Source organism: Malus domestica, chromosome 10 (genome assembly GCF_042453785.1).
Source record: "Malus domestica chromosome 10, GDT2T_hap1".
Taxonomy (NCBI): Eukaryota; Viridiplantae; Streptophyta; class Magnoliopsida; order Rosales; family Rosaceae; genus Malus; species Malus domestica.
Window position 1 is genome coordinate 30,115,936 of NC_091670.1, and position 126,148 is coordinate 30,242,083.

Sequence of the window (126,148 nt, forward strand, 5' to 3'; positions counted from 1 at the left end):
TATTCATGTATTGAGGAGCGAGCCCTTACTCTATAAAAGGGACTCTCTCACCATCATTAGAGAGCATCGCCGCCTATTGAGCAACCGCATCGCCGCGAGCATCAACTCTAGCTCATCATTTATGTATTGAGGAGCGAGCCCTTATTCTATAAAAGGGACTCCCTCACCTTCAAACGCCACAAGCCGAGCCAACCAAGGCAACATAAGCCACGAGCTGAGTAGCCTCGCAGCATGTGCTACTTCTAGTTGAGCATCATTTCATATTGAGGACAGCCTCATACCGAGCATCAGTTCAAGACAACATCTAATTACTTTGGCCCACACATGAACTGAATTTCAAGTCTCTAGCCAAAAGACTCTCTTGACTAAAGACTTGAGGGACTACTGTTTATACCATACTTAGGGCCTCCGTATTTAGATCTCATACAAATACTCAGAGGACTTAAATGTAATTATGTAATAAAGGAAGGGGCAAGTATGTAATAAATGAGGAGCCCTTATTCTATAAAAGGACTTCTCACCCTCACAATTAGGGGAGGCCGATTCCTAGGCCCTCTCACCCTATCTTAAAGCTCTCACTCTCAGAGCTCTCTCTCCCTCAGATAAATACATAATCAGTGTGGACGTAGCCCAAACCTTGGGGTGAACCACGATACATCTTGTGTTATTTACATTACTTGCAGATTCACGGTCAGATTTACGTTGTTCCAAGACCTCCGGTTTTATGCATCAACAAGCTCCAAATACTCCATGTTTTTTCTTGGAGTCTATTTCCAAGTCTTCCTATGTATTCATCTGCCTCTTTTGTCTTTAGCCTCATAATCGAATTTTCAAATTGGAGAATATTTAGATCTTCGGTTCACATATCCAAATCACCTTAACCGATTTTCTCTCATCCTATCTTCAATTGCGGTCACTCCTACTTTACTTCAAATATTCTCATTCTTAATCATTTCATTTATTATTTGCTCACATATTCAACGAAACATTTTCATCTTAGCTACACTTATTTTACATGTGTTGATACTTGATCACCCAAAATTTTGTGCAATAAACCTTATTGCCATCCTATAAATTCTCTCTTGAGCTTTAGTAGCATACATCAGTTGCACAATACACCCAATACACTCTTCCACTTTATCCACCCAGCTTGTACTCTATGGTTGAGATGTTCATCCAATTCTCCGTTTTTTGCAAGATAGACCCAAGATAATGAAAGCGCTCACTCTTCTTCCTGATCTCCAATCCTCACCCCTATATCATTTGAACCCCCATTCTCACTGAACTCGCACTTCATATACTATGTTTTTGACCTACTTAGGCGAAGACTTTTAGATTCCAATAGTTCCTGCAAGAGGTTAAGCTTCACATTTAGTCCATCATGTGTTTCATTTATCAACATTATATCATCTGCAAAAAGGTATACACCAAAAGATATCATCTTGAATATATCTCATTAACTCATCCATTACCAATGCAAAAAGGTAAGGACTTAAAACTGAGCCTTGGTGTAACACTAACTATATGTTTGGATGAAGGAAATAAACTTGAAATTTTGGTAAAAGTCAGAATTTATAAATTGACATGCACCAATTCCTTTGTTTGAATTCATAAACATAGAAATTTAATTTCCGCGTGGGAAAAAAACTTGGAATTTGGGACCTCCAATTCCCAAGTTCAAATTCCATGTAAATAGGTATCATTTCCCAATTTCTATGATTGAGAGTTTAAAAATAACAAATTATGTATTCAATTTCATTGTTCTTTTAGGTTAACCAAACAAGAAAATTGACAAATTTTAGAAAATAAAATCTTGTCATTTCAATTTCCGTCTTTTTAAAATTCCCTAGTAATCTTAAATTTCTTCATCCAAACATAGTGTAATAGTTATGGGAATCTTTTAGTTTATCCTTCATGTGTTCTTACAGTAGTCATTGCTCCATCTTCAGTATCCTTTATTACTTGGATATATGTATACATCCTTAATCAATATAATTCTACAAATGAGAAACAAAAAATGGGGACCAATAAAATTCTACAAATGAGAAACAAAAAACAAAACAAACCTCACAATTCTAGCTAGAGACTAAATATCATGAAGAATGTTCTCAATTGATGCATTAGCTACAATTTTCCAAACCATTTGGATGACCACATGAGATCCAATCTCGACACAATCAAAACCTTCACACAAAGACTCATCGTTACACGAATTGCATTAGCTTCCGCCATGGCTGCTGACTGATCATCCCTTCATATGCAGTAGCCCAACAAAATCTCGTACCACCCACCCAATTCCACCTTTTTGCGTCTTTCGCACTCCACCCACCATCGCAATTAACCTTCAACATTATGTTTGTACCATACTTGACCAATCCCGAAACAATTGAGCACCGGTCAACGTTATACTGTCAAGGACCCAGAAGAGTTTCCTTCAAACCAGGAGACCAATCAGAGCATGACACGTATCGACATCAAAAGCCAATCATAGCGCGACACGTGTCAACATCAAAAGTGAATCACAATATGACACATGTCAATGTCAGAATAAAATTAGAAACTCTCTTCTATAAATAAAGATAATTCTTTCACAATATTTCCTAATGTCATTTGTACTAAATCATTCACTAGTACTCACTAAAGGAGAGCTTGAACCTATGTACTTGTGTAAACCCTTCACAATTAATGAGAACTCCTCTACTCCGTGGACGTAGCCAATCTGAGTAAACCACGTACATCTTGTGTTTGCTTCCCTGTCCCTATCCATTTACTTACTTATCCACGAGCAATCTAGCGAAGGTAAAAAACTTAACACTTTCTGTTGTACCAAAGTCCTCGCTGATTTTGTGCATCAACATTTGGCGCCGTCTGTGGAACGACACTTATTCCCACTCTCTTCAGCTTTGCCAAGCTGGTTTCCACCATTAGTACACTCTCTTTTGACCAGGCATCCCTCTTCAACATCGGGAGCGAAGGAAGCCACAGCACACAAAATGACACGCATCTTGCACCTAATGCAAAACAACGAAAAAAAGAAGGAAAGAAGGTTGCTCTTCAAGCTAAAGTCGATGAGCTAGAAGCTCAGAACAACACGATAGCAATGAAGAATGAGGTCCTCTAAGAACAGTATGAGAAACTCTTTGAGATACTCCATGAAACTAGGCGTACTCAAATACGCGAGCTCATTGCCCTTGTGGACATCAACCATCATCTGGGTGCCCCTCAACATGGAGGGTCACCTCCATTCGACATGGGTATCCCTAATGAGGAGTGAGCTAATCATCAAAACATTGATCAACATGAGACTTCTCTCAACCCAGATGCTTCGACTCGAAGTAGAAGAAGTGGAGAAAGACACCTCCTTGTAGAAGGGTTGGAAGGATCAAAAGCCGTTTATCGTGACTGCCGACACTTTCTAAAATAACATCGAGAGAATCCCCTCCACATATGCTCGAAGATCAATGACCCAAGGGTTTCTGAAAGACTCGGTCCCCTCCCACGACCCAGGCCAACTGCCAATCTAGGGAAGGAACGACAGGTCATAGAGGAACATGAAGGTACGTGGGACTCTAAGGTATTCTGATAGACTCACCCTAGAAGTCAGTACGGCGAGTCCAAGAAAAAACCACACGCCCTTGCTCAAACTTTCCTACTTCCAAGAGGCGATAGAGACTTACGAAAGAAAATTCCAGTGGTACATGACTCCACTCAAAACCCCATTGTCCTACAGCTCCTTGAGGAAGTAAACAAGTTGAAGGCCGAACGTCAGGTCGAGATACCTGACTGTAACCAACCCAGGTCTGGCCCTCTCACAAGAAGGATCCTCGACACCCCCTTCAAGAGAAGACAAAACAAAAGCTTGGTTTACAACTCTATACTAGAAAGGAAGACCCAAGTGAACACTTTAACCTTTTTGAGTCTACCATGGCATATTGGATGCACACTGACGAAGAGTGATGTCTTCTTTTCCCCTCCACCCTCTTTGGCGGAGCTCTAAACTAGTATTGCCATCTTCCACCTGAGACAGTAGACACATTTGAGGAATTAAGGAAACTGTTTGTCTCTCAACACATCTTCCAAACCGATCACTTGCATTCTACAGATGACTTGTACACTATTCGCCAGAAGCCGGACGAGTCACTACGAGAGTATACCGGTCGCTTCAGCCATGAGTATTCTCGCTGCGCTGAGGCAGATGACAAGACTGCCCTCAAGGCCTTCACGGCAGGCCTACGTGATTGTTTCTTCAAGTACCTGATCAATGCCAACACTTGGAAGACTTACTCTGAGGTGATGACACATGCTTACAACCACGCCTCTGCCAAAGCAATGACATACCAAGAGAACCTCCATATGGTTAACCCCTATCAACAAATGGGAGTGTGGAAGTCAAGTTCTACCAAGTGAGGAGATATTGGCCATTCAGACACCCATTGCATCATCTCCTGCCTCATTTAGCTACTCGCTAAGTCACCAAAAGTATTTGTCTTTTGGTAAGAGGAAGGAGTTTTACTTTCAGCAAGCCCATTACAACAAGAGGGATAAAAGTTCATATCAAGACTACCAGGGGTGAACGTACTGTCAATTATTATGACTATGGGGCCAAGCCTCACTCTTTAAAAGTAGAGGACTAGGTACTAAAGGAAATGCTATCATAAGAAGGCATACACATTACAAATGTTTTGACTCTCAATCACTTGAGATCTTTTGTCACACAAGCCATTCGGCAACTATTTAAAGAAGAAGGAATTCAAAAAACTTCTTCTGAGTCTTTTGCGTTCCTAGCAATAGAACATTTGGTATACGCTGACCTACCCTTATACTCCAACTCAGAGCTTCAACATACGTACTTTGACACAAAGTATGTGATACTAAGTGTTACAACCAACATGGTTCACATATCAAAAGCATGGATCCCTTCATGCATAGCAAAACATTCATAAGCATGACTCATATCAATCAACATAAACATTATACATTCCAACACATTCATACATAAACATCATAAATTCCAACACATTCATACATAAACATCATACATTCCAGCACATCCATACATAAGCCAACTGTGCTTCGACAGGGTTCAAAATACTTTGTCTTCGACATTTGCAACAATGTGCCTCGACACCTTACACTTATTCTCATCAACCAGGTGATGAAATGTATAACCCGTACTCTCATTCATGCCACCAACCAGGTGATGAAATGTACAACCCGTACTCTAATATCATTTGGCAACTTGCCACTTATGCCACCAACCAAGTGAATAAGGAACTCATCTTCATGCCACAAACCAGGTGATGAAATGTACAACCCGTACTCTCATTCATGCCACCAACCAGGTGATGAACTGTACAACCCGTACTCTAATATCATTTGGCAACTTGCCATTCATGCCACCAACCAGGTGAAGAAAGAACTTATCTTCGTGCCACCAACCAAGTGATGAAATGTAAAACCCGTACTCTCCTTCATGCCACCAACCAGGTGATGAAATGTACAACCCGTACTCTAATATTATTTGGCAACTTGCCACTCATGCCACCAACCAGGTGAAGAAAAAATTCATCTTCATGTCATAAACCAGGTGATGAAATGTACAACCCGTACTCTCCTTCATGCCACCAACCAGGTGATGAAATGTACAACTAGTACTCTAATATCATTTGACAACTTGCCACTCATGCCGCCAACCAGGTGAAGAAGGAACTCATCTTCATGCCACCAACCAGGTGATGAAATGTACAACCCGTACTCTTCTTCATACTACCAACCAGGTGATGAAATGTACAACTTGTACTCTAATATCATTTGGCAACTTGCCATTCATGCCATCAACCAGGTAAAAAAGGAACTCATCCTCATGCCACCAACCAGGTGATGAAATGTGATGAAAGGTGATGACAGAACTCACCTTCGTACCACCAACCAAGTAATGAAAGCAACTCACCATTCATTCCACCTACCAGAAGACGAGTGGTACAACTTGTACATGTGAAAACCCTCAAGCTTGACAACTTAACTAGGGGAGCACTTATGCCCAACAAGAGTTATAGTCACCAACAAAGTCTTATTGCAAGCCAATAACAACTTCAGTGCATGGCATACGAAGATCAAGCTATTCAGCCCTCTTGCACCTGCTTCAGACATTTTCCCTCTGTAACAATGCAAACATTACAACTCGTAAAGAGCTTCACACTTTTGATCAAGACAATGTGAAGCAAAACCAATTTATGGTGCCAACAAGAGCTTTATCAATGGAGGGCAACCACAATTCTCAAAACCTTCACACACTCTTGATCAAGACAGTGTGAAGCAAAACCAATTTATGGTGCCAATAAAAGCTTCATCAAAGGAGTTCAACCACAATTCTCAAAAGCTTCACACACTCTTGATCAAGACAGTGTGAAGCAAAACCAATTTATGGTGCCAACAAGAGCTTCATCAATGGAGGGCAACCATAATTCTCAAAAGCTTCACACGCTCTTGATCAAGACAGTGTGAAGTAAAACCAATTTATGGTGCCAACAAAAGCTTCATCAATGGAGGGCAACTACAATTCTCAAACCTTCGAGGCAAATTCAAGACTATTCGAAGAAAATTCAATTTATATGGTTCATCTAAACCTTCTACTACTACAAGGTGTGGCTTGCATCACATTCTCTTGCTCAACAGTGTGGAAGCAAAATTTGTATATGTTGTCTCTCCCACATTTTCAAATTTCTAGTTTCCCCAAAAAAAAAAAAAAGGAAATTCAACAAAAGCTTCATCAATTGAGGACAACTACAAATTCTCAAAAGCTTCATACTATCTTGATCAAGATAGTGTGAAGCAAAATAAATTCATGGTACCCAACAAAAGCTTCAACTCCAAATCTTCACCTACAAAGCTTCAACTCCAAATCTTCACCTACAAAGCTTCAACTCCAAAGCTTCACCTACAAAAGCTTCACCCACAATAGTTTCACCTACAAAAGCTTCACCCATAAAAGCTTCACCCACCACAAAAGCTTCACCCACCACAAAAGCTTCACCCACAATAGCTTCACCTACAAAAGCTTCACCTATAAAAGCCTCACCAACAAAAGCTTCACCCACCACAAAAACTTCACCTACAAAAGCTTCACCCATAAAAGCTTCACCAATAAAAGCTTCACCCACAAAAGCTTCCCCCACCACAAAAGCTTCCCCCATCACAAAAGCTTCACCCACAAAAGATTCACCTACAAAAGCTTCACCTACAAAGCTTCAACACAAAAGCTTCACCTACAAAAGCTTCACACTATCTTGATCAAGATAGTGTGAAGCAAAAATCAATTCATGGTACCCAACAAAGCTTCAACCTCAAAGCTTCACCTACAAAGCTTCACCTATAAAGCTTAAAATATATATATATATATTTTTTTTCGGAAATTCAAAAATTGAAAATTTCGAAAATTCGAAAATTCTAAAATTAAAAAAAAATAATTGCCTGGGCCTCCTCTTCTTTGGGCCTAACAACTTTCATAACAAATATATATGAAGGAGGAGTTTTTGGCTACCACTTAGAAAGGAAAATTGTGAAGTTTTGTTACATTGGAAACTTGGCTACTAGCAAGACACCTCCTTCGTCAACTCCCTCGACCGGAGACTTGGGGGACTCCTACCATATGCTACTGCACCTTGATACTCGGAAATCTCATGACCACTCAGTGACTTGGATTTTTTCAAGTCTCCAACCGAGAAGTTTTCCTCACTCGGGAAATTAAGGGAGCACTACCTCAACCTACATGCTTCACTCACAAAGCTTCAACATACAAGATTCAACAAAAGGAAAAATTCAAAGAACTTAGTGAAAAAGGCCTTGGTGTATTTAACACAATACTTTGAAATGAAGCAAAGCTTGTTTATTGATATCTCTGATAAGTTACAAATATGTACATATACATGAATCAAAATAAACAAACAAGAGGGAGCCTTCACAAAGGTAGCTCAGGAGAAGTCTCAGCAGTCGGCAAAGCCCCAGAAAGAGGAGGCACCAGATGGTGATTATTAGGAGCCTCAGTACTAGGCAAAACCCCAGAAGGAGTAGGCACCGAAGATTGATCATTTGGAACTTCATTACGCGGTACAGCCCCAGAAGACGAAGGCAATAAATGCCCTTGGAACAAACCCACAAACCTCTGATAATCAAGTAAAATCTGACCATCAGATTCCTGCAGCTGATCGAGCTTCCTCTTCATGTTTGTAGCATAGTCATGTGCGAGCCTATGCAACTGTTTATTCTCATGCTTGAGCCCTCTGATCTCCTGTTTGAGACTTATCACTTCAGCCGCCAATGATTCAACTTGGTAGGTTCGAGCAAATATGCGTTGGGCCATATTAGACACAAAACTTGCACACTGAACACTGAGAGCCAGAGAATCCTTAACAGCCAACTCATCAGCCTGTTTGGAAAGTAGTCTGTTATCTTTGGGAGTAAGAAGGTTCCTGGCCACCACCGCAGCGGTCATATCATTTTTCATCACAAAGTCCTAACGGTAAGAGGACCAGTAGGGGATAAGAAGGATAGGTGCCATATGTTGTCTTGAGAAGGCATGGCTGCCTCTTCACTAAAGTTCAAGTCAAAACGACGGTCGGATGGGCCAAACATTCTCAGAAATGATAAAGAAGAAATGATGTGCAATAAATCTCTGAAGTAAGGGGGAAATTCCTACAAGCAATAACTCTTTGAATGTACTTCTTGCACACAATTGGTGCCCTTATAAAAGAAAGGGCAACATGGTCGTTGGTTCAAAAATTGAAGAGGCATCACTCTCCGGATTCCGAAGAGACACCACTTTCTACAAGCAACATCAGTTCCTCGGGTACCACAGATAACTTCGCCAGAGATCTCTGACAAAGTTTAGACACATAAATTTTGAAGGTCCAGCTATCCTACTATTACCCACAAGGGTAAAGGAATAGCACCACTGCTTGATAACTAGAAAGTCCCAATGTGTGTCAACCTCCATGCTCCGTGGCAAGGCAGACTATCAAAAATGCCCAACTTTTACTCATATTCGAGAAAACATTCCCAACAAGATTGCTTGCTCAAAAATCGAAGAGGCACTGCCCTCCGAATCTCAAGAGCCAGACTCCTAACAGGATTACTTTCTCAAAAATCGAAGAGACATTGCTCTCCGAATCTCAAGAATCAGACTCCCAACATGATTGCTTTCTCAAAAATCGAAGAGGCACCGCTCTCCGAATCTCGAGAGCCAGACTCCTAACAGGATTACATGAAGCACCGCCCTCCGAATCTCGAGAGCCAGACTCCCAACATGATTACTTTCTCAAAAATCAAAGAGACACTACTCTCCGAATCTCAAAAGTCAGACTCCCAACAAGATTGCTTTCTCAAAAATTGAAGAGGCACCGTTCTCTGAATCTCGAGAGCCAGATCCCTAACATGATTGCTTGTTCAAAAACCAAAGAAGCACCGCTCTCCAAACTTCGAGAGCTAGATTTCCTTGGATAATGCTTGTCTGCAATCTTCACACGCAACATCAGCTTTCCAGATACCACATACCACTTTTTCAAAGTGCTCTGACAAAGTTAAAACACGTGAAGCTTGCAGCTCCCACTACATTGCTATGACCAAGAAGGGTAAAGGAATAACACTACTACTTGTTGTTATGGAGACTCCTATATATGTCGACCTCCATCCTCCACAGCCAGGCAGACCTACAAATAAAAAAAAAGTGCTCAATTTTTCTTCACATCCGAGAGGGCATTCTCAGCAGAGTCTCTCGAAGTACTCAGCTTCTTTTCCTCCCGATAATACCTACAAGCCACACTAGAGCAAAAGTATCTCATATCATCAGGGTTAAAAGGAAGAGTATCCCATATCATGCTTTTTCCCTATCTTTTCCTTTGGCCTTGTTCTTACTTGTAAGACAAGGAGAAATAGAGCAATCAGTTAGCACTTGGAATCAAGCTTCCAGTCAGGAACTGACTGCCTGGAACCCCTTGCCTGATTACTTACCTAGCATTGCTCTCGAGTACTCATCTTCAACATCTTATGCTTCCAGAGAAGATACCACATATGCTTGAGGAACAGATAGGGCAAGTGAGAAGGATACAAGGAAGCATGTGGAGACAAGCATAATAGAACACGTGCCGATACATCCACTACTTTGTCAAGAACAAAAGTATCCCATATCATCAGGGTCGAACGTACCTAGATTTGATGGACTTGTTTTGACCCTCAAATTCTTGAGTCAGCCTTATATTATGTAGGAAACCAGAAAACCCTCCAGCCCAGTTCAAGAATAAGCCCGTAGAAAGTTACTTATTCAAAAGCAAAAGTATCTCATATCATCTCTTCTCCATTTGATTCTCCTTATCCTTGTTACTGTTTACGAAACAAGGAGAAGGAGAACAATCAATCGGAAGCCGAAGTCGAAACTCCGATCCAGGTTGCTTGCTTGGAAGTCTGATTGCTTACCTTGTCTGTTACCTCCATCGGCAAATCTCCTAACTCAGCGACTTGAGGGACTCCTACTATAGGGTTTGTATTGCACTTGACCAAGCCCGAAACTACAAGTGAACTTCAAGTGAAATTGATACATTACCTTATGCATCTTCATCGGTTAAAGATACCACCCCTGGATGGAGGAAAAGTACTTCCAGAGAAGATGCCGCATCTACATATGAGACAGATAAGGCAAGTGAAAATGATACCTCACTTTGGTACTTAGAAGTTTCGTGATTACTCAATGGCTTGGATCTTACAAGTCCCCAACCGAAGAGCTTCCCTCACTCGGGAACTTAAGGGAGCACTGTTTATACCATACTTGACCAATCCCGAAACTATTGAGCACCGATCAACATTATACCGTCAATGACCCAGAAGAGTTTCCCTCTAACCAGGAGGCCAATCATAACACGACACGTGTCAACATCAGAAGCCAATTATAGCGCGACATGTGTCAACATCACAAGCCAATCACAACACGACACGTGTCAATGTCAGAATGAAACTAGAAACTCTTTTCTATAAATAGAGATCATTCTCTCACAATATTTCCTAATGTCATTTGTATTAAATCATTCACTAGTACTCACTAAAGGAGAGCTTGAACCTATGTACTTGTGTAAACCCTTCACAATTAATGAGAACTCCTCTACTCCGTGGACGTAGCCAATCTGGGTGAACCACGTACATCTTGTGTTTGCTTCCCTATCCCTATCCATTTACTTACTTATCCACACTAGTGATCGGAGCAATCTAGCGAAGGTCACAAACTTAACACTTTCTGTTGCACCAAAGTCCTCGTTGATTTTGTGCATCAACACATTCCATGCACAGATCGTTGCCGTCGTACTCGCCTTCTCGCAAACTCCAAACCAATCGGACGCTACTGCTTAGTTTCCTTAGAAAGCAACTGTTATTCGGCCTCTCGAAATTCACCAACATGTCTCCTTCATAACTTCACAGTTTCCATAGGATTCACCAAATTCCCTTAGAACACTGCTTCATCTCTGCACTTCCAAGTCCTCTATAAACCAGAAACCAGTTCTTATAAAATTTCATCCCTACGCTCATCCACATGAAACTGGTGGCACATAGTTTTCCAACATGAAAGAAGATCCACTTCATCTAAGTCTATTGAATTGAGTTGGAGAAAGCTACAATACCATATCACATGACTGAACTCACACCGGTGAGAATGTGAGGATAAAGTCTGACATCAGTGAGGGACAAAACCATGTAAGGGCTTTTAAGAGGTTGGCCTACTCTCCTAATTGCTAATTGGTTTTATAGTGAAACCCAACTTTCTTCATGGAATCAGAGTCAGGTCGACCCATGTGAAGCCCAACGGCCACACATGCTCCACGTCACCTCGTTTGTGTTGTCCATGTGTTAGGCTTGAAAATTCGCCATGCGTGAGCGACACATGAGAATGTGAGGACAAAGTCCAACATCGGTCAAGGTCCAAACCATGCAAGGGCTTATAAGAAGTTAAGCTACTCCTTATATTGTCAATTGGTTTTATGGTGGAATCCCAACTTTCTTCAAGAAAAAAGATATGAGCTTAAATCTCGTCATTCATCCCACAAGTAACATAGACATTTTCAACCCTCATCCGCCTTCATTAAAGATTATGAGCTAGTTTGGGATTTTGGTGCTTCTAAAAAAAATAGCTTATAAAAAATCTAGGATACGAAATGTGTTTGGTTAAAAAAAAAAAAAGTGTTTTAAAAAAAATAATAATAAAGTGTTTTTTTTTTTAAAACAAAAACAAAAAAACTATTTTTAATGACCGTAGAAAAGCAAAAGTAAGATTTACCATACTTCTAAAAAAGTTCTTTTTTAAAAGCATAGTGAACAATGCCAATTTAATAAAATTTTCTAATGATAAGTAATATATCCACACAAATTTTACAAAATTACAATCTTTGCCATGCATTATTCTTTTGGGCCATTATTATATTTCATTAAATATTATATCATTTTTAGTCATTTAACATAGTCATATCAATTTTATATAAAAATTTACAAACACTCATACACAATATTTTTTTTTTGGAACTTTAACTAAAAACCACATTTTTACACTAAAAAGTCAATCATGATACTATTCAATTTACCCTTGATTTTGTCCTTATCGTTAAAACTCAAAGCTTTTAATCCCTTTTCATTAGTTTTCTTCTTTTTTTTTTTTTTTTTTTTTTTTGGTTAGAAGCACTTTTATAAGAAAAAGTTTGTCAAATACTCAACAATTTTATTTGACAGCTATTTATTCTCACAACACATCAAAACAATTTTTTTTTTAAAGCACATGAATGAATTATTCGCATGTTATATGTGGGTCGGACGACATTAGTCATATTTATGAACTCAATATGTAACATTAATAAATCAATACAGATGTTTTCTTTTATGAAATCTAGCGATATTCTAATAAACCTAATCTAAACAATGTTGAGGAGGATTCGAACTTTGGCCGTAGAGAGAAAGCACATTTTTTTACTCAATTTAGCTAAATATGAATTTCTGTACACCTGTTAACATTAATTACTTAATAACATTACATGACAGTATTTGACAATTGTTATTGAAATGTATTTATATTTGGCACTCCCTACTTCCCCGCAACCAAATTTGGTTTCAAAATCTTCAACCAAACGTCCTTTTTTCCCCTTGCCAAAAAAATAATTGCAACTTGATTAATTGTGGAATATGGCACTGAATTTATTTAATGCTAACAATATTTCCTTCCATCTTCACAACTTGGCGATGCATGTGGAATATGGCAGATGACTTCCTATAAAAGCCAACTTGCAACGATTTCTTTTACTCTTGTGTTTCAAAGGTTGATATGGAGACATTAGACCAGAATCTTGTTTCAAGCTGGTTTGATGTTCAATCTGTTCCCCAAACCTTTGTCCACCCACCTGAAAAGCGGCCCGGTAACAGTATTGACGTTCCTCCGTGCAAGAACATTCCGGTAGTTGATCTTGGCAGCCGTGATCGCAGTCACACAATTCAACAAATTTCCAAGGCTAGCCAAGACTTCGGATTTTTCCAGGTTTGTAAAAAGTCATGCATCTTCATCAACATTACATTTCTTTCATCTTGTTTTTTGCATTAAAGTTTAAGTTCAATTATGTTTATGCTAAACGAAAGTAGTCTGCCATTGAATAGATGTCAGTTCTTGATTAAAAAAAATTATTTATATGTTGTTGAAAATGTGTTGATATTATTGTCATCAAGTTGTTTATCGAAGCATGTCCGTTCCCGTTCATTATTATTTTTATTTAAAAAGGAACAAACGTTTTTGCTCAGAAAATTTATGATACGAACAGTATTGTTATTTTCTCAGGTCTTCAATCATGGGGTTTGCAAGAAGTTGATTGATGACATAATGAGTATTTCCAAGGAGTTTCATAAAATGCCCCGAAAAGATAAGATAATTGAAGGCTCAAAGGACCCTAGTGGAAGATGCAAGTTCTACACAAGCAGTGAAAACTATGCGAATGAAGAGGTTCACTATTGGCGAGATGCATTGACTCACCCTGCTCATTCTTCTGAAAACTACATGGAGTTTTTGCCTCAAAAACCTACTCAATACCGGTACATAGTGCTCGTATCCTTTTCGAAATGAATGATATCCGTATTCCCTTTTCTCCTGCTGCTCTTCTTTTATTTCCTAGTATTTAAATTGATCAAAGGACATAAAGGCGACGAGTGTTTTAGGAAAAAAAACAAAAATGTGAAAATGACTACTCATTGCTTAATTCCATGCGAACGGAGATCGATGATGATTTTGAATTTTTCATGTCTTTGCAGAGAAGTTTTCAAGGCATACGTGGATGAGGTAAGAAACATGGGTTCTATGATTTTGGAGATGCTTGCTGAAGGGTTGGGACTGAGCAAAGAGTTCTTCAATGGTGGACTTAGTGAAAATCCAACGCTGCTGTCCAACCATTATCCGCCATGCCCAGATCCTACTTTAACCTTGGGATTAACGAAACACCGCGATCCGAGCCTCATAACCATTTTACTTCAAGATTCAGAAGGACTTCAAGTCTTCAAAGATGGGAATTGGATTGGTGTTGAGCCTATTTCTAGTGGCTTTGTTGTTAACATAGGCTACGTCATGCAGGTACGTTACATGTAAAAATCCCTTTATTTATGTTTTATTAAATCTTCATATACAAAAATATGATCTCCTAAACATCAATTTGATGGCGTGGACTAATGCAGATGATCAGCAACTCGAAGTTTAAAGGCGCTGACCATCGAGTGGTGACAAATTCAAGAGCTGCAAGGACAACGATTGCGTACTTCATTTATCCGTCTAATGAGACCGTTATAGAACCTGCAAATGTTTTGTGCAATCCACCACTGTACAGATCCATGAAGTTTACGGAGTTCCTTCAACACTTCAAATCGAAAGCTGCCAACGACGAAGAAATGTCGAAGGTTTTAAGCCTCTCGAGTAGCTAATCATGTGATCCAATTAATTATGATTAATTTAGAGAAAACACCATACATTTAATGTTTGTGTCAAAACAATTATGACTATAGGTTGCAATTCTTGCACAAATAGTTATGATATGATGAGATTATATGTGTACTCGTGTGTGTTTCGATAACAATATTAATTATTAATTATTGGTTACTAAACATATTTAAGCTGGTTTAGGAAAATAATCCCAACAAGCTAGCCCATATATGAAAATAAAAATTGGTGCAGGTGAGGACATGAGGGCATAATCAACCTACCAAAAGAGGAAATAATTATATAATAATTGTCACAAAATTAAACAATGATTTGTTTGATCATTAACTCAAATGCATCAATTTGAGCATAGGAGACCAATAATCTCACACCTTTTGTTATTTATGGTTGAAGCAGAATTCAAACTTAAATTTCTTTCAAACAAAGAGAAGAAAAGTATCACAATTAATAATCTCCTAAGTTTTTTTTTTTTTTGACAATATAAGTATTAATAGCAATTTGAACTTTAGATGTAAGGGCACACCCTAACAAAACCTCAGCCGATACTTCCTTTTATTTATTTTTTTGAGTTCATCGATATTTTTACATTAAGGGGATGGAGAGTTTGGCTAAGCCACACAATGGACAGCCTAATTTGGTATCAAATTCGTCATCCATGAGATTCGAACCTAAGACCTCTCATTTCCAAGTGAAGAGAAATACCCCCAAATCGTAGTACTGAGTAGCTCATCTGATGTGTTGTCTCCTTGATTGATTTGGAACTCATCGTATGGAAGACTGAATAACTAATCGATAGGAACTTGAGGAGACTTTAGAATTATTTGATGTACTGACAGATAATGTGGAGGGTTGAAACATCAAAATCATGAGCTTTATTGCTAGTGCTTGGCATGCAAAAAATATATCTAGGTTGTTGACTTGGAGTTGTAGTGTTGTACAAGTTGTGTGTTGTTTAGGGAAAGAAGAAAACTATAGCATGATTAGGAGATATCACATGCATCTTTGGTTATGAAGTGCAAACACAGGCTTGTATTTGAACAATATTTTTTGATTGAGTGACATGCGCATATAGTTGACAATGGCTCTCCAAAACTCTAAATCCATCAATTTAGGATAGGTTCCACATGTTGTCAAGTATGTGTATTATCATGTGAGATAAAAGTCTTACGTAATGAGAGAAATAGAAGTAGGATGATATATCACCAGTTATACCTAACTTGGAGTGCATATATTTAAACTAGAGTGCCAAAATCGCTATCGGTAGTAGATTAACCATGCATGCATGTCGCATAACTCAAAAATGCATATTGATTTTAGAAGTAGCCATATCCCAGAACTATCTAGTAGTAGGCCAACTCCGGACCAGAATTTCCTAGTGGCCCAGAACTACCTTCATAATGTGTGACCTCAAAACCAATCCAAGACAGGAAACCAATCTTCCAACACCTTTATGGTTCACCAATTTAAGTGGAAGTATACATGGCTTCTTGGCGGTTTAGCATCCCCTCAGTTCCCGGTTCTAAGAAATTTAGCATGTATTCAATCAGAATTTTAAGATAATTTATTAAAAATTTTATAAATTTGAGTATATTCAACTAGAATTTTAAATAAGTTTATAACATTCCAGATGTATTTAATTGAGAATTTATTTTAAAGAATTTTCAAAAGTTGAAGAATTTGAGGGATTAGAGAGATTTCGTAGTGTATTTTAAGAATTCTCAAATCTCACCTCTTCCCATGAGATTTCGAGGGAATTAAATCAAAATTTTACATGGAATCTCTACAAATTAATTGAACTCCATCAAAATCCATTAAAATCCTCAAAATTTCAATTGAATACACCTCCTTTGTTTTGAATCATTTACTCTTTATTTTTGCCTTTTCAAATTACTTTTACAGTCTTGTTGAAATTCGTGTCTTGCATGCATCTTTAATGTATCGTCAAATTAATACAGTTCAATGTACAAGGGTACAATACATGTACTTAGTTTAACGTACAGGATACAATACATGTACTCCAATAAAGTGTAACTAATTCTAGAAGAATCTGTGGCATTAGCTGAGCTATGGGCCGTGTCTATAACAGATTTGATCTTCTATATCAGCATCTGTGAGACAAAAATTCCCACGTTTCAGTAACATTCAGGCCATTTGATCTTATTTGATAGTCACAATGAAAAATCCACGTGTTAGGGGAACAAAACTATTTTTCTACTACTACTTCCCAAATAGGAAGCTTCACAACTCTAGAGGATTTGATTTGACAATTGTCATGGAAAGTTTTAATGTGGAACAAAATTTGCAGATTCCGCATTAATAATTCACGTGGAAGATGACGGATGACTTCCTATAAAAGGCAACATGCAACCATTCATTTCACCATTGTATTTCACAGATTGACATGGAGCCAGTAGATCAGAAGCTTGTTTCAAGCTGGCATGATGTTCAGTCTGTGCCCCAAACCTTCGTCCAACCGCCGGAAAAGTGGCCTGGCAAGGATATCGACGTTCCTCTGTGCAACAACATTCCGGTAGTTGATCTCAGGGGGCCTGATTGGAGTCGCACAATTGAACAAATTTCTGAAGCCATTCAAGAGTTCGGATTTTTCCAGGTTCAGAAAAGGAAAAGAAAAAAAATCATGCACCTTCATCAATTTTAGTATTTTACTCTTTCATCTTGTTATTTACATTCAAGTTTGGACATATGCGTACAAGAACCAGTTACAAGCTTTCGATCACTGAACAAACAATTGTCTATAACACTGTTTAGTGCCTTTTTATTGTCTGTTTTGTGATCCTCTTGCTGCCGTAAAGTTTTTAAAGTTCATTTTGTGATCATATCATATGCTAAACAAATTGTACTCTGCTACTTTCTCAGGTGATCAACCATGGGGTTTCCAAGAAGCTGATTGATGACACAATGAATGTTTCCAAGGATTTTCATGCAATGCCCCGAAGAGACAAGGAAACTGAAAACTCAAAGGACCCAAGTGGAAGATGCAAGTTCTACACAAGCTGTGAAAACTATGCAAATGAAGAGGTTCACTACTAAAGAGATGCACTGGTACACCCTGCTGATTCTTCTGAAAACTACATGCAATACTTGCCTGAAAAACTTACTCGATACCGGTATGTGACGCTCGTGCACTTTTCGAACTTCTACGCACTTAATGAAAGTGACTTCTATCACTCTCATTTTCTCCCCTTGTACTCTTTTCATTTTAATAAACAAAAAATTAGTCTTTGGATTCAATAAATCAAAGGAGAGTCAAGGAACGTAAACAAAGGGAGTACAGCACACGAAAACAGGGGTTAAAAACGCTACTCATTGCTTAGAAACACGAATGGATTGATGATGATTTTTATTTTTATTTTTTTCATATGTAAGCAGAGAGGTTGTCCAGGCTTTTATGGAGGAGTTAAGAAAATTGGGGTCTGTCATTCTGGAGATGCTGAAGAACTGTTGAAGGTTTTAAGCCTCACTGAGTAGCCAATCGGGTGATCTGCCGAACGATGATGATTGATTAAGAGAAATCGCCGTACATTTCAATGTTTGTGTTAAAACTTTATGACTATAGATTATGTGAACTTAAACACAGATTTAGAAGATTATAACTCTCTTTGATCTTTCATATCAATAAAATTGCTATTGTTTTCCCTTCCAAAAGATATGTACACAGATTATGCATTAAAGGCGCGAAGTTGGTTGTGTATTGTTTAGGTAAAGAAGAAATCTATAGATTTGGAAAAAGCGTATGATAGGGTCCCAAGAGACATTCTTTGGAGGATCTTAGAGAAGAAAGGAGTACGAGTAGCATATATCCAAGCTATAAAGGATATGTATGAAGGAGCAAAGACTGCCGTAAGAACTCATGAAGGACAAACCGAAAGCTTTCCCATAACTGTAGGATTACATCGAGGCTCATCCTTAAGTCCTTACCTTTTTGCGTTGGTAATGGATGAGTTAACAGGACATATTCAAGATGATATTCCTTGGTGTATGCTTTTCGCAGACGATATAGTGTTGATAGATGAAACTCAGGAAGGGGTAAATGCAAAGCTTAACCTTTGGAGAGAAGTGTTGGAATCTAAAGGTCTTCGCCTAAGCCGATCAAAGACAGAATATATGGAGTGCAAGTTCAGTGCAGATGGAGGCCAAAACGAGTTAGGGGTGAGGATCGGAGATCAAGAAATACCAAAGAGCGACCGTTTTCGTTACCTAGGATCTATCTTGCAAAAGAACGGAGAATTAGATGGAGATCTCAACCATAGAATACAAGCTGGATGGATGAAGTGGAAGAGTGCATCTGGCGTGTTGTGTGACCGCCGTATGCCACTGAAGCTCAAGGGAAAATTTTATAGGACGGCAATAAGGCCGGCGATGCTGTATGGCACAGAATGTTGGGCGGTGAAGCATCAACACGTACACAAAATGGGTGTAGCGGAGATGAGGATGCTTCGTTGGATGTGTGGGCACACGAGAAAGGATAAGATTAGGAATGAGGATATCCGGGGTAAAGTAGGAGTAGCCGAAATTGAAGGAAAGATGAGAGAAAATCGGTTACGGTGGTTTGGACATGTGCAAAGAAGGCCTACTGACGCTCCAATTAGAAGATGCGACTATGGGACAGAGGTTCAGGGCCGAAGGGGTAGAGGAAGACCTAGGAAAACTTTGGAAGAGACTCTAAGAAAAGACTTAGAGTACTTGGATCTAACGAAGGACATGACACAGGACCGAGCACAATGGCGTTCTAAGATTCATATAGCCGATCCCACTCAGTGACTTGGATTTTCCAAGTCTCCAACCGAGAAGTTTTCCTCACTCGAAAAATTAAGGGAACACTACCCCAACCTACATGCTCCACTCAGAAAGCTTCAACATACAAGCTTCAACAAAAGAAAATTCAAAGAACTTAGCGAAGAAGGCTTTGGTGTATTTAACACAATACGTTGAAATGAAGGAAAACTTATTTATTGATATCCCCGATAAGCTACAAATATGTACATATACATGAGTCAAAATAAACAAACAAGATGGAGCATTCACAAAGGTTGCTTAGGAGAAGTCTCAGCAGTCGGTAGAGCCCCAGAAAGAGAAGGCATCGGAGGGGGATCATTCGGAGCCTCAGTATTGGACAGAACCCTAGAAGGAGGAGGCATCAGAGGTTGATCATTTGGAGCTTCATTACGCGGTATAGCCCCAGAAGACGAAGGCAATAAATGCCTTTGGAACAAACCCACAAATCTCTGATGATCAAATAAAACCTGACCATCAGTTTCCTTCATCTGGTCAAGCTTCCTCTTCATGTTTGTAGCATAGTCATGTGCGAGCCGGTGCAACTGTTTATTCTCATGCTTGAGCCCTCTAATCTCCTGTTTGAGACTCATCACTTCGGCCGCCAATGATTCAACTTGGCGGGTTCGAGCAAATAGGCGTTGGGCCATATTAGACACAGAACCTGCACACTGAACACTGAGAGCCAGTGAATCCTTAACAGCTAACTCATCAGATCGTTTGGAAAGTAGTCTGTTATCTTTGGGAGTGAGAAGGTTCCTGGCCACCACCGCAGCGGTCATATCATTCTTCATCACGGAATCCCCAACGGTAAGAGGACCAGTAGGGGAGACGAAGGATGGGCGCCATATGTTGTCTGGAGAAGGCGGGGCTGCCTCTTCAACAAGGTTCAAGTCAAAACGACGGTCGGAGAGGCCAGACATTTTTCAAAGGTATTGAAGAGAGAAGAGGTCGGACAAATCAAGATCTTAGAAGTGCAAGAATGGAGCTTCTACTGGTGGAGATTCAAGTGTGCTTTGGAACTTAATGCCAGCCCCTATAAAAAGCTGCACTCGACGGAGCTTCAGACATCGAAGGGGCGCCTGCTCAGAAATCGAAGAGGCGTTTGCTTTCTCAAAAGCTGGGCTGCTTAGAGACCACGAGGGTTGATCTCATAAATCGAAGAGGTGTTTGCTTTCTCAAAAGTTGGGCTGCTCAAAGACCACGAAAGTCGATCTCAGAAATCGAAGAGGCGCTCGCTTCCTCAAAAGCTGGGCTCCTCAGAGACCACGAGGGCCGATCTCAGAAATCGAAGAGGCACCTACTTTTCCAGCCTTGTCAGCACCTGTCACACGCACACTCAGCTTTGCGGAAATTATGGGTATTCTGTCGAAGACTTCTGGGGAAGTAGAAAACACATGAATCTTACTGTCCAATCACCCACTTCCCACACGCATCAATAGCTCATGGGTACCACAGATAACTTTGCCAAAGTTCTCTGCCAAAGTTGAGCACGTGAAGCTTGCAGCTCCCACTACATCGCTCTGACCAAGAAGGGTAAAAGAATAGCAAAGAAACAGCACTAACAAAGTTTAGACCCATAAATTTTGAAGGTCTAGCTACCATATTATTACCCACAAGGGTAAAGGAACAGTACCACTGTTGGAAAATTGGAAAGTCCCTGTGTGTCAACCTCTGTGCCTCGTGGCAAGGTAGACTAGCAAACATGCCCAACCTTTACTCACATTCGAGAAAACATTCCCAATAAGATTGCTTGCTCCAAAATCGAAGAGGCACCGTCCTCCGAATCTCGAGAGCCAGACTCCCAACATGACTACTTTCTCAAAAATCGAAGAGAGGGTAAAGGAACAGTACCATTGTTGGATAATTGGAAAGTCCCTGTGTGTCAATCTCTGTGCTTCGTGGTAAGGTAGACTAGCAAACATGCCCAACCTTTACTCACATTCGAGAAAACACTCCCAACAAGATTGCTTGCTCCAAAATCGAAGAGGCACCGCCCTCCGAATCTCGAGAGCCAGACTCCCAACATGATTACTTTCTCAAAAATCGAAGAGACACTGCTCCCCGAATCTCGAGAGCCAGACCCCCAGCATGATTGCTTTCTCAAAAATCGAAGAGGCACCGTTCTCCGAATCAATCGAAGAGGAGCTCGCTTTCTCAAAAGCTGGGCTGCTCAGAGACCACGAGGGCCGATCTCAGAAATCAAAGAGGCACCTTCTTTTCGAGCCTTGTCAGCACCTGTCACACGCACACTCAGCTTTGCGGAAATTATGGGCATTCTGTCGAAGACTTCTGGTGAAGTAGAAAGCACATGAATCTTATTGTTCAATCACCCACTTCCCACACGCAACAATAGCTCATGGGTACCACAGATAACTTTGTCAAAATCTCTGCCAAAGTTGAGCACGTGAAGCTTGCAGCTCCCACTACATCGCTCTGACCAAGAAAGGTAAAAGAATAGCAAAGAAACAGCACTAACAAAGTTTAGACACATAAATTTTGAAGGTCTAGCTACCATATTATTACCCACAAGGGTAAAGGAACAGTACCACTGCTGGATAATTGGAAAGTCCCTGTGTGTCAACCTCCGTGCTTCGTGGCAAGGTAGACTAGCAAACATGCCCAACCTTTACTCACATTCGAGAAAACACTCCCAACAAGATTGCTTACTCCAAAATCGAAGAGGCACCGCCTTCCGAATCTCGAGAGCCAGACTCCCAACATGATTACTTTCTCAAAAATCGAAGAGACACTGCTCCCCGAATCTCGAGAGCCAGACCCCCACCATGATTGCTTTCTCAAAAATCGAAGAAGCATCGTTCTCCGAATCTCGAGAGCCAGATACCACATACCACTTTTTCAAAGTGCTCTGACAGAGTTAAAACATGTGAAGCTGGCAGCTCCCACTACCGTGCTATGACCAAGCAGGGTAAAGGAATAGCATTACTACTTGTTGTTAGGGAAACTCCTATATATGTCGACCTCCATCCCCAACGGACAGGCAGACCTGCAAAAATGCTCAACCCTTCCTCATATCTGAGAGGGCACTCCCAACGAAGCCTTTCGAAATATTCAGCTTTCTTTCCCCCCGATAATACCTCTGCAAACAAGCTATACTAGAGCAAGAATATCTCATATCATCAGGGTTAAAAGCAAGAGTATCCCATATCATGCTTTTTCCCTGTCTTTTCCTTTGGCCTTGTTTTTACCTGCAAGACAAGGAGAAAGAGAGCAATCAGTCAGCACTTGAAATCAAGCTCCCAGCCAGGAACTGACAGCCTGGAACCCCTTACCTGATTACTTACCTGGCATTGCTCTCGAGTACTCATCTTCAACATCTTATGTTGCCAGGGAAGATACCGCATCTGCTTGAGGAACAGATAGGGCAAGTGCGAAGGATACAAGGAAGCATGTGGAGACAAGCGTAACAGCACACGTGCCGATCCATCCATTACTCTGTCAAAAGCAAAAGTATCCCATATCAGCAGGGTCGAACGTACTCTAGATTTGATGGACTTGTTTTGACCCTCAAATTCTTCAGTCGGCCTTATACTCTGGAGGAAACCAGAAAACCCTCCAGCTCAGTTCAAGAATAAGCCTGTGGAAAGTTACTTCTTCAAAAGCAAAAGTATCCCATATCATCTCTTCTCATTTTTCTTCTCTTTATCCTTCATGCTGCTGCAAGATAGGGAGAAGGTGAACAATCAGCCGGAGCTCTGATTGCTTACCTTGTCTGTCACCTCTTTCAGCAAATCCCCTAGCTCGGCGACTTGGGGGACTCCTACTACATGGTTTGTATCGCGCTTGACCAAGCCTGAAACTACAAGTAAGCTTCAAGTGAAATTGATACATTACCTTGTGCATCTCCACCAGTTAAAGATACCACCCCTGGATGGAGGAAGAGTACTTCCAGAGAAGCTGCCACATCTACCTATGAGACAGATAAGGCAAGTCAATACCACACTCCGATACTTAGAAGTTTCGTGATTACGAGATCATTCTCCCACAATATTTCCTAATGTCATTTGTACTCTAATGTCATTTGTACTAAATCATTCACTTGTACTCACTAAAGGAGAGCTTGAACCTATGTACTTGTGTAAACCCTTCACAATTAATGAGAACTCTTCTATTCCGTGGACGTAGCCAATCTGGGTGAACCACGTACATCTTGTGTTTGCTTTCCTATCTCTATCCATTTATATACTTATCCACACTAATGACCGGAGCAATTTAGCGAAGATCACAAAAAGCGACCGTTTTCGCTACCTAGGATCTATCTTACAAGAGAACGGAGAATTAGATGGAGATCTCAACCATAGAATACGAGCTGGATGGATGAAGTGTAAGAGTGCATCCAGCATGTTGTGTGACCGTCGTAGGCCACTGAAGCTCAAGGGAAAATTTTATAAGACGGCAATAAGGCCAGCGATGTTGTATGGCACAGAATGTCGGGCGGTGAAACATCAACACGTACACAAAATGGGTGTAGCAGAGATGAGGATGCTTCGTGGGATGTGTGGGCACACGAGAAAGGATAAGATTGAGAATGAGGATATCCGAGGTAAAGTAGGAGTAGCCGAAATTGAAGGAAAGATGAGAGAAAATCGGTTCCGGTGATTTGGACATGTGCAAAGAAGGCCGACTGACGCTCCGGTTCGAAGATGTGACTACGGGACAGAGGTTCAGGGCCGAAGGGGTAGATGAAGACCTAGGAAAACTTTGGAAGAGACTCTAAGAAAAGGCTTAGAGTACTTGGATCTAACGGAGGACATGACACAAAACCGAGCGCAATGGCGTTCTAGGATTCATATAGCCGACCCCACTTAGTGGGAAAAGGCTTTGTTGTTGTTGTTGTTGTGTTGTAGTGACAAGCATATAGTTGACAATGGCTCCAAAACTTCATCAATTTAGGAAAAGAGTTTGCCTTTGCAACAGGAGCATAGCTTTTTTTCTCTACGCCTAATTTCTCATAGATAGAAAAATAAAACTTTAACGAAAAGCTCCCGATACCATTTATTTTAACGAAAAACCATATTTTTACTCTAAAAAATCAATCATGGTACTATTCAATTTACCCTTTATTTTGTCATTATCATTAAAATTCAAAGTTTTCAAGCCCTTTTCATTAGTTTTCCTATAGAAAAATGATAAATATAGGGTTCGTTTGGATGTGCTTTTAAAATGAATGAAATCTTTTTTGTTGAAAATATTTTTAGAAACAATCCTTAGTAAAAATGCTTGTAAATCCTGGAAAAATACTTAAGGTACTTCATGAAAGAAGCACATAACTGGTGTTTTTTGTAAAAATCACTTAAAGTGCTTTTGAAACCCACCAACATTTTCTCTAAAAACACTTTAAGTCATTTTAAAAGCACATCCAAACGAACCTGTATTCAGTTACGTTCAAGATTTTATCTCAATTTAACCCAAGACAACATATATAATACACAGGGTTTGGGTGACAAATGAAGGCTCATCGTATAGCCTCATGCACTCCTCTTCGTCCTATGAATGAAAAAAAAATGCAAATATATTTAATTTGAAATGCAGGTGACTAGGGCTGGTTTGGTATTATTGTGCTTTGAAAAAAATATGCTGTGAGAATAAGCGGCTGTGCTGTGAAATAAAGCAGCAAAGTGTTTGGTAAACTTTTTTGTAAAAGTGCTTTTGGAAAAAAAAGTTGTATGATAGTGTTTGGTAAACTTTTATGTAAAACAGCTGTGACTGTGTGAAATGACCAAAAAAGGTATAATACTAGATGTGCTATTAATTTAATTTTCTTAACAAAACACTTCCGGTACTATTCACTTTTAACGAAAATCTAAATTTTTACTTTTAACTGGCACTATTCACTATACCTTTAAAAAAGGCTTTTCGTTAAAAGAGAAGTTTTTTCGAACTTTTCGTTAATTTTCCTTAGTTTTAATTGATTTTTTTTTACAAAGACTATATTTACAAAGTGATGTATGATATGATAGATCGGGATCATAAGCACGAAATTCTGCAAACGAAAAATTTTGAGTAGAAATTTCATACTTATCATTGAGCAACCAAGTATTATTCAAAAAGAAATCATAGGAGAAGATTGAGAGATTGCTGCATGTTTGGTCGTAGAAGTGTCGGTTATAAGCACGAAATTCTGTGAAAGAGAATTTGAGTAGGAATAAAAAGAAATCGTAAGAGAAGTTTGAGAGGTTGCAACTACTGCCACTGCTGCACTTCTCAACTTGAAACATGTAAGTTCATACTTAAGACAAGTAACTGGAAAATCCTAGCCAGTTTCAACCCTTCGCAAACTTCAAAAAATCATAGAATTTGCACTGAAGACCACAATTTCTTTGAAAGAACAGCAAAGACCTAAGCTACTTGATCATAGATCTTTAAAAAGTGATGCTGAGGTACACCGTATTGTGCCTAATAGCTGACAACAAAATGTAATCCAACTCTTGAACGGGAAAAATGGTTCCAGAGATCATGAACTGCTGACCAATCGGTCTGTTTATAAGTATCGGGGGCTTTAACTACTTCATGTCTTCGCGTCTCGTTGATTCTACCCCTGTTAGGTTGTATTGTAGCGTTGAGAATTTTGAAAACGTTCAATGCCAGGTCTTCTATAACCCGGGATCAATCGAGAAATATTACAATCAAGGCTGCTACCAAAGCACGATCCACAGGTCCAGGAAATATAGTCAATCGAAAATTTTCCCTCTTTGGCATAAGCTGGTGCAATTTGTACATTAGACTCGTCTGCAACAAGACATAACAAAAGCATTCAGACTATATCTCATAACCAAGAAACAGCACCTTAAACAAACTTCAAGAGAGTAACATTGCAAACTAGTTGGAGCTTCAATATGTGCTTAAAGCTGCTTATATGTGAGTGTCATTTAAACCATAGTGCAGATATACAATACAAGTATCTGTCCGAGCAATGGCATTGGAAGAGAACGAGTACTATCCACAGGTTTAGAAATGTGCCTGCGGTGATAGCATATTTTCCCCTTAAGGATGGCTAGATTAATTTAACACTACTGTTGTACGTAATAAGGCCTAGTTACTAGAAGTTTTCTCTAGATTAATACAAGTTAAGATTCATGCAGTGCACCTTATGTGCAGAAGAATTCTTGCACACAACAGAGGTAATGAAATGTGTTGTAAGAAATTTTCACCGTATATGCATGCTATGCTACCATTGTTCTCCATTTTTTTTGTGTAATGGGATCGAGACAGATGAAATATCCGAATGGTTATTGAATATATTTGAAGGCTCATAGTGAAGGTTACAAAACAGGAAATCCTGATTTGGAGGCTAAACGTCGATGGCTGTCCACATCTTTTCTTGTCTTAAACTTACAATCGAGGGTAGTTTTAGCTGTAGGTGTTGATTGAACACATTGTTTGGTGCTCGACACATGAACTTTCTACCATTACACAAATAACTTGACCAAATTTTGAAGGGCATTTTGGTTAAAGAAGTAAACACCTTAAGGTCATTTCTTCATTTTTCCAAGAGTACGTTTTCACAGCTACTCAAAATCTCTCCAATCGGGAACTAAACCATCCCAAACCAAGGGGAAAAGATAGGAAGTTGCGGAAGACAATGAAAGAGGGATGGTAGAGAACCAAATCGATGCGAAGAAGAAGATCAAACCGCTTAACTAAGAAGATAATGAAATCTACTGCTACTCTCGGAATCTTACTAACACAAAGATTTCTTGGACATATATATTCAATAATCTAAAAATTGGGTCTAAACATGAATCTACCACTGAACCCGTTTTTCAGGAGGGCGTGCGAGAGAGAAGAGGGTGTGAATGTTCTGTGATTTCTAGGAGGGCGTGTGAGAGAGAAGGCAGAGAGAAATGAAGGCAACATTGGTAATTTGAAATTTTCATTAAAAGAATTATTGTAGCTCCGTGTTTTGAAAATAAGATGTTTTCTGAAGCTGCTATTTGCAGCTTCAGGTCAGCTTCAGGTTTTGGGCTTTTTTTCACCCTCAACTTTGAAATAAAGCTGTTTTTCAAAGTTTACCAAACACCAAAATTGCTACCAGCTTTTTTTCATCCCAACTTTTTTTTTAATCACCTCACTCCTAAACCTGACCTAAAAAAGAAGTGCCAATACCACTACCTAAACCAGAATGCCCATGTAGTCTTGAAAAGAATGGAATGAAATGGGCTGTAAGATGAAGTTGTAGGGAGGGACTATGTCCCAAACTATCTAGTAGTAGTACAACTCCATTGTAGACCATAATTTGACAGTGGTCCAGAACCACCTTCATAGTGTATGACTACAAAACCAATCTTTCAACACCTATATATAGGGACGGATCTATGACACCGTTTGTTTAACTTAATTTTTTACATACATTTTTGTGGAGCTATTTCGTAATGTTTCAACGATCCAAACTGTCTATCTTTTAAAACATTATTCATAGATCATCCTATATATAAAACTAGTTACAACTGTTAATTAAAAGTAAAATTTGAAAGACACTAAGACATAAATAAAGGGCCACTAAATCGTGGTTTATATACGGTTTACTGTAGGTTCAGATTTTTTATCAAAAATTTGTAACCCATCTCTTTAAACTTTCACGTTTAAGTTGTTACTGAATTTCATTGATTTGATAGATTAAAAAATAAATCTTACTGAAGCTATTGGTCTTATATATCAGCATCTATGAATCACACTATCAAGTTTCAGTAACATTCAGCACCAATTTATTATGGCAACAAAGCACAAAAACTGGTACAATTTTGGTGATCAATCTCTCATCCTACACATCAAAAACCAGGTAAACTCCACATATCAACCACCTCTGCCAAGTCCACCTTCTTCTTTCCCTATATTAGCTATTGTTCTACTAAGCCTCATGGCCTCAGCTTTCTTATTAGTTAGCTACTATCTCATTGTTGTCAAGTTTTGCTCAAACTGGCACCAAGTCAGTCTCCTGATCATGAGGTCTCTGACCACCTTGCGAGGTCGGCAAAATGAGGAACTACTCACGGCCTTCTCTCCGTCAGTGTGGAACCGCGGGCTTGACAAATCAGTCATTCGTGGATTCCCAATTGTTCAGTTCAAAGGAGGAATTGATGAAGAGAGAAGTGTGTGTGGATGTGCAGTTTGTTTGAAAGAGTTTCAAGAACAAGACACCCTAAAAGTTCTTCCCAACTGCAGCCATGAGTTTCACTTGGACTGCATTGATGTATGGCTTCAAAGCAATACCAACTGCCCCCTTTGCAGAACAAGTGTTTCAGGTAATATTCGTTGTCCGATCGATCATGTCATAGCACCGAGCTCTTCGCCTCAGGACTCGGAGCTGTTTTCGATTGGTAGTGATGTGGACTTTGTAGTCATTGAATTGGAGGGAGGAGATGGAGTTATACTTCCTCCTAGGCAACCACAAAGGGATGATTCCACACAAGTCCTTGCTCATAGCACAACATAGAAGTTATGAACCAAGAAAGACGGAGAAGGTAAAAACTAAGGTCTGTTTTTCCCTTCCTATTGAGTAAGTTGTAATGTGAATTTCTTTTTGTAATCTTTTTCCTTAATGTTAGAGGTCGCACTTGGTGCGATGGCAAGTGCCTTCGCCCATGAGCTGTAGGTCTCGGGTTCGAGACTTGGGAGCAGCCTCTCCATAAATGGGGGTAAGGCTAGCCGACATTTACCTCTCCCAGACCCTGCCTAAAGCGGGAGCCTTGTGCACTGGGTACGACCTTTAATCTTTTTCCTTAATATAAGCAGTATTGGAAGAGGGGAAAATCGAGCTCAGGACTTGAGATGTATGGATGAATGTTTTTAACTAAGCTATAAACAACTGGTGCAAGATTAGGAGAGCATAAGTCAAACTTACACATCAGGTGCAAAAGTGAATGCTCTTAACTAAGTTGCAAGCTCTTGGAATGACATTGGAAGGGAGGATTCGAACTCGGAGCCTCGTATTGGTGAATTCTCTTAAACAGCAAAGAAGATGAAATTGTTGAATTGCAATTGGATAGTTGCGTAACATGAGATAAACCAATGTATAGGGTCACATTGGGTTAATTTAGACATAATGAGACACATTAGAGATTCCTTACTTAAACCGCGGCATGGGTTTTGGGAATCATTGCTTGATCCACTCTATGTTTGTTATCTTCTTGTTCTTCATGAATGAGAATGATTCCTTTTAACATCTTTTTATATTGAAGCAATTATGCAAATGTTGGTGAGTGCTAAAAGTCTGAACGTATTCATTACGGTCTAATTTAAATTATATGAATGATATTTATTATGTCCATTCATTTTTAATTTTGTCCCAAGATTTTCTTTTGATCTATTCAGTCCAAGGACCAGAAATAAGCAACGGTATGAATGATGAGAAAACCGTGTGCAAAAATCAATTTCTAAAAAGGAATTAGATTGCTTGAGTCTAATGGCATGTTTACTTACACGAAATAGAAATTGAAATCATTTCCCTCGTTAACTTTCACTGCATTTACTTACATGTAAGGAATCGAAAAACACGTACAATTTTCCTTGAAATTTGCAATCAAATGCCTAAAAATTGGAAATAAATCGACTAGGGGACTAGTTGATCTGATTTCCTTTCCTTACTTCTCCCATATTTTAGTTCTCCAATTCCTTCAATTTCCCATTTGTTAAGTAACAGGCCCTAAAAAAAAAAAAAAAAAAAGCCAAGGGCAAAAATAACAAAGCAACACATATGAGCCAACACCAACATCATCATCACACACGTCTTTGCCAACCAAACATCATCAAGAAGTTATTCAAGAGAAACAGATCTACTATATTGTAGGGCAACATGTCTCAGAAAAATCTGGCAAGAGAGTGTAAACCAGTCGGGCCACACGCTCGAAATATAGATTAATTTCCTACTAAACAGATAATAAGTGTATCACAAAGATTGGTAAGATCCTTTATTAATCAAGCAATTAAGGACCGAGATATTATTACAAGCTTCGTACGCAAGCTAAACTCGAATGCTGGCCAAAATCATCAACTTCCAGTAGAAAAAGGGTGATTATTCCAGAATAATGAGACTTAGTCTAGTACACAAATACTTACCATATGAAGACATTGGAAAAACTAGGAATCACCATAATTTGTGTTGTTTATATAACTAGCTACGTAAGATTACCGAAAAAATTAAAATCAGCAGCCACAGACCCTCACCAATCTATGAAGCTTTGCAGTCCAAGCTATGCAGCGGATGAATAAGTTTGAGCATCTTCTAAATTATGTCCAAACACTTTTAATTCACAGCAAATCGGCCTTGTGAACTCCTGTCAGATGCATGCGTTTGGGTCTGGGGTATAGGTAAGGCCTTTGTAGTAAATTCATTACTTGCAAATGTGTTACGGGATTTAAACTTCAATTGCTCGAGAACTCGGTGTGCTTCTTTGAGTTCGTCTTCAGCACTTGGTCCGTGGCCTTCCCAAGCATCCACTACGCTGCTGGAATTGGATTGCAAGGACAAAGCTGGAAAATCCAGGAGAGAAGTTCTAAGATGCTATATTTGTTCATTACAATCGACATAAGACTAAACATTTTTAGTAAGTGTGTTTGTACCATACTTAGCGCATCCGTATTTAGATCTCGTATAAATACTCAGGGGACTCAAATGTAATTATGTAATAAATGAATGGGCAAATATGTAATAAGTGAAGAGCCTTTATTCTATAAAATGACTCCTCACTCTCCTCATTAAGGGAGGCCGATTCTTAGGCCATGGGAAGAGCTCTCTCACCCTTAGAAGCTCTCACCCTCTCATCCTCAATGCTCTGAGAGAAATACAATATCAGTGTGGACGTAACCCAAACATTAGGGTGAACCACGATACATCTTGTGTTATTTACTTTCCTGCAAATTCACGGTCGGATTTACGTTGTTCCAAGACCTCCGGCTTTATGCATCAACATTTGGCACCGTCTGTAGGGATCGACACGAAAAGCTATGTCGGTTCTCTCTCAATTTTTCACCTCCATCGTGAATCTGCAAAACCCAAGAACCAAAACAAAAAGAAATCCAAAAAATCCGACAGTCCCCACTCTCTCTCTCCCCCCTTTGTTTAGCGAGTTCAGCCTGGACCAACTGAAAGCAAAAAAACAGAAAGATAGAGAAGCACACACAGAGCTTCAAAGCCCTCATAGCAATGGCAGAGGTCGACGACGCCGAGGACTCCCAAGATCAACAGACGAGATTCAACCGTCTTGGACGACGATTGGGGCAACTTCGTAACTGACAACTCGAGCCAGATCAAAGCTCAGGTCGTCATCTCCAATGGAATCACGACAACGCAATCACCTCCAGCCTAAATCCCCTTCGACCCTTTTGGGTCTTTCAATGTTTCTAATGGGTCAGCGCCGACCAGACCCGAGACAGAGCCAATCCGAGACATACCCGACAACTTTGACGAGCACCAAGTTCGATCTAAGCTTGTAGATTGCGACGGAGAGGATGTTGCCCACTATTCCCCAAATTGCACCCACGTCATTGTGGATAAAATTGTGTATGATGATCCCATATGTGTTGCTGCTCGAAATGATGCCAAGACTCTTGTCACCGCTTTATGGGTCCATCATAGTTTTGATGTCGGACTCCCCATTGATCCCAATTGCAGAGCATGTCCACCGACCCTCTCAAAGCCCAATCCTGGATTCAGCAGCACGTGCAGCCCCATTTCCATCAGACCAAAATCACGTGCATCAACGTCGGGAACGAAGTCCTCGACGGCACCGACACCCAGCTGTCTTTTCTCAGCCATGGCATCCGAGGGTCAAAGCCCTCCGATGAGCTGGAGAGACTCGTACAAGGGGATGTCCTCTGACAACATCAAAGATTGTGTTGGAGCCTTGGACGTCACAGATGATTTACAGCATTTGCTGGATGGGGATAAGCTTACTGGTTTACATTGCTTTCATCACCTCCGGGATCGTGTAGCTGCTTCAATTGAATCGATAAATAGCATTCTTTCTACATAGTTTATGCGTGCTTCCATACACGATGCCGGAGATACAGATGTTATAATTATATCCAGAGTGAAAGCAAGGGCATCTAGTTTCATGAGTGGAGAAGGAGAAGATGGTGAAATTAAATTGGATGATGAAGAAACCTCCAATTTTCAAGATCGTCTTCTTCCTGTCATCATTAGATTGCTTAGAACTGTGGACGATATGCAAAAGCTATGGATATGTTTGCTGTAAAGCAAGTCTGCAAAAGCAAAAACAAGTCTGCCAGAGAGAGTGGAGGTGGAGAGACAGAGACGCCATAGAAAGAAATCAAGAAAGGCAAAAGATACCTTGCAAAGCAACATGGGTGGACAGAGAAGGAGCGGGGAGATCAAGAAAAACGGAAACAATAGCAAAAGCAAAGCAGAAAACGAAAGCAAAAGCAAAAGCAAAAAAAGGAAATGGCATTATTCTCTTGTCTGTCATCTGCCAAAAGAAAGAAAAATAAAGAGAAAGGAAAAGGTAAAACGTTTAGTAAGCGAAATACGCACATGGAAAAATATCTACAACAACCCAGTACGCACTAACGATCTGCAACTGTCGAAGCTTGTGTGTCGAAACCTTTGTTTTGAATATGTAATTTATTTTTCTTATCTCTCGCAAATATCTGTATAACCCTATCACAGGGGCAAAAAAAACAAAACAAAACAAAAAAGGCAAGCCTAAAATAATGGGCTGGAATGCTATGTGGAGGGCAAAGACCCATATGCCCAAAAGAGCCAGGCCCTCTATTATCACCAACCAGGTGATCAAAAGTACGTCCAGTATTACCAAAATTATTTGGCAACCTGCCGCTATTATCACCAACCAGGTGATCAAAAGTACACCCAGTACTCCAAAATTATTCGGCAACATGCCGCTATTATCACCAACCAGATGATCAAAAGTACGCCCAGTACTCCAAAATTATTCAGTAGCCTACCGCTATTATCACCCACTAGGTGATCAAAAGTACGTACAGTACTCCAAAATTATACATGAGCATCACTCATGTCAATCATACATAAACATTCATAAGCATCACTCATGACAATCATACATAAACATTCATAACCATCACTCATGTCAACATTCATAAGCATCACTCATGCTAACATCCATGAGCATCACTCATGCCAACATCCATGAGCATCACTCATGTCAATCAACATAAACATTCATGAGCATCACTCATGTTAATCAGCTTCGAAAGGTTCATTTACAAAGCTCCAACTTCAAAAGCTTCACTTGTAAAGCTTCACCTACAAAGCTTCAGTGCAGGGTATACAAATACCGCCTCCGAACAACCGCCACTTCGGCCCATACATGAATTCAATTTGAAGTCTCCAGCCAACAGACCTTATTGATTGAAAAACTTAGGGGACTACATGAAAAATACTTGGGGGACTTAGCCCATTATTTATGTACTGAGGAGCGAGCCCTTATTCTATAAAATGGACTCTCTCACTTTCATTAGAGAGCACCCATTATTCATGTACTGAGGAGCGAGCCCTTATTTTATAAAAGGGACTCCCTCACCATCATTAGAGAGCATCGCCATCAGCTGAGCAACCGCCTCGCCGCGAGCATCACTCCTAACCCATCACTTATGTATTGAGGAGCGATCCCTTATTCTATTAAAATGACTCCCTCACCTTCAACGCCACAAGCCTAGCCAACCAAAGCAACATAAGCCACAAACCGAGCAACCTCACAACATGTGCTACTTCTAATTGAGCATCATTTCAAATTGAGCACTGCCTTATATCGAGCATCAGTTCAAGACGACATCTAGTTACTTCGGCTCACGCATGGACTGAATTTCAAGTCTCCAGCCAAAAGACTCTTGACTGAAGACTTGGAGGACTACTGTTCATACCATACTTAGGGTCTCCGTATTTAGATCATATAAATACTCGGGGGACTCAAATGTAATTATGTAATAAATGAAGGGGCAAATATATAATAAGTGAGGAGCCTTTATTCTATAAAAGGACCCCTCACTCTCCTCATTAAGGGAGGCCAATTCTTAGGCCATGGGAAGAGCTCTCTCACCCTCAGAAGCTCTCACCCTCTCATCCTCAATCCTCTTAGAGAAATACAATATCAGTGTGGACTTAGCCCAAACATTGAGGTGAACCACGATACATCTTGTGTTATTTACTTTCCTGCAGATTTACAGTCAGATTTACGTTGTTCCAAAACCCCCGGTTTTGTGCATTAACAAAGTGCATATTGTTGTTTGATAAATAGAATTTAAAGTGCCATAATCGTATTAAGTTCACCTTCGTTGACCAGGAAACAATGGGAAATAACAAGTTCATAGCCACATTGTATAAATATGCAAGACAATAAGAACGAGTGTTATACCTTCCCATGGCAGCATATGCTTTTGAGAGGTTCTGGCATGACTCAATTGAATCAGCATGATAGGGACCCAGTGAGACATCCATGATGTCCTTCACAATAGTAAACATCTGTGCAGCTGACTGAGGTCTCTCTAGTTCTAAATATGCTGCCCCCAAGTTATTGTAAATATAGCCGACGCCAAAATGCTTGGGACCAAAGCTCTCTTTCAACCTTTCAGCTGCACTCTCCAAGTAAGGAATAGCATGTGAGACCTTGCCGGTCAACAGAAGTAACCACCCTATTCTAGCTGAAACACTTCCTTCAGAGTGCTGTTCTTGTGGGAGCCTCTCAAGCAAAGCCAATGTTCTTTTTAACAGTGAAATTGCAGTTTCAAACTCATTCATAGTTTCATATTGCATTGTTATCTCCGAGTATGCTTCGGAAACATCTACTAGAGAGACTGTCTATCTCTTGTCAAAAATTCCACAAGCAAGCTCCAAACATCTCTTTGCATCTGCCGTTCTTTCCTGATTACATAATGCTTTTCCCATCCAGATAAACACCAGTGCCCTAGTCTCACTTGCCTTATCTATCTGCTAAACAACACGCTTCAAAGTTTTAATAGCCTCGTCAAAGTTTCCCAGGGTAATCTGCATATTAGCAGCATCAATATCCGCATGAAGAAAGTTGGAACTAAGACCCCAATTCTTCAAAACCCTTTGTGACAATGCATTTTGCTCCAATGCCCTCTCATGCTCCTCCAACCCTTTATAAATAACCGCAAAAAGCCTCATGTTATGCGCAACCTCAACCGAATTCTGCCCCAACTTTTCTTTGTGAATCTCCAATGCCTTCATACAGAATCCTAATGCATCCTTAAAGTTCAAAAGAGTTACATATGCCTCTGCCAAATCGGTGTCCCTTGCCAAGTTCAGTACTATCTTTCTCCAACATCAATTCCTTAATCTCCAACACTTCCCAAATCCTCATCTCTCCTCCCCATTGCCATCTTCACATTCACCAATTCAAGCTGCACAGCGTGTAACACCGGCCTAAGATCCCAAACATCAAAATCCTCCTCCTCTAATCTACCCAATGCTCTATTAGCCCTATTAAGGTACCCCAAACTATCATTAAACCTTTTCAATCCAAAATTAACAGAACTCATCAATTGTAAAGCCATGGCAACAACCAAAGAGGGCTTACCGCTATCATCTCTATCCAAAGCCTTCAATGCTCTGGTAGCAAAAGATAGAGCCTTTTCAGGATCTTCACCTTCTTGGTCCTGGTCAAGCTTGAGACCGACTTTCAGAGCAGCCATGCCGAGCACCCTCTCTTCAAAAGCCGACTTCATGGCCTTGAAAGCCGCAAGCATTTCTTCGGTGGTTTTTGCAGACTGGAAAGCTTTTTCAAGGTTCGATTTTTCCATGGATTTTCTCTACCTGGAGGAAATTTGAGGCGATGATTCGACGAGGGTGTTCATATTTCGAGATGGGTTTGCTTGGAATAGACTGTTTTGGGAGACCGATTCATGGGTTATGGCACAAGGACTGAAACGTGCCGATAAGACCGGCGGCAGAGAGGGGGAAGAGAAAGGGTGGTCGGAAATGTAATTTCTGGAAAGAAGAGGAGGAGCGGAGGATTTGAGTCTCAGGCGAGTGAGGTGGGAGAAGAGAGAGATTGAAGATTTTCTCATGGTCGAAGTGTTGAGAGGTTTTTGTGAATTTGTGATGGGATTTTTGTTAAACCCTTTTTGCATAAACCCTACGAACTGCTTCTGTGAATAGAGCCAGTGGAGACAATGGACAAGAATGATGATGTGGGCAGTAATATCTTTTGTGCGGTTTTTATTTTTTCATTTTGTTGAAGAGAACTCCCGGAGAACCATGGTTATGTTGTAGGCATAATTTACTGAACAATTATGGAGGCCTTAGAGATAGAGGGGGTGCGGCAATAGAGAGATGTGTAATTGTGGGTGTGTGTTATCTCACCCCATTGTGCCTTTATTTATAGTAGTAGGAAGGGTAAAACCTTTCCCTTTAGGATTACAACATTTAATAGGTAATCTAATCCTAATAGGAATATAAGATACATTCCCATATTTCCTAGGATTTACACAATCACATTCCTATTCTAAATAAGACTGCAACATTCCCGCTTGAGTGTATAAATACTCAAGTAAATGGCGCATCAAGTCTTCATTGATGAAGTAAGTACAGTTGATGAAGTCATCGGCACAATGGGCAAATGTGAGTCTCAAATCAACGGAAGAATGCATAAAAAGTAAAACTCACAAAACCTTGCTATGGTAAAACCCAAGATGGGAGAAAAACCCATAGTCTAAGAAGAAAAGTGAGAAGTTGCATTAAGTCAAAACTATACGTCTTTTGGACGCAAGTAGAAGAGCTCTCAAGGGTATGATCAGCCCAATATGGGTGCCTCGTTAAAACCTAGTTAGGTAGTAAAAACCCAGTGGGAAAAATGCTCCTAATCGTAGGGAAAAAGAGTACATTAAGATCAAGTGAGTATACTTCTGGATACTCCCCCTGAGTTTGACATAACTTCCAAATGAGAACTACAAGCATTGCATATAAGTAGTTAGGCATACCAATTCCTCGGACAATCTTCTGGAAGGTTGACTTCATCAGTGACATCGTGTAAAGGTCGGCAAGGTTGTCTGGGATCGGTTTGCATGACTTCAATCTCCTGATGCTTTGATGATGTAGATGTAGACGCAATATGTCTTGGTGTTGACTTCGTTGATGTATCATGGCTTGGTCAGGTTGATACATGTGGCATAATCTTCATGGATCGTCGTTGGGACTCAACGATGGATGAAAATATAGCAAGTACTTCGAATATGCTCAACAAGAACTCCTAACCATGTCTCACTTGTGGCATAGTGAAGTAAGGTGAGTCTTGGAACGATTCGAAGATTTCGCAACTAGGGTCATATCGTGGACCTCCAAGATATTGCGATATCCCTAACGGTAAAGACATAACCATTCGGGGATTTTGTCTTGTGCAGGTTTGATAAGTAACCAGCGTCAACATAACAAATAAGGCAAGCATCATTTCGAGGATCAGGGGGGGTTAGATCCGCTTAAGATGCGTTGGGATTTGCCTACGTAATACCTTCAAGGTACGTCTTTAATACCAATTCAATGGTTGCGTGTAGGCGCGATGCTACATCTTTACCAAGATCAACAACGAAGGAGATGTCCTGTCTAAATACAATGAGCTAAGTACAACGAAGCGCAAAGTTGAACTTTTAGATATGGAATTTCAGATTCCATAGACTCTTCAAGAGTCTCATTTGCATATAACGTGTGGATGATCATGGGTATACTCAAAGGTGACACATTTCGGGTGTAGTTCAACTGGTAGACCAAAATACCATCAGAACAATGCTTCAACTTCAGGTCAAGGCATAAATGAGTTTTCCCAAGATCCTTCATCTCAAATTCCATCTTCAGGTGCGAGGCAGTTTTCTCAAGCTCTTCCAGAGTCTTAGTGAGATTCGTGTTAACGACATAAATTATAACTCTAGCAATTTGGAATAAGACTTCATAGTTTAACACGCAAGGGCATAATTCATATCCTTGACTGATCAAATAATCACTTAGACGGGTATACCACATCCGTCGGATTTTTCAATCCATAAGTGAACGCCTCAAAATGAGTTAAGAGGGTGTTCCGTGGTTTGGAACTATTTGAACCAGTCCATGTAATTCTTCGGGAACTTACACGTAAATCTCCATATTTATATCCCCATGGAGAAATACTAACCACATTTCATAATGCTGCTATTAATCACAGGACGTTTTGAGAGAAACCTTGCGCCGTAAGGCGTGCATCATATTGCACTATTTCATTCATCTCATAATGTTTCCTTTCCCACTTGTAACTCAACAGGGTTACCTTGGGCAGTGTAGGAACGACAGGTCCAATACACACTTTGGTAAGGAATTTGACCTGGATTGTAACATTAGTTGTCCAATCAGTTCTACGTTGTCACTTAATCAACGGAACACGGTTCGATATCGTCGCTTTTCATTTATGTTGATAGCTACCATATAAGTGAAAACATCATCGATGATAATCTCATTTCAATTCCATTTTCTCATCCAAACTAGTATACTGGACCAAGAACTTCAAGTTTCGGAAATAATCTGGATTAATCTCATGAGATGGAAATGATTTGAGACAGCGATCGAGTTTAGATTCATTGTTGTGCCATGTCTTCCTCTTCCAGGGAAGTGAATCCTACGAATCGAATGATATGTCGTGCTCCAGGCCAAGACATATTGATTAGCTATCCGTCGGTGTACCGGACCGTCCAACAGGGGCATCCAAATCGTCCAACATGGGAGGCACACCCTCCAGGGATGTTGACTCAACGTCCATTAAGTACGTCTATCCTTGCAGGCATGTTCGCAGCTGGTCTATGATCTTGTCACTTTAGCTAGATCAGAGGAATGCGTCTGAAGCAACATTCTGAAATCTAGAATTCGTCGCACTTGCTTATCACACTTGTGCGGTATGGGGATCGAGATGAGACATAGTGGGCAACGTCCATGCAAATTCGCGTCGTTCTACAAGAACCTTGACGTTCTTATCTCCCCCTAACGGCGGGAAGACTGTCTCATTAAAGTGACAACCCGCAAATAAGCAGTAAAGATATCGTGTGCAAGGGATCGAAGAGAGCTAGTGTGAAGGAGAATCATGATCGACAAAAGATACACATCCTTCTTTGAGGACCCATGGTGGTACGTTGCGGCGGCGCAACTTGGCACATGGAATACACACCCAAATGCGTAAATACGAAAGTCGTCAGGTTCGTACCCAGTAACCAACTGTAATGTCATATAGGTTGGGTAGCAATGAGCCTCAAGGCAGACCAACATAGCTACGTGCAAGATTGCATAGCCCTAGGCAAAGACCGAAAACTTGATACGTTTACCAAAATTCAGGCGATCATTTAAATTGCGCTTTATGATCGCTAGGCTAGGCTATTTGGGGTGAACATGGGAATGCGATGTTCAATTAAAAACCCAAAATGACATGCAATACTTTATCGAAAACCGTCAATATAAACTCTCTAACATTATCCAGTATTCCAGACCTTAAGGGATAAGTAGGGTGGTGAACCCTTAATCAGCCAAGAGGTTTAGCCGTAATGTGTGTGGACAAACATGTGACCAGTTTGTCGATTCATCAACCAAAACCATAAATAATTATATGGTCTGCATTTTGGTTGGATTAGTCCACATATATTCCTTTGAATCCACTGCGAAAATGGAGTCGTGTTGTATCTTTGCAAGAAATGATATAGAAAATCAATTTTCCTAATGAGCAGGATTGGCAAGTGTGCTTGTAGGCACAAAATCCTTACTTCAGATAAGGAGATGCGTTGTAGCATCATTGTTTGACCTAAGTGTCCCAAAAGGTCGTGCCAAAGCAAGTAAACTGCTCAATCACCAGGCTATAGGCCGGCCACATGTGGTGTATTCCCAGTTGTTAGACAACCCATTGGCCCCAAATCAAAGCTTCAGACTCATTTTTAGAGGTGGTGCAAAGATATTTCACTCTATTTTCTTCAGTGGTTTCATTTATGATTATTGTCATCTCGAATATCCTTAAAAACTCAACGTCAGGAAGAATTTAAGGTCCTTTAAATGATAATTCAGTATCATTCATACAATGAGGAGCGTGCCAATGCTCTTAATCAGGTTGGATAGACCTAAAATTGTTGTTAGAGATGTGATTTAGGTGTAAAGTTAGTGTGCGTAGTACGCATTCATCCAGACAACTAACTTTCCCACATTCCTACCTAATCACGTGGTTAATTGAATCGGTCACATGTATTAAGAAACATGATTCAATTAACTCATATTCGAGGACAATATCAATAAGATTATCCATAAGTAAAACATACACCAAACTTGAATCCAAGAACATGGAAAATGCTCACAAAGTAAACCAAAGTTACTTTGGTGGATTCGGCCAACAAGGCTATTCATGTCACAATTTTGCTATTCCAACGATATTCGGTGGAGCAAAATCAATCTCACATATTGACTACTAGAATGGTACTCCTCAACAACATTGGTAGGGGCACGAACAGGTGCATAACCAATGATCTATTCCATCAAGACGGGAGTAGATTCTTGCAAGGTTGAGGTTCGAGAATATTACCCCTTATTCTTGAAGTTTTTAGGTCTTATGTACCAAGGATCATGCTTCGGACATGATGCCACACCTTGGCAGGCCCTGATTATACTATATGTTTGTGAACACAAACTCGAAATTGTATTGTGAAAGAATATGTCGTTCAGTGTATCCCTGCCGAAGTAGTGCATCACCATTTGGTAGGCTTTGACCAAACTGGGTCCATACCTTTCATGATTAGACGGTCCGTAGAAGCGAGCCAAAGAGCCATGGAATCCTCGTTCGGGGAGTATTTCCATTTGTAATGCTTTGAGCATAAGTCTTCGAATGAAGATTATGGCGGAGGCTTATTCAGCTCTTCCTTGCCATTGTTGGCATCAATGGTTTCTCAGCTTCTTGATAGTCAAGTGGAGATTCACGTCTTGTACGCCACCTAAAGTGGTTTCTATTAGAAAACATCCAAATCAGGAAAATCAAACATGTGACGGTTCGACAATTCACTGAATTTGAGGGAACAAGATTGTGATTGGTGCTATGGGAATGAATTATCCATAAGCATCAAAGTTAGAACATTCGAGTTCTAAGACATGGTTTTCATGAAAAACGTCGGATTTTCATGGGTGTATTGTTTTATGAAAACTTCTGGTTTCAAAGACACTAAATTTGAAACTACATGTTCGATTTAGTTTATGAACATTTAGTTCATAAAAGAAAGGTTCCTGCAAGAAACTCAGAATGCAATATACTAACTTAGTGTAGTGGATTTGAGTTGTCTTCGGGAACTCAAGTGTGGGAGCTTCGTTACTACGAAAGTATGTGACGATTCAAAGAAGAGAAATAAATTATTGAATCGTTAATGTCCAAAAGTGATCTTCAAGTCAATAATTTTGGATTCATTATCAGATTAATGGACTGCAGGTCACTTTTAATTAATTCAATAGATCGGGACCATTCGGGGTCGATCGTAGAAGCAAAATAATATTATTGGATCGAAAATAGAGCCCTAAAAATAATTAGGCTTAATGCTAGGGGTTAAGAGGCACAGGTTGGGTGCCTTAAGCATAAGGCGAGGCCCAAATGTTCCTTTGGTGGTGGCTGCAGGCCATGGGTGAGGAATGGGAGACCCTAGCCACAGCTGGGTCGTGTTTTGGGCCACAAGGGAGTGCACGGACAGGTCTAGCGCAAGTTGGCCTGTGGGTTGTCACGGGGATCCCAACGAAAGCTGGTTGCGTGAAAGCAGCCCCATAGTGACTGCAGGTCACGGGCTTGGGTATGGGTGGCGCAGTGACAAGCCCAGCATATGCTAGCTATATGTATGCGGGTCAAAGCAACAAAACCCAGCAACCAAAAAGGTTGCAGCGTGTGTATGGAAGGACAGCCCAGACAATTGGGCAGGTTGGATGGCTGCGAGCCAAGGCCAGTGTGCATAGGCTCAGGGTTACAGGCCCTACCGAGGTAAAATCCAGGCCTAGGCCTAGTGATTATTTGCACAATGATGGTGCGGTGGTGTGCCGCACCATGTCCTGATTCCCCCATTTTTTCTTTTTTTTCAAATCCTTTAGGGTTTAGGAAAACCCCTAATATGCTTCTAATTTCTTTCGATTCTTTGACTCACAAATTCCACATAGCAATTATTGTGCAATGCATGAAACAAATATATATATATTGACAAATATATGAAACATATACAATATATATATCGGAAGGAAAATATAAATGTAGGGGGTTCATGCATCATGGGGAATGTTTTCATGCTTCATGGGTCGTTTCAAATATCTTCCTTTATTTTAAGCGTACCTGAGTAGCAGAAAACGAATAAGCCTTTGAATTTGTAGAAGATCCTTCTCCGAAAGCCGAAATTGCATCTCCAATTCGTTGTATCACGTTCAACATAGAAAAATTAAATTGAATCAATAGCATGTAGATCAATTCAATAAAATAATTAAATTAATCATGAAAAGAATGATTAAAGACGTAATACTCCCCAGATTAAAGATCAAACTCTCTTGTCAGCGCAGCGTCAAGAGCGTACTGATAACGTGTTGTAGGCATAATTTACTGAACAATTATGGAGGCCTTAGAGAGAGAGGGGGTGCGGCAATAGAGAGAAGAATAGAGAGATGTGTAATTGTGGATGTGTGTTATCTCACCCCATTATGCCTTTATTTATAGTAGTAGGAAGGGTAAAACCTTTCCCTTTAGGATTACAACATTTAATAGGTAATCTAATCCTAATAGGAATATAAGATACATTCCCATATTTCCTAGGATTTACACAATCACATTCCTATTCTAAATAGGACTGCAACAGGTTATTCATTCTTTTTTAAGTTTGAAAGAGCTTAGTTAAGAATTGAATCATATCCGATACCATAGTCAAGCAGATTTACAAAGTATCGACATAGTTGTGCTCGTTTGGGAATAAAAACACAAGTGGGATGGTTTGAGTGCATCATCTCTCACAAAAATATAAAATTATCTTTTTTGATACCATTTAACTCCATGTTAGTTTCGTTTAGTGTAAGAGCTCTTTGGATTAGTCTTGTTGAATTTTCTCTTCTTTTATAATCTTTACTTCTGTTGCCTTATTGGTAATACTATCAAACTAGCCATTTATGAAAGTTGAATTGGAATTTTCTACTTATAAGCATTGTTTAATATATTGATATCGATGAAATATCGATACACAAATTTATAAAAATATACATGAATATATCGATATTGATATCAGTTGTCTTTGATGATTAAAATTTTGTGAAAACATAAAAATTTAAACTTTAAACTGAAACTTTAAAGAATATCATGTCAAACCATACAGGTGCAGAAACTTAAAGATGAAGAGATAAAGTGCCAATTTGAAAATGGTATACTCTAAGTTCGGGTAGGTATATAAACTCATTCATATTTAGTCAAAATTAGAGAAAAAAATTTCAAAAAAATTTCAAATGTGCAATGGTTCCGGCGAAATTTCCGTAATAAATCGATAAATATTATCCATATCGTAAGTTTTCCGATTTCTCGCCGACATGCATTTCAGACTCCAACCCCCACCATATCGATACTTGATTTATGGACATTCCGATTAAAATATTGACAATTTTGTCGATATTTAAAACACTGTTTACAAGTGATCAAGAATACAACTTGACAATCCACAGTACTAGTGGTAAAATCAAGAATCGGTTGAATTTATATACAACAAAGAATACACAGATTCGTTTAATGAGTATTTAACATTAATCACAGTCCACAGTAGCTGCAAAACCACCCAAATTACTTTAAGCAAGAACCTCTTGAAAAAACCAGAGGGGAACAAATCTATATCACTAAAAGCTTGGGGGTGGCTATGGCTTTATTTCCGGAGTTTCTGGAGGTCTAGTACTATACACATCATCGAAATGAAGATCAAACTCTCCTGCCTCTAAGTCTAGCTCATCCACATACCTTGTTCGGGACAAACTCTGATCGTTCCTCCAATCCAACCGTTGTTCTTGTTCTTGTTCTTGTTCCAGTTCTTGTTCTCGTTCCTTGAAGCTTCTTTCTGAGAAGTTTCCGTGATAATCATCTGAAGGCTGACGCATGAAGTTTGGAGGATCGAGAAAGCTTGACTGGGGCTGTCTGCCGTGTTGGGCGAAATCTGGAGGCTCGAGAAAACTTGACTGGGGCTGTGTACCATGTCGGCCAGTTCTAGCCCACCAATGACTCTGCATTGGATGTGCGGAAGTACCAGCGTCATGATGCTGAAGTACACTCTCTCGGTGGAAAGGTGCCGACGTAGAAGCACCCATATTAGACTGTGAACGATCATCATAGTGTTGAGCCCAAAGATCTTCAAATTTCAGTTGATTATCTAGAAAGTTGGTTGGATTCCAATCAGCAGAATGTTGCTCAGTAGCTTCAAATGGTTCTTCTGGAATGTCCCCGGTGTAACTTGCCGTATGGTGTGGCCGAGAGGTGTAATACCAATCAAGGAGATAGGGGTGATTCTTTTGATCTGCGTCAATTAACCACAGTGACCCCATGTGATAGCCAGTTCCAGGGGTTGGCCTTTCCCGTGATAAAAAGTTCCTGTCGCCAAAGCCTCTTGGAGGAGAATATGTGTGTCTAGTTCCTTGTCCCTGCAACTTTTGCTCCTGGAAAGTTCTCAGCTGTTTTAGAAACAGACGTCCTTGAGTATTTGGGTCCCATGATGGATAGTTACTCTTGAAGCTGCCACAAAAATTGGATAGCTCATAAGATTTGAGATGTGGAAAGGAATTTATCCGGGGCATGCCGAATTAGCATAGTCCTAGTAATATTGCATTTTTTTTACAACTACTTAATTGCTGCTTAAAGGAATCTTATGAGTAATGGTTGTGATCATACCTCAAAAACGATTTCTCCATTTTCCCCTGAGAACTCCTCTGGGAGCGAGGTACATTGTAAGGAGACCCGTAATTGCTATTACCATGTCTTGGGAAGTCGAAGGCACTAAAACTGCCAAGGAATCAGGGCAGTCAAATTTCGTATTCTTGTTAATAGAGTATATAGTGCCAGAGTACAGATTAAAAGATGGTGACAACAATGATTGATGAAGAATACCGACCTACACACATGACCAACACCTTCAACATCTACCGTGAAGTCTGCAATAAACTGTAATATGTCATCCACCCTCTGCAAAATAAAACACAAAAATACATTAAAACAAGAAACTGCAAATTGTGAGATTAGCAATTACAATAGAAACAGACCTTCGGGACAACAAATATAAGTAAATATGGAGCAAGGAAGATTGAGGCCATCTCCTCAAGTAACATCATTCCAGTATACTGCATTTAGAAAAACGAAATAGCATGAGCAGCAGCATAATTTGTGTATTAATCATAACATGTAATAATAAGCTGTTTTGTTAAAACTTAAAAGCAAAATTATTTTCAAAAACTGGATTGTAAGTAAGGTAGTTTTAGTTTGTACTTTTACAATTTTTTTCTTTTTACCCTTTTTGCCTTCTCACTTTATATATATAAATATATATATAAGGGTAAACTTGGAATTTCATAAAATATATTTTGACATTGGGTGTGGAAAGAGATTAACAGTGCGTTTGTTTGGCGTACAAGCTTTCACTGGACTGTACCGGAGTAAGTGTTAGTGTAGTTCCGTGTTTGTTACTCGCATAAACTAGCTTTAATGAAACTAGGAGGAACTCGCCTCAACTAAACACATTCCTAGTCGGTCTTAGTGAGGCCCCCAAAACTGAGTAGACTGCTAAGACCATCTCTGCTCCCTTTTGCCCCTCCCATATCCTTCTTCCTCACTTCGCCCTTCTCCACTTCGCCATCTTTCCCCTCCCAGAAATATATTAGTTGTGAACAATCAAATATTTACTGGGACGTATCTATATAGACTCAACCACGCATGTGATGCAGAAATGGCCCTACTAAGTATCTGTTTCACCAAAGGGAAATAGAAATACAGAATGGGACGTACTATGTATGTGATGCATAAATTCAATTGGCATGCCCATGATTATTTCCCATAATCAATCCCAGTATAAAACTGACAAGAGGAAATGAAATGTCCCAGGATTACCTGAAACAGGGTTTCAAACTCTACTCGAACCCTTTCAGTAGTCTCTTTGCCACGCCATGTCTTCGGCATATAATGTGTATATTGTACCACCATAGACATTGCCCCTTCTGGATCAAGGACCAGCAGCTCATCGGTAATGGCAGCCCTGCTGATAGCTGTTATAGTTCCAAAAACAGCAGCATACCAGAACAAGTTGCGTCCAAATATCTACATGATTCAGAAATATTGTAGAAACAAAATAACTTAAAAATTAGCATCAATACGCATACAGACAGTCTGATATAGCATTGCGTTACAAGTAAGAATATCTTACATGGCCCTCTAGCAGAGATTCCTCCAGAAATGCGATGATGATTAGAATAGCAGCAAAGCCCCCAGAAACAAAAGAGATGAATTTCGCTACTATAGATATAATAGGAGACGGAAATTGCTTCAAATAATCAGAAGCATGCACTACACTGCTAGTGATTCGGTGTTTAAACAAATGGTCCACCTGCCATTCACCATGCTGGTCGTACAATTAATACAAAAGAGAAAAGTACAAAACACCGTACTATTATAGACATTGCCAACAAAAACCAAGGGAGGGGAAGATTGATTTTCCTAAGTCAGTATATTACTTGGACCTTAAATGACAACTTTTGACTAACAAATTTTTCCATAGCATAAGTACCAGACATGGGAAAAGGAGTGTGTCGAACTTGAGAGGAACAAAAATATTACCTCATTAAATTCCCTAAACATCCACCTTGACAAATTTGACCACCTTCGAGATGATGCTGTGCTTGGATGGTTATAAAACTGTTCTGCATGCCTCAGGAAGAGATATACCAGCATGAATATGACAAGAAATGGCGAAAGGAGAAGCATTACAAACCCAACTACCATAAGTCTTTTCTTTAATGTTCTTGGATTAGATATAAAGTCCCTTGTAACACAGAAATTTCTGCAGAAAGAGTACACATTGTCAGAAAAGAATATTATAACAGAAAACACAGGACACATAAAATTCTCCAGGGTGCATCTGTTTGAAAAAGAATATTACACACTTCATCTAAAAGGAAATACACAATACAAGACAATAATACAAGAATGATTATCAACCAAGCCATACTCTACCCATTAGTCCTTGAAGCATAGCCACTCAAACCAATAAAACCTCCTACCAAAGATTCTAGTGTAGATCAAATAGGTCCCAGTTTATCATTTTTTTCTCTATATCGTGCATAGATCTATAAGTACACCAAGTATATTAGAAACTAAAAGCAATTAAAATATTCAACAAAGTTTGACCAAGAGTCAACTCAACCCAATACTTTCTTGCCAGACATGGATGATGATATTGAGAGATATAGCTTCTAAATTTTAGTTTTATTTTGAAGAAATGCATTATAGCTTTGCTCCTAGCATCTATAGGATAAATATTCACTGTAGCTAATGAAAATTCCAAGTACAAAAACAAGAAAGAAGGCATCATAATGTATTCATTCCAGATAATCGTAAATATTATATAGGTCATATGCCACTTGGATATAAGATCAAGACTCCAAGTGAAATCGAGATGTACAAATGTATTGCAAGATGTTTGTACTAAGATTCACCCTACCGATCAAACATGCTCTGCAGAATGCACCAATTTAAGGTCCACTCAAGGGTTTTTGTCAGTATTAATCGTTCTTGCTTTCCATCTGAGCCAAACTTGACAGTTGGACCAGCACCTGGAACCCACTGTGAAATAGGGAAAGCAAGAACCCCCTTGTTAAGCATTCCAATCAAGTAGTTCTCCTTCCGCATCAATCGCATAACCACATCATGAGCAGAAAGATCTTTGACCACACAGAGCGGCTGCGACCTTTGTAGCTGAACAACCTTTTCAAGAATTGATGCCCATGGCATCGTCTGAATTTCATTGTCTGTGACATGGAGACTGCAATAAGACAACCAGAATCACTATTCTTTACTAATAAAGGCATAGGTTCTGTAAAAAACAACAGGCATTGCTTAAAACGCATTAAATCTTTTGAGGTCAAACTATTCAGACATACCTGCTGTGATAGAAGTGACGGACACCCAAAGTATCCCTTAACTGAGAGAAAAACCTCAAAAAACAGAAGACCAAATAAATGGAAAATATGCCCAAATATCCAACAATGATGGCTTTGGAAAGAGTTAGAGGGGTTAATGGGTGCTGATGAAGGGCTTCCTTAGCAAGGTCACAGGGCTTAATTCCAGATTCGAATGCATCCATCCCACATTTTGCATTACGAAGACCATTCCAATCAACTTTTAATAAGAAGAATCCTGAGAACAATATAGTGAAGCCCAAGCTTAGAAGTTCAACTATCCACTTTATAATAATACACCAAAGTCCTTTCTCACAATAGTAGCTGTAGAGCCTTTCAAAGAACAGGTCCAAATCAGCAATTGGTTCAACATTTATACTCTCACCATTAAGAAGCCCTGAAGGGCTCTCACTGCCAGGACTCGGTGCCCTACCATATTCAGATAATTCAACCTCAGGAGCCACATCCCTAAGCAACGCTGATGTCAAAGATGAATCGCCCTTCCACTTTAAAATGCCAGACGTCACACCCTTCAACCTACCGAACATCATTCACAAAGGCTGGCAATGGACAGATACAGCCAGTCCATTCCACAAACCACTATACTTGTTAAGCAGGGTTCTGTAAGCAACAAAAAGCATAAGATAAGTCCTTTTACCGGCATGTAAAGTTGTAGACAAACTTCAGCACAGGTGAAAGAGGGAAAACTATACAATGCAGTAACAAAATTAATAAGCCCTCCCACCAAAACCGAAGCACCTCAATCAGATTATCATCACATTGGAATGACAGTTTAACGAGGATCAAATTACAACTGGAACCAACCATGCACTGTCTCCAGCATACTAAACTGATCAGCTAAACCCAAGTTTTTTTTTTATTGAAAATAAACTAAAAAGTATATAAATACCCCAAACAAACCAAATTTAGAAAATGGCCTCTAGTTTCACTATCTAGTTGAGTAAAAGTAACACAGCGCAACCGCGAGAAACACTCACAGAACCTCTCCAGTGCAATGTAACACAAAATCCCAAGGGCCTAGCAACCACTTTGTTTTTTATCCTACATAAAGCAATATACTTCAGCTGTTTACTTTCCGGGAAAGTTCCAGACTTTTGTGCAACAAAGTAAAATCATAGGAATAAACCTGATCGTTGAGCTTTACCACAAGTCAATTCACCGAGAAAATAACAGTCTAACAAACAAATTAAACAAAACCCAGAAACCCAAATGCAAAAACTCGACAAGAAAAAGTACAAAACCATGTTTATGCACATAATTAAAATTGAACAAAACTCCAACATATTTACTCTTTCTTTTGGGCTAAACAAACAAAACCCAAATCGATGAACAACACGATAAAAGTTAAAGAAGGAATCTTTACCTCCGACCCACGAAGCAGCATCCTCAGAAGAGTCGAAATCAATGAAATTGATTGGAACGCAGAAAATATGCGTTTCGAAAAGGACACCCAATTCGAAACGGATTGGGACGGTCAGAGAAAAAGGGCAAGGGGAAGAGAGGTGTGGAGGTGAAAAATGGGGAAGAAGCTGAAGGGCAATGGTCCTGTAAACACAAATGGCTCTGCGATTGATTGAAAACAGAGAGGAGAAACCGAAGAGACAAGGGAAAGCTTTTGGGGTTTTTTTTATTTTTTTTTTATTTTTTGGTGTTTTGTTTTCTTCTTCTTCTTTCTCTCTGTGAGAGTTTGCTTGTTAAATTGTATCAAATAATAAGAAAAGATTGGGAAGGAGACGTGAAGTTGGGTAATGCTTTGCTAATGGAGGCCTTTGAGTTTGATGCTTCACAAGCCTTGGTTTCGTTGGAATTGAGGAATAATATTGGGGTCAAAAATCTTAAAAAATTGCCAGTTTGATTGGGGAGGGTTTGCTTTGGGCCTAAATATGGCCTGGGTAACAGTGATATTTTGGGGTTAAGGGCTTACAGGGAGCTCATCAGGGACTTTTCAATGTGATCGGTACACGAAGTAGTACAGCACGTGTAGTGGGATATGTGTGCTAAAAAGTTAATAACTTAAAAAATAAAATTTTCCCACCATTGCTATTAAAACACGTAGTGTACCTGCCACTTGTGTTCTCATCACAACTAAAAATTTCTCTGAGCCCACGAATCTATTTTTTAGGGTGGCTGTATTTTCGAGGGCGGTTCGAACTAGCGTGTAAAGGAGGTTGACATGCTATCTCAATCAACTAGCCTAATACACATATTTAAACAACAACTCTACTTGGGGCGGAAGAAACTAGTCCAACGAGCATCAGATTAGATATAGCGACGTTGATTGTCTTAGTAAAATGATTGTAGTCAAGATAGTGGTAGTTGTGGAATGTTGCACATAAATTTTAAAAGTTTGAACTTACGAGGCACATGAACTTTTTTTGTTTTTTTTTTTTTGTTTATGAATTAAATAAAGAAATTGGTTTATGTTAATTTTAAGTTTCGACTCTTATCAATTTTTTTAGGTTCGAATTTCATTCCATAACGAGTTTGATACAAATTTATTCTCATATCCTCTTAGTGTAATATATTGTTATATCAATTTTCGTCTAATCTCATACTGGGGTGTATATAATCTCTACTATTATAAAATTAGGCCTTGTTTAGGCGAGACTTTTCGGTGTGCTGGAAATATGGATGAAACACTACATGTTATTATATAATTGAAGGAAAGGGTTTTTTTTTTTTCTTTCAGTTGTCCCTCCAATTGTATAATGACATGTTGTGTTCCGCTCTGTGTTCCAAGCAGACAGAAAAATCTCTCTTTGTTAAGACTCACAAGGCTCACGAAGAGAAAAAAAAGTGGACACGGATAACCTTGAAACAAAAAAGGGCACTAACTGAAAAGGAATTGAGAAAAATTATTACCATGGGTATAGGACGTTTTGTCACTGATTTTCACGTTTGCGTCGCGAATCAATTCCTAATGTGATATTCTGGAATCTCGTGATCTTGCTGTTGTTTTGTGTGTGTACAATCGAAGAAGGGTAAATTGATACTTGACATTGCACAAATTACGAACACCGCTTCCAATTTTGGACAAGGTTTGTTGGAGAAAAATCTGTCAAACTCTGCCTTCGAAATCTTTGATGCGATTTAAGTGTTTCTATAAAGGGATGTGATATTTACATACTTTTTTTTACTTCTCTCACATTTTTTTAATTTTTGACCGTCGGATCGGATGAATTGAAGAAGATCAAATGACAGAAATTAACAAAGGATGTGGAAGAAGTAAAAATGGGTGTATGGATAGCACACCCCTTCTATAAATGGTGGCATTCTCTCATCGACGACCACCCATGTTCGTAGACAAGCATCTGTCCAATTCCTTGCACAGAAATCAATCAACCCGTGTCTTTTTAAAGCGAATGTTAGTCCCACGGAGGACCCAAATCCAAATGGTAACATAATTCAATCCTTATTCTCAGTACTTTTGACAATGTTGTTGATGACGACGACGATGGTGATGTGCATAAGCATAGCATTCTTTCTAGCATCGAGGACATCAATGTTCCTCTTTCTATGAGTCTAGAGATTGGGGATGATCAATCACTTGGTGTTATAGGTTATTGTGATGGGATCATTTGTGTAGCTCCACCTAATCCTAGTAAGTTGATTTCGTCGTGGATTGTGTGTTCGTGTTGCTAAAGACAATATATCTTCATATCACGTTAGTGTACCACATGATTTGGAGTTGTATAATGGAGAGGTGCGTCATGTGGGTATGGAGAGGTCGTCGGAGGTTGAACTGGACGAGTTGCGAAGAAGTGGAGAAGAAGCTTATAAAAAGACAATGGTAAGTTTAGGATTTGAAAATGTTCTTACCAAACAAGAGTTTAGGATTTGAATTCAAAAATTGTTTTGAGTTATAAAAACTAAATCTGAAAAGGGTACCAAACGAACCCTAAATTATTTTCAGCACGAAGATTTTTAATTTATTTTGTCTAGTGGCTTTAATAAGGCTTTTTTTCTCCAGCTCGTGGCTTCATCACTACTACGGACATTCATTGCCTCAATGGTGTTCATTATCTCCTTCGTTTATTACAACCCGGGAGTTGAGCTACCTTTGCGGCCGGCAATCCCCGCCTCTTATCCCGTACAACTACACCTTCAAGCTCAAGATCGAGAGAGGTGTGTGCGATTATTCAAACACAACATCGGCGCACGAAAACATATTTGTGGTGTACGATATATTTCCTCCACATTCTGGGTAAATTTTTCCATTAACTTTTGTTTATTTTTGTTGGTTTTTTTTATTACACGAGAGGTAAGTCTATACTAAGTTTTCTTTATGATTATTGACTTTATGTTCAAAACTTGTATACTCCGAGAGACGATAGAAAACATTATCTTTATTCTCAATATAAAGAGAGAAATCGAAAATATATGCAAATATAATCTTATGACAAAAGTTTGACTGGGTGACGAGTTGGTGCATTAGATGTTCTGTGGGTTCGATTCCTGAAGAGTTTGTTGCTTTCTTTTTTATCAAATGTTTGGATTGTTCTATTCCCTTTTATTAGTCTTTATTTGTTTATTTTGACTTCTAACCACAAATTTAATGTAACACTTAACCCAAAAAAAAAAGTGAGTGATAAGTTGGTGAATATTGCAAGTAGTCCTCTACTACAGTGGTGGATATGAGTGTTGCCCTTGCAATACTGCGTGGATTCGAACCAACAAATCTATTGTTTGACCCAAAAAAAAAAAAAAGATAAGCTGGTGAATATTAGGTATCCTTTGTAGTTTGTGTGCCAGGTTCAAAATATGGGAGATGGATCCCATCCAGATGTTGGATATATATCAACAATCTGTGATAATTTTATATATGCTAATAAATAATAAATACGAATAAATATTGAATAGAGTATGAACAACGAAATAATTTAAAACAGAAAGATTGAAGATCGAGATTTGCGTACCACAATGTCCTTGAGACAGAAATTCGTCCCTACTCAGTGCTTGTAGTTCTACGGATGTCTACTTCACCAGGATTTAACGATCAAGTTAGAATTCCAGCACCGGAAAACTGAACTTCTGGAGAACTTCTGTGTGGTTCTCTTAGAAAGGATGTTTGAGATTGTAGAAGAAGAATATTGATTTTCTGTATACTAAATGTCATGCAGATAGATGTATATATAATAGAAAGATGCATGTTCGCAACAGGTATGAGAATGAGATGTGTCTGTTGGGAGACATCTTCTCCAAAGGGGTGCTTTGCTCTGTGTTCTTTCTGAACTCTTCAAACTTCATCTGAAATGATGAGTCTGTTGGTAAAAAACAATTAATTAATTAAATTCGAAATTAATTAAAAATAATTAATTAAATCTGAAAATAATTAATTAAATAATTTAATTATTAGAGCCCGAGCCCCAAAGCTCAAGGCCCATCTTTTGATAATTAATTATATATTAATTATATATATTTATATATTAATTATAATTAATTACCAATTAATTAGTGCACCTCAAAGGTGAGCCCAATTTTATTCTCCAAACCTATTAATCCAATCACTTTCTATAAAGGATAAAGCCTTATAAAGTGATAAAATCTTTTGGGAATGGTCAATGTGGGACAAAGAAATTTCTACTCAAACTATTCAAATTTCCAACAATACCCCACATTTGAGTTGAAATTTCATTCAAACTCCAACAATTACCCCACATTTGAATGCAAATGTAAATGCAAATTGATGATTAGGCTGCCTAAAACTGAGAGAGAATAGACATGATATGCATCGAGTGAAGTGTCTTTTGGACTTGAACTTACCCTAGTGAAAACATATCGGGTATACTTGGTGATGCAGTAGATGTGGAAGATCTTGAACTGTCCACCGCAGTAGTAAACTGAGACAATATGCTACACACATATCATGTCTGCCACACGTAAATTCATACGGCTGTGTTCATTTTGGTCCTGAACAAATCCCGGATTTCGTAGGAGCTTTAGAGAATTTAGCCATATCAATTCTCATAAATGTGGCCCCATTTACTCCTACATAGGTGACATTAATTAAGAATAGTCTGCCATATTCCTCTTGATAACAAGATATTAATGTCATTAAATGTAATAAACATAACCCCTCAAACGTCAACAGACAATACACATTTTATCATAAGAATGGGTAAGTTGTGTGTTCAACTTTTGAATCAAACTTAACCAGTTTGCCTATTGAACCTAGACCATGGGATCTCCAATCAGCTAGGTTAGGTTTCCGCCCAGTTCGATTCATTGAATTGGCTTAAGACCCATTCCCCTCGATGTAAATAATATTTGCTCTCTTGGTAGACCTTTTGTCAAAGGATCAGCTATATTTTCCTTTGACTTTACATAATCAATGGATATTATTCCATTGGAGAGCAACTTCTTAAGAGTATTATGTCGACGCCTGATGTGACGTGACTTCCCATTGTATACATGATTTTTTACCCTTGATTGTGCGGTCATACTATCACAATGTATGCATATAGCCATTACCGGCTTTGGCCACATTGGAATATCCTCCAGAAAATTTTTGAGCCATTCGTCTTCTTCGCCAGCCAAGTCTAAAGCTATAAACTCGGACTCCATGGTGGACCGAGCTATACATTTCTGTTTAAAGGATTTCCAAGATATTGCTGCACCTCCCAAGGTAAAAACATATCCATTTGTCGACTTGGATTATGTAGTGTCAGAAATCCAAATGGCATCACTGAAGCCTTCTACAACAGGTGGATATTTTGTGTAGTGTAATCCGTAGTCAAGTGTATTTTTCAAATTTGAGTCTTGGTGTAACTCTATGGTTATGGGAAAGCCTTCACTTTGTCTTACATCAGGTCTAAATGATGTCCTTGCTCCATCACACATATCATTTATTGCTTGGATATATGTTACTCGTACTCCTTTCTGCTCTAGAATCCTCTGAAAAAAATTCTCTTGAGACTCTATCATACATTTTTTCCAAATCTATAAAGACCATGTGCAAATCTTTTCGTATCTGTATTGTTCCATCGATCTTCGTAAGAGATGGATTGTCTCCATCGTTGAGCTTCATGGCATAAACCCGAATGAATTCTTCGAGACCCGTATCTCCTGCCTCAATCTACACATGTAACTCTTAAATTAAATAAGATCTAGAATTCATATCTGAGCAAATGTAGATACATAATAACTAATATAGTTCTTAATATAACTTTGTCGAAGTTTTTACCATTAGTGTTTGGTGATTTGTTTTTTTTTTTTTTTTTAAATCCATGCATGAAACAATTCATTGAATCCAAAGACTTTTCTAAGCTCTGGCAAGTGCAGAAGGAAATCCCTAATTAAAAATCTTTGATTCTCGCACTAATAATGTTCTTAAGATATGCGTGCTGCTTCTAAATTGCAGGAGTTATAAGTAAATGAGAGAAATTTATGAATAAATTGATGGCTTGTTTAATTAACACTTCACATATTGTTGAATACAAAAACAACAACAACAAAGCCTTTTCCCACTAAGTGGGGTCGGCTATATGAATCATAGAACGCCATTGCGCTCGGTTTTGTGTCATGTCCTCCGTTAGATCCAAGTACTCAAGTCTTTTCTTAGGGTCTCTTCCAAAGTTTTCCTAGGTCTTCCTCTACCCCTTCGGCCCTGAACCTCTGTCCCGTAGTCACATTTTCGAACCGGAGCGTCAGTAGGCCTTCTTTGCACATGTCCAAACCACCGGAACCGATTTTCTCTCATATTTCCTTCAATTTTGGCTACTCCTACTTTACCTCGGATATCCTCATTCCCAATCTTATCATTTCTCGTGTGCCCATACATCCCACGAAGCATCCTCATCTCCGCTACACCCATTTTGTGTACGTGTTGATGCTTCACCGCCCAACATTCTGTGCGATACAACATCGCTGGCCTTATTGCCGTCCTATAAAATTTTCCCTTGAGCTTCAGTGGCCTACGACGGTCACACAACACGCCGGATGCACTCTTACACTTCATCCATCTAGCTTGTATTCTATGGTTGAGATCTCCATCTAATTCTCCGTTCTCTTGCAAGATAGATCCTAGGTAGCGAAAACGGTCACTTTTTGTGATCTTCGCTAGATTGTTCCGGTCATTAGTGTGGATAAGTATATAAATGGATAGAGATAGGAGAGCAAATACAAGATGTACGTGGTTCACCCAGATTGGCTACGTCCACGGAATAGAGGAGTTCTCATTAATTGTGAAGGGTTTACACAAGTACATAGGTTCAAGCTCTCCTTTAGTGAGTACAAGTGAATGATTTAGTACAAATGACATTAGGAAATATTGTGGGAGAATGATCTCGTAACCACGAAACTTCTAAGTACTGGAGTGTGGTATCATCTTGACTTGGCTTATCTGTCTCATAGGTAGATGTGGCATCTTCTCTGGAAGTACTCTTCCTCCATCCAGGGGTGGTATCTGTAACTGGTGGAGATGAACAAGGTAATGTATCAATTTCACTTGAAGCTTACTTGTAGTTTCAGGCTTGGTCAAGCGCGATACAAACCATGTAGTAGGAGTCCCCCAAGTCGCCGAGCTAGGGGATCTGCTGAAGGAGGTGACAGACAAGGTAAGCAATCAGAGCTCCGGCTGATTGTTCACATTCTCCCTATCTTGAAGGCAGCATGAAGGATAAAGAGAAGAAAAATGAGAAGAGATGATATGGGATACTTTTGCTTTTGAAGAAGTAACTTTCCACAGGCTTATTCTTGAACTGGGCTGGAGGGTTTTCTGGTTTCCTCTAGAGTATAAGGCCGACTGAAGAATTTGAGGGTCAAAACAAGTCCATCAAATCTAGTGTACGTTCGACCCTGCTGATATGGGATACTTTTGCTTTTGACAGAGTAGTGGATGTATCGGCACGTGTGCTGTTACGCTTGTCTCCACATGCTTCCTTGTATCCTTCTCACTTGCCCTATCTGTTCCTCAGGCAGATGCGGTATCTTCCCTGGAAGCATAAGATGTTGAAGATGAGTACTCGAGAGCAATGCCAGGTAAGTAATCAGGTAAGGGGTTCCAGGCAGTCAGTTCCTGGCTGGAGGCTTGATTCCAAGTGCTGACTGATTGCTCTCTTTCTCTTTGTCTTGCAGGTAAGAACAAGGCCAAAAGAAAAGACAGGAAAAAAACATGATATGGGATACTCTTACTTTTAACCCTGATGATATGAGATATTCTTGCTCTAGTATAGCTTGTTTACAGAGGTATTATCGGGGGGAAAGAAAGCTGAATATTTCGAAAGGCTTCGTTGGGAGTGCCCTCTCAGATAAGAGGAAGGGTTGAGCATTTTTGTAGGTCTGCCTGTCCGTTGGGGATGGAGGTCGACATATATAGGAGTCTCCCTAACATAAAGTAATAATGCTATTCCTTTACCCTGCTTGGTCATAGTACGGTAGTGGGAGCTGCCAGCTTCACATGTTTTAACTCTGTCAGAGCACTTTGAAAAAGTAGTCTGTGGTATCTGGAAAGCTGATGTTGCGTGTGAAGATTACAGACAAGTTTTATCCAAGGAGATCCAGCTCTTGAAGTTGGGAAAATGGTGCCTCTTTGGTTTTCGAACAAGCAATCCTGTCGGGGATCTGGCTCTCAAGATTCGAAGAACGATGCCTCTTCGATTTTTGAGAAAGCAATCCTGCTAGGGGTCTGGCTCTCGAGATTCGGAGAGCGGTGTCTCTTCAATTTTTGAGAAAGTAATCATGTTGGGAGTCTGGCTCTCGAGATTCGAAGGGCGGTGCCTCTTCGATTTTGGAGCAAGCAATCTTGTTGGGAGTGTTTTCTCGAATGTGAGTAAAGGTTGGGCATGTTTGCTAGTCTACCTTGCCACGAAGCACAGAGGTTGACACACACGGACTTTCCAATTATCCAGCAGTGGTACTATTCCTTTACCCTCTCTTCGATTTTTGAGAAAGTAATCATGTTGGGAGTCTCGCTCTCAAGATTCGGAGGGCGGTGCCTCTTCGATTTTGGAGCAAGCAATCTTGTTGGGAGTGTTTTCTCGGATGTGAGTAAAGGTTGGGCATGTTTGCTAGTCTACCTTGCCACGAACCACAGAGGTTGACACACCGGGACTTTCCAATTATCCAGCAGTGGTACTGTTCCTTTACCCTTGTGGGTAATAATATGGTAGCTAGACCTTCAAAATTTATGTGTCTAAACTTTGTTCGTGTTGTTTCTTTGCTATTCTTTTACCCTTCTTGATCAGAGCGATGTAGTGGGAGCTGCAAGCTTCACGTGTCTCAACTTTGTCAGAGAACTTTGGCAAAGTTATCTGTGGTACCCATGAACTATTGTTGCGTGTGGGAAGTGGGTGATTGAACAGTACGATTCATGTGCTTTCTACTTCGCCAGAAATCTTCGACAGAATGCCCATAATTTCCGCAAAGCTGAGTACGTGTGACAGGTGCTGACAAGGCTGGAAAAGTAGGTGCCTCTTCGATTTCTGAGATCGGCCCTCGTGGTCTCTGAGCAGCCCAGCTTTTGAGAAAGCAAGCCTCTTCGATTTCTGAGATCGGCCTTCGTGGTCTTTGAGCAGCCCAGCTTTTGAGAAAGCAAACGCCTCTTCGATTTCTGAGATCGACCCTCGTAGTCTCTGAGCAGCCTAGCTTTTGAGAAAGCAAACGCCTCTTCGATTTCTGAGCAGGCGCCTTTTCGATTTCTGAAGCTTCGTCGAGTGCAGATTTTTATAGGGGCTGACATTAAGTTCCAAAGCACACTTGAATATCCACCAGTAGAAGCTCCATTCTTGCACTTCTAAGATCTTGATTTGTCCGACCTCTTCTCTCTTCAACACCTTTGAAAATGTCTGGCCCCTCCAACCGTCGTTTTGACTTGAACCTTGTTGAAGAGGCAGCCCCGCCTTCTCCAGACAACATATGGCGCCCATCCTTCGTCTCCCCTACTGGTCCTCTTACCATTGGGATTCCGTGATGAAGAATGATATGACCGCTGCGGTAGTGGCCATGAACCTTCTCACTCCCAAAGATAACAGACTACTTTCCAAACGGTCTGATGAGTTGGCTGTTAAGGATTCTCTGGCTCTCAGTGTTCAGTGTGCAGGTTATGTGTCTAATATGGCCCAACGCCTATTTGCTCGAACCCGCCAAGTTGAATCATTGGCGGCTGAAGTGATAAGTCTCAAACAGGATATTAGAGGGCTCAAGCATGAGAATAAACAGTTGCACCGACTCGCACATGACTATGCTACAAACATGAAGAGGAAGCTTGACCAGATGAAGGAATCTGATGGTCAGGTTTTACTTGATCATCAGAGATTTGTGGGTTTATTCCAAAGGCATTTATTGCCTTCGTCTTCTGGGGCTATACCGCGTAGTGAAGCTCCAAATGATCAACCTCTGATACCTCCTCCTTCTAGGGTTCTGTCCAGTACTGAGGCTCCGAATGATCCCCCTCCGGTGCCTTCTCTTTCTGGGGCTCTACCGACTGCTGAGACTTCTCCTAAGCAACCTTTGTGAAGGCTCCCTCTTGTTTGTTTATTTTGACTCAAGTATATGTACATATTTGTAACTTAGCGGGGATATCAATAAATAAGCTTTCCTTCATTTCAACGTATTGTGTTAAATACACCAAAGCCTTCTTCGCTAAGTTCTTTGAATTTTCTTTTGTTGAAGCTTGTCTGTTGAATCTTTGTAAGTGGAGCATGTAGGTTGAGGTAGTGTTCCCTTAATTTCCCGAGTGAGGAAAACTTCTCGGTTGGAGACTTAGAAAATCCAAGTCACTGAGTGGGATCGGCTATATGAATCTTAGAACGCCATTGTGTTCTGTCATGTGTCATGTCCTCCGTTAGATCCAAGTACTCTAAGTCTTTTCTTAGGGTCTCTTACAAAGTTTTCATAGGTTTTCCTCTACCCCTTCGGCCCTGAACCTCTGTCCCATAGTCGTATCTTCTAATCGGAGCGTCAGTAGGCCTTCTTTGCACATGTCCAAACCACCGTAGCCGATTTTCTCTCATATTTCCTTCAATTTCGGCTACTCCTACTTTACCCCGGATATCCTCATTCCTAATCTTATCCTTTCTCGTGTGCCCACACATCCAACGAAGCATCCTCATCTCCGCTACACCCATTTTGTGTACGTGTTGATGCTTCACCGCCCAACATTCTGTGCCATACAGCATCGCCGGCCTTATTGCCGTCCTATAAAATTTTCCCTTGAGCTTCAATGGCATACGACGGTCACACAACACGCCGGATGCACTCTTCCACTTCATCCATCCAGCTTGTATTCTATGGTTGAGATCTCCATCTAATTCTCCGTTCTTTTGCAAGATAGATCCTAGGTAACGAAAACGGTCGCTCTTTGGTATTTCTTGATCTCTGATCCTCACCCCTAACTCGTTTTGGCCTCCATTTGCACTGAACTTGCACTCCATATATTCTGTCTTTGATTGGCTTAGGCGAAGACCTTTAGATTCCAACACTTCTCTCCAAAGGTTAGCTTTGCATTTACCCCTTCCTGAGTTTCATATATCAACACTATATCGTCTGCGAAAAGCATACACCAAGGAATATCATCTTGAATATGTCCTGTTAACTCATCCATTACTAACGCAAAAAGGTAAGGACTTAAGGATGAGCCTTGATGTAATCCTACAGTTATGGGAAAGCTTTCGGTTTGTCCTTCATGAGTTCTTACGGCAGTCTTTGCTCCTTCATACATATCCTGTATAGCTTGGATATATGCTACTCATACTCTTTTCTTCTCTAAAATCCTCCAAAGAATATCTCTTGGGACCCTATCATACGCTTTTTCCAAATCTATAAAGACCATGTGTAAATCCTTTTTCCCATCTCTATATCTTTCCATCAATCTTCGTAAGAGATAGATTGCCTCCATGGTTGAGCGCCCTGGCATGAACCCGAATTGGTTGTCCGAAACCCGTGTCTCTTGCCTCAATCTATGCTCAATGACTCTCTCCCAGAGCTTAATTGTATGACTCATTAGCTTAATACCCATATAGTTCATGCAATTTTGTACATCGCCCTTATTCTTGTAGATAGGCACCAAAGTGCTCGTTCGCCACTCATTTGGCATCTTCTTCGTTTTCAAAATCCTATTGAAAATGTCAGTGAGCCATGTTATACCTGTCTCTCCCAAAACTTTCCACACTTCGATTGGTATATCGTCTGGGCCTACTGCTTTTCTATGCTTCATCTTCTTCAAAGTTACAACCAATACTTCCTTCCGGATTCTACGATAAAAAGAGTAGTTTCTACACTCTTCTGAGTTACTCAACTCCCCTAAAGAAGCACTCATTTCATGTCCTTCATTGAAAAGATTATGAAAATAACCTTTCCATCTGTCTTTAACCGCGTTCTCTGTAGCAAGAACCTTTCCATCCTCATCCTTGATGCACCTCACTTGGTTTAGGTCCATTGTCTTCTTTTCCCTTGCTCTAGCTAGTTTATAGATATCCAACTCTCCTTCTTTGGTATCTAGTCGCTTATACATATCGTCATAAGCCGCTAACTTAGCTTCTCTCACAGCTTTCTTCGCCTCTTGCTTCGCTTTTCTATACCTTTCACCATTTTCATCGGTCCTATCCTTGTATAAGGCTTTATAACATTCCTTCTTAGCCTTACCTTTGTTTGTACCTCCTCATTCCACCACCAATATTCCTTTTGGTGTGGGGCAAAGCCCTTGGACTCTCCTAATACCTCTTTTGCTACTTTTCGGATACAACTAGCCATGGAATCCCACATTTGGTTAGCTTCCCCATCTCTATCCCACACACACTGGGTGATTACTTTCTCTTTGAAAATGACTTGTTTTTCTTCTTTTAGATTCCACCATCTAGTCCTTGGGCACTTCCAAGTCTTGTTCTTTTTTCTCACTCTTTTGATATGTACATTCATCACCAACAAGCGATGTTGATTAGCCACGCTCTCTCCTGGTATAACTTTGCAATCCTTACAAGTTATACGATCCCCTTTCCTCATTAGAAGAAAATCTATTTATATTTTTGACGACCCACTCTTGTAGGTGATCACATGTTCTTCTCTCTTCTTAAAGAAGGTGTTGGCTAAGAAGAGATCATATGCCATTGCAAAATCCAAGATACCTTCCCCATCCTCGTTTCTCTCCCCAAAACCATGGCCACCATGAAAACCTCCATAGTTGCATGTCTCCCTGCCCACGTGTCCATTTAAATCTCCTCCTATAAATAACTTCTCCGTCTGAGCAATTCCTTGCACCAAGTCTCCAAGGTCTTCCCAAAATTTCTCCTTCGAACTCGTATCCAACCCTACTTGAGGTGCGTATGCACTAATCACATTGATAAGTTCTTGTCCTATTACAATCTTGATTGCCATGATTCTATCTCCTACCCTCTTGACATCTACAACATCTTGTGTCAAGGTCTTGTCCACAATGATGCCAACACCGTTTCTCGTTCTATTTGTGCCCGAATACCATAGTTTAAACCCTGAGTTTTCTAGATCCTTTGCCTTACGACCAACCCACTTAGTTTCTTGTAGGCACATAATATTTATCCTTCTCCTCACCATAACTTCTACTACTTCCATAGATTTTCCCGTCAAGGTTCCTATATTCCACGTTCCTAAACGCATTTTGCTCTCTTGAACTCTACCCTTCTGTCCTAGCTTCTTCACCCTTCCCCGTCTAATAGGATCAAAGTACTTCTTTTGTGTGTCCCGTGTAAAGTTGATAGGAGCATATGCTCCCAAACAACTTTGAGTGGAGTCGTTCGAAAAGAAGTTTCTATAGCCCCCTTGCTCATTTAACACTGCATCCGGGTGCCGATGGAGATACAGCGACCCTTGCTCACTTATCACTGTGCTCGGGCCACACAGCGCGCCACTTACGGGTGACGCCGTAGCTTTAGCGCGATTTCGTTCTGGATTCATTTTCATAAGGATTCGACGTAATCATGGAGTGCTGGTTGTCGACTACCTGACGCCCTCCCCCTCCTCCTTTATCCGGGCTTGGGACCGGCAATGTAAGATAAACTTACACGGCGGAGTTACTTCACATATTGTTGAATACACCTTAAATTTGTTTTTTAATTAAAATTTATCATAACACATGCCACATTCCTTCTCATAACACCCTCACACCTCACACTTTCAATATACACCCATAATTTTTACCTATATTCCACACTCTTCATATATTAATTGACCCATTCTCCATCAAGAACCAGCCACAATTCTTTTTCTTCTTCTTCCACGCCACAACAAATATTGATTAATGATTAAAGAAGCAACATTGCATGGTTACTTATCGAACCAAATGGAATTTCCATTTTTGTTTTATTTGGTGATTGATGTAACAATCACCAGCACTTGCAACCAGATTAAACCTTTCTCCATCGGAATATCCTCTTTCTTCATTGGAATCACTTTTAACTTCAATCGTGTATCCCCAGAAACATAATTGAATTGGGATACACAAATTACAAAATAGAATAACATATAGATTATAAAATATTAGAACATATTAAAAACATGGGAAACAAACATATAATAAATATTCATCCAAGTATTCAATAAGTTTTTTACAATTTATCGAAAAAATAAAATGCAAAATGAAAGTTATTTATTTTCTGTCTAAGTGAGAGTCCTATGCAGGTCTAGGCGGGCACCTAGATAGGTTTAGATGCTCTTTCTTAATTTTAAATGCCTAAAGATTAATTAGGACGGTGTTAGCCGCCTAGCATATAAGCGAGGATTTTTAGGACAGTGGATGTCATTGACAAAGGTATTCTATATCCGAAGATTCTTTCCGAATGTATTGAAACTTTGGTTAAGCCTAAGTTCCTTTTTGTGATTCTTTTCACAGGTGAAGTCGAAGAGCAGCTTAAGTTGCTATTATAACTGATTCCAGAATGGACTTCTGAAAAGTCAATTAGCATCTGGAAGTGTCGTCAAGTGAGTTGTCTTTATAGTTAGATATACAAATTGTATGTTTTCAACTTTTAATATATGTTATATTGAATTATGAATGTAGAACCTTGATCAAATTGTATGATATCTTTACGTGTCAATTTTCTTGCAGGATTAATAAACTGTCAAACCCGGAGTCCATACGTGCACGGCTTGAAGAAGCAGAGTGAGCTACATACTGGGTATTTTGAAGATTATTGTAGAAGCAAATTTTGGGATAATGTACAGCTTTCCCATTTCATTAGGCATTTTGTAGATGTTTTATAGTTAATAATTAAGTAGTCATGTAAAGTAAATCTGGGTGGCCTAATCTAGTATGAAGGCTTTTGTCAAGAATGATAATTGGCAACAAAATTATTGAAATATCAATTTTCCTTTTTACAGTTTTTGGTCATTCTTTTTTTTTTTTTTTTTTCCTCTTTAAATGAATAGCAAAAACTTTCTTAGCATCATAGAAAATTCTTGGCTGCAGGATGATTGGGATGTGCTAGTTCGTGAAGGTCATTTCCAAGCGTCTTCTCCTTAACCACATTAGTTGGTGGGTCTGATGACGTTTCTCATGAAGTTAAAGCAGAATATGATATATGTTTGATTGTATCGACCTTAATCTGCTAGCACTCAGTACTTAAGCCATTACATACAAACCAATACAAAAAAGACATTCATTTAGCTAACTTGCTACTAGCTTTATTTCCTATTACATTGTTCCGAATGATAGGATGCATAATCTTAAACCAACAGTTGCATCCTCTTTCTCAAGATCTATTTGGAGGACCCTGTACTTGTGTCCGTTTGTATCTTGGGTTTCATCTACTCATTACTAGTTAATATAGTTTGCTCTTGCGACCTGATAACATTTTGATCTCTATCTTTGCCCCATAATACCATGTAGAGACCGATGGTGATAATGACTGCTCCCAGTATTCTGAGTGAAAGAAATATCAAATTAGACACCCATTTAAGTAGATTGAGTGTGTGTGTGTGTGTACATGTTGCTTGTAAGTCTGACATTACGGTGCTTCTACCTGCCAACGTGCAGTCTTTCACCAAGAATGAAGTATGCCATAACTGCCACCAATACCGTTGCAAGGGGACTGAACATGGTCACAAAAACTGGTCCTTTTTGTTTTGTGCACCACAGTTGAATGAAGACCATTATACCGGAGCATACAACTCCCTGTCGTTTTTGTTTATCATGCAAAGTATACTGTTAATAGCTACTTAATAAATTAGAATTCTAATCATATCATATATTTACTTACAGCATAGATGATGGACCAGAAGTCATTGTTGTATCTAATACTCCATGCTACCCTTTTGTGTTGTATTGTTACTGTGAAAACAGCCGATTGTGCTGCCCCAATACAATTTATCCATGTGGTTAGTGACAGTTGTGCAGGATATTTCTTCAGTGTGATTGCCTACGGATAGCAGAATACTTACTGTAAATGAAATCTAGTAGTTTTACATTGATTTAATTTCTTTTTTATCTTAATGTTTTTGTGTAGCCGATAATGCATGGATAGTCTGTTGTGTTGCTATGAATTAGGCTGACTCTTACCATACCCATAAAAAGGGAGGTTTCAAGTAGATTGATAAGTGAACTGGTATATCCAATGAGTACCTGCATTATGAACCATGCGGACCATGATATACAACTTCCAATGAGGAGGATTGATCCCTTCGTCCAGTTTTCATGAACAGAGTTACTTGTGATGTGTTTTGGAGCTCCTGGTGAGCTTCGCACGGCAGGTCCTTTGTACAAGGTCATGGTCATGGCTCCAGCCAAAGATATTAAGGTTCCGAAGATTTTAGCTATTCCACGGGGATTCCTAACATCTACAGCCTCCATCCTATACGTGATGTGCATTGAAAAGTGTTGTTAAAAACAAGAGAAAGATGTATATTTATGTTCAGGTGTTTGCGAACTTTTAAAGCCCCACCTGAGTATGACTGCAATTATAAAAGTTATGGACGGAATGGTGTTGGCGACCGATGTGACAAAGGTTGGAGACGTGTACTTCAAGCTCGCAAAATACAAATTAAGGGTTAAGCTAACCCTGTCGTCATCAAGTGAAAAAGGTCAGTATTTTCCTGCTTCACTCAACTCATGTTAATTGAGAAAAGTATTATCCTTACCCTAGCAGAGAAAGTAAAAATATCTCCAGAAACACTGCTAGTGTCAACTTTGGCCTTACTTTTCTGCAGGGAAACAGAAACGATAATTCAAATGGTAAACCTTCACTATGCTGAGACTTGCTAATCGATTCTATTCAATGTTTAAATGCACTCTAATCGTTTAGTTCATGATAGCAGGCTAGAAATTTTACCTTTCAAGAAAATAGGCAAATGGAAACATCACTAAGCCACCTACTATATGTCGATAGGTTACAAAGACATGAGGGTTCATCCCATGATCGAAGGATGCAGCTGTAATCAAGTAGAGAAATGTATAACCGATCTGTGCCAAAACCATGAGAATGTGCGGCTTGAATCTTGCGAAGCCCATCCTGTAACAGGTGCCACAGCTCATTAACTGCAACATAGATTTCTGCTACTCTTTTCCTGTTTATAATCAAAGCAATTACGCACTAAATTCATTCGTATTTGTGAATGTGGTTCTGTTCTGCTTATGCTCGCATGTTGAGAGTATCACGTTCTTTGTAAATTCCTGCTTAGACCATGATTTTTTTGCCATGAAAATGACAAGCACAAGTATGGTTTTATTCTTTTTAATGTGCTAGTTTAGCTACTCTTATTATATTCCTGAAACCAGAGCCCAATATTTCTTCAACCATCTCTTTTGCAGATGCATAGTTCAAAATAAAACCGGCGGCGGGGATGTCATGTTGAGTCCTGTCAGGGCATTTCAAGCCTTCCCCTAACCTGTTTACTAATTTCCAATAAATTTTTTGTCATGGGTTCGAATTGTGGAAATAGTCTCTTTGCAAAATAAGGATAATGTTGCGTACGATAAATGTTCCTCCTTCAACCCTCACAAAGTGGGAATCCACCCTCGCAAAATGGGAAGCCTTGTTGGCTTTGTGTTGCCCTTTAATTAACTTGTTAGATTAAATGGAAAAGGGTAAATATCATGTATTTACCCTATTGTACAAATCAGAAACTGTAAAGTTGTGAATGACAATGAATGATGTATTGGATTACTTGTGTTGTAAGCCACTTGTTTATCGAGTTGTTAACGACATAAGTAGTCTGATAGTCCTAGTAAAATAAGGATTATGAAGTCTTAACCTTTGCAATTAACCTCAAAGAAATCTAATAGGTTTCTCTACAAAGATATAGAATCATGGTAGGACTCAATCACTTAAGTGTTAGGGTTTGATTTTTGTAGCTGTTAATAGGCCGGCTAATAAGGAACCCCAATGGTATATAAATACTAGGTTAAGTCCCTACTTCCATACATTGAATTCCTCATAATACTAAAACCTGTTCATACAGTAGAGGGATATTTTGGAGTATTGGAAGGAGAAGGCAACCTTGTGAACTCATCCTTTGTCATCCGGAAGAGTAATGTCTTTCGTATTCTATAAATAAGTTCAATATATTTAGTTCATCTCTATTTTATATTGATTTGATTTGTTCGTGATCCTAATATCTTGTTGTTGTGATTTCAGAATATGTCTTACAGAAACATTATGTGGATATTTGTGTATTTGACATAGGTATTGGAAGCAATTTAATTAGAAATTAGTAAGGGATTAATAATGAATTTGTTTCCGTACATTGTGTTTACTAGTGATTTAGTGACCAATATAACACTTGTCTTTGTGTGGAGAATAAGAATTGGTCTCTTCCAGTTGGAAATTGGTTCTTCTTTCATTTCCCTCCAATCGTTTACACAAAACTGGATTTATTCTATCTTGCTGTTGTAAACTTCTTCCAAAGGATTCTGCAGAATTATTCTTTGGCCAACTGGCACAAATAATACCGGTTATAGATTTTTGATCGAAAATAGAACTAGAGGGGCGCTAAATCCTGGTTTACATATAGCTAATTGTCTGTCTAGTATTCCTGCTGTTTGATTTTCTGTTAAAAGTTTGTGACCGATTCTATTTGTGCATATTTTCCTAATTCTATTTATGTTGCGTAAAAAAAATCCAAAGAAGTAAAACAGGAAAGAAAGGAGGAGGCAGATTGTCTGCCCTCCTTTTATCATACCCTTTTGATCCCCTCCTATGTTGTGCGGTTACGGTTAAGCCACGTTAACATTTTATATTGATTTTTTTTATAGAGATAATAAGACAAAAAGCAATAGGAATATAAAATATTGACATGTCTTAACCGTGACCGCACAAATATAAGGAGATGAGAAGGGTATGGTACTGGGAGGGTAGACAATCTGTCTCCAAGAAAGGAATAGCTTTGTAGCTTCCTTTTGTTGTTGGAATCTGCATAGATAGAGTTTTTTTTATTTTTTATTTTATAAAACAAACGATATTATCTACATTAAAGGGAGAGGATGGGTAAGCCTCATCTCACAATTGGTTAGCAATACTATGGTTCGAATTTACCTTTGGTGAAAATTAAAGCTAAGACCTCTTATTCACAGATGAAGAATACCACTACACTGTAGTACTAAGTAGCTACACAAATAGAAATTGACGTTACATCATCCAAGTTCTTGAGGTAATCGTTCCTTTTGTCTCCGTCATTTGTCAACCATTCTAATAATCTTAAGTTAAAATCATAAAATATACCCATATGTATTGTGATTGAAGTATCATTTTCCTGCTCCACACCAAAAATTGGTACATTTTTCTTGCTGGTAACGTATTTTTTATATGATGATTTTGTAGCTCCGTCGTGCGTTTATTTATTATCTATATGGATATATCTTATATATGTTTTATAACTCTTTTGTATGCACATCAGTACATCATATAATGTAGGACAGATTGTGATTGTGTGAGAGGCCGGCCGGTGTTGCATACGTGGAGTATTTAGTAAAGTAATTTCTAATTAATCGGTAATATAATTGGATGTTTAATTGTTTCGAATTAACTTTGAAGAAACCAATGGAGCCTTTAGGAATTTGGTTTCTTCCCCCATTTTTACAATAAAAAGACGCTCAACATACCAAACAAAGAGCATCACAGATTGTGAGAGGCTGTGAAAAATAGGGAGGTAAAACAATGAGGCAAAGAGAGATGCTGGAATTTAGGACACCCCAACACCCATCGTCAATGGGTTCGGGGACAAACACTTGGGGTGGTGCTTCTCCTTTGTTGGCAAGAAATATACCCAAAGAGTCACTTGAACAGAAGTATCTCAGGCTCAACACGATACGAACGCGCGATGAGATCTTCCCGGCTAAGGATGATGAGTTTGACAACCTACCTAAGACTCCTCCGCATAAACAAGAGTGTCCTCCCACGCCGAGCAGAAGCAGAAAACAATATATAATGAAGCTTTTGTTCACACCAAAGAGGAATAAGAGAACTACTACGAGGACGATGGATACTGCTACACTGGGTTGGAATTCGAAGAAGTCGTGGTTTCCTCGAATGGATCCGAAAAAGAGGTGGCCTCAAGGTTGGTGTTGATTCCATCTTTGTCGTGCATGGCAAAGTTTGGAATAGAAAATTGGAGAGCGGAGGCAAAGCATGCTTTCGACCGGCCGGATTTTCTTAAATTCTTGGTTGAGAGATTCTTGTGCTTACTAAGACAGGTTATTGAATTTGATTTGCATTAAACCTATATATTTTGGTCCATATGATAGGTGCATAGATGTCAAATAAACCAATGACATAAGTACCAAGTAACATATAAATGATGAAATGTATCAGTGGCGGAGCTAGCATAGGGTCATTGGTTGTTCATGATCCCAACAACTTTAAAACCCAATATATATTTGCATGTGTATTTTATTTGGGTCTATAAACAGCTAGGGCAAACTAAATTACAATCTCATTCTCCTACTATTTTTTTCTATCGTCTTCATTTTCTCTCTTCTTGTGTCCGACTTTGTTGTGCACACGAAATGTTTGAATGAAATGCCTCAGTTGACAAGCCTTGACAGTTTTCAACATTACTCTACAGTTTCTTATAGCCACCCTTGACAAGTCTCTACGTATCATAGAAATTGTTGACATATGTTGGCATAAGCCTTAAGCAGATGTTGGCAAGAATTGACATGTTTTTACTAGATGCTCAACGAAATGGTACATTGCAATTTTTTTTGTCGAAATCATGACCCAATTATTTGAAAATCTTGGCTACGACATTGGTTGGGAGCCTTTATATCAAAACCTTAAATCGAACTTAGGACCAATAAAGCTTATGTCTTTATGTTTTTAATAGGTGCTCAATGAAATGGTCCAATGCAGTTTTATTTGTCGAAATCATGACCCCATTATTTAACATGACTACATCACTGAACTGTATACCCTCTATTTGGCACATTTGGGTGACTAAACGATTTCCGTTTCGAATGATTTTTTGTAAAGATGATCTTTAAATAATGTTTAAGCATTTGAATGGTTCCGATTATGAAATTTCTATAATGAATAAACGTTATCTATAAGTAGGGCAATGAGCTCATCCCCAAGACGGAATGCAAATATTATTCTCTTTGAAAAACAATCTAGAAGATGTTTTTAAAAGCTGTAAAGTTAGTGCAAAGTTCATATATTCGATAATGTGATCTTTTACATTAGAAGCAATCGAACCATAATAGATGTTAATCTTAACCAATGCGATTCCAAATTCATTATCGAAGATGAACTGTACTTGCCGCCCGTACAGCGCTCAACAATGTGATATTTTTTTTTAATAATTACCTAACAATATAACATGCAGATAGCGATGATTCCAAATCTATGTTCAACAATAAATTAGTATTATAGTAGATCTGAATGTATTTAAGTTGGCTAAAATATGTTACTTTTAAGTATCGAGTAACTTCTAAATATCGATTTTATTATTGTTACTCCCGTTATTTATTATTGAGAAATAATCAGAAATATGATATTTTCTTAGTCTTGGGATAGAAATAGGATAAACCGAGTATGCACAAACCATGCACACTATGCATGAAACTGAAATTATTAAAATACTCATACATAAATATTAAAAATCATTAGCCCATTGCATCACTTTTCACATTTGGAAGTGAGGGATGTGGAGAGAGCTTTGTGAGCTTTGGGTTTTTGGGTTGAACTTAGATTTCAAAGAGAGGGAAGTCCAAAGAAAGGTGAGTAGAGTGAGTTGGATTTTTGGCTGACCTCATACCTCTGATTTCGAACAAAGAGATGCGAGAGAGAGGTGAGAGGAGTGAGTTGGGTTTTATACCATATTTTCTATTTTGGCTGGAAAGTTTCATTTCTTCCGACGACCGAAGCTTCAACAATCATAGTAAGGTAGGGTGTTTAGTTCCAAGTTTCTACATCAATGATTTATGGAATAAATGGGTTGTTTGCAAGATGAGTTAATACATAGAAGTTAAATTAAGGTTTGTGTTTCATGTTGGGGTCTATGGGTTGTGGAATAAACTATACTTTTTGATGTGCTACAAAACTGGGATGGAACAATTATTGATTCAAGTGTTTAATTGCATAAATTTGTGAATATTTTTCCGTAATGTGCAAGTGGTGTGTATATGGTGTACATGACTATAACTTAATATGAGAAGCGGGAATGTTCACTAGTTATAAGCACGTATGTTGGGTCCCAAAATTTAGCGAGTATGACCATAACCTAGTTGGCCTTGGCGAAAAACAAAATTAAGAAAAAACTTAGAGGATGTTAAATGTCATGTGTGTCCATGAAATAACGACAACAAGTATCATGTTTTCCACGTTCATGGTTAAGCAGTGGTTTATATATGTAACAATACTTTTCAAACTGCCATTGTAACCTTATACACGTAACAATTATGTTTTATTTGTATCAACTATACCAATAGATTGCCGTTAAATTTTCTTATTAATGCGAAAAGTAGCTCGTTGCTCGATCTCCAGTTTTGTGCATATCATGTGCATGTACTATACATACGATGTGCATGTGGTGTGCATATAGTGTATATGGTGGTGACACACAGGTGATGACATCATTTTTCTAATTTCAAAAAGAGATCTATGAGCTCTAGGTTTTTGGGTTGGCTTAGATCTATAAGCATATCATGTGCATGTCACTGGAAATGGATGATTTTTAATGGAATTTCCAGAATCTAGGTTCAGGTTAAAGGTTTGTAAACTACATATCTCTAAGGGATTTCCGGATAGGCCCCCACATATCCCCAAATGTCGTTAATTGCACGATGGATGTCCACAGCTAAACTGACGTCGTTGCATATATTGATACATATAACAAATATGGGATTTTCTTTGAACTTAGAGGCATAAGGCATTTATCGGTGGAAGAGAGAGATTGTAGCAGAAAAAATGGTGTCTTTAGTTTTTCATAATGGATTTTCTTCGACTTTGAAATTTTTTTGGACTGTAGATTGGTTTTGAATGGGATTTCGAATTTGGGGAAGAAGATGATGATTTGAGGAAGAAATCCCCAATCTGCAACTGCAAACACATAATGTGTTCATTTCCCAAAAGGGCCAATCAGCAAATACAACAATCTCCAAATAAATCAAATCTTCCAACTGGGTCTTCAAATTTGGGGAAGAAGATGATGATTTGAGGAAGAAATCCCCAATCTGCAACTGCAAGCGCATAAATGTGTTCATTTCTCAAAAGGACCAATCAGCAAACACAAACAATCTCCTAATAAATCAAATCTTCCAACTGGATTTTCCATTATCTTTCACTAATCTAAGAACATCCAATAAATATCAATTTTAGAGAGAGGAAGGAAGAGAGAGTAGAAAGGGTAGAGAGAGAAATAATAATAAATAAATAAAAAAGAGGAAATAACCCATTTATATACGAGGACAATTTGGTCATTTCAAGATGTAAGAAAAATTATATTTCTGTTCAATTGTTGTGCATGTGCATACTGTGTGCATATTCAAAAAAATCATATTTCTGTCACAAGATTACGAAAATGTCTTCTTTTTTTTTTTTTGGTATTTCTCTTTATTTAGGGCAGTATAATCAAAATATCACTCAAATAAAAAATAATAATAACTTTGTTTAAATAATCAAAATTCTTCAACAAAATGTTTTAAGATGGTTCCCTTAAGATTAGATTTGCTCTTATCTGGGCATCGTTGTTTTTGTTTTTTATGCATCTACAATCCCACTTAATAAAATAGAAAACTTCATTTTAATCCTTGACAAAGATGATTTTTAGATTAAAACCATGAGTAAGATCAAAACTAATTTTAGTCTCTTGATACATTAATAACCTCATTTATTAATTATATTTTGATTTTTTTAATTATTTCTCTTTTTCTTCCTAATTTTTAATATATTAATTTTATTTCATTATAATTTTCATTTTCATTTCATTTATTGTAATATATTTTGTTGTAAACATTTAGATAAATTAATTTTTGTTATACAATATATTTCGATGTACTTTGTCTTCTTCATTTAGGTACATTAAATTCATTATAATACATTTCGGTACATACATTTAGGTACACACATTTTCGTACATACATTTTGATACAATCATTTAGGTACATTAATTCAATATAGTACATTTCAGTACTAACATTTCGGTACACACATTTAGGTACATTAATATAATATAATACATTTCAGTACTAACATTTAAATACATTAGTTCAATATAGTACATTTCGGTACTAACATTTAGGTACATTAATTGAGTCTTTCAAGTTTGAAGAATGTTAAATAAAATTAATAAATTAAATAACTCTTTTTGGATCAAAAAATAAACTAAAATTTGTATATTAATAAATTTAAATATTTAATGGAAGACATTAAATAAAAGGGTAAAAGACTGTTTACTACCCTAATGTTTCGTGGTTTTCAACATTTAGTACATCAAGTTTTTTTCGTCTCAGAGTCATACCTAAAGTGTAAATTTTGGGACAGTCTCATACATCCGTTAGTCAAACTGTTAAGTTTTTCGTTAACTGTGACGTGACGCACTGACTGGGCGCCACGTGTCATCCACGTTTTTTTTTTTTTTCTTTTTTCTTTTTTCTTTATTTTCTTTTCTTCTTCTTCCTTCTTCTTCTTCTTCCTCCGACTGCAACTTTCTGCTTTTTTTTTTTTTTTTTTTGCTTCTTCCTTTTGCTTCTTCCTTTCTTCCTCTCTTCCTCCTTCCTTCTTCTTCCTTCTTCTTCCTCCGAAATTTGGGGAATGTTTTTTTTTTTTTTCTTCTTCTTCTTCATCTTCTTCCTCAAAAAAAAAAAAAAAAAAAAAAAAAAAACACTTTCATCTTCCCCCAAATTCGGAAGAAGAAGAAGAAGAAGAAGAAGAAGAAGAAGAAGAAGAAGAAGAAGGAAGGAGGAAAGAGAAAGAAGAAGAAGAAGAAGAGGAAGAAAAGACAAAAGTGTTTTTTTTTTTTTTTTTTGAGGAAGAAGAAGAAGAAGAAGGAGGAAGAAGAAGAAAGAAAGAAGAAAAAAAAAAACAAACTTCCCCAGATTTCGGAGGAAGAAGAAGAAGAAGAAGAAGGAGAATGAAGAAGAAGGAAGAAGGGGAAGGAAGAAGAAGGAAGAAGAAGAAAGAAAAAAAAAAAAAAAAAAAACATTCCCCAGATTTCGGAGGAAGAAGAAGGAAGAAGAAGGAAGAAGGGGAAGAAAGGGAAAGGAAGGAGGAAGGAAGGAAGAAGCAAAAGGAAGAAGCAAAAAAAAAAAAAAAAACAGAAAGTTGCAGTCGGAGGAAGAAGAAGAAGGAAGAAGAAGAAAAGAAAAGAAAGAAAAAAGAAAAAAAAAACGTGGATGACACGTGGCGACCACTCAGTGCGCCACGTCACAGTTAACGAAAAACTTAACAGTTTGACTAACGGATGTATGAGACTGTCCCAAAATTTACACTTTAGGTATGACTCTGAGACGAAAAAAACATGATGTACTAAATGTTGAAAACCACGAAACATGAGGGTAGTAAACAGTCTTTTACCCTAAATAAAATGCACATTAATTATTTTGAATTAAGGACATATCAAGGAATTATAATCAATGTGTAATCTAACACCAGGTTTATATTAAATTTCAATATTTTTAAAGGATTAAAGTTAAAAAAAAAACCCCTCAATAAAAAGCCGAGGGAAGAACAGATTAATTAACATATTAGTAAACATGATCTAACCTTATATATAGCATTTTCTGTTAACCCAAATTTCATTGCAATGACTTTGCTTACGCATGCTCCCACAGCACAACATGAAAACAAGGATATGCTTTTGGGAAAAGCACTTTTAATTTTGTCTTCCTTCCCATGCTCTTGAAAAGCCACGAACCTTTTTTATGTGTTATTTCAATTTTGAATAAATTCGTTTATTTGGATGAATAAATTCATTTATTTTGAAGAATAAAATGGAGAAGCTCATCTCAAACAGAAGTGACTTGCAATATGCACCTGAATCTTACATATTACCACCTGGAACTAGACCTGGGAATCTACAAAGTTTCACTATTTGAGAGCATCCCAGTAACCGACTTTCATAAACTTGGCACTGACAAACCACAGCTGATCAAGCAGATCATAGGAGCTGCCCGAGAATTCGGTTTTTTCAGGTTTGCCATGCTTCTCATTTCTTTTTTGGTAGTGATTTTCACACCCTTTTCCTTAGGTGCTTCTCTTCTTGTTTCTATCAGTCCTTGATTGTTCCTTGATTTATCAGTCTAAAGCTAGAAAAAAGGGCGTCGTCGATGGGAGAAGGAGCTTTATTTTTGTTTTTATGGGTTTTATATGAATTCAAAAGGCTGATTTACATATCGAATATTTGATTTGCAAATGCAGTTGATTAATCATGGAGTTCCGGACAGTTTGCTGCAATGTGTCCAAGGAGTTTTTTGAGCAGCTTTCTGAAGACAAAGCAAGCCTCTATTCTGAAGATGCTAAGAAAAGTTGCAGATTAAGAAACAGTGTTGGAACCAAATTTGCAAATCCTTGTATTTGTAAAAGAACAAACAACCGTAAGTAATCAATGAGTCAAAGGCTTTTCTACGGTCAATTACTAAATAATATTAAAAATCAAGTAGTAGTCAAGAGAATAAGTGTAAGCATACAATATTGCGTTAATAAAGGGTGTACTTATACAAATCAAGTAGAGGACCTTTTAGGATAGTAGAACCCTTATTAAACTGATAGTAAAACCCTTTTTAAACTGGGAAAATCCCAGAAGATATCTAGGAAGTAGATATTGTATCCTCTTACGAGTGTGATTAGTTGCAGTGCACGCCAATCTTTAGATTGTAAAGACTCCAAGTTTAAAGGAAACCATTCCTTGCTAGATTAGGTTTCTGTATCTTCTAGAACAAGTATGGTCAATCTCAACGAAGTCGTCGGACTTCGCCCATTGATTTCGGAACATGATGATGGTGGCATTGATGCTCCGTTTATTCGGTCCCACATCAGAAGCTGTTGAGTCCATGACCGGGCTTCTAAGATATGGATATTCCGATCTCCCTTACTCTTACTCCGAAAAATCATAGTCCCACAACCAGCATCGACTATGTGAGAAAGCAGATACATTACCTGGAGAGACACCTTGAGACACCCTCGTCAAGGAACACATCGATTTCTGGACTAAAAAACCGGCTAAATATCGGTTATGTTAATCACTTCACTTCCCTAGTTAGTTCATTCACGTATTATATGCATACAAACACATTTAAAAAATATATATATATATATACACACACACACTTCTGTTTTCCGTAACATTATCAGTTATACCGAAAACACTTGTTTTCTTAAACTACCATACACATATATTGTATGCATGATAATACATGCATATTGTTTGTACACTTAACAATCATAATGCACTATTAGCGGATTGAAAAATAGATTGCAAATAAAGAAAATTAAATAAATAATACTGAAATATTATATAATGACTGAATTTTTCACCGAATCTTTTAAGGAGCCACTGAATAATGCACGTACATATGTATTTTGTATTATACACATCCGGTATTTACTACTATGATCACTTGATAAACTCTTCATGACATTTATTTTAAGTCACCATTGTAAGTTGTAACTCAAAATTGCTAAAGATGTATTTTCTTTTTATTTCTGATCTAAAATTTCAGAGAAGTGGAAATTATTCTGTGGGCGTGGGGAAGCTGGGGCTGTGTCTTCTAGATCTAATTTGCGAAGGGTTAGGACTCCAAACTCGATTTTTTGAGGGTGAACTGAGCCAAGTACAATTGATGGCTACAAATTAATACCCACCATGTCCAGACCCAAGCTTAACCTTGGGATTACCTAAACACAGTGATATTAATCTCATAACTCTTCTCCAAGAACAAGTTCATGGCCTTCAAGTTTTGAAAGATGATCAATGGATGGCTATTGAGCCTGTCCCCAATGGATTTGTGGTCAATATTGGTCACATGTTACAGGTACTTCACCCACATATATGTTTATTTAAGAAAATTTATGTGTAGGAGTTTCGTTCATTATTAGTAACGGATTTTTTTATTAGTATTGTCGAAAATGTATTGATAGATAGCATGTTGATACCTTTTGTTGACGACGATGATATATATAAACTAATTACCATTGACATATTAAGAATGCACGCATGTTCTATAGCCATATTATATCTAGCCAGAATTGTATATACTCCTTTATATGCAAGAAGTTCATTTTTTTTATTAAAAAAAATTAGCGTGCATCAATATCCTTGAAGGTGCAGTAATAATATGTTGATACATATGTTGACAACAATAATATATATAGCGTAATGCTATGGAGATTAAAATTTTAAATTAAATTTTGTAAACCAATTGACATTGTTGGTACCACACATATTGGGCCTCAGACTTTGACACATTAAGCCTCAACATTTAGGCCTCATTACCCATCCCATAATTATGTAAAATGAGGAGCCCCTTATTCTATAAAAGGGGACTCCTCCCCCCTCACAAAGGAGATTCAAATCTTAGACCAGGGGATACCCCCAAAACATACAAGCCACAAAGCTCACAAAGAAACTCTCTCTTTCTCTAGGGGACTCCCCCTCACACTTGTAATCCATACATTCATACAGAGAAATACAATCAACATCAGTGTGGACGTAGCCCAAACATTGGGGTGAACCACGATACAACTTGTGTTCTTTACTTTCTTGCAAATTCACGGTCGGATTTACGTTGTTCCAAGACCCTTCCGGTTTTGTGCATCAACATTTGGCGTCGTCTGTGGGAATCGACACGAAAAGCTATGTCGGTTCTCTTTCATTTTTTTCATCTCACCACCATGAATCTGCACATCCCAAGAACCCAATCGCTATCGCTCTTCATCTTCAACCAATCGACAACCGAAACCAGAGCGCATAAAACCAAAGCGTTTCAGATCAAACCCACCAAGCAAGAATCAAAATTTGACTTTTTCGACGACCCCACGATGAGTTCTTCATCCAAAACGGCGAGGAAGCTGCAGATGGCGTTGCCGGTGCCAGCAGACATCGACATTGCTAACTCTATTAAGCCTCTCCACATCTCTGAGATTGCAAAAGAGCTTAATCTCAATCCTGATCACTATGATCTTTATGGAAAGTACAAGGCCAAGGTTTTGTTATCAGTGATTGATGAGCTGAAAGGATTTGGATGGGTATTATGTGGTGGTTGGAGGGATAACTCCTACCCCTCTTGGAGAAGGCAAGTCGACCACTACAGTTGGACTCTGTCAAGCTTTGGGTGCTTTTCAGGATAAGAAAATGGCGGTGGTTCTCTGGTGGAGGCCCGGGAAAATTGAGAGAGAGAGATGAGCAGCAGCAGCAACTTCATAATTGGAAGAGGAAATGCAGTGCATGCGAATGTGATCCTACTACCTTCGGTCAAATTCAACCTCACTGATGAGTTGCTGGTCAGCTACTACTTGAGGAGCAAGATACAGGGCACCGGCTCCCTTTTCCGCCACACCATCCTTAAAATAGATGTCTGCAAGTACGAGTCATGTGATCTTCCTGCATTCTTCCCATAAGTTCATGGGAATGGGTGGTTCTTCTTTAGTCGGCCCGACTACAAGTACATCAAACAGCACTTGTTGCAACCAGGCCATGGATCAAGGCTTTTACAAGATCACGAGGAATGAGCGTGAGATCAGGGCTGAAGAATCCAAAGCTGTGATTGGGAAGAAGAGGATTTTGACCTTTTACGAAGGTCGTGTGCCGAAAGCAAAGAAGACCGATTGGGTAGTCCATGAGTATTATCTCATAAAAATTGAGATGGGTTCTAGACCCACCAAGCAGATGACGTCAAGGACAGGAATGTCTAGTGGGTCTTCATCGGCTGCCCCGGCGTCGGAAAAGGAACCTACGCCTCCCGCCTCTGCCACCTCATCGGCATCCCTCACATCGCCACCGGTGATCTCATCCGCGACGAGCTGGCTGCTTCCGACCCCTACCACTGTTGGCGAGCATGGAAACCATGATTGCGGATCCGGATAGCTCAACCACTCCCACAAAAGAAAAAGGAAAAAGGAAATCTGGATGTAAAAAAAAAAAAAAAGGAAAGAGTATGTTTGGAGGTGGAAAGAGAGAGAGAGAGAGAGAGGCGCAGTGGAAAGAGAAAAGAAAAAGGAAAGCTCTCGAGTACTCATTAGGCGCAGTGCGCACGAACCATCTGCAACTGTCGACCACCCACATGGAAAAAGATAAGCATTTTATCTTTGGACTGATTTGTTTAAAATTATCATTGTTTATTTAATATCTTATTATTTTTGTCATGATGACTAATTATAAAATAATAATTTTATTATTTTTATGTTATGATGACTTATGATTAAATAATATTATTTTTGATATCACATGATTACTACCACGTTATTGATTTATACAACATGTGATTTATCAAATAACTAAATAAATCATCTATTCATAATTATATATATACACACACATTTAGGCAATACGTAATGTATTGTTGATTTATGCAGCATGTCATTTATCAAACAACTGAATAAATCATTTATTCATGATTATACACACACACACACACACACACATTTAGGCAATACCTAATATATTGGTGATTTATGCAACATGTCATTTATCACATAACAGAATAAATCATTTATTCACAGAAGGCACATAATACAATATTTTGCTTTGACAAACTTTGTCAATTTGATTTATTCATTATACGGTCGTACTTATACTGTCATTTATTGTTAGGAATTATTGAGCAACTAGATCCACTGATCAACATTGTTACTTATTAAAGAAGTCTACCAACTTATAAACTGATGAGCCACATGCTCATGATGATCTCTTGTCTGACCGGGCATCGTCTATTATCACCAACCAGGTGATCAAAAGTATGTCCAGTACTCCAAAATTATTCGGCAACCTGCCGCTATTATCACCAACCAGGTGATCAAAAGTACGTCCAGTACTCCAAAATTATACATGAGCATCACTCATGTCAATCATATATAAACATTCATGAGCATCACTCATGTCAACATTCATGAGCATCACTCATATCAACATTCATGAGCATAACTCATGTCAACATCCATGAGCATCACTCATGTCAATCAACATAAACATTCATGAGCATCACTCATGTCAATCAGCTTCGAAAGCTTCATTTACAGAGCTCCAGCTTCGAAAGCTTCATTTACAAGAGCTCCAACTTCGAAAGCTTCATTTACAAAGCTTCGACTTCAAAGCTTCATTTACAAAAGCTCCAGCTTCAAAGCTTTATTTTCAAAGCTTCAGTGCATGGTATACAAAGACCGCCTCCGAACAACCGCCACTTTGGCCCATACATGGATTGAATTTGAAGTCTCCAGCCAACAGACTCTATTGACTGAAGACTTGGGGGACTACACTATGTACCATATATTGGGCTTCTGCAACTAGGCCTCATGAAAAATACTTGGAGGGACTTAGCCCATTATTTATGTATTGAGGAGTGAACCCTTATTCTATAAAAGGGACTCCCTCACTTTCATTAGAGAACACCCATTATTTATGTACTAAGGAGTGAACCCTTATTCTATAAAAGGGACTCCCTCACCATCATTAGAGAGCATCGCCGCCTACTGAGCAACTGCCTCACCGCGAGCATCAACTTTAGCCCATCACTTATGTATTGAAGAGCGAACCCTTATTCTATAAAATGGACTCTCTCACCTTCATTAGAGAGCATCGCCGCCAGCTAAGCAACCGCCTAACCGCGAGCATCACTCCTAACCCATCACTTACGTATTGAGGAGCGAGCCCTTATTCTATAAAAGGGACTCCCTCACCATCATTAGATAGCATCGCTGCCTGCTGAGCAACCGCCTCGCCGCTAGCATCAACTCTAGCCCATCATTTATGTATTGAGAAGCAAGCCCTTATTCTATAAAAGGGGCTCCCTCACCTTCAACGCCACAAGCCGAGCCAACCAAGGCAACATAAGCCACAAGCCGAGCAGCCTCGCAACATGTGCTACTTCTAGTTGAGCATCATTTCACATTGAGCACCGCCTCATATTGAGTATCATTTCTAGACGACATCTAGTTACTTCGACCCGCACATGGACTAAATTTCAAGTCTCCAGCCAAAAGATTATCTTGACTGAAGACTTGGGGAACTACTATTGGTACTACACATTTTGGGCCTCAGACTTTAACACATTGAGCCTCAACATTTGGGCCTCATTACCCAGCCCATAATTATGTAAAAGGATGAGCCCTTTATTCTATAAAAGGGAACTCCTCCCCCCTCACAAAGGAGACTCGGATCTCAGACCAGGGGATACCCCCAAAACATACAAGCCAAAAAGCTCACAGAGAAACTCTCTTTTTCTCTAGGGGACTCCCCCTCACACTTGTAATCCATACATTCATACAGAGAAATACAATCAATATCAGTGTAGACGTAGCCCAAACATTGAGGTGAACCACGATACATCTTGTGTTCTTTACTTTCTTACAGATTCACGGTCGGATTTACGTTGTTCCAAGACCCATCCGATTTTGTGCATCAACAGACATGGTTATTGATGTTTGGACTATTACTTATGTGTTGATTAATGTGCTTATTTCCGATTTGTAACACATAATTTGATTTACAAATTTAATTTAAAAAATTGGTCTACTTAGCATTACCCATATTATTAAGGGGAATTCTATGTAGACTAAATTTGTAGACTAAATTTAGAAACTAAATGATGTGTCACCAATAAGAAATAAGCACGTTAATCAACACTTAAGTAATAATCCAATAATTAACTTCCATGTCATTTAGTTTAAAATTTTAGTTTACCTAGCATTACCCTATTATTAATGGACTAGGATTCTCTCCCCTCCTCTTTCCATCCCATCCTCTCACATTCTTTATTTTTTCTTTCTCTTTCTATAAAAAAAATTAATATAAGATATTGACGTGGTTTAATCATGACCGTTCAAATAGGAGGGAATGGAAGATGTTAGGTACTCAAGCCCAAGGGAAGAGCCCAACCCAAAAGACTAGTCCAATAGGTGGGAGGACCCCAAAGACTTAAGTACCACTACACTGTTTCTAGTGTAGCCGATGTGGGATCATAACATCACATCACCTTTCGGAAGACCTGACGCTCACGGCGGCCTTTACTCTGGTATCTTTCACTCTTAATTGCGGTGCACTCTTTGGTCGTCCCGTTAAGGTAGCCCTTTCTAGGTCACCATTTCCGCAGCATCGGGACCCGACGCTCACGACGGCTTTTACTCTGGTGGCATTCACCCTTAACGGCGGTGCAGCTTTTGGTCGTCCCATTAAGGTAGCCCTTTCCAAGTCACCCTCTCCGCAGCATCGGGAACCTAGGCTGTGATACCAATTGTAGAAGATGTAGAGCCGGTTATAACGTTTGTTCCTCTCAATCTTTTGATGTTGTATGTCGCGGCAATCTTCGCGCAAGAATATGGAGTCCCGAATTTCGAGTCTAGAGACGAGGATTAAAAAAGTCCAGCAATCGCAAGAGAAGGTTTAGGTGAATTTAAAGCTGATTTTGGGGCAATTACAAGCTTTCATGGCAAGGGGTAATGGTGGATCTTTAGGGGATTCTTCAGAAGCAACCTTGGGCGAGAATCAGTTTCAAGATCGTAGGAACCCTAACCCATATCATCAAGAATTTGGGCATAACTTCAATCAGCAACATTGGTCACCGTTATTGAAGTTGGAGTTTCCAAGATTCAATGAAGGTGACGATCCATTAGGGTGGATTTACAAGGCTGAGCACTACTTCGATTTTTTCAACATCGACGAGTCCAAGAAGGTGAAATTGGCATCCTTTCACATGGAATATGAAGCCTTGCAGTGGTTTCAATGGGTGAGATGTTTGACGAATTTCCCCAATTGGAAAGATTTCATTGCAGTGTTATGCAAAGAATTTGGTCCCTCTGAACTTGAAGACTCAGCTGAAAATTTGGTCAAATTGCAACAATCTGGCACTTTCAGGGATTATGTTATGAACTTTCGAAGGTTGGCGAATCGCACAAGGGAAGAACCTAACCCAAAAGACTAGTCTAATTGGTGGAAGGACCCCAAGGACTTAAGTACCACTACATCATTTCTGGTGTAGCCAATGTGGGATCATAACATCACACCACCATTCGGAAGACTCGATGCCCACAATGGCCCTTACTCTGGTGGCTTTCACTCTTAATGGCGACACACCCTTTGGTCGTCCCATTAAGGTAGCCCTTTCCAGGTCGCCCCCTCCACAGCGTCGGGAACCTGGCTCTGATACCAATGTTAGGTACTCAAGCCCATGGGAAGAGCCCAACCCAAAAGACTAGTCCAATAGGTAGGAGGACCCCAAGGACTTAAGTACCACTACACCATTTTTGGTATAGCCGATATGGGATCATAACAGAAGGAGAGGGAAGAAAAGAGGGAAAAGAATCCTATGCCATTATTAATAACATTTCAATAGCCTAATCTTTGACTACATTCTCCTGCATTTTTGTTAAGAACACAAGTTATCATCATCGGGAATCTGAGCAGTGTTGACCACAAAGTTGTGACATACAACAAGGTTTCAAGGATAACGGTCGGAAGCTTCATACGTCCTTCTAGCACCTGCCATTTTGAACATGAAAAAGCACTTGTTAAGGACATGAGTAATGTTAGGTCAATTAAATAATGTGTTTTTAATAAATAAAAATAAGCACGTTCGTCAACACTTAATAATCTATTATCAACTTTCATGTACCCTAATTAAATTTGAAATTAAATAATGTGTTTTTAATAAATAAAACATAAGCACGTTCGTCAACACTTAATAATCTATTATCAACTTTCATGTCATTTAGTTTACAAAATTTAGTCTAGACATTTAGCTAGCCTCCCTAGCATAACACAACATGACAATTCTCGGCTCTACATAGCTTTTATATATATAATGATTTTGGTTGCACCTACCGTTGCTTGACCGTTATAAGCTCCAACCTTAAAGCAACCAACGTCCATTTAGTCTAGTGTCATCTAGTTTTTAGTTTGTTGACAAATGTCTTTGGGTTGAAATCTCATGGACGGGAGTTTGTTATGTCGACTAAGGTTGAAGTGTGATATGGTTACAATTTTTTTGTAATGGATCCTTTAAGCACTTTTTCTGACCTTGCCTCAATGCTAATGTCATTATTTTATGCTTAATGCGTCATAACAGTAGAATCTCAATGTAAAAATAAATACTCTATAAAATCTTGATGCAAAGACAAACGTTCTTAACCACCTACAATACAAGTCCCTTGCAAACTTTAAGCCTTAATGAATGACAAATGGCACTAAATCCACCTTATCTTTCAAGTTTCTAAGTGCACAAGTTGAAAGTTGGATATCTTTCAAGTCCTAATCTTACCAAAATTTGCTTGTGGTTTGAAGCATTTTGTACCTTCCTTTGGTGGGTGGGAGTTACTTTTTCAGCACGTAACTAATTTTATTTTATTTTATACAAATCGTGTTTGACTTTCCGATATACTAGTACGCTTTAGAATTGCATGATGCTGAGATATGCAACTGGTCAATACCTCTGTGCTCTTATAATTGCATTTTGAAATATATCATTGTCATTATATTCTTTGAAAGTAACTTTTCCAAATACTATATCTTAGGGTTTGGAGTCTACCAATCATGCTAATTATTTCATTTAATTGTTTACTTGTTTATGTTTATGAATGATGATCTTTTCCGGATTCCCTTTGTAAGGATTTTGGAGATTCTCAAATTGTGTCAGTTCATCGTACATCGTGCGGCTATAAATCATTTTAAATAATTTTATTTAAAATTAAATATAAATAGTACCTGACGAAAATTAACCGCACGATGTACAATAAACAGACACAATTTGAGGATCTCTAAGATCCTTACAAAGAGAAATCGGAGAGGATCCTCATGCTATGTTTATAATCATTCAAGCGTAAATTACATTTTACCCCCTTAGGTTTGAGGTCGATTTCAATTTCTTACAACATCTTTAAAATATTTCAATTTCTTACATTTACTTATTATTTTATTTCAATTTCATATCTCCGTTGGAAAATCCGTTAAGTAGACCATTAAGTGATGACGTGGCAAATATGGGATCCTCATTTGTGCCAACGTGGCTGCCACATTTGTGTTATGTGTCTATAAACTTAATAAAATATTAAAATAAGTATTTAAAGAAAAGTAAAAAAAAAAAAAAAACACAGATCCCCACCCGTGCCCACCCTCCCACGCCTTCCCCCATCCCCCATCACCCAATCGGAGTTCTGGTGTAACGGGTCTTGAGCAGAGACGACTTCCATGTCTCTGCTGAGGGCGGGGTAGAGGTTCTGGATGACCCGGATTGTCCAGTCGGCGTTATCGGGCAGGAGCCGGAAGATTTCGGGAGCGCACTCGTGCTCGTGGCTGATGCAGAAGGGGCACTGTTGTTGTTGGTCGGAGTTGGGGTTGATGGGGGACTTGGATTTGAAGTTGGAAGGTCGCCTGGCTCTGGCGGGTGAGAATATCACCCACCGCTTCGTCACCGAGTCTTTCCTCAGTTGCGGGGTTCGAGCTGCTGAATCTGATGCCATTGCCTTCCCTTTGTGTCAGTTAGATGCCATTGCGGGTAATGGGAGAAGGGGTGGGAGGGTGGGCACGGGTGGGAATCTGGTTTTTTTTATTTTTTTTTATTTTTTTTTATAATAATTATTTTAATATTTTAAATATTTTATTAAGTTTTTAACCACGTGACATAAAGTGGTAGCCATGTCAGAACAAATGGGGACTGCATATTTGCCACGTCATCACTTAACGGTTAACTTAACAGATTTTCTAACGGATGTATGAAATTAAAATAAAATGATAAGTAAATATATGAAATTGAAGTGTTTTAAAGATATTGTAAGGAATTAAAATCGACTTCAAACCTGAAGGGATAAAATGTAACTTACCCATCATTCAAATATATAAATAACAAAACTCCATAATTTTTCAGTAGCCGAAACTTACCCTAAACCCTATATATATATATATATATATATATATGCATATATGCTTTTCAAAGTATAGGGTGTTATGTTCAGTAATAAAAAAGAAACATATGACATATAAAAGAAATTAAAAGTGAATATAAAAATAAATATTGATATTTTTTTTCATAGGAGTGTTTAGATTTATTTAGCATGCATGCTGCTGTTGTTTTTTTCTTAATTGTTTGGCTTTTAAAAAGTTCAATTTGATCTATGTAATTATGAATATCCCATTAAAACTAAAAAAAATTGATTAATCAAAACAAAAAATAAAAATCGTAATCCTCATTGGATTCTCTATCACTTGATTTGTTTGGTCCACAGTGGGTCTTTTGGGAGTTTGGCAAGTTGACAAGCCTCCAAGAAAATAGAAAAAGGTGAACACACATTATTTTTTTTCCATCTAGTTGCTCTTGCTTTTATATTTTTGGCAAATTAAACATATAAATTATATAAAAAATCATCCAAGGGCTCTTCTTTCTTTGAACTTAGGATTAATTATATTCATGTAATGGCCACCAGTGTCACATATCCAAATGTAAACATTGGATTCAAATGGATGTCCCACATTTGCCGTCGATATTGACTGGAAGGGGAGAGGGAAGATCTCAAACTAGTACTCATGACAAGGGAGAGTCTCCTTGTTAAGATTACATGTTAATAAAAAGTTAAGCTACAAGATCTACTTGGATGAACTTGGTTCCCACCTATGTCAAGTGAGATAAAGAAAGCAATGAAAAGGTCGCTTTTGGAATATACAATATGTATGCAATTTGAAACTTCTAACTCAATATTTTTTTTATAATGTCGTGTTTACTTATTAGGAATAAGAAAAGCAGAGAATTAAAAAACTTAAAACTATAGGAAGTAACGAATGATAATGGAATCAACTGCTCCTCCTAATTAATACCATTCCTGATTTTGCATGTATTTAATTACTGAATTTAAGGTGGAATTTGCTTTTTTTTTTTTATATTCCTTATGTGCTAGTAAAAGGAGGGGAAAGTTAGGGTTAATTTGGAATCGTTTCCTTTCTCATACTCATTCCATTTTGGGTAAGAAAACATAGTGCCAATTTCATTGTAACTTGTTCGGTTTATAATCCAATTGAGCAAGTTTTAAGTTCGATTAACAGGATTGTACACGAGCTCTTGGGCACCCTTCCTTATAAGTTGGTCTCTAAGGCAATGTACACATGAATTCTTGGTATCATAATGATTTGCACCGGAACACTTACGATAGACCCACTGGTAACACATTTACTACTAGGCATTGACATCTTAGTGCGTTGTAAACTGGACATTGATCGATCTTTATGCTTCCCAACAGCTATACAATCCGAATTGTCTACTAGTACCTATAAAGTAAAGACCGCTCAAATTCTTGAGATCGGGGAAAATATTGATGATAAAAATATCAGGGAAATAAAATTTGACTAGGAATATCCAATTCGTGATAGCGGAGAGACAACATCTTATATAGCTTGGTTTCACCACGCAACTGTGTTTGAGTTTTTGATGAAGGTCCGACCTTTGTGATGAATTATGATGATGAAGAAAAAAAAGATAGAAGTCGAACTTTGACTTAAACGTGAATGTAAATACATTTGACTATAAGAACTATCAAGATCGCCTCAAATTACAATGGGTGGATAAGAGTGTATAACATCAAATATTCTATGGGATGAGAAAGCAAATAATCATTCTCCTTTGTCTCTTTGTACTCATGATTCGACTCATTCCTTTCACTATTCTTTATACATGGGAAAATGATATATCATTTGCATCACTAACTGCTCTCATTCATGCATAAGCTAGCTTAATTAGCTGGTTGACTTGATCATTCATTGAGTAGCAATTCGGTTTGAAATCGAACCAAAAACTAAAATAATTGTTTGGTTCGGTTCTTAATATTTAGAATCGAATCGAACCGAACCGCATAATATAAAAAAAAAAAATTAATTAGCAAACTATTTGGTTAAGCCCATACATGGATTTGGATACCTGAATTTTATCATAGTGGCTATTGGCCGAGCAACATTTGTTTTTCCCATTTGATTTTGAAACAAATCCAAAAGGGATTTCCTTGAATTTTGGTATGGTGGTTATCAATTTTAGTTTTGCTTATTGTAAACTGTTCCCTCCCATTTGGGGCCAAAACAAATTGAACAAACTATAAACGTAAAATATAATAAAAAAAGTTGAGAATCCCAAATTGAAATAGGCATGTAAGGTAAGAGAATTTTTTTAACGAGCCTATAAGTTAGGCCCAAACCGAAATCAAAACAGTTTAAAACCAAACCGAACCAAAACCAAATGATTTGGTTTCACTTCAATTTATATTTCACCCTAAAACCGAGTCGCACCAAACCGTGACCATCTCTAGCTAGTAGCAACAAGCCTTCACACGCATTAATTCCTTGAAGAAATTAATTAATTCATAATACTTTAACTAAAAACAAGATTTAAATAAGTTAAAAAACCATGATCAATGGCCATTATATTGCCAGTGAATTAGGTCGGTAAAAACCCCTTTTGATAACCACCGATAACATAAACCTATTGGATTAAAACGATAAAAGGATAATGTGATTTGATTAGGGGATGGAAAAAAAAAAGAATTTCAATTGTTAATGATTGATTAAGCAAAAAAAAGGAAAAGACCAAGGGAATCATTTTTCCCCTCTGTTTTGTTTGGTTTGTTTCTCTTCATGACTAGTAAATACAAATTAATTAAATATAAATCAAAGCAAATATATATAGAAATATATAAATAAAAATTGAGAGAATGATTATAAATCGATGACAATAATAATCACTGAAGGTCGTACTGTTAAAACACAAATCATGGGATTCGAAAATGATGTCTTGCTGGTGCAATGCAAGAAAGGTTACTTCATAAATATGTCATGAAAACCAAGGAGCTAGCCAGCACTTGGTCACACCTCCTTAAATCGAAATAAATTGTTCTATCTCTAGATTTATGGAAGCATTATCATCATCATGCTTGAATGGCACTCGATGAGCATCAAACGGCAAAATTTTATTTTATTTTTATGTTTTCAATAATTACTCAAGTCGCAAAATCATTTTTATGCAATCAATATTCGAGAAGAAAAATCAAGCTTAAGACGTTGAGTGTCACATCCCGATCCAGACCCCCACCACATCTCAGGCTCAACTCCGCCGTAGCACGATATTGTCCGTTTTTGGTCACGACCACGCCCTCACGGTTTTGTTTTTGGAAACTCACACGAGAAATTCTCAGTGGGTCACCCATTATGGAATTGCTCTCGCGCGAACTCGCTTGAATTCGGAGTTCCGATGGAACCCGAAGCCAGTGAGCTCCCAAAAGGTCTCGTGCTAGGTAGCGATGGGAATATACATATAAGGCTTATAGGATCCTCACCCTTGGGTGATGTGGGATCTTACGTCGGCACACATCCGGTCAGGGATTGGCTTTGATACCAAATTGTCATATCCCGACCCGGGCCCCCACCACATTCCGGGCTTGACTCCGCCGTAACACGATATTGTCCGCTTTAGGCCTCGACTACGCCCTCATGGTTTTGTTTTTAGGAACTCACATGAGAACTTCCCAATGGGTCACCCATCATAAGATTGCTCTCGCGCGAATTCGCTTAACTTCGGATTTCCGATGACAGCCGAAGCCAGTGAGCTCCCAAAAGGCCTTGTGCTAAGTAGAGATGAGAATATACATATAAGACTTACATGATCCTCACCCCTGGACGATGTGGGATCTTACATTGAGTGCATGAAATATATCGTTAACCACTAGAGCTCTAAACTTTTGGTATCATACAAATCTTCTTTATGATCGAATAAGAAACTTTCATTTTGGTTACTAAATAAAAGAGTTGATTATGAGTTTTCGGAGGTATGGAACGGAAAGTAAACACGGTCATTTTCATATACTCGTTTCACCTCAAATAAAGATCAATTTTTTCTTGTCTCTACATTGTTTTTACCTTCAAGATAGTACGTCTATATGTTTGTCTATATAGAATTCACAATTCACACATTTGATGAAGCTCAAATTTATATGTGCGTTTCTTATAAAGTTTGAAATGAAGCTCAAATTCATACACCAGAAATTGTGTATGATAAGAAGTGTAATATTGTGGAACAAGAAACGAGTAGAAGAAATTCAATTTTCTGTGGTAGATTAGGAAGAAAGTTAATAGAAAGTTCATATTTTCACCATATTGGCATACAAACTACAAATTAATGTGACATGTGTACATGAAATGTCAAATAATAATTTGATTTCATTAAATATTTGTAAAAAGTAAATTTTGTTATTTTATTTGTAATTGTCAATAAATTGGGTCTCATGCAAGTACGTGTTAGAGCAGTTGGCAACAATAATATGTACCTTTCTTGAGTCTAGCTAGTTATTTGTTGTGTAAAATGAAAATTGGACAAGATAGAACATGATGGATTAAGAATTCATAATAGAGTGTGTTATCTAATTCATCCTTACAAATGGGTTACAAATCCCATCGCAAGGTTAGCAACATTGCATTCAATCTTCCTCTCCTCACTCTGTCGTCATCATTTCTCTCTATCTCTCTCTGCAAGCGGTGTACGGGGTGGGTCATCGCTAATAGCGTCATGTGCGGGTCCTAAGCAGCGTTGAGCGCGAGTTGTGATTGGTGGTTTTCTTAACATGGGTGCAGATTGAATTTGGATTTGACGCGGATGCGTGGATTTGTTGCATGAGTAGGGGGTCGTGGTTGTGGTAGACCTGACATTTTGGACCCGACTTGTTAACCCGACCCGACCCGACCCTTTAACCTGTTAATATTAGTATTTGGGTGGATGCTTGACGGGTTGGGTCATTAACGGGTGAACTCGTTAACAACCCGTTAAATAACGGGTTACTTTGGATCAACCCGCTAGACCCGTTAGCACCCGTTAGTTGAGGATGTTTGAGTAAAGTCTTAACATAAAAAATAAACTTTATGCTGACTTGTTTTGCACTTTGCCATTCGCTCTCAGCTTTTGGCTCTTTACTCTCTCTCGTCCCTTTACTTCTGGGCCTCTGGCTCTTTCTCGCTCTTTAGGTCATCTCCAACCGAATAATTCAGAGGGCCAAAGGACCGAAAATAGCCTGAAAACCGTCTCTAATCGAGGGCTAGGCTAAAGGGCTAGTGGGCCCCACTAGACAAAAAAAGGCCAAAGGGCCAACTGGCTGGTCCAAAGCAGCCAGCCAGCCAGCCCCGGGTAGGGCCGGAATTTTCATTATTCTTGTCGGTTATATTTGACAACATTGTACTTATTCTTGTCGGTTATATTCGACATGAATGGTAGGCCAAAATTTCAAATACAATGGCTAGTTACCGTTGGATTCAAATTTTTTTTTTATGAATTTAATTTGTATTTTTTAAATTTAATTTTTAGTTTTTAAATTTAATTTGTAGTTTTTAAATTTAAGTTGTAGTTTTTAAATATAAGTTGTAGTTTTTTAATTTAAGTTGTTCTTTTTAAATTTAAGTTGCTGTAGTTTTTAAATTTAAATAATAAATTATGTTTGACCCTTTGACCCTCGATTGGAGATGATTTTTTATGACAATGCTAAAACGAGCCCTATGGCCCTTTGGCTCTTGGTTGGAGATGGAGGCAAATATGACCATGTACTGTTCATTAAAATATTAATATCTTGGAGGGTCAAAGGGCTAAAACGAGCCATCTGGCCAACCTTCGGTTGGAGATAGCCTTAGTCTCTCTCCAATCTTCTATTTTTTCTCCATTTTCGAGTTTTTTGCTGTACCATTTATGTTACTGAAATTAAGACTTGATTAATATTATTTCTTTCTAAACTGTAAGTAATATAAACTGAAATATAAACTTCTGCTTGTTTAATTGCCTTCAACCTTATGCTTCTGCTTGCTCTGCATGTTTCTCATTTAAAGCTTTACTCTTACTTAAACAGTACTACAAGTCTACAATCTCTGCATCCATACTAGATTAACAAAGAGATGATTAGTTGCTTTACATGTTCATCCAAATGACGTACTTTTTTGATCTTCTTATAGAAATTTTGTACTTATAATCTCATTTATCCTTGTAGGTTTACATATCCAAGTCAGCACCCTTTTAGATATGCACCCCTTTTACTACATATCCAAGTCAGTACTCTTTTCACTAGATATCCAAGTTAGCATCCTTTTATAGATCCTTGTCGTTAATATGTGTAATTGTATTGGAATGCAAAAAAAAAAAATGTTAATGGGGTGGGTGACCTATTAGATTACGAGTTGAGTTCGGATGACCTGTTAACTTAACGGGTTAGGTTCGGATAACCCGTTAGCTTAACTGGTCGGATTAAACCCAACTAAAACCCGATAAACCCGACCCGTTTACAGGTCTAATCGTGGATCATGGGTCATGACGACGTTGTGGGTTGTGACAGTGTCGTGGATTGTAGGTGATTGAGTCAGGTGGATCGTTGGTTTGTTAGTGAGTCGGTGGTGAACCTTGTTTTCAATTCAATCCTAACCAGTTGAGTTTGTCTACACTAAACAATAGAAGAAAAGTCCAACCTACCCAATCCAATCTTAACCTAACTAGTCCAAAATATGAAATCCCATCTCGTCCGGCTCACCAAACGTGCCCTTAGTGTAAATATATCTTGGTATATAAGAAATATTGTATTGTAAAAAATTAATAAATTAGACTTCTCAAATGAATTTGAAGGAAGTTAAGGTTTCACCATAAAACCAATTGGTAATATATGGAGTAGCCTAGTTACTTATATGCACATGTAAGGTCCCTCATTTTTCTCGATGTGGGTTTCACCCTTATCATGCACTCTCATGTATGGCGAATTTTCAAACCTAACACATGGATAACGTAGATTAGGTGACATGGAGCACGAGTGGTGGTTGTTCGGCTTTACATGGGACAACTTGCTCTGATACCATGACAAAAGTTGAAGTTCCACCATAAAACCAATTGGTAATATAGGAAATAGTCCAACTCCTTATAAGCATATGCAATGTTTCTCATTTCTGCTACATGGAATTCACTCTTAACAAAATTGAATCTCTTTAAAAGCAAAAGGATTAAGTCATTGAGTCACTTGGTTTGTTATGCCCTAAGTTATCGCCCAGCTTATCGTGTGCTAAGGTTGGGCATGCTAAAACACATTCGGTCGCTATATTTTTCATATAACTTTTTATTAACGATTTTAGGGGTGCAATTTTCGGCCAAGTCATGCAGCCAAACAGTAGAATAACCATAATTAAATATTGAAGGCATGATTTATGTAAGTAGAACTTAAAACATCAAACTTACAAATGAAGATGAATACTAGCAAACTGTAAGCTTATTGACTTTTCTCATAAAGTTAGAAAGAATATCGAATTGGAATCTCCAATTGATCGAAAGAAATATTGCAAAGAAGCTTTGATCGCTAACCTAGTAAATGTAAGAAGAGAAATGCTAAGGAGACTTTTTATGGACTCTCCACCACCTCATATTTTTGGCATAATATTGTATAATAATGATACGAGAATTGTGCTAAAAACATGAGATGTCAGAGAGGCTGGAGAGTCCTATTTATGAGAGTCAACATCTCTCATGTAAGAAAGGGAACATTGGAAAATGAGGGCGGTGTAATATGTCCCAACTTTGGGGCAATAAAATCATTGTGAAAAATGAGTAGGGGTAGAGGGATAAGTGCTTTGGATTTTGTTGTTTGGTTTGTGAAAGAGGTGGGGATTGTACCCTTGAAAGTTGAGGGCAAGATAAGGATCAATTTCCTCACATGGGCATCATGTTGTTTGCCATCAAAGGACACTACCTAGAAAGTGTACTCATAGCCCCCAAATTTAAAGATTTAATTTGATCTCAATATATATAAATAAACTCCCCAATTCCTCACCACTCTTCCCTCCCTCCTGGGCCTTGAGCCACTATTTTTCCTTAACCTTTCACATCTTTTTCACACTCTCAAAACACAAAGGTGGTACGTGCTAAAGTGCGCAGGATGCGCAGAGTAGGAACACGAAAAGGTTTTTAGTGGCAACCGGTCAGTGAGCACCCACGGATGCGTACTGTAGATAGTCCGGCGCACTATATACAAACGACGGTGCACGTTTAGGAAAGAAAAGCTAAAATGAACAGCGTGCGAAGGTAAACACCTTATATTAAACAAGTCGCAATTCGGACCAAAAGTGCCTTCTTTCTCACTCTCTCTCTGAAAGAAAAGAAAGCTATTGAAGCTTCTCTCTCTCTCTCTCTCTCTACTTTTTTCACTCTCTAGAAAAAGCGAAAAAGCTGCATTGTCGTTAAAAATGGCTGCCAATTCAGCTCAAAGCTTTGAAATTTGCTACACTTGATACATTTCGCAGCTAAAGCTTCCAGCTTTCGGAGCTACTCCTATCTCTCTCTTTTCAGCGAGCTGCTGCTGAACTCTCAGATCTTCATCTGAAACTTTCTGTGTGAACAAATCCGAACAATTCCCAGAAATTAAATTTTCAAAATTTCGCACGTTTTTTGTTATTGCTGTGAGAGATCCATGTCTTCGGATATACGCTAGGGTTCAAATCGATCGCGTTTCGAGTTAAAGTTTCGTCAGGAAGCTGCGAGGGGAGTTTTCAATTTCTCTAATTTTTTTGTTCGATTTTATTTTGTAGCACTTTCGATGTTTCCGTACAAGTTCATGGCTGATTACAGAGGCTGTATCGATACCTCTGACTCTGTAGTTATAGGGTTTGGGATTGCGAGTCTGTGAGGGGAATTGAGGAAAGCGTGGTGTATTGGCCGCGGAGCGCGGAGGTTACGGTTAAAGAGTGAGGGGGATGGGACCGGATCGGTTGCTGTTAGCGGCGGTAGGACCTCCGTTAAAGCGGCGAGCGGGCTTACGGAGGAAGCAGGCGGGTAGAGGGTCGTATAGGGGAAGTTAGAGCACCAAGTTAGGCGCCAAAATTGAAATTTTGGGTTGGGGATTAGTTTGTTTGGGTGTTTGTTGTTTAGAGGCTGATTAGGAAAATAAAAATAAAGCTTTTGGGGAGGAGATGGGGACTGACTTGCACAATATTCTGAGAAGCCTCTGCTTCAATACGGAGTGGAACTACGCCGTTTCCTGGAAACTCAAGCACCGAGCTCGAATGTGAGTTTTTGTACTTGTTTTCTTGTTACTGATGCACTTTTATTTTCACTTGTAATTTGTGTGTGTGTTAGTATGTGTTATATGGTTCTTGAATTAAACCCCTTTTGCCTCTGTTCTTTTTGGTTGAGAGTAAGTGAATTTAATTCAACCCGAAAAGCGAAAACAAAAACTAGTAGTGAAAGAAGGTAATGTTGGAGGAGAAGTAGTACCCAAGTCATTATTTTCTCTCATATCTGGTCTTCTGTATAAAAGAGTACGAATCTCGCTATTCATTTCGGCATGTACTAATCGAATTAGAATTGTGGGTACTGAGAAAATTTCCATTTGCATGTAGATGTCTAGCTCCTTTTAATGAATTATACACGCAGTTATGCGTCCCTCGTAATATTTTGACATGGGGTGTGCTGCATTATGCAGGGTGCTGACTTGCGAGGATGCTTACTTTGACAACTGTGAGCAACAACATTCCTCCGAGAATAGGTGCTTCAGTAAGACTATGGATAAATTGCATGATAGCCATTATTCACACGATCCCCTCGGGCTAGCTGTGGCAAAAATGTCGTGCCACGTATATAATCTGGGGGAAGGGTAATTACTCTTGTCACTTTCTAGTTATCATAATGCGTATTCTCAGAGTTTTGGTTGAAGAACTGTAAATTCAATAACTGTTGCTAGTATTTTTGTAAAACTTATTTATTCTCACCTTTTGTCTTTCCTGTTAGCATCTATCTAATTACGGTAGCTGATAGCCTGAGAGCATGGAAAAAACAAAAGGAAAAGAATAAAAACTTTTTAGTTTGCATTAATTCTTTCCTTTATTCTTTACCTTCAGGATTGTTGGACAGGTGGCGGTTACTGGGGAGCATCAATGGATTTATGCTGATGATCTTGTTAAGAATAACTGTTCACCATTTCAGGTAAATGGTTTAATACTTTGCAGTGATAGTACTGATTAGCATAGTTTTACTTTGAAAGGTGTTATCGATTCATCGTTGCAGCCATTTATTGTTATCAATTTTATGTTTTGGGTGTTTTCAGTACTGTGATGGGTGGCAAAGTCAATATTCAGCTGGCATAAGGGTATGCCGTTCTCTGTCCGTCTCTCTCTCATCTCTCTGTTTGATTTTGTTTGAAGTTGTGATAACTGATGAGATACTACACTTGTTAATTAATGTTATTTCTTCAGGGCCTATTCATAATAAGAGAAAATATGGAAATTATGTCATTGCCTGCAATATGTTTTATTTGCTTATTAGTTTGACTTAGGCATCTGTTTACTCTCATAGAAACATTTTTCTCCGTCCATTGACCAGAATGATAATATTCATAAGTAGTACATTTTGCGCTCATCAAATATCCCCAAACTTACTTTTTGCTAGTCCTCGAGCAAAAGTTTTTATTTTATTTTAATTTTTTGTTAGGTAAGAAATGGATTAAAATTTCCATAACTGTACAGGACCGGTAGCTGATGGCTGGTTAGATGTGAATGCAAGTTTGTTTGGGTTTTTGACACTCTCACTAACAAGTTTTTTTTCTCTTATATAAGCATTGTACTTTAATATGATTATGATTTCTAAGATATTTTGGATGTCATGCTAATTTAAACTATTTACAATTTCCTGTAGACCATTGTTGTTGTGGCTGTTGTTCCGCATAGAGTTATACAGCTTGGTTCTTTGAATAAAGTAAGTTCTTAATTTTGGTGAATAACTTAACCATTCTAGTCCATGGGATAGCATGTGCTTATTTCTTAATTCTGTTGAGTGTTATAGCTATGAAGATGTTACGATTCTAGTCCATGCAACTCTGTTATATAATTCTGTGGTGACCATACGAATAAGGGATTTATGCTTTCAAGTTATATATATTTCAAATGTACACTCATTTTCCCTTACCTTTGTTTGAGAGGTGCAGGTAGCTGAAAATGTGAAGCTGATATCTCAAATCACAGATGCTTTTAAGACTCTTCAAGATTTCCCAATAGAGCATATCCTTAATCCAAAGCAATCTAGCATAAACAGTTCAGTATGCTCGGTAACTCTCTCTCCCTCCCCCCCCCCCCCCCTCTCTCTTTCTCTCTCTCTCTCTCTCTGTGCATGTGGCGACCTGGTTTATATGTGTACATAAGTGAAGCACTTTATTTTTGAATTTTCTTGTGAAACAGATCGATAAGGTCACTGACACTTGGTATTCTTTTTTTCTTTTTTGCCTCAGACAAATATATCTCTGGAAGGTTTGGCTTCAGGGGTTCTTCCTGATTGCGTAAATAATTTAGATACAGCCACAAACAGAGAAAGCTCCGATATTTGGGCGTCCATTTTCCCACATCTTGTGAAAGATAATGATAGTTCTTACGTTTCTTCACTGACCGAAAATTGTCTGAAAGAGGAAGTTGAACTGGCTAATAAGCATGGAGGACTTGAGTCATCCAACTTCGGGTCTGTTGAGATTGGCAAACTACCTCAGTCAAAATCAAGCGCTCTCAGTATGGAGCATCACAGACTAGTAGGTGTAGAATTACTTGATAGCAGGAAGTGTAAAGGGGAGAGTAGTGGCTGCAAAGATACTGGAATGGCCTCGGTGATCTATGCCCATCCATTATCACATGATCCTGTTAACATTGTAAATTTATGTGATTTTGCAGACTTACCTACAACATTTCTCGACTCTACTGCACATGAAAGGATTAATGCGGACAGGGTAGATCTTCACCAGAATGAGGTGTTGCATGTAAGTGAACCCTCGGTTGTTAAGTTTCAGAAGGGCCTGGAAAACTTGGAGTTTCAAACTGAATCAGGTCACATGGACACATCTAGTACATCAATGACCTTCCCTGCTGGCTGTGAGCTGCATGAAGCACTTGGACCAGCTTTTCTGAATCAGGGTAACTATTTTGATTGGGTAGCGGGGAAGAATGGAGATAGAATTACTCCTGAGATACCTGAGGGAATGAACACTAGCCAGTTGACATCCGCTTCTTGTCAAGAGCATCTTCTTGAAGCAGTAGTGGCTAATGTTTGCCAAAGTGGCAGTCTTGTTAAAAGTGAAAAATCATTCTGTAAATCAATGCAGTCCCTTTTGACAACTGAAAAATGTCCAGAGCCTTCTAGCCGTATTACCCATACAATTGATTCTGAAAATTATTCCATTGATCAGCCTTCTCTTACTGGAGAGGACATGCAGCAATGCTTGAGCTCATCAGGGGTTTGCGGGGTGATATCTCCAAAATGGTTTTCATCACCTTGTCCTAGTGCTTGTAGTGAGCAGCTGGAGAGGTCTTCTGGACCGTCCAAAAATAGCAAGAAGAGGGCAAGACCTGGTGAAAGTTCTAGACCTAGGCCAAGGGACCGGCAATTGATCCAAGATCGTATTAAGGAACTGCGGGAGTTAATACCTACTGGAGCAAAGGTGGTTTTCCAAACTGTTTTCTAGTTTTGGGCCTTGTGAAAGAAGTTTCTTATTCATACTATATGTGCTAAAAGTTTCATGTTAACTGTACAGTGCAGTATTGATTCACTGCTGGAGCGCACAATCAAGCACATGCTCTTTCTACAAAGCGTCACTAAGCATGCTGACAAACTAAATAAATGTGCTGATGCAAAGGTAAATGTTTTGGTTGTAAGTATATTATGGCCTGGGATTATTTGTCAACTTTCAACCTTCAATTTTAGTTTACCAAGCATCACCAAGAATATATAATGTTTATTGCGATAGTTTATTATCTACTTAATCATAATGCTTAATTCACAGTTGTGTCCGAAGGAAGCAAGCATGCTAGGATCCTCCAATTATGAACGTGGATCAAGCTGGGCAGTGGAGGTGGGTGGCAATCTGAAAGTTTGTTCAATAATAGTGGAGAATCTCAACAAGAATGGACAGATGGTTGTAGAGGTATATAATACTTCTTAGCGAGTGTTTCTGTCCTTATTATACATGAACTCCGGAGATGTGCTTGATCGTGTCTAGTTCAGTCCGATGATGAAGCTTATTGATTTGTATCTTTTTCCGATATGAATTTGTTTGTCTTTACCGAATTCTCAGTACTAAAAGAATTCTTCCCCATGCAGCTGATGTGTGAAGAATGCAGTCATTTTCTAGAGATAGCTGAGGCTATCAGGAGCTCAGGTCTGACAATTTTAAAAGGTGTGACAGAAGCCCGTGGTGACAAGACATGGATATGTTTTGTGGTTGAGGTAAGATCCGTATGGAATAACGCTTAAAATGTTGACATTTCTAAAATGGATTGGCTTTTCGACTTATCTATAAAAACAAGCATTTGCTAAACTTGCTAGTATCTATTCCCGTGGGACCTGCATGTTGAGCGTAGAATATAAGAGCTAGTATGCTTGCGTCTGGTGTTTATTGTCATGACCTAATTTTGAATTCCAAATGACTGCAGGGGCAAAACAACAGAAGCATACACAGAATGGATATCTTGTGGTCTCTTGTTCAGATATTACAGCCCAAGAATCCTACGCAACAGCTATAACCTTGTCTCGCTCGTGGAGTGTCTCTGTAGGTTATTTTGTAAATTATTGTGAGTCGTTTGTGATTTCTGATTGGAATTTACGGTTTTCTTTTCTTCATTTGTTTGAACACACCTTTTAATTGAAAAGAACCAGAGTGAAAAGCCGTGGGAGCAATTTCCCCCCCTTCACTCTGTAGTGTGTGAAGCTGCCATTTATTATTTTCCCTCTTTTCTGTACCAACTTGTGTCACTTGTACCATTTTGAGTTTAAAGATAAATATATTCATTTCTACTTTTGGATTCGATTTCTAATTGGTAATTGTTGTTACCACTCCAAAAAGTCAGGAATTTGGTTTGGAATGTCAATAGCAGCTCCCGATCTAATAGAGTAGACTAACCGAGTTAACTAAAATGATCTAAACTTGCAAGCCCAGATTATCGATTTCGCTCGCTACTTGTAGCTCCATCCCACATGAAATGAGCCCTAAACAACTGAGTCCAAACCCCGTAGGCGTCCTTATAAGCTACTGGTGACCGTGGGTGATAGGAAATGGTTTTTGGGGTAGTACATTGGGTTTTCAAAAATACTATGGCCGCTGTCAAGGTTGACATGCACAAACGGAACGGCCATATGGTTGGCAAGCACGGAGCCACCATGGTAAGTTGTATGATGTGATAAACAATGTTTGCAGGATGGTGGTGATAAAGAACCTCTCGTTTCAAATTTGAAGAGGTTTTATGGGTTGAATGAGGGTTCTCCTTATACAACTCATAGAACCTCTTCAAAGTTCAAAAAAATTAGACGATCCTGCAGGAGTTCATTTTTGTGTTGTTACCCGTGAACTTGCGTAGACGTAACAAAATGAGACGATCCTGCAAACATTCATTTTTGTTTTATCACCCATGAACTTGCGTAAACGTAACAGATAACTCTCCATCATGGAAGAGACGAAGAATCTTTGATATTTGATTGAAGTTGTTGGAGCCTTATCCTTTGCCAATGCTTTTACTTATATAGTGCTCCACCAAACCCTAGCTCTTCACTCATCCTTTCCAAAATCATCATTTTGTGGTTACAACGACAAAGCTCTCACATCCACATGATTTTCACGTGACCAATATGCCCATAGTTATGCTCAAGCATTTTGCGCTGCAAATCAATATGGGCTATCTCCTAACTTAATCGGGGCACACATTTTTTAACATACATATTTTGTAGAGCTCACTTCGTAATGTACTTCAACGATTCAACCATCTATAGTGCATGCAAATTTTTCTTGGAGAGATAGAGCTAGAGAGATCAGTCCGCATGTCCTTTGATGAACTGCTTGAAATGTACCCGCAGCCTTGCTGTGATATGGATTAAAATTATTACAGCATGCAAAGTTGTAAGTTGTGTTCTGGCATGGAGTCTTGTAGGGGCTCTGTCCATTTGGTAGTTGGAAGTTGGATCACTTGATAATTCAAGATTCAAGAATAAACGTCTGTGTGTGTATCTCTAGTTGAATATCAGAGTGCGCAACAAACAAGACTAACAAAATAATAAGAATATTATTAAACGAACTGAGAATGCCGAAATGGCTACAAAACTCTAAGAGACTACATTGTGAATGACTGAATTCCCAAACTAAATTACAAGCTCTATTTATAGAGCAATAAACCTAAGAAACCCTAATGCGTAAATGCCAAAAATACCCTACTACAAAATCAAACCAAATCTCTAATTAATTTTCTAAATAAACTCAATAAATTCCAACACCCCCCCCCCCGTCAAACTCATGGCGGTACATGTCATGAGGTTGCCAACAAGCAGATGTGGACAGGCTTCGTTTGGCGGACAGGCTCCGTTAGGCGGACATACAAACAGGCAGGCTCCGCAACGCGGACAGACAGACAGGCTCTGCAACGCGGATAGACAGACAAGCAGGTATGCAAACTTGACTTGACTTGATTCTTGATTCAATAGAATTTTATGGCTTAATTTTCATGTATTGCATATTCTGAATAAATAGTACATACAATCCTTGTTACAAAAGGAAACAAAGTAAAGGACACAATATCCTTCCTAAAACATGACTCTAATGATTACAAGATATCTACATTCCTTTTCTTCTAAATATTGACTTATTCCAATACTCCCCCTCAAGTTGGAGCATAGATATTACTCATGCCCAACTTGACAAGTGAATTACCAAATCTTCTACTACACACGGCATGGGTAAGGATATCTGCAAGTTGTTCTTCTGAGTTCACAAATGGTATTGACATAATCTTTCTCTCCAGCTTTTCTTTGATAAAATGTCTATCAACCTCAACATGCTTAGTCCTATCATGCTGTACTGGATTCTCGGCTATTTTCCTGGCGGACTTATTATCACAATACAACTTCATTGCCTCCTTCTGCTTAAAACCAAGACTCCAAAGTAACTTTCGTAGCCAAAGAATCTCACACACACCATGTGCCATACCCCTATACTCGGCTTCGGCAGAAGACCGTGATACCACATTCTGCTTCTTGCTTCGCCACGTAACCAAATTACCTCAAACAAAAGTAAAATACCCAGATGTAGACCGTCTATCAGTCTCATCACCTGCCCAATCAACATCAGTAAATCCCTCAATCCTCATATGTCCATGACATTCATACAAAATTCCTTTACCAGGGGCATACTTCAAATATGCCAAGATTCTCATTACTGTCGCCATATGATCCACACTTGGTGACTGCATAAACTGACTAACCACACTTACAGCATAGGCAATATCGGGACGAGTGTGAGAAAGATAAATTAGCCTCCCCACTAGTCTTTGATATCTACCTCTGTCAACCGGTTCTTGATCTGGATAAATCCCCAAATAATGTTTCTCTACGATAGGAGTGTCCACATGCTTAATAAATCCAGAACATATTTACGTTGAGACAAGAAAATACCTCTAGATGACCGAGCAACTTCCATGCCAAGAAAATATTTCAAATCTCCCAAATTCTTCATCTCGAACTTGACGGCAAGGTTTTGTTCTAGCTTAATCATCTCTTCCGAATCATCACCTGTTATTATCATGTCATCCACATAAATAATTAAGGTTGTTACTTTACCACTTTCCCGTTTCACAAATAATGTATGATCCGAGTGACTTTGATAATACCCAATCCGCCTCATAACTTGGGTAAATCTACCAAACCACGCACGAGGCGATTGCTTAAGTCCATAGAGTGACTTTCGCAACCTACATACTCCTGTTTTCCCTCCAGCATTGTACCCTGGAGGAAAATCCATATATACCTCTTCTTCCAAGTGCCCATGAAGAAAAGCATTTTTCACATCAAACTGTTTTAGTGGCCAATTCAAGTTTGCAGCTAAAGAAATCAGAACTTGCACTGTATTCATCTTCGCTACTGGAGAAAAAGTCTCCTGATAATCAACACCATAAGTTTGAGTATAACCTTTTGCTACTAACCTTGCTTTATACCTGTCTATCGATCCGTCTGCCTTGTATTTGATTGTAAAGACCCATCTACACCCAACTGGTTTCTTCCCTTTAGGTAGATCAGTTACCTCCCATGTATCATTCTTATGTAGTGCCATCATTTCCTCATCCATCGCAGCAGCCCATTTAGGATCCTTCAAGGCCTCCCCAACTCGGGTTGGTGCTTGGATTGCTTCCACATTGTTTACCCAGGCTTGACGTTCTGGTGCAAGGTTTGAGCATGACAAATATTTAGCTATTGGATACTTCACTTTTCCTTCAGGAGAAAACCTGCCAGGAGGAACACCACGATTTTGCCTTGGAGGCAACTTATATGTACTCATAACATTATTTGGATTAGTTACATAAGCATCAGTAGTACTTACCTCAGGAATATTCAGAGAAGACATATTGGGTAGCACTATTGAGCTTGAGAGAGAGGAGGTTGCGGGTTCGGTAGTTAATGGTTGCTGGAGCGGTGAAACTGGTTCGGCAACTCCTTGCTCACACTCTGCATCACACTCGGCAGCACATTGTCGAGAAGACTTAACTAGTTCAGTGCTACTTAGCCGAATGATACTCACATTCTCGGCAGTGTTTTGCTGAGATTCACTGTCTCCATTCTCGGCAGTGTCTCGCCGAGAGCTTTCACAACCTTTTTTGTCAATAAATACTCCCCCTGAGTTACATATTTCCAACCACCCAAGATCACCACTCATATTCTCCCCCGGGTGATCGGAAGATGATGGAGTTGAAGCATAAAAGAACTCGGATTCAGAAAAGGTAACATCCATAGTTACATACATATGACTAGTTTCAGGGTGGTAGCACTTATACCCTTTCTGGTGAGGAGCAAATCCCAGAAAAACACACTGGTGAGCACATGGATCGAGCTTACTACGATGAATCTTGTGAATATGAACATAGGCTACACACCCAAATACACGAGGAGAAAGAGTATTAGTTGACACTACTGGAACAAACTCTGTCAATACTTGGAGAGGTGTACGAAAATCCACAACCCGGGATGGCATACGGTTAATCACATACACGGCATAAGTGATAGCTTCAGGCCAGAACCGTTTAGGTACATATGCACCAATGAGCAAGGCACGGCAGTTTCCAGGATATGACGATTCTTTCTTTCAGCAACCCCGTTTTGTTGTGGGGTATGAGAACAAGTAGTCTCATGTAGAATTCCTTGATCCCGAAGAAAGCCGGACAACTCGGAACCGATATACTCACCTCCATTATCAGAGCGAAAAACTTTAATAACAGAGGAATATTGTGTTGCAACCATTTAAGAGAATGATCGAAACATCATACCCACATCACTTTTATTCTTCATCACATAAATCCAAGTCATACGAGTGCAATCATCAACGAAGGTAACAAACCATTTAATTCCAGACAGAGTACTAACAGGAGAGGGACCCCAAACATCAGAGTGCACAAGTTCAAAAGGAAACAATCTTTTATTCATACTAGGAGGAAACGAAACTCGATGACTCTTCGCGAGAATACATACCTCACAATGTAAGTTTGATTCTTTTATTTCATGAAATAAACTAGGCAACATACGCCTCAAATAACCAAACGAAGCATGTCCTAACCGACGATACAATAACCAAACTTCCTGTAAATTATTGGTATGGGATGCTCGAACTGCATTAGCTCTGCCAGGAACGACGTCATCCACATAATATAACCTCTCTCTCTTAGTGCCACGCCCAATTATCTCATTGGTATGAATATCCTGAAGTAAACAAAACATTGGATATATAAGTACAACACAATCTATTTGCTCAGTAACTTGAGGAATAGATAACAAATTATGAGACAACGAGGGAACAAGTAGGCAGTGATGAAGGGGAAGGGTGGCGTGAGGTTCACAGTGCCGACCCCCAAAACTGGTGCTGTTGTTCCATTAGCAGTTGCAATACACTTCCGGGAACTAGTTGTCATACTAGTAAACAAATTTTTATCAAAAGTCATATGATCGGTTGCATCGAAATCCAAAATCCAACCTATATTCACCATTGTAATAACTCACGAGACACTGATACACGACAATCACAACAATACACCAATTATAGAACCACACGCTGCAAGAAAAACAAGCAGCAGAAACCCAATACACGGCCAGAATCTGGCTTGTACTCCCACAGAAAGAATATGATATACGACACTAACACACTGCACCTACACATGGCCTACTTTTCAATATAATATTCCTTCAATTTCTTAAGCACAACAACAATTGCCTAAGCAAATCATATTCTACAAGGCCCTACAATTGCACTGCACAAAGCAGCACGGCTTATTGTCACAGAAGTTGCATAAATATGTCAATTGGCAAGCACAGCAGCACAGCACACCCACGGGATATTTCAGCACATCAATACTTCTATTCACACACGGCATTATCACACAGACACAGCCCAAACAACCCACACAATTGCAATAAAGACACACGGCAGCAACATAATATTGTGCTGCAATCACAGGGTACACAGTTTGACTAATTTCTGCAACAAACAGTGCAGGAACCAGTCAACCAAAAAACAGCAGCAGCCACACTGCTGCACACACAACAATACCACACACACACGGCAAACAGTGCAGAAAACAGTCCACCAAACACAGCACCACCCACACTGCTGCACACGCAGCAAGATTACACACACGGCAACACTGTTTTCTGCAAAAGATTTGCAGAAAAACAGTCAACCAAGCACAGCGGAAAAAACTAAGGTTTCGGCAACACAGGCTCTGATGCCAAATAGAATTTTACGGCTTAATTTTCATGTATTGCATATTCTGAATAAATAGTACATACAATCTTTGTTACAAAAGGAAACAAAGTAAATGACACAATATCCTCCCTAAAACATGACTTTAATGATTACAAGATATCTACATTCCTTTTCTTCTAAATATTGACTTATTCCAATAGATTCTTGATGGCAAACTGGCAAACTGGTTCTTGATTCTTGACTAGCTAGTGTTGAGAGTATGGAAAGAACCCATCACTAAACGGACGAGATTTCCATATCTCAATTGTAGTAACGAATGAACAAACACAACTATCACTTGAGTGGTCACAATTCCAAGTACTCGAATGATGGTCACAAAACAATCCCGTATAGGCCAACAACTCGTGTGGACCTAAAAACAAACTTAACCATTTTTTTCTTATTGCCCGTGTGGACCTTAAACTAACAGCAGACAATTGTTTTTCTTTTTCCTTCTCTTTTTGCTTTTTTTTTGTACCTTCCTTCCTTCCCATTTTTCTTTCTTTCTTCTTTCATGCGAACAAACAGAACCTTTCTGTTTTCCTTTTTTTCTTCTGTGCAAACAAACAACAGCAGCAAGATCCTTTCTATTTTCCTTTTTTTTTTATTCTTGCAAACAATCAATACCAAATAACAAATCTAAAACAAAAACACAAACAACGGAAGATGACAGAAACAAAACTGATACAAACAAATTGATACCAACGAGAACGGATTGCATCCTAAGGATCGAACCCGCTCTGATACCAAGTTGAATATCAGAGTGCGCAACGAACGAGACTAACAAAATAATAAGAATATTATTAAACGAACTGAGAATGCCGAAACGGCTACAAAACTTTAAGAGACTACATTGTGAATGACTACAAAATCAAACCAAATCTCTAATTAATTTCCTAAATAAACTTAATAAATTCCAACATCTCTTTTATGGTTGTTGCTCATCAAATGTTATTTTATGCTCGAAATGGTTGTCATCTCTTGTATATTTCGCTCGCTATTCTGCTTTATTGTTCTTCTACATTGTTTCTAAGGTTATTATAATTGATATGTGTGGGAATTTCGGCAAATGCCACCTGGTTTAGTTGGAACTCGGGGATTGAGCTTTTGCGCGTTAAATTTTCACAATTTTTTTGTTCTCGTAGGATTTCCTAATCTCTTGGTTATTGTTGCGGTTTTGATTGTGTCTATTTTAGGACTTTGCTTGCGTGGATGATTACATACCATTGTGTTTTTCTCTGTTCTTTTGAATGTAGTCTAGTATGGTGGCACGATGTCGTTTCAATGATTCAGAATTTTCATCAACTTTTGGCCAAAAAGCATTCGATATCCAATTCAATCAACCAAAATAAATTGACGTAGTATCAATGAACAGTTACACTCTTTCGTGCGCCTCTACCATGGAAAAACTTTTCAGATTTCAAGTAGGAATAAAGACATGGAAATGTTTTGTGGTTTGAGGTAAGATCCATTCGAAACGACACTTGACACATATATGAAATGGACTGGCTTTTCGATTTATCTATAAAAACAAGCAAGCATGCTAGTGTCTGGTGTTTACTGTCATGAACTAAATAATTTCGAATTACTGCAGGGGCAAAACAACAGAAGCATACACAAAATGAATATTTTGTGGTCCCTTATTCAGATATTGCAGCTCAAGAATCTTACGCAACAGCTATAGCCTTGTCGCGCTCTTGGAATGCTTCTGTAGGTTATTGGTAAATTATTGAGTCGTCGGTAACTTTCGATTGGAATTTACGGTGTTCATTTACTTTCTTTTTGGTTTGAACATCCCCTTTAATTGTAAAGAACAAGATAGACAAGGCCATGGAGCAATTCCCCACCCCGGAAGCTGCCATTTGTTATTTTCCCTCTCTTCTGTTGCAATTTCTGTCATTTGTTGAGTGCATTACTAGGATAATATTCTTGAGCAGGATATATATATATATATATATATATATATATATATATATATATAATGTATATTTCCATGTCCAGTTTTTCTTTTTAATTAAGGAATAGAGAACTTCAACCCTTTTAAGCCTCTACATTATCATGAAACAAAGTTCAAAGATATTATATTTTCGTGCCTTCGTGCCACGTCTTTCCAAGATGCATAAAAATGGCTCGTGTAAGTCCTGAATGCCGGGAGTTCCTTTTGCGCATTTTTTGGGTGGAGAAATAACGTGACACGAAAGCCCCTGCCTAACAATCTCTCTTTATATTGGGAGTCATTTTGGATTTGATTTGCTAAAAAGTGAATATTAAGATTGGGGTTGACTAAAGATTCACTCTTCTGTCAATCAACATAATGAAAAATATAGATTTTTTTAACATACGATATTATTTATACTAAGGAAATTAGGGGGAAGTGAGCTTAGCCTTATAATGGACTAGCAATAATGTGGTTCAAACTAAAAATGCTAGATAGATTTAGACCACACCAAAAAATGCTAGAAACCCATAAAGATAAACTCCTTAAAACTGTAATCATAGGGACTAAAGTGAATAAAAATCTCAATTTGCACTCCAAACTATCTATGATTAAAAATATATACACACACTTGTGATGAGTGTATTTTTGGAGTGTTAATAACAATTTCCTATTTGAATTAGGCTAATTTAAAATGAGAAAGGGCAGAATTACCATCTAACCCCTTTGATCTGTAATAAGCAAGATACTCCCCAAAGTGTGTTTCCCTGTATATCGGTAGGTTGTCCGATAGAAACTCCTTGATGGGGCCATAGGGTTTGAATCTTTGCGTAGCACTTGGATAGAAAAAACATGCAGCTGAGATCCTGGGCCCCACTCTTCTAGCCAGTACTCTATGCTCGACGCTTCTGAACTTGTCATTGGTGATAAGCTGCACATAATTTGAATGAAGATAACTGAGTTCTCATGCAAGTTCAGAATGATGATACGATCACAAGAAAGACGGAGATAGGAGGTGTATGAGATCGTGACACAAGTTTTTTCTTGAGGAATTCGGATTATGAACAAGAACATGTGTTTCTTTGTCTTTCTCGTCACGTGATTTTGACTTACTTTGACGGACATAGGAGGTGTGTGAAAGCAGAAGTGTTATTTTAGAGGAATTAGGGTGAAAAACTTACTTGCATAAGATCACCGACATTCGCCACAAGAGCTCCAGGAGTTGGAGGAACATCAACCCAGTGACCTTGATGGAGGACTTGCAGGCCGCCGAGATTATCCTGCAAGAGTACAGTTAAAGAGGAAGGATCCGAATGCTTGGTTGTGCCAAGGGTCAGCTCCGGTTCTGGACAGCTCGGGTAGTAATGGCACACCAGATTTTCAGTCTCCATGCACTCTATGTTTTCCAGGTAGTCAGTGCTGAGCCCCAAGGCCTCGGACAACAAACCTGATAGCATCTCCCTCAAGTTCTTTAAGTGATCGATGTACTCCTGCACTGCCTCTCTGCGAATCAAACCAGTCTCTCGTTAGATCATCCGGTATGTTATGTTGTTAGACATGTTAATGTATTAGTACTTTGAACAGTTTGTATAGAGAAGTACCTGCAAACGAAGGGAAATGTCTCGGGGTCCAATGGACCGTCCTGGAAATCAAACCCTATCGTGTCTCTCCAATTCGCTGTTTTCGACACCAACAGATCTCCATTGCAGTAGTATCTCACTCTATGTTTCGAGTCACGAGAATACCACTCCATCTTCAACTCCTTCGGCTGCTCATGAAACCCTCGAATCCCTTCCAACATATTCTCAATCACTCTCTCTGGAACTCCATGATTAACCATTTGAAAGAACCCCCACGTTTCGGATGCTTCACAAATCTCCTTCACAATCTGCGCTCGCCGGAAATCTTGATCAAAGCCGTAAAAGTCTATGACAGGAACCTTGAAGTCTACATTTGTTGTTTCTGAATTTGAAAGGCTATGTGGTGGATGAATGAGGAACTTGGGGACTTTTGTGATCCCTGAGTCCACAAGGCCCTTAACTCCGGCTTTCGTTTCATCAAACTCTTTCACTTCCTTGGTTCTGTCGTAATACGAGGATTCGTCTTCCATCTTCGCTGCGAAAAATGATGTCGCTGAAGTATTTCTGACTCTGCAAGATGCAACTAAAACTAGATTTATGAGGAGGCCATTTGAAAGAAATAAAAGAAGCAAAGAGATGCCTACCAATTTTAAAATCGTTTTTGGGTTTAAGAAATGGCCAAAGAAAATGAGAGATATTCTCGTCACCAATTTCACTAAGTGGTTGGTGTCTAGTGGACGGGTGCACTTTTTCAATGCATGGTAGGCTTTTATAGGCAGATGGCGTTACTGATTCTCTAAGTTGTAGGTGTCGATCAAACGGGTACACTTTCTAAATATATGACAAACATTTATAAATAAATGACTCTACCGGAATATATCTTGATTGCTAAAAAGAATAACTCCAAGAAAGTGAGATATTGAGCCTTGGCTTTTTTGTGATACCACAATCTTGAGACGGTAACAATGCAGTAAGAGAAAAATGTCTTTTTCCTTGATTGTTTTTCGTCTTATACATCACCGTATCACAGAAAAGGAAAGTTTTGGCATCACACGTTCGGCTTTTTCTGGAACAGCACTTAAAAAGAAAAGCAATTTATTCAGTAGAGTGGGTTTCAGGATCTGATAAGGTGGCATGTATTTCACGTGAAAAGTCGAAATGCAAATTTGATTCCTTACGCAAAGTTTCTTTCGTTTTTTTAACTTGGAGTCAAATGCAAATTTGATTCCAATTCTTTGTTCTTGCTCTGTGTGAATATTTAAACTTGGTGGATTCCAACCAAGGTAAGAAAAGACGCGGTTTTGAAGGATTAGCCGAGGGTCGAGTCAGTAATGGTGTCAACAACGTTACTAACGAAGAGTAAGAGTGTTCGGGTAGGAATTTCACTGGGAAGGGTCCATGGCTCGAGCACACAGCTCCCTGAGGAGTTGGTATTTTGGTTGGCTGTCGGGCTCTCGCTCGCTTGTCGGGTTGCAATAAGAGGATAGAGTTAGTTCTGAAAGGTGCTTTTGTCGGGCCTTAGGTGTAGGCCGTGAGGCTCGCAATCAAAACTAACTTAGTGCTGAGACGTGCCACTGCCATCTCTGTATGGCTGATGTAGAATGAATGTGTTTAAGCCGATTACTTGAGCTCCAAGTTATTCTGACTTCTCATTATCAAAGGATTGTCATGGCTGGGTTAAGTCCACATTAAGTTCTTTTCTATGCCTTGAGATCAAGGACTTTTGTTTATCTTGTATGCTTTGAAAGGTGAAGGTCCAGATCTGATTAAGACATTAGTTTCATTTACTTTTACGATAGTAAAAGTGCTAAGTGAACCAGATCTGAGAGTTAATGGAACTTTAGATCATCAAGAGACCGAAAATGACTTGCATATATACCGAAAATGACTTGCATATATACTGAGGGATACATTATTTCACCTTTTTACATAGAAAAAAGGTTTTGTTGATGCTTCTCAGCCTTCTTTTGTTTGCAAGCTCAATCGGTCTCTTTATGGCTTAAAACAAGCCCCTCGGGCTTGGTATGATAAACTTGGACACACCTTGCTCTCTCTTGGTTTTACTAATTCTCAATCTGACTGCTCTCTGTTTGTGCACACCTATCCTTCTCTGGTGATAGTATTGGTGTATGTTGATGACATTTTAGTCACCGGTCCCAATGCCTCTTATTGTCAAGCTTTTATTCAAAAGCTCAGTACTTTGTTTCCTGTCAAAGACTTAGGGCCTCTCCACTATTTCCTTGGTCTTAAAGTACATCGATCATTTGAAGGTATATTCTTGTCCCAAGGCAAAAATATGCTATGGATCTTCTTGTTAAGACAAAAATGGAAGGATGCAAGCCTTGTGCCACTCCTCTTGGCATTGCTAAATTGGATCACATTGGAGGTTTGTTGTCTGATCCAAAGGAGTACAGGTCTATAGTTGGTGCTTTACAATACCTCACATGGACAAGGCCAGATCTTTCCTTTGTTGTGAACCAAGTTTGTTAATTCCCTCACTGCCTTTGAGACATTCACTTTCAGGCAGTTAAATGTATTCTCAGGTTTCTCAAAGGTTCAGTTGATCAAGGCATCTGGTTTAAAAAGGGATCTTTGCAGCTAACAGCTTTTTCGGATGTTGATTGGGCTGGATGTGTTTTTGATAGATGATCTACATCTGGTTATTGTGCTTACTTAGGTCTAAATCTTATAAGTTAGAGTGCTAAAAAGCAGCAAACTGTTGCATGCTCCTCAACTGAGGCCCAATATCGATCTCTTGCTCTCACGAACTCACATGGATCTGCAAGATTTTCAAAGGCATTACTTTCCCTCTTTCTCATACTCCTACACTGTGGTGTGACAATGTTTCTGCCATATCTTTGGCCTCCAATCATGTGTTCCATGCACGCACAAAACATGTGGAGATCGATTATCACTATATCAGGGAGCTTATTCTTGTATATTTAGTCAAAGTCTTGTATGTTAACACTGAAAACCAGATTGCAGATATACATACAAAGTCATTGTCCAAGGCATGGTTTAAGTATCTTCAGTCCAAGCTTTCTCTCGGTTCCCCTCCGATTAGCTTGAGCTGGGTGTAAAGGGATAACTCATAGCTAACATCTTGTACATCTGTCATTTTACAGTTGTAACATTTTTGTAACTAATCTCTGTGTTAGAGATTGTGTTAGAGACCTAATTAAGTATAATTAGGCACTAAGCTTTATTAGAGAAATGTATATATATTGAGTTGTATTCCTTACACATTAAGAAATGAAATACAAAGATTTATTTCTTTACAAATACATCAGAAATTTCACTTAATGAAATTACAACTATGCAGAATATGCTTCATTCAAAGAAGATGAAACAAGCATCATATTGGGAAGAAAATGAAGCAAAGCCAAAAACGTTTCCGAGCAACATCTAAATTGACTCCCACAAATGGTGAAGTGCTTAAGGATCCAACACAGTACAAATGACTGGTGGGCCGTCTATTATACCTGATGCGGGAGCCAAGGCTTAAAAAAAAAAAAAAAAATTGAAAACTTCTTGTTGACATTGGAAATTCAAATAATAAAGGCATTTTATTTTAATGATATAGGAACTTGTTAAGTTATTTTTAGAAAGTTTCTTAGGAAGTTGTGGTATATTGATGCTTCTTTATCTTTAGTTCCTTTAAATATTGATGTATTAGAAGCCATTGCTAGACTTGAATGAATTAAAATATTATTTGCTTATTGTAATTGAAGTGAGTTGTTTCTCCTTCTAAAACCAACCATTTAGCTTGATCGTGTGAACGAATCCACGATTAGCGATGTGAGCAAGCTCCATTACCCCTGGTTGAGCGAATCCTAGGTTATCATCCCCCATCTCCCCGAGACTACCTTGGCTTCTCCTGCATCAAGAAACTCCCCTAGTCTCTCCTGCATCAATACCTTACAGTTACAGTCACCCGACCTAACATTATTTATTTCGTCCAAACACTGATTCAATTTATGTACAGATTTAACAGTAAAATGTTCCCCGCAATTCGGCTGAAGCAAAATATCAAGTTATGGCAATTGCATTCTTAGAGTTAACATGCTTAGATTTAAAAGTTGCTCAAGGCTAACCAACTTCCCTATATTGCAACAAAGTTGTTATACACGTTGTAGTGAACCTTGTCGTCTTTCATGAGCGCACAAAGCATATTGAGATAAATTGTCACTGATAGGGATTTTACCACTTGCAAAAGTAGGGATAAAAACACTTAAAATATTTGTAAGAGTATAAAGTAATTGTAATATAGATTGCTCTAGCAAAGTCGTTCTCCACAGGGATTGAATGAATAGTTCGTATCAAATCAAATCTTAATTAATTACTTAAAACAGGAAAAAGTTGATTTTTTGATTTAAAATAATAAAAACGAATTTAATAAAAAATAATTAAATAACATGACAAAATAAAATAAGCTAAAAGAAAACGATTTTTGAAAATTAAATTGTAAAAGCCTATGGTTCCGCCATCACCTTAACAATCCTATGTAGTTCTTCCAATTACCTATGAATTACACATGCATATTTTGAAGGTTAGGTTTTCCTAAAATATGCCTACTTGGACCCCCCAACATAGAGCGTATATCAAACATGCAACCCGTCTATGGTATTTAGATCAAATCTAAACATGCATGATTCATTAAGCTTTGTGAAACTTGTTGAAAAACCATACAACTATTAAGACGTGGTATTCATCTTAAGTGAACTTGCACATATTAACCACAAGAAGCCTTCGTCAATTTCAGGGACCGACCTCCGACCAAAATTGCATCAATTTACTTTTCTAAAGATCCTAATGGTAGCTAAGCATTAAGACAATTAGATAGTTTAAACCGATGATTAATAGTTCAAACATGCATGCATAATATCATAAACAAATTGAAAAGAAACTACATATTCTTACTAAGGCTCGTGGCCTTACCCTAGTAAACGGAGATTAGTTATTAACAATCATAAACAAAATATTATTAAAAATAAGGATAGAAAATACCCTGAAAATAAACTTCAAAACTCTCTAAAGTGTGAGTGCGTTTTCTCCTCTCCCCTTGTCTTCTCTCCCTAATGGCTAAAAATCCTTATTTATACTACCAGAAAATAAAACCCTACCTAGAAAAGGTCTTAGAATAATACTAGGAAACCAAATAAATTAAAATAAATTAGGAAACATAATCCTAAATTGACTAGATAAATTCGCCCAAAATCTGCACAGCCTCAAAACAGCCACGTTTCTGGATCTTGAGGGCTCCAAAACAGGCCCAAAACAGCTAGAATTAAAGCTTGAGATGTCCCAAACATAATTACAGAAGGTCTCGAACCCAAAAGACATCATCTTGGACGCCAAAAAATCTAAAGAAGCCCAAAACGTCAGTTTGACAGCACTGCGCGCTGCTCCTTTATTTCATTGCCATAAATAAACCATTCAGTATAAAATTATGATATGATCAAGCCAACAGACTTACGAACATCCTCTAATTGGAATCACTCCAAAATTCATCTGTTTGACTACTTTTTGCTTCAGAGAAAGTTGAATGTCCTACATTGAAATTACATAACAAAGTATCAAATTTCTACCAAAATAACCAATAAACTAATACTAAGATTAGGGTAAAATATATAGTATAATATGGATTCATCAAATACCCCCAAACTTAGCTTTTTGCTTGTCCTCAAGCAAAACAAAACTCAAAAACAAAAATAAAAACTAACAAACTAGAAACTTTATTAAAACTCAACTAAGACAAAATTTTCATCTTCAAGTTGCAATCCATAGAACACGTTAAAAATCAGAACATCTTTCCAATAGTTCCAACTAATCCTACCACAGAGTCTAAACAATTTAGAATCAATTAGAAAAGAATTCATGAACTTCCCTTGGTGTAAAGTGAATCAACATAGCTAAGGAGACTCGACTAAAAACCCTTACCCCTCGTCCTTTTTTATTTATACTTCACATATACTAACTTCACTCTTTTTTTCCTTTTTAGAATTTTTTTTTAAAATTTCTTTTTTTTCTTTAGTAATAGCGATGGTCATGCAATGCTAGTTCCCTTAAGCTTTCTATCCAGCCCATGTAATGAGCTTTAGATCAATGACTCCCAAACCACAAAGGCTTTAGGGCACTAGGTGTAGAACACCCTACCCCATGCCAAAACTCTATCGTTTGACGCGAAAATCACTGTTGATCAGACATGACTAGCCTGGTTACTAAGCAAAGCCTCGGGTGGAACAATTATTACTTTATAACACATACTAAACTTTACTTTATTTAGAACAAAAATTAAAAATTACTTAGACGAAAAGTAAGTGCTTCAATCTCACTCCCCCACAAACCATGTTGGTGTGATGTGCAAATTTCAAAGTATAATTCATGAATTAGTGTCTAAGAAACGATAAATAGAAAAGACTATTATGGGATCAACCTTCACCATTTCCATTTGTTCTAACGTTTAAAATCATCTATGGATATTAACATAAAAAGAATAAAAGTTTTATTGACTCAAAATTAAAAATCTAAAAATTCTTATTTCCCACCCCCAAACTTAAATCACACATTGTCCTCAAGGTGTGGAAAATAAACAAAAGACATAAAAATAAACTCATAAAAAGAACTCAAATGATTAAGACTACCTAAGTAAACTAATAAAAAGTTAAAATAAATAAACAAACAAAAACAAAACAAGCAAATAACAACATTTAAACAGAAAAAGAAAGAAAGAAAAGGAAACTAGAGGCACATGGATTCGAAGTAGTTATCTGAATGCATGAAAATCATGGGGCCTTGATATGTGGACATGTGCTAAACAATTTGAGGTAAAGAAGTGGGCCATGGGTGAGCCCAATCTAGCGAAAAATGGATCAACAGCACGGGCTTCGGCATGCAAGTGCACACGTGCACTATAATAAAAACTAGAACACCCCCCCCGGTTCATTTCCCATTTCTCATTTCGAGCTTTGTTTGGGCAAACAACCCACAAACAGATCTATAAGTGCACAAAGGTAAACAACCTCATTTTCTTAGTCATCGTCGTTTCCAGTTTCCTTTTTATAAGAAAATAGAGGAAACCCTCATACATGTGTGCTTTCTGTGTAGAAATCCTGAAAGCCATGATGATAGCACAGATGAAGAACACAAAGCATAACAAACCGAAGATCTGGAGGACAGGAGACCAGTGAATTTCACGAGATCCTCAGGTTCGAAGTTAAAAAGGTATAAAACATGCTCCCTTCACTGTATTGGCTAAGAGTAGTTCATAGCATTAGGATGATGGCTCACACCAAACTTTGATAATTGTCTATAGTTTGCCTCCGTGAAAATTTTGTCCGTGCATGCATCTATAGATCTACTATACTTATGCCATGTATTTGCTGTGCTTGCATGTCTCCATTAAATGAATGTTTAGCAAAAACATAGCATAAAACTGTCAGAGTTCATAACTTTTGGTATTTAGTTTTATGAAGGTTTTGAGTGTTTGGGAAAAAGGAAAATTGCAGAGAAAATGCAGCTATGGTGCTGCGAGAGTGATGAAGGTTCTTATTGTATTTCACCCTCCACTAACCAAATATAATCGTTAGATGAGAGAGAAACGTGAGATTCTTCTCTAACAACTTTACACCAAGATTAAATCCTTGCCTTTGACTCTATCACCCTATGAGGTGATTACACTTGTCATAATCTATCACTTAAGTCCTAGGCTAGAGAAGAGACCACTTGGACTATGATCCAATGGCTTAGATTACATCAGAAAATAAACATATGAAAAGAAATTCAAAACTTGTGACTTTGCCTCCAATATATTAGCTAAAAGGTTACACATCAACACTCCATTCTAACCCTTTAGCTAATGTCACACCAAGAAATCCTCTTAGACAAGCAAATCAATCATTTGGCAGAGGTTTAGTCAGGATATCAACAATCTGATTTTCTGTTTTGCAATAAATCAGTTCGATTTCCTTTGCTTGAATGACTTCTCTGATGAAATGAAACTTTCGATTGATGTGTCTAGTTCTCTGGTGGAGAACTGGATTCTTTGCCATTGCTATGGCAGAAGTGTTATCACACAGAATTGGTGTGCCACCTATTCCTCCCCAAAATCTTTAAGCATAAACCTTAGCCATTTTGCTTGTGATGTAGCTTCTACAACACTAACATATTTTGCTTATGCAGTGGACAATACCAATGTGCTTTATTTGATCAATGCCTATGAAAACACACCAGATCCTAGTGTAAATGCATAACCTGAAATGCTTCTCATATTATCTTCACTTCCTGCCCAGTCACTATCACAATAGCCAATTAGAGTAGTTGTCTTTCCTTTCACGAATTCAATTCCAAAGTCAAGAGTGCCCTGAATGTATCTCAACTTTGGATGTTCCCATATGTTTCCTTGTGGGGTTATGCATGAATCTAGAAAGTAAACTAGAAGCAAACATTATATTTGGCCTTGTAGCAGTCAAGTATAGTAGGCTACCTACAACCTGTCTATATTCACTCTCATTTGCTGCTTCACTGCCATCTACCTTGCATAACTTCTCATTCACAGCAACTGGTATTGCCACAGATTTGCAATCTTTCATCCCAAACTTCTCAATAAGCTTCATTGCATATTTCTTTTGATGAATAAAAATGCTTTTATCTTTTTGTATTACCCCTATGCCAAGGAAGTGATGAAGTAACCCCAAATCAGTCATCTCATAATGCTGCATCATGTCATTCTTGAATTCCTCAAGTAGTTTTGGATAGCTTCCAGTGTATACAATATCAATCATATAGAGTGAAACAATAATGATACCTGAAGTTTCACTAGTCTTGACATAGAGTGTCGCTTCACTAGAACTCTTCTTGTAACCTGCCTTGCTGAAATAGGAGTCTATCTCATCATACCAGGCTTTTAGAGCTTGCTTCAGGCCATACAAAGCCTTGTTCAACTTATACACCTTGGTTTCCTCACTCTTCTTCACTAACCCTTGTGGTTGCTTAACATAAACCTTTTCCTTCAAGACTTCATTAAAAAAAAAAAAAGATTTTACATCTAACTAGTATAATTGTGTCCAACCTTGCCACTAGGGCAAATGTCTCATTGTAGTCTATTCCAGGCTTTTGGGAGTAGCCTTTTACCACCAGTCTAGCTTTGTTCTTTAACATAGATCCATCAAGATTCAACTTGGTTTTATAGACCCACTTAACACCAATGATTGGCTTATCAAATGGTCTATCAACTAGTTCCCATGTGTTGTTTTTCTCAATCATTTCTAACTCAAATTTCATTGCATTCTTCCATGACTCATCTAGAACAGCTTCTTCATAGCTTTCTGGTTCCACTCTGCACATGTTACACTATGCCATAATCTCATTTATGCTTGTCCATTTATGTGGTGTGTGATCGATTGCTTGAGAACTTTCAAAGACATCCTCATTCAGTGGTGTAATAACTTCATCTACTTGAGTTGATGTATCCCTGGATTGACTTGGTTCACAGACTTCAAACTTCTTATGTCTTTCACTACAGTCTGCCATTTGATTATCAGCAATCATAGAAACTCTCATTTTACTTCTATCAGTGTTCTCTCACTTCCATGAGGCATTTTCATCAAATATCACATTTCTGGACAAGATGATCTTTCTGGAACTTGGATAAAATAACCTATACCCTTTTTCATAGAGTCCATAACCCACACAAATGCATTTGTGATTGTTTTCTTCAAGCTTATGCCTTAGTGTTGAATGGATGTGCACATAACATAGTGATCCAAAGACTTTCAAGTGTACAATGCCTGGTTTTTTGCTAGTGTATGCTTCAAATTGAGTTATTTTCTTAAGAGACTTAGAAGGACATCTATTAAGTATGTAGACTGCAGTGTTCATAGCCTTTACCCAAAACTTATAAGGAAAACCCTTTTCATGCAGCATGGACTTTGCCATTTCCACCATAGTTCTGTTCTTCCTTTCAGCCACTCCATTATGTTGAGGAGAGTATGCCATATTTAACTATCTTTGAATTCTAAGCTCATTGTAGTACTTGTTAAATTCATTTGAGAAAAACTTTCCACCTCTATCACTTCTTAGACGTTTCACCTTATATCCACACTGCAGCTCAGTCATAGCTTTGAACTTTTTGAAACATTCAAACGCACTTGATTTGTTCTTGAGAAAGTACACCCATGTAATTCTGGTACAATCATCTATGAACAACAGAAAATATCTATTTCCAGAGATAGATTTAGTTTGCATTGGTCCACAGATGTATGTGTGGACCAACTCTAATGAGAGTTTAGCTTTCCAAAGATTCTAATGGAAAAGAATCTTTGTGTTGTTTTCCTAGCGTGTAGCCTTCACACACAACAGAAGTCTTCTCCAAATGAGGCAATCCATAAACCATTTCTTGGTCTTCAAGCAATTTGGTGCTCTTGTCATTTAGATGCCCCAATCTCTTATGCTATATATGCAAACGGTGTGTTACTCTTACTTTCAAGGCTAACTGATTTGCAGGCATCATTGTAAGAGGGAAACACTTATTGTTTGTCATCTGCACTCTAACCACAAGATTGTCCAGTGACCAACCATCATAGATATTCATTACTTTTCCTCCAAACACCAGATAATACCCATGCTCCATCATTTGTCCAACACTAAAAAGATTCTTTTCAAGTCCTAGAACAAGCATCACTTCTTGAATATACTTCCTCCTTAATTTGGTCTCTATCACTAAAGTTCCCTTTCCTGCCACCTGAACAATTTCTCCAGTTCCCATCTTCACTTTGGAAGTTAGATTTCTTTGAATATTAACTAGCAACCTTTCATCACCTGTCATGTGGTTACTACAACCACTATCAATGTACCATAAAACAAAGAACCAGTTTCTTCTATCTGATTTGCATAGTTCACCTTATGTACACCCTTATTTCCATTGCAATCTTTGAGCACATGCCCAAACTTCCCATAGCTTGTGCATTTAGGCTTCCCTTCAAACCAACACTTGCCATAATGCAGTTTATCACAATGTTTACAAGCTTTTTTGTTTCCATCATGAGGGACATTTGGTTTGGGAGTAAAATTAGGCTTATTATCCCATTTCTTTCCTTTGGATTTCCAGTTCTTGTGAAATTTTTGATTTCTAGAATAACCTCCACCCTTAGGATTTTTACCTCCAACATTTAGACTTGTAAAAGCCTTCTCTGTGGAGTTTTCAGCATGTCTATCCAATCTGAGCTCAAAGCTTTTCAGAAAAACAACTACCTCTTGAACCTCAAGAGTTCCAAGGTCCTTAACGTGTTCAATCATTGAGCAAATAGGGCATATGATCTAGGCAAACTAATCAACAATTTCTGCACAACTCTCTCCCAAGAAAGATTCTCACCATAGCTCTTCATTTGATTCATTATATCAAACAATCTAACAAGATATACAAATAAGGATTCATTATCTTTCATACGAGTGTATTCAAATTCTCGACACAAACCTTGCAATTTTACGCTCCTTACTTGCTTATCTCCTCTGAACTCTTGCTTCAGAATGTCCCAAGCACCCTTTGAGGTTTCCTTGTTCACAATTATGGGGAAGATTTGATCTGAGACTGCACCTTGGATCAACCCAAGTGCGCGAGCATCATTCATCAAGATTTCAATCATCGTAGGCGTCTCCATTTCAGCAATCCATTCCTTCGTATTTGCATCTTCTATCTTCGTCTTCTCCTTCTTTGGATCTGAAGCATTAAACCTATTTTCAACAAGATCCCACAAACCATGAGATTTCAGAATGGGTTTCATTCGAATACTCCAGAACTCATAATTTTCTCTTTTGAAAACTGGCGTGCGAAGCGCAATGGTGCTCGATCTTGCCATATCAGACATTGGATTTAAGAAATCACACCACCTCGATCGTTGAATGAGCTCAATCACAGCTCGAATCGATTCCAGTTTTCGTTTCATAGATTCATGCCCAATTTAGGCAATCGAACCTGGCTCTGAGGCCATGTTAGAGTTCATAGCTTTTGGTATTTAGTTTTATGAAGGTTTTAAGTGTTTGGGAAGAAGGAAAATTGCAGAGAAAATGCAGCTATGGTGATGCGAGAGTGATGAAGGTTCTTATTGTATTTCACACTTCGCTAACCAAATATAACTGTTAGAGGAGTGAGAGAAGTGAGATTTTTCTCTAACAACTTTACACCAAGATTAAATCCTAGCCTTTGATTTTATCACCTTATGAGGTGATTACACTTGTCATAATCTATCACTTAAATCGTAGGATAGAGAAGAGACCACTTGGACTATGATCCAATGGCTCAGATTACATCAGAAAATAAACATATAAAAAGAAATTCAAAACTTGTGACTTTGCCTCTAAGATATCAGCTAAAGGGTTACACATCAACACTTCCTTCTAACCCTTTAGCTGATTTCACACCAAGCAATCCTCTTAGACAAGCAAATCGATCCTTTGGCAGAGCTTTAGTTAGGATATCATCAATCTGATCTTCTATTTTGTAATAAATCAGTTCGATTTTCTTTGCTTGAATGGCTTCTCTGATGAAATGAAACTTTTGACTGATGTGTCTAGTTTTCTGGTGGAGAACTGGATTCTTTGCCATTGCAATGGCAAAAGTGTTATCACATAGAATTGGTGTGCCATCCACTTGAGTATTGCAGAACTGATTTTCATCCATTAAGGTCTGATGAATATGGATGAATGAATGTTGCTGAATGCATGACTCAGTTGAATTTTGCGTGCTTAATGGATATTTAGGGCCCTTTAAATCCAAATGTAACTTGCAAAAACACAGATTAAAAATCTAGTTAGAATAAATCCCAAAATAAAATAATGATTAACAATTATTGTTTTTGTGTTTTTCAATTTTCTGAATTTTTATTTTTTATTTTTTTTATTATTAATTTTTAATACTTTGTGATAAAAAATAAAAGGTAGAAAATAAAATGAATGAAAATAAAAAATAAGAGTTTAGAAAAATTGGGTTGCCTCCCAATTAGCGTTGTAACTAACGTTTATAACTAGACGAATGGGAATGAGCCTAATGATTACGTCACTTGTTCCTTCAGAATTAACCACTCCTTATCAGTATCATAGAGTGTTAGAAGGTAAGGACTGACTTGAACTGTGTATTTGAATTCATTGGTTGAATTTTTCTTGTCCACCTTTTTGTGAGAATGTGTCTTTGAAATCAAATAAGTTCCCTTTTAGTGAGGCTTGTGTCTCCCTTAAATTGACTTAAATCTGGTATTTAATACCCACAATTATTGCACTAGACGAATTTCATGACGAAGAATTGGGTTGACATTAAGCTTCTTCTTCATTCCCATGTAGAATTTAGCCTGCTTGTAGGATTTTTCATGAATTTCCTTGGGTTTAATGGGCTGTGCAGGTGCAGTGTCTGTGAAAGCAGCTAAAACATTTGCATCAGTAGCTACTTGTCATGTATCCAAGGTTACAGTCTCCAAGTGCCAACCATGTGATTTTCCAGATTCTGATTTGTTGTGAAATGCCATGTCCAACTCGTCAGTTTCAATACATTCATGTAGCTCAGTGGGTTGCATTGCAGTCTCGGGATTGGGTATGTGTGGCATATAGACTTGGGTTAAAAGAGGTTCTGGAGAAATTTCAAGGTCATCAGGGGTTGTTTCTTTCTTTTGGCATGAGTCACTGGTAGGTGGCTCTAAAATTTCATCGTCTTCCAGAATGTTATTATAACTCTTTACACATCCTAATGAAAGTTCCTAAAAACTTGTATGAACCTTGAGGTTTAGTTTCATGCTGACTTGGAAAATCGGCTTTCTCCCTTCCTGTCCATTGATTGATCAGTTGCCCAACTTGCTGCTCCAGATTTTTTATCGAAACATTAATAATCTGAAATCCTCCATTACTTCTTTCAATGTACAATTCAATTGATTCCAACAATTTAGACAATTTGTCCTCTACCGAGAGCTTATGTGGTACATTAAGCTGCTCAAGATGCTCTTTCAACTTTGGATTGTAGGATTCTGAATAGGGATTGTTCCAATACCTTTTTGAGTCATTTCTCATATTAATATGCGTCTAAACATATGTTTGAAAATATTCTCTCTCAGGACAATGCAAAATATCATGGGTATTTGAATTGCAAAGAGCACAAACTATAGGCTTAAATCCATAATAACCTGTTTCTGCTAATGAAACCAAAATAGGTGGTCCACCTAGTGTTAGATTGAATTCAGGGGGAAGTGCAAATTCCATTGTTGCACTATTAAAAAAGAAACAAATTGTAACCTACAAAAACAAAATCAGCAATTAAATAAAAAGATATATACAATAATAATTAACTAAGAGTTGATAGACACAAATTATTTAAAACAATCCCCGGCAACGGCGCCAATTTCTTGGTAGGGATTTTACCACCTCTAAAAGTAGGGATAAAAACACTTAAAATACTTGCAAGAGTACAAGGTAATTGTAGTATAGATTGCTCTAGTAAGGTCCTTCTCCATAGGGATTGAATGAATAATTTGTATCAAATCAAATCTTAATTAATTACTTAAAACAAAGTTTTGGAAAAAGTTGATTTTTTTTATTTAAAATAATAAAAACGAATTTAATAGAAAATATTAAATAAAATGACAAAATAAAATAAGCTAAAAGAAAACGGTTTTTGAAAATTAAATTGTAAAAGCCTAGGGTTCTACTGTCACCTTAACAATCCTACGTAGTTCTTCCAATTACTTATGAATTACACATGCATATTTTAAAGGTTAGGTTTTCTTAAAATATGCCTACTTGGACCCCCAACATAGAGCGTATATCAAACATGCAACCCGTATGTGGTATTTAGATTGTTTGTACCATACTTAGGGCCTCCGTATTTAGACCTCGTATAAATACTTGGGGGACTCAAATGTAATTATGTAATAAATGAAGGGGAAATATGTAATAAGTGAGGAGCCCTTATTCTATAAAAGGACTTCTCACTCTCCTCATTAGGGGAGATCAAGTTTGAGGCCATGGGAAGAAAGCACACAAAAAATAGGCTAGAGAGCACACTGCCTCTAGCCTTCTTGTATATTCACCATTCAGAGTGAAACAATATCAATATTAGTGTGGACGTAGCCCAAACATTGGGATGAACCACGATAAATCTTGTGTTCTTTACTTTCTTGCAGATTCACGGTCGGATTTACGTTGTTCCAAGACCTCCGGTTTTGTGTATCAACATTTAGCGCCGTCTGTGGGAATCGACACGAAAAGCTATGTCGGTTCTCTTTCATTTTTTCATCTCACCACCGTGAAACCTCACCACAATATCCCCCGTGAATCTGCACAACTCGAGATCTTACTCGATCTGCAACCAGGGATTTCAGAGAGACC

General features: G+C 38.5%; 7 protein-coding genes and 2 pseudogenes across 10 annotated transcripts; 5 read left to right on the top strand and 4 right to left on the bottom strand.

The window, feature by feature from the left end:
• The first annotated feature begins 13,345 nt into the window (after positions 1–13,345).
• On the top strand, positions 13,346–14,976 carry LOC103445639 (hyoscyamine 6-dioxygenase-like). Its single transcript, NM_001293990.1, is given in 4 exon segments — positions 13,346–13,555; positions 13,850–14,100; positions 14,317–14,632; positions 14,734–14,976. Coding segments are annotated over 4 exon segments (1,020 nt in total).
• A 2,336-nt stretch (positions 14,977–17,312) lies between these two features.
• LOC103445674 (hyoscyamine 6-dioxygenase-like) lies at positions 17,313–78,448 on the top strand (annotated as a pseudogene).
• Positions 31,001–37,002, bottom strand: LOC103445675 (protein KINESIN LIGHT CHAIN-RELATED 1). Its single transcript, XM_008384689.4, is given in 5 exon segments — positions 31,001–31,245; positions 31,247–31,276; positions 35,155–36,045; positions 36,047–36,112; positions 36,114–37,002. Coding segments are annotated over 5 exon segments (1,962 nt in total). The 5' UTR covers positions 36,893–37,002; the 3' UTR covers positions 31,001–31,049.
• LOC103445640 (autophagy-related protein 9) lies at positions 44,466–50,815 on the bottom strand. Of its 3 annotated transcripts, none has more exons than XM_029108885.2 (10): positions 50,326–50,815; positions 48,924–49,562; positions 48,485–48,805; positions 47,602–47,824; positions 47,192–47,371; positions 46,879–47,085; positions 46,038–46,115; positions 45,890–45,960; positions 45,670–45,780; positions 44,466–45,513 (listed from the first exon to the last, which is right to left on the bottom strand). In XM_029108885.2, the coding sequence occupies exons 2-10, from the start codon at positions 49,490–49,492 to the stop codon at positions 44,649–44,651; spliced, it is 2,625 nt and encodes an 874-aa protein (XP_028964718.1). In that variant the 5' UTR covers positions 49,493–49,562; positions 50,326–50,815; the 3' UTR covers positions 44,466–44,648.
• On the bottom strand, positions 65,431–67,696 carry LOC103445641 (WAT1-related protein At4g08300). The gene is made up of 7 exons (XM_008384656.4): positions 67,196–67,696; positions 67,005–67,067; positions 66,809–66,925; positions 66,490–66,718; positions 66,128–66,286; positions 65,891–66,042; positions 65,431–65,790 (listed from the first exon to the last, which is right to left on the bottom strand). The coding sequence occupies exons 1-7, from the start codon at positions 67,408–67,410 to the stop codon at positions 65,676–65,678; spliced, it is 1,050 nt and encodes a 349-aa protein (XP_008382878.1). The 5' UTR covers positions 67,411–67,696; the 3' UTR covers positions 65,431–65,675.
• Positions 78,449–79,696: 1,248 nt separating the features above from the next.
• On the top strand, positions 79,697–80,381 carry LOC139188671 (protein FEZ-like; annotated as a pseudogene).
• A 14,928-nt stretch (positions 80,382–95,309) lies between these two features.
• LOC103445644 (transcription factor bHLH155) lies at positions 95,310–101,306 on the top strand. Its single transcript, XM_008384658.4, has 11 exons — positions 95,310–96,538; positions 96,956–97,126; positions 97,371–97,455; positions 97,577–97,618; positions 98,164–98,223; positions 98,453–98,572; positions 98,753–99,946; positions 100,040–100,141; positions 100,289–100,429; positions 100,606–100,731; positions 100,938–101,306. Exons 1-11 carry the CDS (start codon positions 96,444–96,446, stop codon positions 101,025–101,027), a joined length of 2,226 nt encoding a protein of 741 aa, XP_008382880.1. The 5' UTR covers positions 95,310–96,443; the 3' UTR covers positions 101,028–101,306.
• Positions 101,307–109,723: 8,417 nt separating this feature from the next.
• LOC103445645 (1-aminocyclopropane-1-carboxylate oxidase homolog 1-like) lies at positions 109,724–111,605 on the bottom strand. Of its 2 annotated transcripts, XM_017335072.3 has the most exons (4): positions 111,430–111,605; positions 110,807–111,355; positions 110,387–110,708; positions 109,724–110,136 (listed from the first exon to the last, which is right to left on the bottom strand). In XM_017335072.3, exons 2-4 carry the CDS (start codon positions 111,313–111,315, stop codon positions 109,885–109,887), a joined length of 1,083 nt encoding a protein of 360 aa, XP_017190561.1. In that variant the 5' UTR covers positions 111,316–111,355; positions 111,430–111,605; the 3' UTR covers positions 109,724–109,884. The 2 variants fall into 2 exon arrangements, with proteins under 2 accessions (XP_017190561.1, XP_008382881.1); XM_008384659.4 differs by having other exon boundaries at positions 110,807–111,594.
• A 1,505-nt stretch (positions 111,606–113,110) lies between these two features.
• On the top strand, positions 113,111–113,434 carry LOC139188672 (uncharacterized mitochondrial protein AtMg00810-like). Its single transcript, XM_070806331.1, has 2 exons — positions 113,111–113,266; positions 113,309–113,434. Exons 1-2 carry the CDS (start codon positions 113,111–113,113, stop codon positions 113,432–113,434), a joined length of 282 nt encoding a protein of 93 aa, XP_070662432.1.
• The last annotated feature ends 12,714 nt before the right edge of the window (positions 113,435–126,148 follow it).

Coding starts and splice junctions, on each gene's coding strand:
- LOC103445645 (XM_017335072.3), bottom strand. CDS start 111,315: ATGGAAGACGAATCCTCGTATTACGACAGAACCAAGGAAGTGAAAGAG. Junction 110,709..110,806: donor ACATTTCCCTTCGTTTGCAG/GTACTTCTCTAT, acceptor TTTGATTCGCAG/AGAGGCAGTGCAGGAGTACA. Junction 110,137..110,386: donor ATGTCGGTGATCTTATGCAA/GTAAGTTTTTCA, acceptor AATTATGTGCAG/CTTATCACCAATGACAAGTT.
- LOC103445641 (XM_008384656.4), bottom strand. CDS start 67,410: ATGTTGCAGTTAATGAGCTGTGGCACCTGTTACAGGATGGGCTTCGCA. Junction 66,926..67,004: donor TTTTTACTTTCTCTGCTAGG/GTAAGGATAATA, acceptor TGATGACGACAG/GGTTAGCTTAACCCTTAATT. Junction 66,287..66,489: donor CCGCATGGTTCATAATGCAG/GTACTCATTGGA, acceptor TGCTATCCGTAG/GCAATCACACTGAAGAAATA.
- LOC139188672 (XM_070806331.1), top strand. CDS start 113,111: ATGGAAGGATGCAAGCCTTGTGCCACTCCTCTTGGCATTGCTAAATTG. Junction 113,267..113,308: donor TTTCCTTTGTTGTGAACCAA/GTTTGTTAATTC, acceptor ATTCACTTTCAG/GCAGTTAAATGTATTCTCAG.
- LOC103445640 (XM_029108885.2), bottom strand. CDS start 49,492: ATGATGTTCGGTAGGTTGAAGGGTGTGACGTCTGGCATTTTAAAGTGG. Junction 48,806..48,923: donor CGTCACTTCTATCACAGCAG/GTATGTCTGAAT, acceptor GTCTTATTGCAG/TCTCCATGTCACAGACAATG. Junction 45,781..45,889: donor GGTGTTGGTCATGTGTGTAG/GTCGGTATTCTT, acceptor ATTCCTTGGCAG/TTTTAGTGCCTTCGACTTCC.
- LOC103445644 (XM_008384658.4), top strand. CDS start 96,444: ATGGGGACTGACTTGCACAATATTCTGAGAAGCCTCTGCTTCAATACG. Junction 98,573..98,752: donor TAAACAGTTCAGTATGCTCG/GTAACTCTCTCT, acceptor TTTTTGCCTCAG/ACAAATATATCTCTGGAAGG. Junction 100,430..100,605: donor ATGGACAGATGGTTGTAGAG/GTATATAATACT, acceptor TTCCCCATGCAG/CTGATGTGTGAAGAATGCAG.